General features: G+C 42.7%; 1 protein-coding gene across 1 annotated transcript; it reads right to left on the reverse strand.

Annotated features, from left to right (window-relative positions):
* Window positions 1-31,497: 31,497 nt before the first annotated feature.
* On the reverse strand, window positions 31,498-53,829 carry ISX (intestine specific homeobox). The gene is made up of 5 exons (XM_033059187.1): window positions 53,655-53,829; window positions 46,606-46,848; window positions 36,354-36,505; window positions 32,406-32,522; window positions 31,498-31,734 (listed from the first exon to the last, which is right to left on the reverse strand). Exons 1-5 carry the CDS (start codon window positions 53,827-53,829, stop codon window positions 31,498-31,500), a joined length of 924 nt encoding a protein of 307 aa, XP_032915078.1.
* Window positions 53,830-144,179: the final 90,350 nt, after the last annotated feature.

Raw genomic sequence — 144,179 nt, forward strand, 5'->3', positions numbered from 1 at the left:
CATGCTGTGCAAACCCCTGCTGTCTGCAGACTTTTCTGAGTAGCTGCATTACGCCCTCCTGGATTTACTTGTGCTGAGCTCAGCAGGGCCAGGCTACCAGCGATGCTCACTGCCATGTCATGGAGGGTCTGGCTGGAGCTCAGCCTGGGAGGAGGAGATGCCTTTGCCTGCCTCCTCCAAATGGAGGTGTAGGAATGAGTTTTCATGCTGAGCCCCCAAAGGTGTGAGAAAGAGTAGGAAATTCAGCAAAATTTGTAACTTTGCCTGCTGTTATCAACACTAAGATAGGGAATGTGTCCAGAGATGGACTAAACATCAGATTTGCTCAAGGAATGACATAGATACGGAAGGAGACATTTCCCAGAAGCTGAGGAGTACTTGGCCTCAGGGTGTTCAAAGGACTTCTCACCAGTTCCATATATCCTCTATGCCATGGCTGGTCATAAAGGGAATGTGAAGTGACATGATTGGTTAATACTTTTGGACTATGCTTGAGCTCAATGGATACTATAGGTTTTGTGAAGTGGTGATCTTGTCTTTCATGGAAGTATATGTTCTCTGGATTTTATGTCGTGCTCTGGAGGAATGAATTGGTCATACATCCAAAGAAGAGACACTTTGCCTAGTGCTTTGATGCACAGCATTTTGGGCAATACAGTATGTGGAAAAACCTTGTCTGACTTTTTGGTGCTCATTCTTTCTCTCTCCCTCTGTGCCTCCTGTTCAGTGAATAAGTACTAATACTTTTCCAGAGTATGGAACTAGCTGCCAGTACTCCTCAGAGTTTTTCGTATGTGCTTTACTGCACACACACACTGTATTCCCTATGAAGGAGTTCTTGTTTCTTAAAGCCCTTTGCATAGGCAGATAGATACTATAATTTCAGTGAAACAAGAGCTCTTACCTATCATGGCCTTCTGGATGGCTTCCAAAGTCACTGTTCTGGTTAGCTTCTCTACTTCCCTCAACAGGTAATGGTGCCACCTTGCTTGGGCTGGGAAAGAACATTGCCAGCTACAGAAGTATGGCTATGTCTCTGTGTACAACTGGAGTGGTCTTCAAAAAAGGTCCCCCCTCATCCAGAGCTGGATGTGTGCAGTGGCAGAAACCAGAGCAAGGGTTTGGGTGCCTGCTGTGGCTGAGGGATAACCTGGGCTCTACCTATTAATTATTTGCCCCAGTATACATAATCCATAATCCATAATCCACAATCCATAATCTCAGTGTTCTCAAACAACCATACATTTTTTCAAAAGGAGAGAGGATATATAACTCAATAGGCAAAATCAGAAATGTCTCTGCTGTTCTATGAGAACTGTGATGTGACTAGAAAGCATGCACAAAATAAGTATCCCAAGTCTCTCTTGCTGTTATGTTTTTGTTTGCTGTTCAGCTGGACTGAAATCTGGGAACACTGTCAAGAAGAGGAGGGTGGAAACATCACGGAAGTTACTTCCACATTCCACTGGGCATCAGCTCATAGAGAAGCACCTGTGCAAAGTGGAATCCATCATGCTTTTGCCTGCTTGCTTGCTCATTCTTGCCAACAAGCAGCAAGCTGAAATGAGCAGTATATGCACTCTGAATTGCTTTTCATTGCCAGTAAGCAGGTCCAGAAATAGAGGGGACTGGGAAAAGATGCATTATATCTCCATGTACTCTGGAATATACAACAGTTGAATATGTAGCAGGGTAAGCAAATCCATGGAACAACTTTTGTATTGTTGTTCTTACATCTGGGCAAACTACTTTATCATATGTTGAGGGCAGAGTTGTAGACACACAGCATCAGCTGTAACACCTTGAGCTGGAGCTAGCTAAGCCAGAATACTCCTCCAGAAACATTTTCTGGGCAATTTCCTCTGGAGTCCAGGAGGCTCAACAAAACATTCCTGCAGTGGGATGACAACTGGGATGAAGGTTGCTACTACTGGCACAGTCTGAAGACAGATGCATTTTACTGCTGCAATATTATGTAACTGCTTTTGTCAGGCAGGATAAATCTCAGTGTCTTTATTGGAATTGTCTGTAGTGTCAATTCAAAGGAGGAATGGCCTTCTTTATCTGTTGGGTAGTGGCACCCTTGTTCGGATGTGTAAGGGGCAGGGAAGAGGGGAAGCCTGCCACACCCAATGGGGATGATAGCGGCATATCACTGTTAGGCAGTAGTTGCCTTCTCTTTGTAGCCATCTCCACTGGAGATTCTCAGTCAGAGTTATTCTCAGACTGCTACTACTAATGAAAGCCTCTTGGTCAAGAAGCAGTGCCACTTCCTTCTCCACCCTCAGATCCCTTTTTGTTTAATGTGTCCTTCAAATCTCTCTCAACTATCTGGTGATCTCCCCACAGTTCCTGTTGAGCCAAGCTAAACATATGTTCTTCTATTTGTCTCCTGCAAATCAACTCTTTGGCCCTTTCACCATGTTTTACTGCTCTCCTCTGAACTGTGATCACTTTGGGCATATTTCTGTCTGTTGGGTGCTGAAAACAGAATATAACCCCTCAGCTCTGGTTGCTGCCTGGCTGGAAAGGGCTATTACCTCCTGGAGCACCTCAGGGACAGGAAGAAAGGGATCTACTGCTGCAGGAGCTGTAAACTGTTGGCCATCAGCTCCAGCCTTTGCAAACCAGGCAGCTGCCTTCATCCTCCTGGGCTAGGTGACTCTCCACCCAAGAGATCTCCTCTGCACAGCTGTGGCAGATTTCCGTGGACAGAGCAAAACTACCTTTCCCACTGCTGCTGCAGATGGTTTTCACCAGAGCTGGTCCCAGCACTAGGGCTCAGCCCAGTCCCACTTCTGGCACCAGCAAGGGAGGGTGTAGGAGGAGAGGACGAGCCTGCATTTAATAGCAGCAACTCTTTGCCTTTACAACAGCCACAGCCTGGCTGTGGAGGCAAGGTTCCTCCAGCTTTTTGTCCTTGCCATAATTCATGGCCTGCTTGCCTATGAATTTGTGATCTGTCACTGCTGAGCATCCTTCAGTTTCACTGTTTTATGGGTTTTCCTCCCTCCCTTTGCACATCTGTTGCAGATCACTTATTTTTCCCCCTTCCACACTCCCCTTGCAATATTCACCCAAGGGGGAACTGATTTCTTTTTCATTTCAGAATGCAGTCTCTCCAGGTCTGTTGGTCTTCCTTCTCTCTTCCAGGTTTCTGCTGCTTGCAATAGCTGTCACTTCAGGACCTAAAGGACACGGACACAACTAAATAGGGGAGAATCACCAGGGCAGCAGTAAGACATGGCCAGAGGAATAAGGCTAAGAGGCTGGCTTTGTACAGTGTGCTGGAGATGCTGGGCAGCTGTGGGAAAGTTTAGTTTTCTGACTAAATGCATCTGCTGCTGGTGTTTTGACAGCTTTCAAAATTAGATGGTGCTTGCAAATATCCATGTCTCTTAATGCAAAATCTTTATGGATGGCTGTATCTGAAGGAAATATTCCCTGCAGGTTATGGTTGCAAATGATTGCTGATTTGTGAAACTCACACTCCTGATAAAAAGTGGTGGGTAGGTGGGGCTCTTTCAAATCTTTCTCCCTGGAAATTTGAAGTGATTCATTTTGTAATCCAAATGTTTGTCCCTGAACCTTCTGCTAAGTTTCCAATCTTGCATTCCATCTGCATTCCAGTTAACACCAGCAAACCCCCACCAGTGCCTCCAGGTCCCAAGGTCTCCCAGCCAACCTAAAAAATATCATACCTGCTACCTCGAGGTGGTTTTGTTTGCACTGCCTGGCAGGTGACACTGCACCTGAAACACAGCTGGTGTAGTGATTTAACCCCAGCTGGACCATGCAGCAATTGGCTCACCCCTTCCCAGGTAGGAAGGAGAATTGGAAAGATAAACAGAGTGGGTTGAAATAAGAACAGTTTAATAATTGGGGGAAAAATAATACTACTGCTAACAAATACTAATAATACCAATAATAATTGTAATGTAAAGGAGAGAGAGAGAGAGGAATAAAATTTGAGAGAAACAAGTGATGCTCAACCAGTTGCTCACCCCTTGCAGACTGATGCCCAGACTGTCCCTGAGGAGTGATCAGCTCCTTCTGGCCAACTCACCCCTGTTAATGTACTGAGCACGATGTTTTGGGGTATGGAATATCCCTTTGGCCAGTTTGGATCAGCTGTCCTGGCCATTCTCCCCTTCCCAGCTTCTTCTGCAGCTCCTCACTGGCAGATCATGGGAAATTGAAAAGTCTTTTACTTAGAGTACAGTAATTTCATGACTATAAGGCGCACCCTTTTGACTAAAATTTTCCCCTGAACCCAGAAGTGCGCCTTATAGTCTGGAGTGCCTTATATAATGGACAAAGTTGCGAAATTCGCAAACCCGGAAGTGTGAGCCGCAATGGGGGGGGCGGTGCCATGGGAGCGCCAAGTTGCGAGCGGGGGTGGGAGCGGGCAGCCACAGCCGGCAGCAGCTGCATTGGGAGGGAGGGAACTGCCCCCAGCCCCGGCTCTGGCGCGGGGCGAATGAGAAGCCGCTGGGTGGCGGCAGCCGCGGCCCGGGGGCAAGGGGAATGAGGACCGCTGGGCGGCGCCGGGCATGGGGGGAACGAGGAGTTGCCGGGCAGCACCGGCCGTGGCCCGGGCCCGGGGGAATGAGCAGCTGCTGGGCAGCACCGCGCGTGGAGGGAATGAGAAGCCGCCAGGCGGTGGCGGCCACAGCCCGGGCACGGGAGGAACGAGGAGCTGCCGGCCGCCACAGCCCGGGCGTGGGGGGAAGGAGCCGCCAGTAGCCGTAGCAGCTGAGACGCAAGCTGAGCAGCACCAGCCAGTGCCAGGCAGGAGTGCCTGGGCCCACGGCAACTGCGGCCGCTGGGCAAGGGAAGCTGGGACCCGCGGCTGCGCGGTGGTAGCCAGGAGCGGCGAGCCGCGCCAGCCGGTGCCGCGGGCGGGCGGGAGTGCCGGGGCCCGTGGCATGGGGAGGGCACCTGGGGCTGCGTTTAAAGGCTACGCCAATCTGTGAAAAATGTTTGCAAACTGAGTACCTGCCAGTAATTCGCTACTTTGTTGCACGCGGCACAGCTCCTCGTTGCAAAAAAAAAGTGTGAGCCGTGAGCCGAGCCGCGAGGGGGGGGCAGTGCCACAGGAGCGCCGCGCCGCAAGGGGGGGTGGGAGTGGGCAGCCCCCAGCCAGCAGGAGCCACACAGGGAGAGAGGGAGCGGGCGGTGCTGCGCCGCCCTGAGCCGCCCTGAACCGCAGCAACCCCGAGGTGTGAGCCCTGGCCTCCCTGAGCCGCGGCAGCCACGAGCCGTGGCAGCCCTGAGGCCCACCTCACCAGCCGGGGATGGGTGGGAGTGCCGGGGCCCGCCAGCGCACAGGGAGGGTGCTTGGGGCTGTGTTTAAAGGCTACACCAAGCTGTTAAAATGTTTCCAATTTGAGCACATGCCAGTAAACTCCACAATCGCAGGATTTTGTTACTAATTAGTTACTTTGTTGTGTGCAGCGCAGATCTTTGCTGCAAAAAAATAGTGCGCTTTTATAGTCCAGTGCACTTTATATCATCTACAAAGTTGCGAAATTTGCCGACTCCTGGGGGGTGCGCCGTATAGTCCGGTGCGCCTTATGGTCGTGAAATTACTGTAAGCACTACTTAGTGATAACTAGAACATGAGTGTGCCATCAAGATTATTCTCACAGTAAATCCAAAACAGAGCACTCTAGTAGTTATTAGGAAGCAATTAACTCTGTCCCAGCTGAAAGCAGGACACTGTCCTCTGGAGTGGGGACAATACCGCTCCCTGTGCAACTGGGATGTTTCCAAGACAGTGTCATGGTCAACAGGCTGATGAATAAGAGATGAACAATGCCTAAAACCCAGTGGTTTACAAGGAAAGCAGGATGGACTCTCATTGACTATCACAGGCATTGTCAGATATCTTGTGCAGGACTGAGTTTCATAGAGCAGTGTTGAAGTAAGGTGAGGTAGTTAATCTTCTAACTGGTGGCCTCTTGCAGAACTCTCAGTATCTCAATGGGCCCTCACTAGCAATGTAAATATCCATGTGTGCAACAGGCAAGCACACATGCAAAACAACGTGCAAAATTATGATCTAATACATGAGGGATTACAGTAATTTCACGACTATAAGGTGCACCCTTTTGACTAAAATTTTCCCCCGAACCCGGAAGTGCACCTTATAGTCCGGTGCGCCTTATATAATGTACAAAGTTGCAAAATTTGCAAACCCAGAAGTGCAAGCTGCAAGCTGAGTTGGGAACCGTGGGAGCCGCGGCCACCGGGCGGGGGACACCGGGACGTGGCGCGGCTGCTGGCCGGGGGACGCGGCATGGCCATCGGCTGGGGAGAAGTGGGGAAAAGCGGCGCAGCTGCCAGCCGCGGAGAAGAGGTGAGAAGCAGCGAGAAGCAGTGAGGAGCACCGCTGCCACATGAAAGCAGCGAGGAGCGGCGAGGAGTGGCGAGAAGCAGCGAGAAGCAGCGAGAAGCGCCACTGCCGCAGGAAAGTGGTGAGAAGCGCCGCTGCCACTGGCCAGGGGGAAGCCAGGACGCAGCGCGGCTGCGCAGTGGGAGCCGGCAGCTGTGAGCCGTGCCAGCCGGCGCTGGGGCCAGGCGGAGTGCCAAGGCCCGCTGCACGGGGAGGGCACCTGGGGCTGTGTTTAAAGGCTACACTGATCTTTGAAAAATGTTTGCAAATTGAGCACCTGCCAGTAATTAGTTACTTTGTTGCACGCTGTGCGGCTCCTCGCTGCAAAAAAAAAGTGCGCGTTATAGTCCAGTGCGCCTTATATGATCTACAAAGTTGTGAAATTTGCTGACTCCTGGGGGGTGCGCCTTATAGTCCAGTGCACCTTATGGTCGTGAAATTACTGTACATGATCCATCAGTTTGTGGGTGGAAAATAGAGGTCTCTGCTCCTCTATTTCCATGATACAGCAAAGAGGTGTTTGCAATACTTGGGTGACCTGATACACTTCTGTGGCTTCAAGGATTTGTGTCACATTAAGGCACTTGCCTCAGGGAGAGACAGAGTGCAGGGCAGGCTTTGTGGAAAGATGGTTCTGGCCACAGAGCCTGTGCAGGACAACACAGCTTCTGGTGTCCAAGCTTTCTGTGCATTTACAGAGAGGCAAAATGAGACTAAGATTAAACCAAAGCAATTATTAGTGCTTTATAAAGAGTCAAGATGGAGCTACATTTTGTGTTCTGTGGTATACATGAATTATTTGCTACTTATTTGCAATTCTGCCTTCAGATATGTTTGCTATTGTCCCAGGCATTCTTCAAAGACAACATCAAAGATGGGATCCCGCTACTGAAGCACTAGCACATCCTTGAAATGGCCCTGAGGATTCTCCCATTTCTCTGATAATGCTATTGCTTACTACATCATGTTCTGTACACACAGTCCTATTAGCAGAACAGGACCTAATTTGTTTCTCTTGGCAGCAAATCAGAGCTACCAGAGTTACAGGGTTCATGCTGAGTTAATGCTGAATTCCCTGCTCTGCCTCTAACTCAGCACCCAATTGCTACCGAATTTCCAGACAATTATGAAAAAAAAAGAGAGGGGATTAGAGGGCAAGACAGAGAAAAGGAAATGTAGTTCATATTTCCTGCACGACAGTTCAGATCATTGTGTTTGGAAAAATAAATCTACCTGCTACAACAATATGGAATCCCCTGTGAAATAGGGTGTCTATGTGTGTGTGTGACTTCAGATTCCTGGGTTGGTTTCAGTGATTTCTCATTAGCAGCAGAGCTTAGCACACACTGACAACAAGTAAGCATGTCCATTTCGAAATTGGAGCTGTTAGGGAAGACTGAATGGAATAATTGATTTTTTTTATCAGACACAATAATTGAGGAATAATGGAAAAGGAAAGCTCAGAGGAAAAAGGGCCTGGGAATTGTGGTAATACAAAGTAGAGGAATCCCTTGGGGACAGATCATATCAACTGAAGTGGAAGAAATATATAGGCTTTTCTGTCCTTCTGGCCTCTTGTAATAGCAAAATGAAGAGGAGAGCTGGGAGCATGAAGGGAAGAATAAAGCCAACTTCTCTCTTTCGCTCCACTTTCAGTTAACCCTCTGCTCTCTTGTGCAATTCAAAGTAAAATGGGATGTCCTGCCTTTCTTCCTCGAATTGATGGGTTGGGAAATTGTAATGCTCCTGAAAAACAATAGCAGTTCAGCACGTTCAAGGGTAATGGGAAAGAGGCAGGTCTGATGAGTCTGGGTTTGGGGTTTGGAAGATGTCCCTTGAAGAATGTCTAACAATAAGAAGCTCATGCCATATTTGGGGTAGCATTTAAAGAATGTGTGGATGGTCTGCATCAAGGAAAACACCCCAAAAACATCAGGAAAACTTGGCAAAAGCAACTGTCAATTTCCCTAAAAGCTGCCTACAAAACCCTCTTATTTATGTATGGCACCTTACAATATCCCAGGTTACTGGAATGCACTGCCTTCCCTTGGAGAAACCTGTAATACTCCAAGTAGGTTACTATGGTTTCCTGGTAAAGTTTTCTGAGACTTCATAAATTAATTGATTTCTTTACTCCTTCTTATGTTTTTCTTTCTTCCAGTGATTTTGCTGTCCTTCTTTTATATCTGCCTCCTTATCAGAAATCCTACTTACTTTTAGTCCCTGCTTAGTGAACTGGTACAAACTTTGCTCTTTCCACCTTTTCTTGTAATGAGATGTCTCTGTTCTGGTAATCAATATTTATTGCTCTGTCAATAGCTTTTGTGTATTGAAATGCCCAGAACAGAGAACAATAGTTTAGGTGTGACATCCATTGAGAAAGAAGAGCACGGCTTGCTGCTGCATAATCTATACAGTGCTTCTGTACACAAACAAGTGGTTTGCATTGTCTTGCCAAAGTCATATGCAATTTGCCCTCTATTATAGCCCTTAATGCTCCAGTGTTGCAGATATCTTTCCCATTAAGCACCTGTGGTTTGGATTATTTTCCTCCTCCCTCCCTGATCTCAGATAATTACTTTTTTTCCCCCCAAGCTTAATGTTTCATTTGGGTAATTTCTTCCTGTTGTTTCAATTTCTCCAGCTCCCAGTTTGTTATTTCTCCTCCTGGCCTGCCTTCGAAAGCAAACTCTCACATCCTCTCTATTCTTTCCCCCAACTATTCCACATCTTAAATGAAGATATTAATAAAACCAGAATAAACAATGGAACAATAAGAGTCTTGCTGCAACACCCCTCCTGATGCTCCCCTTTCTGGGCAAATGCCACTGGGCATGGCTTGCAGGCTTTGTTCCTGCTTTGTACATCCACATCTATGCCTTCATGAATTTGTTTTGCCACTGTGAAAACTCTCAAGTTGTTCTATGATATTCTCTCCTTACCAATGTGTGCAGAACTGCATCTGGTGCATTTCCTTTTCCCATTATAATATTTTTAGCTAGTGTGCCCTGATGTGCTCAGTCATTTCCCAACGCTCCAAACTCACAGTACTCCTGTATTCCTCACTTGGCAGTCCACTTGCTTTGCTTGTGCTCCTCAGCTTTGCTTTACATTTATCTCCAAAACCTTTCCCAGTTCCCCAAACACCAGTATGCATCCTTAACCTGTGGTGTATGCAACCCTTCATAGTTCCCTTCCAAGCTCACTGCAGTTTATAGGACCGGAGCCTCAGCTGCTATAAATTGTTATAGCTCCACAGAAATCAATTGAGCTATGTGATTTGTTCTCCAGCTGGACATCTGGCTGGGATTTTATGAAACACCATTTGCCTGGACTGCAAATAGGGCATTAAAGGTCCCTAGGGTCAAGTGAGCTTGGGGAATGAAGGAAGGAAAGGGAAAAAACAAAAGAGATACTGTGGAATAAGCCAGCTCTAGCAGCCAAAAGACCTGGAAAAGAGCCAGATGAGACAAAGACCATCAGCATGGACTTCTGTACTCTGAAAATGCCATTAATTTTACTCCCTGCAGAGATCTGTCACCTTCTTATTTTGATGGCCTACCTAGTCCTTACACAAGTTCTTATTCTTAGTTTTGGGTCACGTCCCATTCTCTTGTATTTCAGCAGTGTCTCTCCTCAGATAGCAAGACTCTTACTGTACAAGGGGCTGTACATGCACAAAAAGACCAAAAACTTAGAATCCTGCACACCACCTGCTACCACTGCATACAGGCTGTGAGCAGAATACTGCTATTAAAAAAGAGCATGAGCAACTTGAGAGGCAATGAACCTTGTCCTTAATGCTGGGAATGTTGACCCCATGGGCTCCTGCTTCCTTTACCTTCTTCCCTCCCTTCCTCAGGTCCTATCTTTTCATGTTGCCACTTTTCTTTTGGTGAATCTCCTCCTGAAAACAACAAATCTGTTGGGCTGCATTGCTTAGAACAAGATAGTAAATGACAGTAATACCATGATGCCTTCTGTCTGTAGCTAACACTGTGTGTCCTCCTTTTTCAAAGAGGAAAATGGGAAGCAGGAAAACCCCTCCAAAGAAGAATGTTTTCAGAGGGTGTCAGGACTGCCCAGTGCATAACCTGGCTGCTGTTTGTGAAATCTCAGGGCCATTTTCATAGAGAGCCAGAAATCACTCAGCTTGTCCTAGCTGAGCCACAATAACTCACTTCATACCATCCCTTAGCTCGACACAAGGTGCCCTTGGTGAGCCCTTGCAGGAGGAAGCCTGAGCAGAGCTTGGTGCCCTCTGGCTTGTCACCAGCCTGTGTGCCAGCAGGCAGCTGCTGGTGACCCCGAGCAGAAACTCTTGCCCTGGAAAGGGGCCTCTGCTGCTCACCTCTAAGAAACAATTTGTACTTGAGACAGAGAAAAGCTGAGGCTTCTAGCAATCATTAGGAAAGCACTGAGGCGTATAAGCTGTTGGGTTGTTAGTCATTTGGGCAGTCCCCAAGAGGCATTTGTGTGGATGGGAGGTTGAAAAATGTGCCTTTACAACATGTGTAAATGGCAACTAATTTTTCTTTTTTTTTTCTTCTTTTTTTTTCTTTCTCCAGAGTGCAAAAGGCCTATAAAACAATTAGAGCTTAAAATTGGACTCCTGGCAGAGAAGGAGAGAGGGAGTTTATGCCTTGTTAAGTGTAATCAGTCTGGTGATCAGGGGACAATTTCAGCTGTGTGAGATATAATTACATCATAAACTCCACATTACAAACAGGTCAAGCAGAGGTGAAAAGGTAAAGAGGGAATCAACGGTGATACCCTTTGGAGGACGTGGCAGAAGAGACTTTTCTGGACTCCATTTCCCAGAGAAACTTTTCCAGCTGGAATGGGAGCTGTGAGCATGTAGGAAAGGCACGCTGGCACCTCAGGGCTACTGCCTGCCCTCATTCTGCTGGGCAGCTGGATAGGGTGCCTTAAGTTAAATATTAATCACGTTTCAGAAAACAGACAAACATTTCTTTGTGGCCTGAAGCTGAAGCTTTGCTGCCAGCTGAATTTAGGATGACAGCCAGCTACAAAGAAAAAGGAGGGATAAATAACCCTCCCAGGTGGTGGTGGCAGCACACCTGAGGCTGAGGATGCAGAGCCTGTTTGCAGGGACAGGGGCTGCAGCATAGCTCAGTGCTGAGCTGGAGAGAACATGATACCTGAACAGGTGTGGGAATGCTGCTCTGGAGCCCACTGCCGAGAGGTCCTAAACCTCAAACAGGACCCTCAAGGTATCTCATCAAAGGAGTGGTGGTGCAGAGCTCAGCACCAGCTTGTCCCTCTCCTAGGCTACGTGTGGCAGCAGTGGGAAAGGGTCTCCTCCCTCCATGCAGGAAATCACATCAGGCACAGGCAAGGGACCAGACTTGCCCTGGGGGCTGACTCTGGCTTGCCTCATGTGGGGCACATCCCAGAAACGTTTCTTAGAGAGCACAAGTGGCTGCTTGGGTCTCTCCAGGAAAAATGAGAAACAAAAATCTGGTTAAAAATTTGCTACTTTAGAGGTGATGTTTTGAAATGAGCAAAATTGAGCAATAAAAAAGAAGGAACATAGCAAGGGGACATGGGTTTGTTTAGAAACAGTTTTAGAAAATGTATTTCTCAGCTCAGGGACTTGAATTACTGACAAAAGATTAAAGTAATGTTGGGGAATTCTTCTTTCTTAGTTTTCTGTCTCAAAAATAGCTGAGCATTTTAAAACAGTTGTTTCAGTAATTCTGGTCCTAATTTCTGGTTTTGCTGCTAAAGATCTGCTTTATAGACTAGAGAACTGTGTCTGGGTCTGGGATTAAGAGTTCCAGTTTTTTCTTGTCACTGACATGCTTCATGTTATTCGATAAATCACTTAACCTTTCTGTGACATACTTCACCATCTGTAAAATGAGGTTTATAATCATACTTGCTTACTTCACAAAAGTGTTAGAAGAATGAATTATCACTGTTTTTATAAGCACTTATATCTCTCTCTGGTGCAAAGACCGTTTTTTTTTTTTTGCACTCATGCAACAGCATGATGTTGGTAGGCTCTATTACTATATGGAAAGATAAAAATTAAATATAGCTTTTGATAATGCAACAAACATGGTTTGCAAGTATGACAATTACAGTGGGTTAGATTATAAGAGCAGGGGCTTTTTTTTTTTTTCTTTTATGCTGAAGGAATGATCAATTAAGTACTACAGCAGCCTGAAATACAGCCCTATCTCAAAGTGGGCAGTGTAACCTTCTGTGATGACCATTCTTCTATAAAGGATGGAAAAAATGATTGATGTTTATATAGCCCTATGAATTTATTATTTTTACTTAGACTGCTTGGAGAATTTGGTGAAGATCAATTTGCATTCAGAGCTTTACAAGCCCAGAGCTGGAGACAGTCCTGACCCAAAAGAGTTTGAGACCAAAAGAGACACAGCATGAACTTGAGAGAAACCATGTCAGGAGACGTAGAAATATGTATGTCCAAGAACATATAACAGGTCACTGCCAGAGATGGGGATTCCCAGGCTGACTTTATTTTAAGTTGCTGTTGTTACTGCCTCCTTGTGACTATGGCTCCTGTGCTGTTCCTGGATTGCAGGTCAGCTTTATTCACTTGGGCTTGGGGTTGTTACCAGGAACAGACACAAAAATGCAGACAGGCTAATCTGGAGACTTAGTCACCATACAGACAACTGAGAAAGCAGGGAATTGGGGAAGTTTGAACTGGCTTTTAGAGAGGGACCATCACCAGCAGCCGTCAATGCAGCTTTGGCTAGTGCCTGATGCTGTTGTCAAAGAAGAGACTTTCATGCATCAATCAGATCTGAGTCAGTCATAAGTAAGGAGCTCAGCACTTACTGACATATTACATTTAAAAAGACTAATTAGTCCCTGGTGCTGTCTACTAGGAAAGACTTAAGCTGCAAGTAGCTTAACACAGTTTCACAGGATGGCGATGAAGAAGCCTGGGTTAAACCCTGCTGTGAATCATTACTGCCACAGCTGTAGCATCACACAGACTGCTCACAAATAACTGTGTGAAGTTGGGCTGACATCATTAGGCATCTTCTTGAGACATTCCCTTTATGAACTGGCTCAGTCCTTCCTACTCATGCCTGTCTTTTTGAACCAGCACAGAGAGAGTACACAAGGGTCCTAATTTATGGACATAGAGTTACAGCTCTGGCTGTGCTTTGGGACACAGAAGTGGTTCCTAGCTCCTGGCTGTGCCAAGAGCAGAAGTCACACAGAATTTCTGCTCTAGTGTGTAGGCCACTTTGTCACCTTCCTTGGCTTTAGGGAAGATAGCTTTTTTCATTTTCCTGAAGTGGCAGGGCCATGATTTACAGCAGTTTTTGGGACCCTTCTCAGTATGACTTTCCAAAGGGTTTAAGGAAGGCTCAGACACTGGAGGACAGGCCCCCTGCCCTCCCAGCCAAATTTACCAGGGATGGTAAGGGCAGGAGTATGGAGATGAATAGCTGGGGCTGTGAGGAGAAACACAAACCAGACAGGACCTCATGGAGCAGTGGGTGAACCTTGTCCAGGCTGAATTCTTTGGACTGTGAGCCATTGTGAGACCTGTAGGACAGTCTGTGGTGCTTGTCTGAGAGGTTTCCTGCAGTGCTGCCTGATCCTGAGATGGGCTCCAGCTGCCAGATGAGGAGAAACAGGCACTACAGGATCAGACAGGTTCTCCAGTCATGCCACCCATATACAAAGTAGGCCTGTATGAAGAAAACTTAGAGGGAAACTGTTTTGTTTGCATGCTTGCAAAAACATATCCAAAAGCCAGTGGAAGTACACTGAATTTTTATTCCCTATAGTCCTTTTCCAGCCTGGAGCCATCTCATCTTGGCTGATTTCCCTAGGACAGTGTTTGCATTAGGACTGGATACCCCTCCTGCCTGTGCTCCCTGTGCTGTCCTTTTCTGCAGGGGAAAAAACCCGAAGAAATCTGTTTGTACACCAGAGAAATCTGACAGCAACTGGAAAAGAGCCCAAAAAGTTGAAACCTGCCACCAGTGTGGGAAAGGATGAGAGAGAGAAATTATGGCAGGCAGTCCTGACACCACTATTTCTTGGCAGGAGACAAGCGCCTGTGCATCTCATGTGACTTCCCAGAGTACGAAAACACAATCATAGCTCAGCATAGAGGAGCAAAGAGCTCGGACACAAAGGTCCCATCCTTCTGCTGACCCTTGAGGGACAACCAGCATCCTTGCCACCCAGACTGGACAGTCAGACCAGCTTGGCTCCTCATGCTTTTCAAACCTTCTGGGCAGTGGCTGGAGAGCTCTGTCTTCCCATCCTGCTGTCTCAGACAAAATCACTGTCTGCAGAAGGGAATGCCTCCAGGAGCAGGGCTGAATCTGGACACAATGCCATCACTTTGCTCCCTGTGCCGCTATGGTGAGAAATCATGGATGGGTTTGATCAATCCCAGATGGACAAGCAGCCCAAAAGTTGGCTTTTCCCAGTTTGTAAGGACTTAGTTGCATTATCTGACCACACTGGTGGCCACCTAATACCTGTGCCCAGGCTTTTTCATCCTTGGAAAAGGACATAGCTGACATATTGCTTTGGCTGTAACTGTTAAAAGGAGTCTGCCTTCCAGCTGAAACAAAATCCCAGGAAATCCTTAACAAAACTCCCAGAAGTGTCAGAAAAGTGACAAGAGACTGAAGCAAGGGCTTAATAACAGAGTGACTCTTCCAATCAATTGGTGTGAGTTAATTAATTAATTGCTGCAGCTGCAATGACATTCCCTCTGGCTGAGTAATCGGGGAAATCAGCCACCTGAGGGTCTTAGGGAGTTAATTGCCTTAAACTTTGTTAAAGCAGAGTGATAATACCATTTAAAAATGCTATCAATGCACATTTCTTGTCTTTTGGGATCTTCCAAACCCATTCTTCATTTTGCAGAGCAAAACCTTTAGAGTTTTACTTGGAACAACCAAGTAATGGAGACAAATGAGGTGGAGAAACAAAGAGCACAACTGTGAAATATAAGTTCTGTATCATCTGAAACAGAAGCCATGCTGGTGAATTTGAAATACCCCGAATTACTCCCTAAACTTTCAGTGTCCATCCAGACTCCTGTCCCTTCTTAAGTGTTGCTTCTCCATCAGGGAGTGGATTTTCCCTACTCTCTTGGAGTCACTATTCTCTTTTAAACCTTGTATGAAAACCCTTTTCTTTTTTTCAACCTGATTTTATCTCAAAGAAGGGTTGGGAGAAATAAGAGGACTATTCTGGGAAGAGAAGAAACCTATCTACTTGCACGTTCACAGCTACTTCTTTCTCAGGCTGAAGCTGAGCTTCTCTGTGCTTTTGACCTCCCTCCTTTGAGATCTTTGCAGGACATTGGGTCTTCTGTCAGTGGAAGTGGATATTTTTGGCTGGAGCCCCTGCAGATATCTGTTTATGGAGGCAAAGTGGAGCCTTTGAACGATGTCAAGCTGTCCTGAGGCAAAACTAGCTCTGTCCCAGCAGCAGAAAAATCCCTGTCAGAAGGCTTAGCCTGTGGTGTGTCTGGCTTTCAGGCTGCCGGGTCTCTGTGCCCTCCCTGCACTCCCTGCTTGTTTGTCTGTGGCTCCAAGACACACTGTGCTCCAGACAGCTGCCTTTGCTTTCCTGCCCAGGGCTCCCATCTGTACCCTGCAAGGTTTTGGCTCCCTGACAAGTGATGGAACAAGAGGGAAAAAATTCTCTCTCCAGCACTCTGAGTTTTCCCTAGCCAGAGCCTGCTAGAAAACTTCACCTTTTCTTGATATTTTTGATTGGAAACAACCCACAAAAAGTGAGCTGGAATAAAGAAACCAAAAGAAGGAAACAGCTTCATCTCTCATAAGTTCATCATATGACATACAGTGAGTGTATATAGAAGAAATATTGAGAACTTGATGATATAAATTCCCATAATTTTTATCCCAATTGTTTACAATGTTTATTTCCTTGTTTTCAAAAAGCCCTTTGAGTCCTGCTATTATAGCACAGTGTCAGTCAAAAAATGAAAGGAGATCATAGCCCTTCAAAAGACAAAGGAAAGATTGAAATTGTTAGATCTACAGCCTCAGAAAAGGGAACAAAACCAAGCAACTCATGTTATAAATGGTACGTTTAAACACTCCAGAGATTTTACAGGGCCATAATAATAATTTTCTTATTGGTTGAGGCTGGCAAAACTGGTATTTTCTTCCTTTTCCAGCATGAAGCATTTCTGGTCTCCAAGGACCTTTTGGAGTGGTGACTTGGGGCTGAGTGTCTCAGATCTCCCCGCTGCAGCCCTGTCAGAGTCTTCCAGCGAGGGACGCCGCAGCTCTCAGATGCAAACCGCCGTTTTCTCCCTTCTATCTTATCTATCAGTCACTTCACATGGGAGCTTGTACACATATTATTAAATATAAATACAAACCCCAGGCACACATTTTTATCCTTAAGTAATAAAATCTAATGGAAGAATTTACAGTCATGGGTTGTAAAGCAATAATAGCTGTAAAATCATTTAGCAGGGTTCAAACACAGGTGAAAGGAGAAGTTCAGAAGTTCACTGTCTAAATATGTTTCCTGTCAGTTTCCTACGACAAACAGCAAATCCCCTATTGACATGGTACCAGTAAGGAAAGTGCAGAACTGCTCTCAGCAGCTCCACTTGTATTTTTGAGTTCATGGCTTGTTCAGGTTTATTACTTCTGAAGTGCACTTCCTACGGGCCAAGCTATTCAGTGGGTAGTAGTGAGAACTGGAAAGGTCGCTGCAGAGACAGCAGCAATCCAAATTTCTGAATGGTGCCACTCAAGCCCAATGAAGGGTGAATAAACTTTTTACTTGAGACATGATATACATCATGTATCACAGATGGAGACCACTGGCATTACCTGGAGGCAAATTCCTGGTACAGGCAAGCCTGGGCTCTGTTTTTATTGGCAGCTAGTGCTCTACCAGAAAGACTTAGATGCAATTATCATTAAGATACTTACATGTATATTGCTTATATTGCAGTTTCTACCATTTCTAGCAAGCAGCTTTCTAGCAGCTGCTGCTTACTACATGTAGCCATTTTAAGTTGGGCAACAACTTTGTTAAATGTCTTCACCATGCCAGAGCATAAAACACATGCTTGGTTCTTAAGAGATTGAGCCCATCTTCTTGTGCCTGTTGTTCATTGGTGTAAGAATAAAAGCTACTAAACCCAGGCCTCAGAAGTTGCACAAAGCACATCAGGCTGACTTTAAACTCCTGCCATGTGGTGCCAGCCCGAGGCACTGAGACAGGAATGAGGTAGGAACCCCATGGCCGTTGTTAGCTCTGCTTCTGCTGCTGCATTACTTAACATCCCACCTGAACTTTGCCCTAATGATGGGGGCAGATAAGTTATAAGGTTGCTCACTGGATAAGAAGATAACTTTGCCCCGTGCTTCATTTCGTAATTTTTTTTTAAACAAATTATTAGAAGGTGTGAGAGGTACTAAAGAGTGTACCTTCTCTCAATAAAAGAGAGCTCAATTTCTTCAGCAAGCTAGCAGGGAGGTGATAGCTATGATGTGTGCAACACAAGAACTTTAGCATTTCATGGTCTTTGGCACTTTTTAACTTAATTAGCCTTGGCAATCTAAACTACTTCCAGCGAATCAAGGTTGTGCTCCCAAACAAGCCCCTGTTACGGCCCTATCTGAAGAAGTATCACCACTTCCCCGAAGCCAATCAAACACTTGTATTTTTTCCTGGGAATTGAAGAGATTCCCTGTCATAATAGTGTGCGTAAAACGTATCTAAATGTTGTGTGCTCTTACTGGAGCAGGCTGCCATTTTCATGTTGTGCTATTTCCACACTCTGGGATGCCTGGTGTGCTGAAGCAGGCAGTCAAACAGCTAACTCCCCAGCAAACAGCCTACACTCCTTTTGTGCACACAAGTGCATCATCCTTTCCCGTGTTGTCCTCTGCACTAACACGCAGCAGGGAACAAGCTGTCCATAGAAGATTTCTGATGTGCTATCAGGGGAGTTACGGGACACTGTGGTTAAGACAGGGGCTTAGAAAAATTACTGAAACCTATCCCTGGTGAAAGTGAGGATGTCTTCTCTATTTTGTTTGGTTTCTCATGCTGCCAGGCTATTCTTTAAGAGTTTTGTTTGAAAAAAAATCAGAGAAAACTTTAATTCTGGTGGAAGTTAACACATAGCAGTTTTACTTTTTCACCTGCTTTGCTCCCTCTGTCTGTTCTCTTTCTTTCTTATGATGTGTGCTGTTCTTTTCTTTATTTAATCCTAATTCCTGGTGTGATTTTCTTTCCACTGCCCAGCTCTTTCCTCAAGGACAGGTCACAGAAAGTAAGCACAGGGTCACTGGCTGGAAAAAAAGGGCACCTCTGTGGATTGCCCCCATGCTGACCTCTTCATCTGAGAGTTTATATAGTCTTGCCTGCAAAGAAATTGTGCTGGGCACAGAGCAGCTTGCAAGGCAAGTTCTCTGGAAGGCAGAGAAGGTCAGCATTTTGACGGCCTAGAGGGGCTTGGTGTCTCTCTTTCTGTGCTGTCCTCCCTTACATGCCAGTGCTACTGGCTACAACACCTTCAAACCTTGTTAGAAGAGGATCATCAGCTGAGAGACACATGGACCAACAACTGTTGCCTGCCTGGAATGGGACATCAGTGTGTTGGGCTCCTGGCTCAGCAGGGTAAATCTAGAGAGGATGGTTTACTGGGAAAAGATCACAGGCCCAGTTTTCAGGGTTCAAGCAAATTGAACTGCGCTGGCACTGACAGAACTGTGGCCTTGCAAAGCAACAGAGAGACTGGCCCTGAATTTGTCAGGGATATGGTTAATCCCAAAATTCCTTGCTTCCTGACATTAATTATCTACCTGTGGTTTTGCCATCTTTTTCTCATACATGTTTTTACTCTCCTTCAGCAAAGTCTTGCAACTGACTTCAAGATTTGTCAGTGCAGCCAGATGCCCTGAGACTGGACCCTGGGAGCAGAAGACAAGCAAAAACATCTACAGTTTGCATCCTCCTGGGATCTCCAGGTAGCTTCATTTCCCCAGATGAACAACTCCACTAATGCATGAGGCAAGTGGGACAAAACAGTTCCTCCAGCTCTACAGACTGGCAAGAAAAAGCACTGCATGCACAATGATTCATGCATTCAGGGCAAATGTTTATAGTACAAATTTAGCATCGACAGAAGCAGATTAACAATTGGTTGCAGAATGTTATCCACATCCCCATTGTCCCCCAGGATATCATGAGTCAGTGAGCAAGCTGTTGACAGCACAAGCCATCAGACCTTATCAGCCCAGAAGTAGCTCGTAGCACCGTGGACATCAGAACCTGCAGGTGCAGATCAGTGATGAAAACTGGGGCTATTGATGTTGTTGTTAGGGCTTGGTGGGATTTTAATTCTTAGCCTGACAGATGTCAGATAAGGGGGACAACACACTGGAAAAGGGAAAACAAGAAAAGATGATGGTTCAGAGAGCAGATACTGAATCCTCTTGTCTGCAGGGCTTTTTGTGGTGGATTTGCAATGGGTCAGTTTAACCTACAAAAACTAGCTCTCCCTGCATTCAGGAAAGACTCTGCATGGGGTGGTTGAGAGCAACTGAAATGGGACTCATATCTTTGCCTGACCTGTAGAATGAAACTGAATTTGTACCTAATACATGAGATTAAGTCCCAGCCACAGAACTATCAGGGGTCCTGGTATCCCAATACACTAAAAATACCAGATAGATGAATGCAAATAACATCACACTTATAGCAAATGACAAGGATGTACTATACAGTGCTGCTTCTCACAGAACTGAAAAAATTATGCCTTTCTTCATGAAGGAAGAAAAGAAGTCTTTTGTGTAGACAGAGAAGCAGAAGTTGAAAACATTGGTTAGTTGCTCATGCTATATTACTTGATTTGGAAAGGGTGGTAATGTTTCTCACTTGTCCCTAAAATGGCACATTGTGGATTACATTGTGCTACTTGAGGATTAAACCTTTTTATGGGCCACATTATTTTCCCTTATTTAGCTCCATGCTCCATTTCAGCACCACCAAAACCCAGACTGGTTTATGACCTTCCTCAAACAACATCTTGGAACTCCAGAGCTATCAGGAACCACAGTATAATTGTAAATGAGCTAAGCTGGTTAGGAGGCTAATTGCTGCTCAGTGACTTGATTGTCTCATGCAGACAGCAGGAAAGTCTCTCTGCTCCCATCTCACATGTACAGTGCAGAACTGGGGTAATGTAGCAGGTGGCTGATCAAAAAAAGTAAATGCAAAGGCTGCTGGCCTGCCTAGTCAGGCACCTGTTTCCAGTCTATGTGGCTAAGCGGCTTTCTGGAGTTTTTGAATATGTTGGGTCTTCTCAGAGGGTTTGGGAGGTGCTTTCCATCAGCAGGAAGACATGGTTGCCAGATACTCCCTTCAGCCTCTATGTAATTCTACAATAATTATATTTTGCAACCTTTATTTCCTGATACCCTGGCACTGCTGAGGAGCTTTAAGTGCAACTCCATGTGGAGTGTGTGGTATGTGCAGGTCATTCCTAAACTGCACAATCTCATGAGCACCCACTCTGCCAGCTGAGCCGAGGGGTAGCTGGGATTCTCCTGAGCTGATCCCAGGTAATAAAACCTATGCCATCAGCCATTGGATGAAATGAGTTTCCTATTCCTTATTTTCTCTCCTAATGAGCAGAGCAGGGTGGTGCTATCAGCTACAGGAGCAGACACCTCAGGGGGAAGCAGAGATACAAATAGCTGTCCAGTTCCATGCACTCGCTCATTAAAGGGAAACGGCAAAAAGTGAAGCCCAGCTCTGAGACAGGATCACAGCTTGTGTGTGGGGCTGTTCAGGGAACATAGAAGCAAGGACTGGGAGATGCATGTCACACCTGGTGCTGTTGTTGACAATGCCCACTGTGTGTGACCTTGCACCAAACTTCTCTGATGACTGCTAGTCCCCTCTAAGCATTTTGCCTTTCCAGGGGAGATATTGAGGAACAGCATCTGTCAAGAAGTAGGATGACTCCAGGCCAGACTGTGTTAGGTATGTGCTTCTTCGTATGGGGGGAGACACAGATGTATTGCGTACAATTTCTGCAAATGCTGAGGGACGATTATCAGGCTGAATGGCCTTTCACATGGCAGGAAACCCAAGACATGGGGCAACAAAATATTTCCTTTGCAAAGGAAAATTCCATCACTCAGAAGTTCATGGTTTTATTTCTCCATGGCATTTTTGACTGGCATGTGTCCATTGCCGTTTATGGTGAGCACTGCAACCACTGTTAAGAGCAAGTGTTACAGTGATCAGGATTTTTTTGTTGAATTTTACCACAAAGAAAAAAAAAAGTAACATGAAAAGTACGATGAATCTTTAGTCTTTATTAGGATAAATGGGGAAAAGCTTAGATTAAACTCTGCTACTGAAGTAGCATTGATTGTAGGTGGGAGTTGCAGAGCTCAACAATAGGAAGGCAACCGTGATGCCTTTGGTTAATGAACACATTCCTGCTGTCATCAGCCCAGGTGCTGCCTTTGCACTGCCAGCTAATAAGAGAGAAAAAAGTAGCTCTGACTTTTTAATATAGTTTCTACCTAATGTGTTGATTCCATCTGAGTTTGGTTCAGATATTTTTCCAGCCTAAGGAGAAAACTCTGGGTCTTTAAAGCCATTCGTGCTTGGGGAAAAGAAGCCATTAGCAGAGACTTGTGCAGGAGCTTGTACCACACAGGGTAGTGGAATTGTGCTCGTTATGATGCTGCAAGATGTGGCAAGATAAATCATTTTAATCACAGAGCCAGTGGAGAACGTGTCTTTACCCCCTTAGAATTTCAGATGACCCAGGTGTAACAATGAAAAAAATAATCCCTTGAAATGACTTGTAGCTGTTTCAGCATCAAGATTTAATACACTATAGGATGGAAATATATGGGAAGCATCTGTCAATGTGTCAGCATTTTAAAACAAGGAGAGCAAAAAACCAAAGAACAACTAACAAAGGAACTCCCAAGTGGGAAAAATGGAGTTTGTCTGAGAAAGACTATCCAGAAAGGATATTGCTTTGTTTTCACTTGGATTTCTCAAGCTTTGTTGTCCCCTCATTCTATTCTAGCTTCTCATGTTTCCCAGGAGACTCTGCCTGAAATGTCAGAGTTAATTTACACCAGGAAAATTCTGTGAGCCTTTGTAGGAAGCCATGAACCACCTCAGTATGTTTCGCATATTTTGATTATTGCCCAGAGAAATTGTGGATGCTCTGTTCCTGGAAGTGTTAAAGGCCAGGTTGGATGGGGCTCTGAGAAATCTGGTCTAGTGGAAGGTGTCCCAGCCCATGGCAGGGAAGTTGGAACTAGATGATCTTTAAAGTCCCTTCCAACTCAAACTATTCTATGATGCTGGGATTCTTTGATTATTTTCCCAGGTGAGGCAGTTCTCTGTGGAGAAAAGCTGAGCTGGAGCAGTGAGTGGCAGTCTATATCTGACAAGCTGTGCATCTCTGGGGAGTCCAGGTGCTTTCCAAAGCTGTCCCATATTTTCAGAGATCTGTGCCCATATAGTAATGCCAGAGAAAGATCACTGTGGAAGGAACTCAGAATCCAAATTGTGTAAAATGTTTCCCAATTTGTGTAGCAGGTGAATGCAGAGTGCCTTTCTGTAGCAAAGAGATGGTGGGAAGAAACTCTTTGTAACATGTCCATCTCTCCCTCTCCTATTCTGTAGCTTGGCTCTCTGGTCAAAGGCTTCTTTGAACAGGGTGAGGACGTCCCATGAAAGTGAATACAAACTTGGTAAGAAGAAAAAGGATCAAGGAAGGAAAGCCGAGGAAAATAACTTATATTTCTGTTCAGAAATCACATGGTCTGGACATCACCAGAAGGTTTTCTTGTTTTGTGTTTGGGTAACTAAATTCATCCTTGTCAATAGAGAAATTGTGAGGCCTGCCTGATCTTCCCAGAGCTTTTTCAAGTCAATCTTTATTGGCACATATGTCTCAAAATTGATGGCTCATGCAGGGAGAGATTTTATTCATTCCAAGCCCAGGTATGACAGGAATAAGAGAAGATGTATATGTGACACAGGCATTCACAGTGCCTGTGGGATACCTGGGGATTCTCCATCTGCTCCTCCCCACCAAGGGCAGGGTACTTTGCTGAGGTGCAGCTCCTGTGCTGGTGTCCCTAAGTAGCTTGCAGGCTGAACCTGGCTGGTGTCTCATCAGGTTATTGCTCTGGTTATTGGCCAAAATTCAGCACACCTTGAGTGTCACATCACTTTGCTCTGAGGTGACATTCAGCATGACCCATGCCAGTGTTCTGTGTTGCATGAAAATGTTGGCACACCATTTGGCTACTTCAGAGATGGAGGAACAGGTCTTGTCTCTGGGAGGTACAATCTGTTTGATTTATTTAGCAATTGAGTGTCTGCTTTTAATTTTTTTACGGTGGGATCTTGTAATGAGTTTTATGAGTTAAAATCAGATTGTCAATTGTGGCTCTTCACTGCCAGCAAAACAGAAAAAAAAATTCATCAAGAGTTTCTTGTCAACTGCTCGAAAATACTTTCCATCACCCCTAGGGAATTGTGCCTACTGGAGACTGTGAGTGATTTTGGAAGCAGCAGGCAGGGAAATCACTTATTTTATTAGCTATATTTTGCAGCCTGGTATGTTTGTACAGTAAATAATATTTTGCATAAAGTCACTGGCTGATGCTGTGCTTTTTATCATGGACTGCTATTTTTTACAGCTGCTCTTTTAAGTGTCAGCACTGAGCATTTGTTTGTGGCATCATCTGTGCTTTACATTGCTATGTGTGGTGATATAACTGGTCCAAAGCTTTGTACTGTGACAGGAGTGTCACAGTTATTTGGGAGAGATGGAAACACACTTTGAACATTTTTCACTCTTTCCATGGTCACATTTATGGCATTTGTAAAATTCTATGCCATTTTATGGCATTCCTAAAATAATGTCATTTTATGGCAGTTAGGAAATGCTGTGATTTCAATGAAAAATGGACTACATTGGTTTCAGTGGGAAAATTTTCCAATGCCACCAAGGGATAAAAAAACCTGCCAAACTTTCTGAGCATAACAGAAAACTCTTTTGAGGACAACAGCAATTAAACTGTTTTCTGCCTTTGGTATGTAAGGGATTATTTTTCTTGTGGTAACAGTATCTGCTGCTTTGTATGATACGTATGAGAGAAGAGTGCAGCAAGAAAATCCCTATAGTTAAGAATTTTAATAAAGCAGAACCTCAAGGAAATTATGTTTCTATAGTCACACCCATATGTGAAGGAGTAATCATATTCAAAGGCTGACAAGTCCCTAAAACTGGTATTGGTAAAATTTAGTTTTGTGCAAAGGGCCAGAGAAAGGGCTTTGGGGCTTGTCTTGGCTCAGTATCCTCCATGTTAATTTGTCCCCATTTGCAGGATGTTACTGCTCCTGTTTGTCAGAATTAAACAGGAGTGTCATTAAATACTGCAGTCATTTTTATTCTATGCAGCTGTGTAACCTTCAGTAGCTATGGCCAACTCCCCCCACCTCACCTGCCCTCCTTGCAGGCTGCACTCTTAGCCATAATTGAAGAAAAATCATGAGAGGAGCTGGAGGTGAGGTTTGTAAGAGCTGCTAATTAGCTGATGCCATCACATCAGAATTACAAGCCAATTCCTTGGAGGACTCCAGGGCCTTTTCTCACCAGCTTGGAGACAGATGCTGAATTTACCCTCAGAAAACAGGGGCAGATGATTAGTGCTGACACCCTCCAGTTCTGTCACTGAACTGTCTGGCCCAGGGTGGTTGGTTTAAGGGCCTTGGCTGGAATTAAAGTTTTCTGTCAAGGTTGTTTTTTTAAAAAGTTTTATTAAAAAGATTTCCAGACTAATTCAACTGAATAAGAAATTTGATGAGGGACATTTCCTTTCCAGAGCTTCTCATTTTGGGAGGAAGGGAAAAACAACAGCAGCTCTGCTGATGATAAAATTCAATTAAGAGTTGAACTACCATTGATTGTTGTGATTTCATTTGTGTTTATCTTTTAATTAAGATATCCTCATCTGATTTCTAATTTTTTTAAAGATTTTTCTCCTACTTTCTTTACATGTGGTTCAGGAGCAGGTGTTCTGTGACTCTTAATGAGTACACATAGTGTTGCATCCCTTGTTTCCCATACTGAATGGTGAAGACAGCCTTCTAATAAGAGGAGTATTATTAAGATATATACATAACATTAAAGACAGTATCCAGACCCTGCCAGATACAAGTAGGGATTGCAGAGCCGTGGTTTTGTGGCCTCATCAGGACTGCCTGAATTAGGCAGACTCTGCAGAGATTTAGGCACACTTAAATTCAAAAGCCCCTGTCACTTCAAAATAATCCTTCTGAGAGGCATCAACAGCCAGCATTGTTGAGGGTATCTGCTACCACCAGCAGTGAAGATGTGATCCCACTGCTGCACTTCCCAGGCCAAAAGCCACACTGGACTTAAGATCTATTGATCACAGCTTCTACTCACCAGGATGTGCACCCATAGTCTTCTCTACCTTGAGGAAGATGGGATGCACAGCTCTGGTTGGTATGGGCAAAGAGGGTGATCCCTTTTCAGGCTGGGTCATGGTGCAGGCAGGAATGCAAAGGCTGTGGGACCAGGAGAGCAAACATCAAAGAGCCCAGGCAGCATCTACTGGTCTGTTGGGAGAAGCAGGACTGGGATTATTCTACCTGATCACATTCTCCCCACGGAAAATGAAGGCACAAGATTAATTTTGTTCCTAGTAAACATTTATACTAAGAACCAGTTATTTTATGACAGTGTGATAAAACATTTCCTGGGCTAGTGCTGTGTGCTGCAACAGATCCTGCAAGAGCTGACAAGACTTGGCTTCCCTGAAGAGGAGTTTCAAATTTTCATAGCTTCTTCAGCACTATTGTTCATTGTAACATGAGTACAAATTTGATTTTATTAAAACACCTTGTCTGAGGTAGCTCAGCTAACCACAGAAAACATATGATGCTACCACATACTGTTGTTTTCATAAGGACAGCACCTTTAATATTGGAGAGCACTAAATTGCCTGGAATGATATCAACTCCTGGAATGCTATGCTAATGCTGGTCTGCATTTGAATAACTCCCTGTGCAACATTAATAGGCCTCTGGCTGCAGTTTCCTTTTGTGAGTATGTGTGTTAGAGGTGGGTTTTCTCCAGCACACACCAATCTCTGGTTCTGCCAAGGTAGATGGACATTTTCTTGTTGGCAGCAACAGAGACTGAACAGTTCTCTCACAGTCAGGCTCACCATCCTTCCTGGAGGCATTCCTAGCCCCCAGTTACAGAGAGCTGAACAGCAGATTTTTGCAAGCTAAAGATCAAAAGGCAGTGTTTTCCCCATAGCACCCTACATATTTTGTGAGTGGCCGTAGGAAATTATTTATTTCATGTTTTTCACTGTTAGGCTTGAGGAGATTGCTCCACCAGCCTGATCCTGTGACTGAGGCAGTGGGGCATTCAGGAAGCAAGGGAAAAGGGTCCTGCTGGCTTTCATGAGAGTTTCATAGCCTGTGTTTTTCATAGCAAGCCAAGAACTGAACTTGTGGGGGGAAATTGTGCTGAGCCATCAGAGTAAATGCTCCTAGGGAGCATTGACTCCAGAAGAGACATAATTGCTATCATCTAAAGGATACAGAATAAGCCAGTACAAACCAATACTTTTCAAAGACCAATACTTTGGCCAGATGACAGTAGTTGGTGACAATGACGGCAAAGAGCAAAATTAACAGAAAAGGCCACCTCTGTGCCAGATTTCAAACTCCTGCTCCAAGTGCTATTTTCAAAAGGATACCAAAATTTTGTCACCCTGAGTTAAAAAGTGCAATTTTCCCAGCCTCAGGGACTGAATTGCTTGGATTTAAGACATCGGCCTGAGGCAGACAGATAACATAGAGAAATGTCAAAATTTAAAAGTTAAAATTTGTTGAAATTCCAGGTGTCTGAGAGCAGCCAGATTGCACTGCAGAGTGCTGTAAAATGCCATCAATAAAAGATTGCTAACACCTGTGATGCAGGCTCAGATTTAAGACCCCTTGCTGGCGATTGGCTTTTTTATAACTATAAGAAAGGCAATCTTGGGATTCATGTGATAGACCCTGAGCACCAGACACCTATTTACTTCTCCTCCAGGAAAACAAAGGAAAAAGGCCCTTCTGAGTATGTCCTTACACCAGCAAGATTTTCATAGTAGTGAGGAGGTGTTTACCCTGCCAGGTGCCCCCAAAAAGAGAGTGCACCTATTCCTGCTTGGGAAATTCTGGCAGTGTTGTATGGGACAGCTTTAAGTTCAGAGCAGCAAAAAGAGATTAGTGGTGAGAATAAAGCAAAAGTAGCAGGGGCGTTAGTCTTCTTAATGTGTGTGGTAGACAAAAGAAAGGAGATGGGGAAAAGCAAGGCTTCAGAGAGTTGAAGATTAGTGATAGACAAGGGTGGTATTGCTGAGACTCCTAAAAGTTTTCCTAGCTTCAGTAGTCACAAGCAGAGGAAAGGTCACCCTACAGTCAGGAATGTGCTTCCTGCAGAGAAAGAAAGGGTTACATCGGCTTTTCCTATTATTGAGGGACAGACAAAGAGGCTCTTTTCTGCTATTGGAAGCGTTGGAAAGCATTAAAAGCTGACAAGGCCTAGGGTCTGCAAGACTGTAAATAGCAGCATCTATATTTAATCACAGATGATGAAGGATTCTGTGAATTTCTGTCCTGTAAGCTCAACATCAGCCATGTGACAAAGACGAGTAATGTGATGGCAAAGAACCTGACTATGAGAGTTTTGAAATGCAGAGAAATGGATAACTACTAGAGATTCCTGGCACGTGGTGCTGGCTGGTACTTTTTTAATTCTTACACAGGTTTCAGGTCATTCAGGTGGCCAACATGTACTGCTTGATATGATGGCTCCAGAAAGGGTCACAGCACCAAGGCAAGCTTTCCCATGAGGGGACATCCTCTCCTTAAGATGCCCATGACAATATAACGTACATCTAATAGCTGTTGGAATAATGAATCATTTGCTACTTTGAGACACAGATTTTTTTTTTTTTTGAGCTTATTGAAAAGCAAACCTGTTTGAGTATTCTTTTAAAGCATTTAATCTAAACCCACATTGTGGCTTTGACACCATGCTCATTTTTGATCAAACTCCAGAGTCCTTTCAGAAGCTCCAGCTCTGAAGACCTCGAATGAAAGGCATTTTCCCTTCCCGCCCTCTTCATTCTGCTGGGCTTCAGGAGGTCAGGAGGTGAGTTTTTATTGTTAGCCACTTGAAAATAAAATCATTCTGTGCTGGTATCTTTGGACAGACACTGTCAATTATGGATTTCAGCAAAAGCAAGAACGTGTCCTGGAAGTGGGGTAAAGCTGTCCCAGGAAGAGAGCAGATTTGCATAAGGACACAAGCAGGGAGGAAGTGTCGCAGGAGACCTTCTTGGCAGAGCCAAACTCTCCTGGTTGGATAAAAGCCCATCTGACTTAATTCACTGACCAGTTTATTTTGAATTAAGCCCTTATTTACACCAAGTCTTCTCGGTTGATCTCCCTGAGATGCACAGACATTGGCTCATTTGGTGGTTCCTGTGCTAAAAGTGGCAGTGTTTTCTCATACCAAAGCCAAATCAAACTACACCAGGGAAAATGTAAGCAAAGCAAGAAAACAGAAGTAGGCCCTTAGGCGAGACCCATTGCCCAGGCTAAAGGGAGACGTGAGGGAACAGAGGAGGGAAATTTTACAATCACTCAGCAAAGTCAGGTCAGAGCACAGAGCGGGAAGGGGACATAGAGCTTGGTAAGAAAAATGAGGAACCAGATGTTTTGCTGCTTTAAATCAAAGCTTTTTTTGACCCAAGGTCTAGTGTGTACCCGCATGGAATTGCACAGCAGGCATGACCCTCCCTGCATGTTCTCTTTTTGACTGTGATCAAAACACGTGGTAAAAACAGGAGGAAAAAAAATAAAAAAGGATAAACCTCTAAAAGTAAACAACCCCCTCAAAACCCCAGCTCTCTTTTCTAGCCAACCCCACAAAACAACAGCAGCAACCATAAAATGAAGATTTTCTAGAGGCCCCTGGGTTCTCTTACTCTCCTTCTTTTACCAAAAAGTCAGTGTGAAAAGAGAAATCAAGGCCACAAGCCAGAGGGAGAAATTGTTCAGGTCACAAGTGGTTTTAGGGAAGATTAAAGGTTGAAGCTGTCATATGGAAAATGCAAGTGGAATGTCATGGAGAGACTGCAGGAGTCTTGCCCAGGGGGCCTGTAAACCCTGTCATTTGAATCACTTGATATCAGGTGAAGAAGGTTAGGATGAAACTATGACTACATTTCTATACTTGTGTCTTGTGTGGTCAGCTTCCTTGGATGACTTCTCCCTCATGCAACTCTTTGTCAGGTTTAAGGTATGTTTGCCCAAAGCAATCCCGTATGTCCGAAGAACTGCGGAGTTGAGGATGTCCCAAGGAATGGTGTGTCCAACCTGGCATTATGTGGGAACATCAGAGGATTAAAAAACATAGAAGTAGCATCCTAAGCTTCTTACCTCTATATCCTGACCAAGGAAAATGGTCAAGTGATCATCTCAGAATCCTCCTCTAGGCTACAGAAATATTCATGCAGGAAAAGTTGTCTCAATGGAGGTGCTGGCCTGAATCCCCAGGCTGTTGTGCAAAGAGACATGTTCCCTTAGCTTTAGATGATTATGATGCCTATATTCCAGATAATCATTGCGTAAGGACAATTCACATTCCAGAAATTGTACTAATGAGTGATTCAGAAACCCTACTGTGATCACTTTTTCTTCCTTAAAGTAAGCTCAAGGTCCTTAATTTGAGATTGTCCTTTTGTGTGTGTGGCTACAGTGCAGTCATCTGAAGTTGCATGAGGTGAACACTACAACTCATTTGTGTTGATTTCAATCAGTTAGGTGTTTAAGCTATTTGCTGGAGCTGAAGCTTAGCCCTTAACTTGACCTGAGTGTCCTTCAGGTGACTGATAAGATGACAGGGATGAAGATGATAGAGAATTCAGATCCAAGCAGGTGTGAGGAAAAGGTCTTGTGGAAGACCTGTAAGAGTAAGGATACAGTACATATAGTGCAGACATTAGTGGAAGCAGGATTGGACCCTGGATAAGCAGGGGAGAGAAAAGAACCATACGTTGGAAGGGGATGAGTATTATGTAAATAACAGGGATAGAGATATTTCATAAATGGGCAGGCTGATCTCATTATTTATCTACAATTAAACTAAACTGTGGGGTCATATCATCCTATTAGACCTAGCAGATTAAACTCAGGCTGTCTCTTTTTGTTATTGTTTCTGGGGGAGTTCTGGAGCTTTCTTAATTTAGGTCAAAAAATGAGAGGCTTCCTCATAAGCATTTTAATTAACCAGCTGAAGAATTCTCTTTCCCCCAGAGACTTGCAGTACCAAATCCAGAGCTCAGACTGTCATATTTCGACTCAGATTGTGTTTGCGCCCCTTTATTCAAGTCAAAAACACAGACAGCAAATCAACACCACCCCCACCCCCACAATTGACTGCTTGGAAAAAAAAAAAAAGTATCTTGAAACTTTGATTTTTGACCTAAACATGTTCTTTGCAGCAGCCCAGTGCATGGAGACCAGAATGTATGAGGAAAGTGACCAAAATCTGCACAGAAAAGCACTTTTGGCTGGACCTTAGGCCTATGCACACTTTATCCCAGGCATCTTTCCTGCCCCAAGCCATCAGTGCAATAGGGTCATCCAATGTCTTGTGGCTGAGTAAAATCCCAGTCCTTTTGCAGGGCCGCTTGGTGCACTGTCCCACTGGGAAGAGGCTCTCGGTTGAAGGGTTGGGTTTCCATGGAGCATGCTGCTCCTCAGGGAGATGAGGAGCTCCTTTCTGGTCCTTGGTGTCTCTTGCCTCCATCCATCCTCCTGGTAGCACTCCTCCAGCATGGTGACCTGGCACCACTGTCCCCCCTCATCCCAGCAGGTTTGTTTGAGGAGAGGATCCACACACCTCCACGGAGGACATGGGGAGAAAGGCATCCCCAAAGCCCCCCACTGCTCCGTGTCCTCCTCTATGAGGAGCTGGCACAGATACTGCTCCTTTCCAACTTGTGGGGTAGCAGCGAGCTGTAAGGGGGCAGGACATTGAAGAGCAAGTATGGTTTTGGGAAGGGCAGCAGCTCCATGTGGTAGGGAGCGAAGGAGAGTGTGCTGGGCAGCCAGGCAGTTGTCATCTGTCCTTGCAGTGGTGAGTAGTATCCCATGGCAGGAAAGGAAGCAGAGAGCCTTCTTGGCATCAAGCTAGGAGCCTTTCAAGAATGAAAGTGTAATCTCAGATGAATCAATATGGACTTCTACTTAGATGAAATTTGCAATCAACCCGGTTTGTTTCCCTGGTGCTCAATAATTAAGAAGAAAAATTTAGGAAAACAGACTTTCTAAAACCCAGTGATGTGTTGTCACCCAGGACAGAAAGCAACATAGCCTTTTTTCTAGACATGAAAAAACTCCTGTCAGGGAAAGAGCCTATGGGCAGTCTAAAAAATAACAGTCCCGGACTGCTAAAGCAGAGGCCAAGGGCAAAAAGTGCTGGTCAGCCTAACCAAGGCTGGATGTTGTAAAGAGATATTGCCTGTAAAGGAACAAGCTTTGTGGCTGCAAATGTCTTAGGTCCTCCTTTTCAGGAAATTTCCAATTATAAAGACATTCTGTATCAAAGTATGATTTACAGGGAAAAGATTTAGAACCAAATGGGGAAGGACCACCCTACAAGAGACACCTCACAGAATACCTATGAAACAGGTTTAATTCTGTGAAGAAATGTGTTATTTGATCAGTGGATTGATAGTGGGATTTTCTGTCATCATATTGCCAGTTTTGTCTTCTCCAGTGCTCCTTCTCTGGGATAGTGCCATGTGATTACTGGTGAAGGATAGCTGGCTCTCCCTCAGTGGCTTTAGACAAAGTGTCCAATACTCACTGTGATATGTGACTTGGGAGCAGGAACAAAATCAACTTCTGTCAGATGTTGAAGGCCACCAAAGTTGCCAAACTTTTCATGTTTCCTCCACTTTGCTCGCTGATTTTGGAACCAGATCTGGATAGAGGTAAGAAAGAAAAGGTACAGAAACTAACAGAATATGAAGCAGGAACTTTTCACAGCCAACTACTTTCCCTAAACTCTTGAGCACCATAAAGCATTGACTCCAGCTCAGGAAAACCAGGGGCTGAATCTAAAGTAAACCACTGGGTTTGACAGAACACTTTTCACAATTTGCATAGCATGTGGGATCTCTGGACTACCATGTTGCTCTGCTTTCTATTGTGGCTCACAGAAGAAATAGGATCACCCTGTTCAAGGGAAGACAGTATTCCAGGTTTTCCAGGACTTTCTGGGGAGAGCAGATCCTTCTGTGGTCAAAGCTGTGCAGTGTCAATGCACACAGCATTCTGTTTTCTCGAGAAGGTGTGACATTTCATGAAAGAGCCATTCTACCCCGTTTGCAGTGAACAGACTGAGAAAAGATCTGCCTAGATGTTTTGCTGAGCTCCAATAAAAGTATGTCACTAGTGGACATGCAGTAACAGGGTTCAACCTATACTTAGCTGGTAGCATTTGGAAATTCACGTAAGAGACCTAAGTGAAAGACCCAAGGCAATCACTCAGAAATATGAGTATGTTATCTGCCATCTTTTGCACTGGAAAGCAGACAACTAATTTTCTCTGGGGAGTTCCTTTCATCTGTCAGCTGATCTGACCAGTCTGCCTTCTGACAGAGGCATAAATGTATTTATTGCGCAGCTGCAGTTGTGCATCTTGCTGCACTGCTGTGAAAAGTTGAAGCCCCCTTCAACTGTAGTTTCTAGCTTGCTAAGGGACTTGCTGTTTGAATGCAAGCAAGTGGTTTGAATGTAACAAAGTGTTAGTTATTGAAGCCAGGTGCTATTAGATGTAAATACATATGTATTTTAAGCCAAATTATGAGCAGTAGTTATTTCTGCATCTGTCACCCAAGAAGTAATGGGAATGTCAAGAGCCTTTTGCAATATTGATGATAGATAGCTGCTATATTGCTGATAGTTAGAAGTATCTGAGGTTACTGAGAGGACAGTTTTGTTTATCTGGGTTTGCATGTGTCTGGAAACTGCTTAGTCTGTATGAACTACTCCATTCCCTTTCTACCATTCAGGAGTTATATGGTGAAACAGCACCATTTAACACTCACAAAGTGACAGAGGGCAAAGGGGGCACTCCAGCCAACATTCACTTTCTGAAGCGCTCCTTCTGAAATTTGCACATGGGATAAAGTTCTCACTTCATGGACTTACTGTTTGAAGTTAGGCACAGATTTTAACACTTCTGAGGCCAAAATGCTCTTTTTTTGCCCAACCAGCTCTCCAGCACCCTTATGTTTAAAATGATTACTACATTCCCAGCATGAATTCTTTTTCTTGTGTTTTAAATCTATTCCTCATGCTCTGTCTACCATAGACATCATACCTTTATCAACCAAATACACAAAATCGTAAAACCATAGACTGGTCTCAGTTGGAATGCATCTTTTAAAGAAGACCTAGTTCTAATGCTTCTGCTGTGGGCAGGGACATCTTTCACTAGACCAGGTTGCTCAAAGCCCCATTCAACCCAACTTTGAACACTTCCAGTGGTGGGACACCAACAACTTCTCTCGGCAATCTGTTCCAGTGTCTTGCCAATCTCACCATAAAGAATTCCTTCCTCATACACAAAGTAAATCTACCTTCTTTCAGTTTTAAACTGTCACTAATAATTTCACCATAAAAAGATGAGTTTGGCAGTGCCTATTTTCATAAATCAGTGCTGCTAAGTATTAAATATGCTATCTATTCTTTAACTCTCCATTAACAGAGTATACAGTTTTGCCAAAAATCAATGTTTGTCTGACAGGCCAGTCATTATCTGGCTGTCCTGTTTACCCTTTAAATACTGACATAACATTAGATCTTGTCAAGGTCCCTGGAAAGTCTCTTATGCTCTAGAACTGATTAAATATCAACACTGATGACTTAAAATACTTCTCAAGCAGCTTTTTAAGAACCACTGGAGGTAAGTTGCTTAGATTTGTAGATTTAAAAATGTCCGTCTGCAGCAGCTGCTGTTCAACATTATCCTTATAGAAAGTGTTGCCACCTTACCTGACATATTTCCAAGAATAGAGCAGAAATTATGACTGAACATCTTTGCCATTTATCCTGCATTATCCTTGACAGTCCTACTGTGTCTATAAAGTAACAGATCAATACAATTGATCACTTTGGGTTTTGTTTTTTTTGTTCTTAATCGACTTTTATTGAGTTTTTGATCTTATTTTTTCTGGCCAAAGCTTTGGCCTGCACCCTCCTGCTTTGCTTATTTATTTTTTATAATTTCTTTCCATGTTTACTCATACAGGATTCTTAATTTTTCTGTGTAACGCATGCAATTATACAATTTCATCTATCCACTCAAGCTGCTTCACAGCAATCATAACTTTCTTCCTTCATTGAAGGACAGAAGCTTTTTCACAGTTACAAAGGGTTTCATTCAGCCACTGAATGGTTGTTCACTTACTTTTTCAACAGTTAAGTTATATTTCTGAAGTAATTTGACTTACACAAAGCTTTTAGCTTTGTCAAAACTATTATTTCAAAGTAGCAATAGCACATGCAAATTCTCTGTGTGCTATTTGATTTGTATGACAAATGCAGTCAATCAACTTGAACCTAAGTTACTGCTCATTTTTAGTTCCATGGTTGATTTCCCTTTATCAGCCAGGGTGAGGCCAAAGACTGTGTCATGTGTTACACTGTATGAATTGGGAATTTGCCATTTGCACTTCTTACATGAGGGACTTTCTACTTCTTTCCTTTACATCTCAGGTTGATGTTTCCCATAATAACTTTTATTTTTCCCCATACAGATTAATTATTTTAAAAACAGAAACATGTCCAGTTCTTTCATGTGATTCATTGCTCTGTGGAGAACCCTGACTAGCAGCTTGTGTTTTATGCCATTGGAAATGCACTGTTGGTGTACTGGTATTGCTAATGGGCACATTGTGGCAATGCAGGTCTAATTCTCCCTGTCACCTAATGATGAAGCAATATTATCATGGCTAGTCAATAATCCCAGGCATGTCATAGTCAATAAACAGCTCTGTGTTGAACTTTGATTGTTAGAGACAGATATATGCAAAGAAGTACACCAATGACTATAGCACTGGAGCAAGTGCAGAAACTGCCTCATGCAAAAATCATCACTACAGTGCCTGGTAGACAACACCAAATGCTCATACAGAGTAGTACATAGATTTTAATGTAACAGATTTCCTATGCAGTAAGAATTTGGAGTCAATTTTTAGCTCAGTCAGCAACATTATATTACAACTGGGAGAAACTGTATTAGTTTCTATGCACTGAAATTATAGCCAGGGCATTTATAGCCTGTGATATCAAAATACAGAACACTAAGAATCACTTCCATTTTGGCAGCTATTTTTGCATTTTTTGAGACCCTGTGGAAGGTGGATGGGGATGACAGTTTGTACTGGATGAATATTAGCCTATAAATGGTTGATAAATGTTTAATAAATATTTTCATAAATGGCTGCTCTGTTGCTACAGAGTCCAACAGGTTGCTCATAAGCATCTGTAACTCCTATTTGCTATGCATTTAGTATGCTTAGAGCTCCTGTTAACCCTTTGATTAATTCCATTTGGTTAGCCACAGCTGGGTGTCAAATACTTCTTTCCCTATTTGTAAAAAGAGAGCAGTGATACTGGCCTTGTCTGTGGGGTAAGAGAGAGGTCACATCTCATTAGCATTGCCACCCAGGCATAAACTATTAAGAATGCACTCCAAATAATGAATGAATTGCAGTGAACATAGCCTTTTTGAGGCATACTGTACCTGAACTCTGGCTTCTGGGAGGTTTATCTTTGCTGCCAGTTGATTGCGAATATGGACATCCGGGTAGTGAGTCACTTGGAAAATTTTCTCCAGTTCCTGCAGCTGCTCAGCTGTGAACGTTGTCCGGATTCTTCGTTTCCCTTTCCTCTCAGCTGTGAAACACAAGGAAAGATGTATTACTTTTTACAGGAAAAGGCTACGGGACCACAATAATATTCAGAGATGCAGCAATTTCTGTAAATTGCTCTGCAGTTGGGATGGCATTTACAACACCTTCTAGACATGTACTTATCATAGATGACTGGCTTCTGCCATTCTCTAACAGATAATGCTAATTAACTCCTTTATCATTAAAGGGATGAGTCAAAAGTGTCCATTTGCACTGCTAATTCCATGGACCCAGCGCATGCCAACAGCTACAAACACCTATGTATTTTAACCACACTAATACTGCAATGAGTTTGTCAGCAAAGTCCTTCCGTGTTGGACCAGCCATTGACCCCTGACTGACTGCTGTTTTCTTCCCATGCATTCCTATGGCAGCAGGGATAGCCAGCAGTTTAACTTTGCAGTTGCAAAGAAAAGGTATTTTTCTGACTGTACTGTTGTGGTGTGGGGACTTCTTAAACAAGCTTAACCTAAAGAAATTAAGGTCTTAAAGCCCATGTGGAAGTTTAGGTGCTGTGAATTCCTAAGACTCCTAGACTATTCCATTGCTTCATCTGTTTTGATCACAAAAAGTACTTCCCTCAATGCTCTCACTGTGTTTTGAAAATGCCCTCTTACACCAGGATAATCTATTTAGATCATGAACTCTGTAGAGCACTTGATGTAAGTTAGAATGAGGTCTTGGTTGCTCCGAAATGATGCTGAAGGTCTTGCAAGGAAGAGGAAAAAGCAGCTGCAGAATATGGAGTTCAGCCTCATCCCAAAGCTGGAATTTTCTCTGATGCACAAAAGGAGTATCTTCCAGCTGACACTGAGTGGCCAGCTCAAAAAGCCACACCCCAAGCATTGTGAATCACAGGGCTTTTTCTACTGAGCTTGGAAAGCTGCATCTGATAGGTACATAAAAATTCTACTACTATTTTAGTGACTGTCATGAGCTTGCTACTCAGTGACCTGAAGTAACTGTCAATGAAACCATCTTGGTAAGAGAAAATTGCTATTCTGAATGGCTGCTTTTGGTCTTCCACTGTTTGATGACAACTAACTAACAATTCATACTATGTAACTAGAGGCATACTCTTTCTAATGGGAACAATTAACCAGACAAGGTTAGCTTAGCCCCTCAAGGAAACTTGGTACCTTTTTCCCCTTTTGTTCAGCCATTAGCATCCTTTGGAGGGCTAAAACAGCGAAAAGTTAACACTAAGTCAATATAGAGTGGGCTCTGTGCCAACCAGAAAATGTAATTTTTCATTCTGTAATTGAAACCTCATTGAGACTCTGTTGACACAGAAAATAAGAATTAAAATATTCTGTCCAACAACTTGGTAGGAAGGGACCTGGACATGACACCATTGTGAATATTTCATCTTTTCTAAACCTTTTGGGGACTTTAAAGGAAATCAGTCATGCAAAAATAACTGAGGACTGTCATTTATCATAAACACTGTCAATACTACCAATTCTCAGAAACAGCCTAATAAAGCTGATGTCCAACACAGTTAAATTTCTATCATTAGACCTTCTACCAGCCCATCAAAGTACTATTCACTAAACCGCAGCACTGGCTTCAGACTCAAGAGAAAAATGTTATTTCCACTGAATTTAGCTGGCACTGGTGGGGCAGAGATTTGAAATGAGAAATATTAATGTGCATTTATGCTGAAGGTATAAAGGACACAGCCCTGATTAAGAAGCTCTGATTACATTTGCTTGAACCTTCTCAGAAGATTACTGTAAAGGAGGTTCATTGCTATATGCAAGAAAAGCGAAGTATCAGTGCTGACAGTAGAAATCTTAGGACACTACATCTCCTGTAGATAAGACAGGGTTCCCAGTTCATAATGCTGTTTCTTGTTAGGAGGATTTTCACATCACTTTTACTATATAGCTCACTATATTCTGGCCTGCTGGCACCTGACAAATTCCAGGACTAGAGAGAGTGGCTTCAGAGCGAAAAAGCACATGAGTTTCTGGTGTCTCATACCAGCTTCTTGGGTACGAAAATGACTCAGATAATGCGGTGATGAGCAAAAGAAAGTCCCCATCAGTTCACTCTAAAGTCTCCACATTTTTCCTTCTGGAAAGGTGAACTGTGTTATAGACAAGATTCTTATGTAAGGGAGGATCTGCACGGTGCTCAGAAGTGTCAGCCCTATTGAAACCAGACTTCGCAAAGCTGAAACACATCAGATTGAACAGTAACATGAAGTCAGTTACGGGCCAGTAGAGACTGAAGGACAAGCTTTGATTTTGACTAGATATGAAATTCACTTGCTAACAAAATAGACTCCTGTGAACTAATCAAGGACTTGCCAGCAGGAAATATAGAAAAGTGTATTTTTTTTCAATATGTAATCAGTCATTCTATTTTTAATTAAAAAAAAATCTATTAAGAAATGCAAAAAACATGTGACTCTGTTAACATTTTCTCTTGCAAGATGAAACTTTTTCTGACTGTAGCTTTGATAGTTCCCTTTGACTTGAGACCTCAGCTTAGAGATCCCATAGCAAACAACAGCATTCAGAATTACAGTCTAATAAAGAATGTGGGTGGAAGATGTAAGACTAGGAAGTGTTGGAAGTGTAACTGGCTTTTCAAATGTGGCTCTAGAGTCTCTGGGGAAATAAGACTGAGTTTCCTGAGCTATTTTTTATGAAAAAGCTGGGGATATTCAAGTGTGCTTTTATGCTCCATGACAGTCATTTGCAGGTTAGCTGACTGCTGAAACCAAGCCTGAAAATATGAGACAGCTAAATATGTCAGCATTTTCAGATGCTTAGAGATACAGCTGTCTATACACTGCCCTACTGTTGACATTGGAAGGGCCAGATTGCCCACGCTGATAAAGCAGTATAGCTCCTTTAAATTCAGTATCACCCTCATTTGTCCTTTGCAGATCTGCTTTATTACTAGGTCAGACTTGGAGCAAGTTGGAACATATGAACTTTGTAGAAATAGAGATTCTTCTTGAAGGTGCACAGTGGAAGGATGAGATCAATGACTACAAGTTGGAGCAAGGGAAATTCTGGTTACATAACAGGGAAACCATATGAAGTAAAGCACTCCCATCATTCCTTTCCTAAAAAGTAAGAGAGCTCGGGGCATTAAGGCCTTAAGCTAAGCACAGCTCATAGCATCTGATTTGCAATTGCTTATACACACAGTTTTAGCTTAGCATATTGCAGCTTATTTCCACAGTCTACTATAACACAGTTACAAGAAATTTGAGGTATGAGCAAATCAATACTGATGACTACTTGCTTGCAAAAGTTTAACATTTGCAGTTTGTAAAGTAAAAGCTGCACAGCTGCAATAATGCTATATTTGGGGCAAATTTATCCTGGACTACATTCTGTAGTAGGCAAATAGCCTATGGTACACTTTGCACTGCTGTTTCTTAGCTGAATATCTGAACCAGCCAGAAAAATGCTGCCTCAGTGGGACCTCTGCAACTGCACCCCTCATTTGCACTTACCCCAGTAGCAATGAGGACTGTATCAAGCCTACTTGGGCCACACACTAGAGGGACAAGGAATTAAAAATGCAGGAGAATGGCTGGAAACCAGTACTAGCACATATTTGCCTTGAAGCAGGTAATCCAGAGAGAGATGAAAACTGGCAGGATCAGTTTATCTCACTGCAATCTTCTTTGTCATTTCCGGACAGACACTCTCTCACAGTATGCGACAGCCAGATCCAGAGATTCTGCTGCTTCTTTGATAAGGAGAAAGTTGTTACGTAAGCAAGCAAGTGGCTTTAGCTATATATCCTCAGAAATACATTTTTCTCTGTGTAACAAAGTTGACTGTATAATTTGTTTCTCAGAAAGAAACTCAGATGTGTTGAAATAGAACCTCATTATATCTGGTTAGGTTCTGTTTCATCCTTTTTTTGTTTTTTTCAGAGAAGTTCCTCTCTCTCCTCTTTGTAATTCAGATATGTGGGTCTCCCAGCTAGTTCCTTCTTGTGGATTTTCTGAATGTTGCTTTCTTGTGGTGACATTCTGCCACGACAGACAACCCCATAGCAAAAACCATCAGTTATTACAGAGTGCATCAGGACAAAGCTGCTTGTCTGTATACAGGGGTGTGCCCTAGTCCCTCTCCTAGTTAAAGAGGTGGCTCATGGCTCGTGCTGCAATATTTAGGTATGAGTATTGCAGTGTGGCTAATCTTTATTAAAGTGGCTTTTCAGCCTAAGAAGGACTGGCATAACCAGTGAGACTGATCCTAATTGGATGGGTACAACGTGCTCCAGATAGTGCCTCCTCCTAGTGAAACAGAGCATTTAGCATCCAGCTGCTGTCTGTTCAGGCATTGCCAAAGTTAATTCAGAGAAGTACAATGTAAAACTTTTAAAATCTTAACCTTCTCTCTTCAGTTCAAAACTCCTTCACATAGAGTTGCTTCCACCCTGGCACTGAGTATGGTGCCTAATCACTTGACAGCAAGACTGAAATGCAGAGAGGTACAGACTTCAGGGGGTATGAGCAGGACTGCTGAAAATGCCAGTCTAGAAACCTGTTCAAGCAGGCAATATGATGGTGGTCAGGGGAGTTCCTTAAGTCTGCTTGTCAGAGAAGCTGGCAAGGAGCAGACAGTATGTATGAAACCATTCATGCAGACAGTTTGTTGCGGAGGATCGTGCTCACCATCAACCTGAGCCCCCAGTGAATTTAACCCTTCCTGTCTGCCAGCAAAGTAATGACAGTGTTTACAAATGCTGCTGCCTAAAATGATGGTGTGCACAACTCTGGCACAGACAGTAGTCAGCAGAATATCTGAAGGATGAAACAAAGCATCAGGTCCGTACCTAGGCCAGAGGGCCTGCACCTTCATGAACTCCTTCAGGCCAATGTGGATTCAGGGTAGATGGATGTGTAGGTTCCCCATGCAGCTAAATATCAAGTTTGACACTTGACACATTCATTTCAGTCAATGTTTGCCTTAAAAACCTTAAAACCAGAGGCAGCCTAAACCAATAATGGTTCTCACCAAAGAGAACAGGTTCCTCACCACTCTCCCCACACTCTCTGGTCCAAAACCCTTGTGAGAAACAAGCCATTTGTAAAAAAAAAAAAGAAAGCTGAGCTTATTGCAGGTTGCACAGACAGCCTGCTTTCATCTTTATTCCTACTCTTTGTGATTATTTGTACCTGCAAACATCTAGACACAAATCAGGAATGTTTATTTACATCCCTGCCTCTACTGTTTTCCTTTTAAGCGTGAAGAGCTTGCTAAAACAATAGGTAAAATATCTGCCCTCAGTTTCAAAGAACAGTAATTAACAGTACCACATCCTGGGGCTTTATTGAAAAGTTCTAGGACAATTCAGAGAAGCGAATAAATACTCATTAAGACCAAATCATGATGTGCTATCAGCTTTACAAGTGGTCACATTACACAGGCTCAACCAGAAGGAACAAATTAGCCTCTGGATCCTGTGCAATATACCCTTTGGATCCAAAATTCCCAGGAAAGAAGGGGCTGCTTGAGGAAGACATTGACTGTTAACATTTTAAATAAATAAAACTTCAAACCCAAAATCCATGAAGAAACAACACAAAAGAAATTTATGACAGTCCCCAGCTGCTGACAGCTTTGCTTTATTCCATGCTTACTTGTACCAGTGAGATTTGTATGTGAATGGAGTTTAAAGGGTGAGAGTAAAGCATTCAGGTTTTCATTTAATATCCAGGGTGTCATTATAAACAGTCAGTCTTCAAAGAGGGAGAACAAAACAAGAATCAGCCTTCAACAATGTCTCAAGTAAACCCACCAAAACAAGGTCAATCACCTGGGGCTGCAGGGACTATTCATACAGATAAACAAAAGGCTGGTAAGACAACTAATGGCAGCCAAATTATATATATGGACATTTTTTTTCCTCCCGCTTTTCCTTTCCATTTAAAATTGTTTCCTTTTGTTCTGCAGGACAATGGAATGCTTGTGCCCTTTCTCACAATACATTCTGGGCAGCTCGTATTTATCTGGGACTGTGATTGCACAGTGCTTCATTGTCTCTTGGGTGTTTCAAAAATTCATTAAGGTAAATCAGCTTATTGGGGAAAAGACTGTTCCGTGAGAGATAAACCATGCTGTTTCACAAAGCTACACGGATGTGACCATATTGTCCACAAATGAGCAGTACAAGTGAATTTATGACTTCAGAGAAAACATAAACATTGAGCTAAGGATGTCTGCAACTGACATCAGTACAGAGAGGACATAATTTACACTGGAATTCCTCCAGATTAGAGATTATCTCTATACTTTCTGTTGTCTTTATGAAAATTGCCATCAGAATTCATCAATGTGCTTTGGGATCACAGATGCTATCATAACAATAAAACAATTAGATTAATAAAAAAGATCCCTGAGCTCCCAGTCAGCAATGTGCAGAGGATTTCTGCTATGGAAATATTTGGGTGAAGTTGACTCATTAGGGCAGCCTCCTCTACCAACAAATAATGAAGACATGAGCTGCAGCAAATAACATGAACCTCTCAATGATGTGTGGTTTACAGCCTGAACTCCTCAGTTTCTGGTGGAATTAGGAGCCAGTTCTATTTATTGAAGCATAATCTATGCTGTCCTTGAATTATTGCTCAGAGAAGAGATCCCACAAGGCCGGACATGCGCCAGTGTCTGAAGGTGGTGCTGCTACCTGGCTTCTCCAGGGCACCAACTGCTATTTGATTGAGCAGAAAATTGGAACGATTATCTGTGTGCAATGCTGGGCACACTGCCTTTGGGTGTAGTTACAGTGTACACCTGCCCAAGGTATACAATCGGACACAGCATGTGTAAAAGACATTGCAAAGTAATTGCCCAGAAGGATCCAAACCAGACTGGGATCTTGGACTTGGCAATCTCCACCAGGAGCTGCCACGTGTCAGGCAGGCATGTGGTTTGCTATCCTCTCAGGCTCCAGTATTCGACTTTTCTGAACTGGCAAGCTGAGTCCCAGGGAGGTCAGACAGGGCAGAGAGAAGTAATTAAAAGAAAAGTAGAAGCTCAGCATTTGGGTGTTTACATAGACAGGTTGCTGAGAGGCTGACCAACAACCACAAGAGTTTGCCCTGCTTACTCTGCCTTGGCAGTGATGGTGGCTGCGCCTGGCCAAGGGGCTACAATGACTCATCTCACAGAAGCTCGCCCAAAGAAAGTCTGAACCTGCAGCTCCAAAGTAAGGCCTTCCTTGGAATGATCTCCTTCTAAAACAGATTTTATCAAAGCTGTTTCTCCTTCTAAAATGGGCTTTATCAACGCTGCTTTCCAATAATACAGATTTTCTGAAAAGGCTCTGCTAAGTCTTTTAAGCCACAGGTGAAAGCAGACAGCATTCAGAATGAAGGCACCCAAATTTAAATAAGGGTGTAGCAAAACTAAATGCCAGTGTCAGCATGTCTCTAGCATATGAAGACTCTTCTTTTTTTTGCTTACAATGCAGCTTCTAAGTTCAAAGTACAAGTGGCATTGCTTCCTGCAAGGGGTTTGTGATAAGGGCATAAATCTACTTAGCTTAAATGACACTGCATTTCTAAACCGCTTAGTGGCAGAAGCCATTTTATGGGAAAAGAAAATTTTAGGAAATTATTACAGGGTTTCCTGGAAATATGCTCCAAATTCATACTCAGGGTGCTCTTGCTATCTCAGACCACATGCCCATGAAGGAGGCTGTTGTCAAAGCCTCCTCCTCACCTTTCTCTCCTACACAAAATAGCACCAAAGCCCACCCTTCCTGCCTCCAAGGTGATTGTATAGCATGCTTGATTTCTTCTATTCTCTGACAACTAAACAGATGTGTGTGTCTAGATAGAGCCCAGGGCCCTTCCTCACAAATCATGAAGGTGTTTTACATCAATAGACATGTGCTGAGAGAGAGAGGTGAGGGAATGCCCTGCCAAGGGCTTCTGATGTCTTCTCACATCAGAAAGGTCTCCTGCTGCTGAGGCTGGTGCTGTTCCTCTGAGTGCTTAAGGCATCATTGGTGTGGGTGTGAGGGAGGTCTCCTGGGTGCACCTCCACGGATACGCTATGGCCATTAGGGGCTGCCAAGGCGCCTTGTCAGAGGATCCGTAACTGACCTGTAGCTGCCATGCCAAAAGCAGGTCTGAAGCACCCCACAGCAGACAGGTGCACTAACAGAAATCAATTTGCTATCAGTTTGAGCTGTCACCGAGACTACAGACTGCTTCCAGGGATGATGCAGTCTACCCTTCCTGCAGGTGTTGTTGCTGATTTTGTCTGAGAAAGGTGATACCTGCCACAGCCAGAGGCAGGAGAAAAAGAGCTGCCAGCTCTTCCCCCATAACGTAAAGTGGAAGAAGGGGGCTGAAACTTGAGATACAGGAAAGTATTTTAAACCAGGCCTCCAGCTCTCTGCTAGGAATGACACAGTACATGAATGGGATCCAAAACATCATTGTTTGCACACCACAGGGAAAATGTCAATCCAGTGCTTTAGGATTCTCCCTCCTCCTCCAGTCAGTTTCTGTCAAAGGCTCAGCAACTGCAGGAACCAGTAGCCTAGAAAATGGCAGATCATTAAACCTCTGCTTGGCTTCAAAACCTCACTGTGACCAGGGAACAGAGGATTTTGTTTAAAATGCCTTTAAAATACACATTGCCATTGAAGTGGGCTGCTCATGTTGGCTCAATTTTGTGCAGATAATTACATCCCTCCTCCCCTGCTTTACTGATGAGGCTGATACCCACCGTGGTGCTGGTCAATGAGGCTAAGTGCCAAGTCAGGATAGCCACCTCCCAGCTATGAGATGCGGTCCTCCTCGCTGGAGACTCCCTCATATGGGAATACTCTACTTTTATACTCAGAGGCAACTCTGACAGCCAGATACCTACAGCCCTGGCTCTTTTATGAAGAGGCAACATGATTTAGCCCTTCTGTCATGAGCTGTGTGCAGTTTACAGGGCAGAGGAAAGCTAAAATTTCCAGCTATCTGACAAAGCCTCTCCCTGCATCAAGACCGGTGGCTGTCTCATGCAGGAGGAGGGGGTGACAGCAGCTCATCACAAGACTCATGTATACCATGGCAGCAGTGGCAGAAACAGGGATTTTCTTTCAAATGTATTTCACGGAAAGTGTTGTTTCTCCAGCCAGCTTGCAGAGTACAGAGCAAGGATGATGTGTGGATCTCAGGAAAGCCAGCTGAGTAACCCCATATCTGCCATCTTCAATGGACTTAAATTAAACGCCTTCTTTTCCCTGGAGTAAATAATAAACAAACCCTGCAAAACCCACTCTTCTGTTGCTGCTGAAAACCTGTTTTCTGGAGTGTAGTAGGGATGTCTGTATTTACTTTTCCTCAAACTCAAAGAACTTAAAGAAATTTTTGTTACATTCTGCTAATTAATTGCCATCTGTCTGTTAGGAACTTATCTTGTTCAGGTACTAAGTATTCTGCTAAGTCTAAAGTCTGTGCAACACATTGGAAAACGATATTTGTATTGCTCAGTGCTTTGGCTAAGAGACAGATGGCTGTTTACCAGTGCTCATAACTAATTAAGTTAGCAGATTCACCAACACGACCAGAATTGAAAATTATGCCTGACACATCCTGCCAGATCTATTGCATGTCCCCAGCTTGCCTGTGTGCATGGTGATGACCTCTTCATCACCTGTACAATGGGTCCAAGGTGTACAGAGCACATTGAGCTGACTCGGCTTGTTCACCAGCCTCTCTCTCCACGTTGTGCAATGCACATTTGCCAGGAAATGGGCGTTGCACAACCCTGGCAGTGAGGCTCAGAATGTGGTAACTCCTCACACCCCACACAGGAGAGCAATAAACACCCAAAGCAGTCCCCACCACTAACATTGGTAGAGCTGGTAGGACTGAGCTGGAACTTCAGCTCAAATAGTGGCTCTTCAGTCTTTTGATGGCAAGAATGAAGAACCATCTCTGTGATTCATCCAGGAGCTATGACCATCTACTGTGACTCAGCCAATGGAAACATTAGTGATGTCTGTTGCTTGGTATCGCCATGTACATAATTGAAAGATAACAGCTGTGTTTTGGGGCATTGAAGGGGAAAGTCTGGATATAGAGGCACTCACCATGAAGTGAATGGTCCACTGGAAAACCACATAGCTGATCTTCCTCTTCCTCATGTTTTCTTTTGCTTTCCAGGTGTTCATGTCCCGTGTCCTCACCCAGGAAGGACACTGGGTTGGCTGTAGGTCTTCTGCAGGGACTTGCCTGCACTCTCCTCGCTTTGGCCATGGGTGTAGCACACATGGGGGGAAGAAGCATTTTGGCTGAAGGTAAGTCACAGTCAGATTGACTCTGGCTGCTGGAATCTGTGAAGGACACAGCACAAGATAGCTTTGAATAAAGCAGCCACTGTTCAGCGCACCTTCCAGTTTGTGTGAAAAAAGTGATCTGGATACGGTACCATTCAAACCTGATCATATTTAAAATTACCCTAATCTTTCTGTGCTTCAATGCCAGAATTACATTATTTTGCAGACACAGGATCTCAGTGAATTTGATCCTGTTCTCTGCTTCCTTTCGCCTTATAACTTTCAGTGGTCTTTATGAGAGATTTTTAAAAAAGGACTGTAAAAACAAGGAGACATAACCAAAAGGTTGAGAAATCTCAGCTTCCCTGTCAGTTTCCAAATTGGTGGCTGCCGTTTTTGAAGAACTTGGAAGCAAAGTGGATATTGAGCTACTCTGAAAATCTGTCAACAAGATTGCCATGGAATTTGCTGGATGCCAAATGCTTTTAAAAATCTAGTCCTCTCTTATTTCTGGTCCTTTTCTATATTACAGCCTTGCCATAAACCCTGATGCTGAATGTTTAATTTGCTGCCTTTAGTAGCTGCAATCAAGGCTCAGTTGACGCTTCAGACACAAGACATCTGGGTTTGTGCTACTTTAATGGCAAACCTAGAATTTGCTCTAGTTCTCCTCCCCGCCTACATTTCTTTGCTTGGAAAGCCAGAGTGAAAGGCGACACATAAACACAACACATACAAGGGGGAATTTAGGTTTCATAGTTTGCATGGCCTGGGAGCAAATATCACAGTACAGGTTTGTTTGCTGTTATTGCCAAAGAACATTAAAATCCTAATGTAATAATGGACTGCACTCCTGAGCAGTCTCCCACATCTAATCTCTAGGGTTTGCTGCACCTGTGGGTGGTCCCCTCTCCCTTCTCGTATCTAAATGGCAGCAGGTGTGAACCACTACAGGGTGTACTGGAAGAGACTCCACTTTTTAATATACATTTTATGTATACAGATATTATATATATATATATGCCTATGTTGTCACTTTTGGCACTGGCAAAACTTTTTAACTTGTTAGAGATTTATTTTCTCAAACAAAAAAGCTCTATTTGAAAGCAGCTTTGGAGCAATGATAATTATAATATCTGGAGACAAAGCACCCAATTCTGATTCAGCCCTCACTAAGAGCCCACACAATATTAATTTTATAGAGAGTTGACACTTACATGAAGAAAACAAAGTTGCAAGAGCTCCAAAAATTAGCCAAAGCTTAATTTCAATAAAGAATAATTGTTCAAATGTTATCTATCTAAAATATCACCAATCTTTGAGTAACCATATAAACACAATTACATGTGTACAGTCATGTGGACCTCAAAAACCTGGCCCACCTCTGTGTTTGAGGCACAATGTGCAAAATGGGACTAATTTTATTCCTTTACTATCAACTAACTTTGACTTTTATGGTGAGAAAACAGGTGAGGTTTTGAATAATATCTGTGGGATAAAGGAAAAGGATAGGCCTGGAATAGTCACTAGCATGAGGCAGGGGTTAAGTAACAGATGATCAGAGGATATGAGTACTGGCATAGGTTCTTAGCCCAGGATTTCTATCTCAGCCTCCCTCCCATGCTTAAATTAAGAGATAGTTGCACTCCTTTGCTAGATGTGATGCTGTGAAAATTAATATGTTGCAGAAGTGATGATGCTTATATCCTACAGTAATGAATAATGTAGGGTACCTAAGCAAGGTGCTCTTATGGGGAGTGATTAAAGCTTTCTAAGAATGACATAAGCATTTCCTAAATTACAGAAGACTTTTCACGTCTTTATTCTTTATATAAAACTTTCCTCTCCAAAAGCTTTCCCTGAGATGCTCACATACCCCAGTGATGAGCACAAGTTATGTATAAGCACAGATAGAGCACAGATACAGACTGAAGTAGGAAGAACAGGGAGGAAATGGAAGACAGTCCTAGGCATAAGGGAAAATGCCAGTGTCTCTGTGAACTGGTGAAAAGGAGTGGGAGGATCTGTTGTTTGAGATAAAAGAAGTATGAACCTCAAAGGCAGGCTAAATTAATCAAGGAGTTTTTCTGGAGGATATGCTTGCAGGTAGATGATACTGAGTTAAGAGCTGAGAGTTAGGAGTCCCAACGCTGTTTGCATTGCAACCTTCTCTGGTGTTTGTTGTTCTCACCAAGAAAAGAGACCGCCCCAGGTAATTGCTCTTTAAGCCAGTTTGAGGGGTTTTTTTCGTACACATTCATGTGACTCCAACAGGGAGCTCTGAAAAATAGCTATGAACTAGAATGGGGCAAAATGTCCTCCAGGGAATGTATGTTTTTGTGGGGTTTTTTTTGTTTATTTTTCCCCCCAGCAAAGGCAATGACATTTCAGCCGAGCACAACATGAGATACTTGTTACTATCATGCACAGAAATTACTTTGACTTGTGGCTCAAAATGGTCTTTTTGTCTTGACTTTCGGTTGCACAGGAAAGGATGGACAATTTTAGGCAAGATAGTAGGGTTTCACTTTGAAAGCAGGAGGTTATTACAGATGACCTAAGTTCCATTTAAGCCTTGTTGTGTAATCACTGGAGAGAGACAGACCTGTGGAGGCAAAAGGTTTATGATTTTAGGGTCTTACTAAGGCTGTAAACAGGGAAGAGTCTATCACTGGGAAACAAAAGCATCTTTGTATTGTGTTGGTTTTCTATTTCTTCTACATATTTTTCCTTCTTTCCTATTTTTTTGTTTTCCAGGTTTATTGGTTTTCACTGTAATAGGTGGGGTGAATTGGTGTTATTGGCCAGATGGTATCTGTTCAGTTAGATTCCTTCAGTTTGTTTCCTCTTTAGTGATAAAGCTGGGGTGGAGTGTTGCTAAAGGTGAACAATCATCATATTGACATTTGTGTGTTTAGTGGTGGTTGTATTCCTATTAATTGGCTTACCCTTAACATGATGGAGCATAACAGGCAGAATGACAAAATTACCCTGTTACTGCTTTCACTGTTAATTTCCCAGGTGTAACACTCCATCCCCAATCTTTCCCTGACTTGATAAAGCATCTCCTCTTGGTGAAACCTCACTGGCAGAAACCAGAGGAGTAATGAACAATCACTTCAGATGTAATTTCAAGTACATTAAAGTCAAGTTACCAGAATTTCTGAACATTTTTTTTTCTGAAATAGGCCTGATAGTCTTCTGTGTTTTAAATCAAAGTGTTGACACAGGGGAGGAGATAAGCACTCACTGGATATTTGTGTTCCTTGCAAAGCCCATGATTACTCTTTCTAGGCTTTGTGACAAAAGCTTGAGAGGACAAGCACAGACTGCACACTGAAAAGTCTTCTTGTCCATTGTTTGTTTTTAGTTTGATAAGAGTCTTTCAATGATTTCAACAGGCTTCAACAACTGCACCTCCAGGTCTGCTAGCTGTTATGTTTGTGCAGTGAGCTCCCTTATGACTAAGACAGCAATTTGGAAGCAAAACATTTCAGAGAACACTGCACATCTTAATCCAAGTCCCACTGGAATTACACTCACAAAAACATATGAACTTAGGAGTCAGCCCCAGAGATCTTCCCATACATGATCAAGCCCCAGCTTTTTGTGATAGGCTTGCACTGTACATCGCAACATCCTTTTTATCAGAGACTCAGAATAATTTGTTAGAAGTAACATCTAGAAGTCATCTGGTCCAGCACCTATGGGTTTTCTTGGGAATCTTGGTTTGCACCCCTCATTTAGAATCAGAGGTCGAAAAAGACCTTTAAAATCATCAAGTCCAAACGTTAGACCACCAAGTCCAACATTTTCTGACATTCTGCATCTTCTGCTCCCCTGGTCCTACCCATCTCCTCAGCTCATAATGGCTAAATTTAGACTCCAGGACAAGTGTGGTCTTGGCACTGAGACTGTCTACATCAGATGGCAATTTCTGGCCTCAGTATTTACCTTACAGTAGCCTATGTGGTACCATATGGATCTTCCTGTGTCTCATATGAATCATGGCTTTGCTCAGATAAATACTATATGGGATTGTGGGAAATGTTCTTAAAATCCATAGTAGGATAAAACTAAGCCCTGACCTGTAATACTTCCTTCTTTGCTATTGCTGAACTGTTATGAAAAAGCAGCTGGATTTGTATCCCATCCTGGAATTTCCAGCAAATTCCCTAGCTCATTTCAGTTCCCTGACCTTGGCCGGCACTGAGCCATACTAGATGTGGCTGATTATTTACACAATTTTTTTAATGACAGTGTTATATGGCATGAAGCTGAATGACTTAGATGGAATACAGCAATTACCCAAGATGTATAGCACTGGGTATTGCACTTCTGAAATAAATATAACTTATCTGAATAAATCAGTTCTGCTCAGAAGGCAAAGTGTAATAAACTTAGGTACCACATTCTTAAGTAAGAAACAAATACTGAAAAAGTTTTGTTTTCATTAAAAAAAAAATAATTCCTGGATCAATTGCAAAAACAAAGCATAACATTTTGGAAGATTTCTACAGTTTTCCTGTTTTCCCACTTCCAGTAACATTTAAGTGAATCTTCATGTGCACAGACTGTTTTCATTAGTTAATATTCTACATTCCCTTAAGTTTATGAATCCAGCCTTGCTTTCTAGCAGGGGAGAGTCACTATATTCTCTTGTTACAGCTACAGTCTCTCTCTGGTGTGCAGGTTGTGAAGCAAAACAAAAGACAGGGCGTGGTGGTTCTGCCTGCATTGCTTTCAAGATGAAAAACTGACTGCATGCTCAGGTGGAGCAACTTGGGGTGAGTAGTGCAGTCCCAGGAAGTCACCATGTCCTGCATGCAGGTTTGTCAGACTCTTGTGCTTGCAGTGGCCAAGACACACTTAGCCAAGACACCCAGTGAAACTGGCTTCAACATATTGCTTGTGAAAAAGACTTAATATAAAAATGCCCTGTCTCTGTTCCCAAAGAACACTCTCATGTTGAAATGCAGTTCATTGGTCCATGTTGTGAACAAGCACTGACTGAATTTTCAGTGGTGTTATTTGTCTCCCCTTGGATCCAGTGGCACAAAGTGACTGCCATGGGCCCTCAGGAAAGGACTTTCAGCTCACAAAACCACACTGCCAGAGCTCCCAGTAGCACTTCTGCCCCTTCCCAGCCTGGCACCTGGGCCCTGTCCTTGTCCACTCCTACAAACTACCAAGTTCTTGCTTCCTTCAGGACTGGTTGTCCATTTCCAGCTGGCAAAAGCATCTTAAGGAAACCTCCAAATGCTCCAGTACTCAATAGTACTAGTGGCAAAACAGGCAATCAATGCTTGCCAAAGCCTTCAGCAACATCGTTTTATCTTTGAAATAGCTTTTTCTTTGAGCAGGAAGCTCCAGATGACCTGAGAGGTCCCCCCAAACGCCAGTTATCCTATGGTTCTGGGAAAAGCCAGCAGATTGCTATCTCTCTTCCCCATACACAAGTTTCCATGGAAAGCTACAGTTACAGGCACAAAGGCAGCAGTAGTATATGCAGCCCCAATGCTGTGAGGTGAATGATGGACTGACTGCCACATGGTGAGGAGACCAGTTATCCTATGTCACAGAAGAACAAAAAGAAGTCCAAATCTTACGCAAAGCATGACTGAGAGTGTTAGGGTGCTTGAGTCCAACCCCAGTAATTAATGTTACATTAGTGAGTAGTTTCCCTCACCATTAAGTCTTGTTTGCTTTCCAGTCTGGGTCTGTATCCAGTTTGGACATAAAAAGAGATGAAACTGTGCAAATAGGCAATGGTTTCTTAGATTGACAGGTTTTTGGAAAAAGAGACTCTCCCTTACTAATGGGTGGTTCATCCAATGTCCTGGGAAATGGGGTCCTTATCCATGAAAGGGTCTCTGTACATTACAAAAAATGAAGTGCAGCATTAAGTTTTGTTGAAAGCAGTTGAGTGAGAAGTGAGCGAAAATTTTGTGTTAAAACTACAGGTGATTTTTTGGTAAAGTGGATCTGGTTGTATACATAAAATATCTCTTTCTCATGGAAAATGCAGATTGAAAAAGATGAAAAAACACTAAATCCAGAAAATGCTGGATATTGTTCTTTGTTTAACATAAGGAGACAATTTCTGTGGGGGCAAAAGTTCACTCAAGACCACATTAACTACACTGTGGAAACTGAAGTTGAAAAGTTAATGCACTAGCTGGTTTGCTAAGATCAAAGTCATGCAAGTTTTCTACTAGCTGTTTTTATTTAGTTCATGAAAGAACCTAGTGTCCATGATGATAAGAAGAAATGGTTAAACATACATGTTTTCTCTTTTCTTATTTGAGCAACTTGGTTCTAACACTCCTATAGCTACCATCAGAAAAGGGTGCTGATACGAGACTTGGCAGTAATTCCAGACAACAGTCAACTCTTCATATAAGCAAAACTCCAAAAATTTTTTAAGTTGCAGCAGTCTTAGGCTTGCTTCCTGAGTCTGAACACCTGTCCTTCTTATGGCAAGCATTTATTCGTCTTTTCCCCCCCACCAGATAACAAGAGCATTGTTTTTTAAAAGGAAAGATGCTGTACTTTTTTACAATAAGCACTCCTCACTGAAGAGAGCTGCCTGAATTAATTTTTCAGGTTGCATACTCTACCTCTCCAATGACATTGAGGCTTTACAATGTACAAAACCCCAGAGTCCAATCTACTGTGAAGTTGAAAGCGAATTATTGTTTAAATACTGTTTCTGTATATATAATGAATGGTTTGTACCTGATAAGGGAAATCCTAAATTCCTACAAAAGTTGAAGGACAAAAATTCTACATAATTAAACCTGACAGCCTTAGGGATCAAAAAGCAAGGAGCATTTTCATTAAGTGTTATAACTGGTACTTACTGAAGGCCACTGGTGACCCTGCTTTTAGGGACGGAGGTCTCTCAGAGGCATAGCTACTTCTGTTGCTGGTTTCATTGTTCGGGGGAGTGCTGGCAGAAGGTTTCTTTAAGATTTCCTCAATGGAAAAGGACAGGCTGGGCTTCCTCTGTCCAGCACACACGCGGGGGTCCGTCATGTTGCTGCCCAAGTGGGACACAAAACGCTGCGGCGCTGCCCCGGGTCCCGCAGCAGCCCGAGGCACACGCGGCTGCGATGGTGCGTGTCCCTCCCCACCCATGCCCGGGTGACCCGCGGCAGCGCTGGGAGGAGAAACAAAGGCGACCCACAGCTCACACACACGCCTCTCCTCGCTGCTGGTCACCCTGGCACCAACACCTGCGCTCCTGCGTCTGGGGAAAGGCAGTGTTGGAAGTGCTGAGCATTCCCCCTGCCCCTCGTGTTTACGGAGCTCTGAACGATCGTATAGCCATTCCAGGAGGAGGTGTGCTCCTTGGAGACCCGGGAGAAAAATGCCCTGAGAAGGGTTGCCTCTTGTTGGTAAATCCTTTTTGTGGGAAGTTATCTTCCTTTTCTGCTTTCAGGCTGAAACCTACAAAAAGCCCATTGGAGTTGTACCATTATGGAGTTAAGAAAATAATTGGCAGGACAAATACGGTCTATCAGGCCATTTACTAGCAAGAGAGACAACCTGTAAACTTCTCTTGCATACAAGGAGGTGTCACGTCTGAAAAACTTCCTCACCAGCAGTTCCCAGGTTTTCCTTCAGCCACTCCTCCTAGCCATCCAACCAGCTTTGGTTCAGATTATTTTTTCTTCTGTGAAAACCCTCTGAACTTTCCAAGCAGGTGTTTTTCAACATCAACCCATCTTATCAGTCACAAGAGAAAAAGAAATGGCCCTTGTAACACATCTAGGAATAGGAATTAGTGCCGTACCCCTATACTTTTAAAGAGAAAACATTGTTTTCTTTCCATCCTGAGCTATGATGCAAACTAGGTTGATAATCATCCCAACAGTTGCTTACACACCTCCCAATTAGGCATCCAGCACAGTGGGAGATTCCTGGTTAATGAGAGTGAATACCTGTGATTCCTCTCCTGAGCCACTTCTATCCTCTTGTTAATTTTTATTTTGGGAAGAATGTGCTTAGATACACTCCTTTTCCTTCCCTCTCCCTCCCCCCAGCAGCATTTCTTGCCTTCTTCTGGGATTGCCCTTCACATTTTAAATTGCTATGGTTGTTTCTCTCTTTCCTGCTGGTTCTTCTCTGTGCCTTCCTTATCAGGCTCTTATAATTGTATTGGCAGTCCCTGCCTTATTTGTCCAGCGAAACTGACAATTCTTGAGCTGATATCCCATCATATGACCTTTTCATGGAGTGGGGACCAAAATTACTGTGTAACCAGGGGGCAATAAACCACACCTGATAAGATGAAAGGCTTTCGGCTTTTTCCAGATTCTAGATACTGGAAAAACAGTGGGGGTGATGAGGAAAAGAACAATGGAAGAGGTTCAAAATGATGCAGCCAGTCGTGAGGAAGAATATTTAATTATCTGATTTTATGAATCAAACTTCTCTCCAGGTGACAGGATAGACCAGTGAGTGTCTTTCACACTGATGACGCACGTGGGGTAGAGTGGGAAGGGTTTCCTTTGTTCCCTTTGCACCCCTCTGCTGTTTCTATAAAGGAGGCACTTGTGCCTTCCTGGTTGTGTGATGAGGTGAGAGCTGAGTGGGTGCAAAAGTTCTTGTGGCTTTCTCCATTTAACAGGGAGCACCTTCCCGATCCCTGTACTGGGGCAATGTCTCTATAGCCAAGCTTTGTCCTCTCCAGCTTTGCTGCCAGTGTGTAATCCCAGCTGGGCACACAAAAAGGGATGTGTGCCCCTTCATTGCTTAGGTAGAATGAGAGAGTGGGTAATTTATGGGCTGAGAACAGGTGAGTGTGTTGTCTGTATGCAGGGAGAAAGGAAAGAAAGGTACTCTGAATTCATACCCTGGATTAAAACTGCCTATTTAACAACAAGGTTTCCCTTTTTCCCTTGTGATTCCTGATTCAAAATCCATGAAAAAGCACAAGAGGAAACCTAATACATTCTTTTACAGACACCCTACTTTTCCTACTCTGCTTGGGGCACTAAAAAGGGAGCTACTCTTCTTGCTTTCTGTCTTCCTATAGAGCAATGGCTTCAAATCTTACTTCCCAGATGCCTCAAGTTGAGAGTCCTTGACCCAGCCTTCATCGTATTAATTTAGTATACATTACAGTATCTAAACTCTCTGATGTTTACTGTACTGCGTTTTACCTATAAGTTTCAGGCACAGGAAAAACAGATCTAGGGATGTCTCTTTCTTTTAGCCTCCCTTGCTGTCCATTTTTCCAAAGGATCTATACAGGTGCAGTAGTGAAGCCTATGGATTCCTCTGCTTCAATTATTAAATGAAACAAGGCCACATTTTCCTTTTCTTTGGAAAACTTTGATTTTAGTTTGTTATTAAAACCTCGATGTTCAAGGGGCAAATTTCTTGCTGCAAGGGCAGGAGGAGGAGGAAGAGGAATAGGAGGATTCCACAGGAAAGTCTGATAGGTTCCAGTACTCCTCATGAAAGGACCCATATTTTGGGTACAATAGCTGAGTAAATCAGCCTGGAGACTCTCAGGGCAAAAAAATACATCTCCTATCCCTCCTCCTTGCCCCAGCTTTTTGCTGAGCTAAACACACACAGTTTTGAAAGGGAGAAATGTAGCCTTCTGGTAGAAATAAATGTGCATTCATGTTAAAAAATTTCTGAAGCAAAGAGAATTGAGACAGACAGACTCCAAGTTTCCATTTCAGAATAGAATAAATATTTTTATTCTATGGTCACGAGTGAATTCAGCATTAGCCCATACTCAGAGTGTCTGCACTGCCTGTCTCCACTGCCACAAGCTCACTCTTGTGCAGGCACCTGCTGAGACAATTCTGTAGTACCATGTCACAAAATCAAATCGTGCATGTTTGTATAACTAGTCTGTCTCAGTCTGCAACTTTAAACCTCCCTGCTGCTTGCACTGACAAGTTGATTTCTGTGTGTGCTTAAATTAGATGCTCACATCGAAATTTACAACTTGAAAGTGTCCTTGTGAAGGCTTTATTTTTGTTCTGTCTGATTGTATTGTACTTTTTTATTAAAACTGAAGACGATGCCATCTGAGAAATATTTGTTCTTCTATATAGGAAAACAAAACAAGCACTAAAGTAGGAAATAGGATAAATAAGCGACAACTTTTGAAAGGGGATTAGAAAGCATCAGCGTAATGATGCATAAATCCTGTGTTTTGTGTACAAAAGTTTCTTTAGAAAAAAAGGCAGGTTTGATATCAAAATGTTTAAGTAGTACCAAAAGACTTGAACATTTTACTATTTTTGATACAGAAATTGAAAAATAGTGATAAATACAATTTCATTAGCTAAAAAATAGATTAAATATTGTCTTTGGAATGACTGCTCACTCAGAATTTCTTTGCTTTGTATTATGTTAAAATAAAGATGAGTGGCAAAAAATAGACCCTTGAAATGCAAATGAACATTTTTGCAAATTAAAATAGTTCAGTTGACCCCCTTTCTCAAATGATTGAATTGCTGAAATGTAACAAATTATTTAAGTTCCAAACAAGAAATTATTTACTTTTAAATTACTGGAGAATGAAGAAGTTATTTTTCTGCTAAGTTCTAATATGCTGGCTTTTTCAGGGTAGTCTGGGGATATTATATATTTCTGCTTGACCTGGAAATGCATATGACTCTCATTTGTTACAATTATTGTGCTACCCATCTAATTTAGTCTATAAATTCCTTTAGGCAGGAAACACATCTTCCTCTGGGATTGCTGAGCTCTGAAGGCAACCTTTTACAGTAAAAGGTGACTGTCTAGAACAAAATCATGCCATGTTGATTTTCTCAACTCATCCTCTTGGTGCCAGGCAAATCTAAAGGTCCACTTAACCCCTGAGGTTTATAAATTAAAGAATTTCAGGAAGTGAAAAATTCTGGATGCATAGACTTAAAATCAACTTGGGATCAATACTTTGGAATTTTTTGTCCTATACTGGCTATCTCAAGGAGAAAGAAGAATTGTGTTTACCCTGTAAGTCATGAAACAGGACCATTCCTGTCTCACTGGTCTCTTCCACTGGATAAAGGCAGTAATGGGATGATATTCTGCCCAATGCCTCTGAAGCATCTCCTTTAAACTTCGTTCACAAATGCAACTCAGAGTCAGAGCTGTCCAGTGTTTATGCACAGCATGGATGCTGCAGCTCACAGCAGCTCATCTCCGAGGGCCTGTGCTCAGTCAGCTGTTCAGAGCAAGTCAGTGAGCTCAGGCAGCCAGAGACACACCAGTGCATCCACAGCTGCAAATTGCTCACATCACCTCTGGAGCCTCATGTCCTTGCAGGTTGTCTTCCACTCTTTACGTCTTCTTGGACTCTACCAATCTCCCCATTGACACCTGAGCTGCTCTGATCTCCTCAGAGTTCAACAGCTGGCATTGATCTAGCATAAAATTCACACAGACTGCTTCTGGAGCTCCTTTCACCTCAGATTTATTAGCCCCGTTCTCTCTGTAGATTTCTCAAAATGCTCATAAATTAGAAATATTAATAAAAGGGACATGGCAGGTTTAAACAGATAACATTCATGATGGTTTTTTTTTATGGCACAATTATTATCAATTGACATTTTAAATGGTATCATAATCCATCAAGGTGAAATGGACTCAGAAAAATATTTCCCCCTAGCCAAAACCCATAACAGCAGCAACAGGATTGTGAGAGAGGAAGGACACAAACAGTTTGAGCCCAGATCGCTGACTACATAATTTAGAGGTGGTTTTTAACAACGTCACCCTCTGCTTAATCCATTCTTGTATTTCATAATGCTGCTTCTACACTGCCAGCCCCCCTGGGCCCTCTGTAGAGGTTTTGCTATCAAAAATCTTTAGTTAATCCATGATAGGGAGCAATTTGTCCTATTCATAACAATTCAGGCCACAGAGCAGCAATTACCATGGAGAACTGTCCAACATGACTATAAACAAGCTTTGGTTTTTTTGCTGTTTGCCTGATGGAAAGCTAAAAATAGAGAAGGAATATGCTTAATGAGGCCCGTCCTTGCAAACATGGGGGAGAAAAACAATTGTCTCCCCACCTACTGAAGAAGGCTACAGTATCCATAAGCATAGAAATGAAACCAATTCTCCAGGGATAAAAAAGGTGGGGAAAAGCCCAAGGAATCAATACCAGAGTAAAACAGAAATTCTATGACCTGTAGGTCATTATTTCAAATTGGTTGTAGCTTGGTAGTGAATATATGTCTGTGGTAATGCATGGAAATGAACTTCCTGTGACCTGGAATGGTTCTTCATCATCCAGGTGATGAAGAGAAGGCACTGAATGCTACTGGGAATCACTGGTGCTATGCTAAACTGGTGTTGTCCTGCAGTGATACCTTCAGTTAAAGGATTAGGCTTTCACTGCATAATCCATTAAGGAAATGCCAGCAGAAGGTACTCTTTGAAACAGTTCCATGGCAAACTAACTCTCATTTTCCAATGAGGAGGAGACTGGCACTGCCAAATGGGCAATTAAAGGTGTCCTTAGGCAAATGCCTGAGAGAAATGTACCTAATACCCCTCAGGATGCACTTCTCTCCCTATATTTCCAAAAGAAAAAGCCTCAAGAAGTAGTTTAGATTAATTATCTAAAAGTTACATGCCTGAACTACAGTACAGAGATCCCCCACTCCCAAATTGACCATGCAACGCACAGGTTGGGAGTGTGAGTCCGAGTTATTTTTTGGTCTGTGTTCTTAACTACATGTGCTTTTTTCAGTGTGTTCGTAAGAAAAAAAAAAAGCACAGATAGATCAAGTGAGTACTTAGGCAGAAGTCAGCGAGGTTTAGCTGACCATCAGTGAGTTGGCTGTGAGGGAAATGTTAATGTTACAGTAATGGGGTGGAGCTGGCATCTGTTGTCTCACTCCTGAGAAGCCTGATCTAGAAGTAATTCACAGCCCGGGTACAGTTTCATGGGAAGCAGCCTTCTCATGCTGGAAAGATTTTGAGATTTTAAGGAATGCTCCCACACCAAACCAGAGAAAAAATTCAAACTCTGATAGACTCAAGAAAGAAGGTGGGGTTTTTTTGCTTTGTTTTTTTTTTTCCTTTTTTCAGTTCATTAGTCTCAGCTCAATAAAAACATTTCATTTTGATCATAATAAAATGTTTTGTCTTGCTGTTGAACTTTCAATTACTTTTCCACTGTAATCAATTCATTTTTAAATAAAGCAGTAATCTTAAACATGGCAAAATGACCTTTTAAAGACTATTGGAACAGCATGTTTCAAGAACATGAAGAATTAAAAAAATTATTTTGTTTTATTGAACAGTGAATCCAAACAGCCCCAGCCTGGTAGTGTAAAGTTCTGTCTGTGCAGAGCAGATGCAGGTTTTTGCAGCTGACCCAGTTTCCTGATCTCATAGATGCAAAAAAAAAAACAAAAACAAATCAACATTTAGGTAAAGTTGTAGTGTGTATGTTTTTCCTAAGGCTGCTGTCTGTCCTGATTAACAGGATGCATAATTAACAATCATATTATGTTGTTGAGCATGCTTTTTCTCTGTAGATATTTTTTCTCAAATTCAGCAGCCCAGTCTTTGAGGTATCCTGGAAAACAGTTACTGCATAGATAATTTATGTGGGAATAAAGAAATTCTATACTGCATATGTTAGAGGGTTTTTATCTGTCTGGGATGGCCACAGATTTCAGTGTGTATGGATTTCCAACCTTACCTTTCTCTAAAATTGCTGTGATATCCACAAGGAAAAAACATTACCACATCATAAAGCTCCCAACTGGCTCTGACACCCACCTTTCACATGATGGTCTTTGCAAACAGTGTTGTGAAACAGTGCTTTACTTACCATTAATTAATTCAATGTTCAGGCTAACAGAGCCAGTATTAGGGGATCACTGCTTGAACTATTTCTGCCTCTCAAAGCCAAGCAGGAGAGGGCAGCATGTCCTGTGGGATAAGCACACCAGGGCTGCGACAGCCCAGATGGTGAAGTGAAAATTGTCTTACATCCTCATCTTCCACTTTAAATCGAGACATTCCCATGATGAAAAGATGTTACAGAATGAGAAGTGGTAGTCTTATCTATCTGATTTGCATGCAAGGATTTTCCTGCAGTTACTTCATACAGTAAAGCCTGTAATTTATAAGCTGAAAACAACCTTTTTTTGCATAAAAGGGTTTCTGCAGCTTTTTAGGATGGGAAAGAATTATAGGGAATAGAATAGAATAGAATAGAATAGAATAGAATAGAATAGAATAGAATAGAATAGAATAGAATAGAATAGAATAGAATAGAATAGAATAGGACTGTTGTGGTTGGAAGGGACCTACAGTGATCATCTAGACAAACTGCCTGACTAGTGTAGGGCTGACCAAATTAAAGCATGTTATTTAGGGAGTTATCCAAATGCCTCTTAAACACCAGAGCATCAACCACTTCTCTAGGAAGACTGTTTTAGTGTTTGACCACCTTCTCAGTGAATAAATGCTTCCTAATGTCCAGTCTAAACTTTCCCTGGCTCAGCTTTGAATTATTCCTAGTCTAGCACTGACACATCAGCACCTTCCTCTCCACTTCCCCTCCTCAGTAAACTGTAGAGAGCATCCAATATCTATAAGGAAAGCCAGTAGATTAAAATCAGTTAAAGACTGGTTGCTAAAATCTGTTTTTCAGGTGACTTATTCTAGAAAACACAATAGAAGCTGAGAGTTTTCCTGTTTTCTTTAAACTTCAGTCTTTGCAGCACCCATACATGCAATTTTTAGGAAGTTTATTGTGGGGAAAATCAAAATAATTTGTGATTTAGTCTGTCAAATACCCCAAACCATACTTATTCCGCAAAGTGAAGGGAAGGAACTGATTCTGAATCCTCTTGTCTGGCAAGACCTTAAGTATTATTTCAGGATGAGCTGGCATGGTTTGTATTAATTTCTCTACAGGTCTTGAATAGGAATGGCAGAAGGGCATGCAAGTACATCCTCAGAGCCATAATAAAGGCAGTCCCAGGAAGAGAACAAACTCTTTGCTGACAGAGGAGTGAGAGCAATAGATAAAAAGTCTTGATAGCAGGAGAAGATTCTGGGCAGGAGCAAGACACATCTGCAGAGCAGACTGGAGATATTATCCTTGCAACCTATCCTGTCAACACATCATCTTCGTCAGTGCTAAAATTCAGGTCAAACTCCATGAAGAGAAAGTAAAACAGATTGCACTGTAGCGATTCATTAGTTCTAATTACAAAACCTGAGGAAAATGTCACTTCCAAATTTAGACAAAACATCAAAATTTAAACCTCTGCCAGGGACAGTCGAGTTAGGATGTCCAGATGGCAAAATGGCAAAACAAGAAAACAGTCCACTGAGGCTCTGTAAAATCTTGTGAGAGCACAAGATAGCCATGTACAGACTAGAGAAGGAAAAGTATCACCTGCAGGCACACAAAGGAGACATTCTTCCACTTGCCAAGGAGGTACAAGTCCCTCTTGCCTGGCAGAGCCCTCACACCTCCCAGGTTCCTTCCCTCTACTTAGACAGCATTGCAACTTTCCCTGTCCTATCCATGGGGATCCTGAGAAAATGATGAAGTGCACAATATTCCTAGGCTCTCAGCATTTTGTTTTGTTTAATGGGCTCCAGTGGGAACTCCTATTATTCTACTCTGGAGGAAAGAGAGCTTTTTTGTTTTTGTTGCTGCTGTTGTTGTTTGCCCCCTTTTGCCTGAGGCAGGTCATGAATTATGTGCCTGGTGTTCTTCCTCACTCCTGGACTTCCTGTGATGCCCCATGGGGACCCATTAGGAGCTTCCTTGCTGCATCTTTCCAGAGAAAGGCCAAGTGCTGAAGTGGCAGAAACAGGAGCAGAAAGAAACCTTTGTGACTCAGGGGTCTTTGGAGGAGAGCAGCAAGTCAGTGTTAGGGTTTGGATGGGCCCATGGGGGTCTGCTGGGAAATTGAGTTGCATACCAAAGCAAACTGTCCAATTACAGGGCAAATGCATGGTTTGTGTTTTTTTCTCCTGAAGTTGCTCTTTGAATCATGATATTTCCACTCATGTAGTGGCACCAGAACTCAGACTTCAGAGAAATGGACACTTCTGAAATGCAGCTAACTGCAGATCCTTCTGTGCTCTCACCCATGAACTTCACATATTTGAGCCAAAGTTTAGGTCCAGCTGCTAAAGCTGTCTATGCCTTTGAGGCAGAAAAGCCTAGTTTGGTTCCTCTGGGTGACATCTAACACAACCACTTTCATGCACTTCAAATAAATTTCCTGCAAGAAGCCATCTCATGTTTTTATAACCACAAACATTTCAAACATATTTCTGTATTTTCTGATGTACCATTGGCACAGACTATGAAAATTATTTGAGCTATATATAGTTGGACTTTTTTCTTTTTCCCCTTGCAGTTTGTTATAGGAAAGAAACATTTCTGTAGCTTTGTGCCAACCTGGCCTCTCTTCAACTGCACTGTCTTCTTTTTATCCATAAAATCACATACCGGAAAGTCCAGCTAAAGAACATTATTAGCTGAGGCTGCAGAGTCAAGTACTGGAAAGCTAAGGCAATGCCAGACTTGAGATTGCTTCTGCTCATGCATTAAGGGGCAGATGCATTAGGACATACTAAAAGCTTTTATAGATGGCCAGACTCCTGCAGAAGGTGGGATGATCTGTCTCACAGACAGGACTGATGAATTACCTGAAAAGTTCATTTGCACGTACTCTTTCTTCCTCAGCTGTGGCTCCCAGCCCCCTTCCCTGTGCTCGTTTGGGTCCATTGTCTGTGTCACCTGCAAGTCCAAGTAGGAGCTAAAACTATCGTGGCTGTGACACACACTATGGCACTGCCACAGATGGAGAAAGGGGAGGAAGGGGAGGAAGCAGGTGAGGATTGTCTGGTTCAGACAACTTCTGAGGGGCATGAAAGGGCATTTTCTCAGCTCAGAAAGCAAGAGAAGAGCTGCTTGATAGATCACCCCTCCCTGTGGTTTGTTCCTGACTCATTCGACCTCCTTTGGTGGTGAGCTGTCAGTCAGTCACTGGTGAGACACTGAAAAGGGTTACAAGAGTAGTGTTATTTTATGATCCAAAAAGTATTTCTACAGCCTATTCTCAGGAGAAAGTGAAAATTTACCCCCACCACTCATCAACATAGCACAGGAAGCTGAGCTTTCTGCATGGCCAAAACAAGGCACTGAGGAGTCCCCTGCACAGCCAAAATGAAATCTGTTCACAGATTGGTGAGGGTTGTTTGGGGCAGCTTGTGCAGGGCCTGTCTCTCTGCCCCACCCCTCCTACAATAGTGGTAATGTAACAGGACAGTTCAGTTCCTTTCTGAACACTGAAGCTTTTTAGCAGTTTAGGTTGCCAAAAAATAAAACCAATTGTCTGAAATATTCAATTTAGTTGCCTTATTATGGGAGTAAGCTTCGAAAAATGAAGACATTTTCAGGTTGGCAGTGCTCTTGTTATGGAATCCATGAAAATGGAATTTTTAAACATGAAACATCTTCTCTGTCTTCTTTATTTATTTGGGGGGAAAAAAAAAGTCCCTGTGATTTCCTTTTAGCTTTAAGTATAGCCCTTCTCTCTGCTGGACACTGACAGCAGATTCAAGCAGATGTTGCTCTATCCATGACACACAGGTTGTCATTTCCAGCTTTCCTTCATGGCCAGGAGGGCTAAAAGCATTTCTTAATAATGAAAACACAAATGTTGTTGACATCAAAGCAGAACTGGAGCCCCAGGCACACTCCTGTGCATTAATCTGTCCTGGACATCATGTAGATTTGTTCCTCTGCATCTGTGAAGGCAGCTACAACCTTGTACTCTATCCACTGGATCTTCCCTACAGACTATATACTAATTGCCATCCCTATACTGGAGAGAAAAGGTAGCCAGCTTTAGTAAGCATTCTAAATTTTTTTATAGGATAGTACACTAATGGTAGGGGTGAGATTAAGAATCAGTTTGTTATTACCTATCACTTTCTATTTTAAAGAATACGTTTATGTGACTTCTTTGATGAACTATGAAGAAAATGGAGAGCAAAGTCACATTATTTTTACATCTCCAAATCTGTCACATTCAGTTCAGTGCTCAGCTAACAACACATGTAATGTCACTTGACTAACAATAGTGACACTGAAAGTATCTCTAGATACCACTTCATGTTCTGGTTATGGTTATTTAGAAATTGTGCTACATAAACCAAAAACTAGTGCAAAGTAATTTGAATGCTGCATTCAATCATCCTCCTGCTTATACAGACCTCCAGCTTCACTTAAATATTTTTAAAAAGTTATGCACCCATCTTGACTGCCATACAAGTAAAATAAAAGGTTTCTTCGATTGGAATGCTGGTTGGATCAAGCTTGAAGCATGTCTGTGTTTTTTCATTATTGCAGAAGTGTTACAATTACCAAATACATCTTAAATTAATTTTCTGGAAATATTCTGAGAAGAGTCCTGAAGATGCACATTTTGGATTTGGGGGTTATAGCTCATAATAGACATATTACATTTCAATAAAAATCCACCTCAGGCATTACAAACTAAATCACTAAAAATTCAGTTGACACCACCTTAATACAACACAGCTACAAAGCAATAGAATAATTACACACACACACACACACACACACACACACACACACACAAGCAAAGTCATACATAGCCAAGGACTTTTTTCTCTTGGTAATGCAAGGTAATAGTGATACAGAAAACAATTCACAAAAAGGAGTAAGACAGCTGGCACATAATGCATTTGAAATAGTGTGGACAACATGAAGGGAAGAGACAGTAGAAAAAAGGATGTGGTGAGGGACCTTTTCAGTGCAGACATGTTGAAGCTACTGTCAGCAGAACCAAAGTGCCACTTGGGACCCTGCAGCACCATGCTGATGTTCTCTTTGGATGTGAAAATAGCATGGTGGTTGTGCAGAGCATCCACAGGAGACTACACAGTTAATATCCAGCCTATCGGTAATATACATTCAGAAAATCAAGAAGAGCTGCAGTATAATCTTTTTATTACCTTCATGCTCAAAAAGGACAGTCTCGCCTTCCACAAAAATCTTTTTACTAAGAACTTTGTACCATCTGCAACTGAGTTAATCAAATCCAGAATACTTCAAGCCAAGGAGAGTGCAGGGGTCCTTAGTGTGAGTCCTGACAGACTCTCCATTTTTATAACAAAGATTAAACTAACTTGCACATCTCTTCTGTTTGCAGCTGAGGCAGGGAGAAAGATGAGGAAACATCATCTTAAACCTTAAGTACAAGCTGGTTGCTTAACCTGGCTCATGCCTACCCAATTTTGCTGTTGCTTTTTAGTGCTAATGGTCAGCTTCTCCTCCCCCTATTATCTCCACAAGAAATTGTTGATAAGTCTTCCTGGTGACATTTTAGAAGATGAAATGCCGACAAAGTGTTTTAAAGACATCAAGAAAGAGAACTTGCACAGGCTTGGGTCTATCTTGAGGAAGCTGTGATAAATGCAGCTTGTGAGTGTTTTTATTTGCTTTCTGAGAGATAAAGAGAATGATAACAAGTAATTTTTTGTACCAAGCCAGGTTGGATGGGGATTTGAGCAACTTGGTCTAGTAGGTGTCCTTGCCCATGGCAGGGGGACTGGAATTTGATGATTTTTAAGGTCCCTTTGATCCTTAAGGTCCCTTTCAACCCAAACCATTCCACGATTCCATGGTATGCTTAGCCACCCTCTGCATGACAAAAAACAACTAACAAAGGATCTGTGTACTTTTTATTCAGGTTTCCTGCCTGGGATGATGGCTGAGTATCCATGGACCACACACAGCTCAAGTACTAGATTTCAAGGGCACTAAAGACCTTTATACATGGAGGAAATAAGATTAATGCCCTTCTGCATTCCTCACACAGACTTGGTTCACAGCTGAAAAAAGCACTAGGTTTTGGATCACACTACTGAAATGCAGTGGCAGCATTTGGAAGAACACAGACAAAAGGAGTTTACATTTATAAATTGTGCAATGTACATGATTCAGGTGTTGGCTGGTCTGGAATATTGATGAGGTAAGGGTTTTGCTTTTTGGCTTAAAATTGCAACTCTTAAAGCCTTCCAAATGAGGTTGGTTTAATGCCTCATTTGGCACCTGAAGTTTCCCCCAGGCCAAAATTCCCACACGTGCTAGGTCAGAGGAAAAGGGAACAGCTCTGTCTTCCCAGTCCCTCCTGCACATCATGACTGCATTCAACCTTGCAGCGGGTCCTTTCCATGCAGTCCAGGCATGTGTCTTTCAGACCAATAGCCTGCAAATGTGAGTAAAAATGGAAGATGTTTGCTTGGAAACATACTTCAATGTGATGGATTTTTTTAATTGTGGAAACTGTAGTCATATTATTAATTGATTTTGTGTTCTGTGCTTGTTCAGTTCTCCAAAATGTAGTTTCCAGCTGGGCTTCTCAAGGTACTAGACTGACTTTGCAACTCACTGTCCTTTAACATCTAAGAACCTCTGTGTGCTAGATGCTGGCAAAACACAGAACAAGGAAACACTTCTCTGTGTAAGATGAGAAGTGTCCAATTAATGCAGTGATCTTATGGGGAAAAAGCTACAAAATTCTTGTTATGTCTTCACACTGCCCTTTGTGGAATTGGGCTGAACTGAGGTGATCTAAATCATGGCTGTACATTCAATATTTGTATCTGGACTTTTTTCTAGGTGCATAGGGCATGTTAGCACCATGCAGTTCAGAAATGTACAGAGTAGTTTCAAACATGCTGGTTTCTCCAGGTAGGATTGTGCTGAACTTTGCTGTACCATGATACTGCTTCTGCTGTGGAACCCTTTTAACACAGACTGCCAAAGAAGTGACCTAGTCCTGTGGTATGAGCCTGAGAAGGTAGTTATTTTTTTTACAGCACTGTTTTTTGTTTCAACACACGGTGTGCCCAGAGTGAGGGAGATGAACCCCCCATTCTCAGTGCCCTCTCTCTGAGAAAGTGAAGAATAAACTAGAAAGCAACTTCTGTCTCAGTGTTTCTGACTCTGCACTCTACAGACCCAGCTAGTCTGCCATGAGTTAGCAGCATGCTAACAAAAGCACTGAGCTCTGAGCTACAGTAGGTAAGTTCTCAGCTGAAATGTGCTACCCTGGCAGGGTCCTGGGCTCCCTGTTCATCAGCTATACCTTTTCAAGGCCTTCAGTTAATTTTTCTTCATCCACCTTTCCTAGAAGAAGATGTGAACCGAATAGCAAAGAGGATTTTTTTAGCTTTTTCCCCCTGTAAAAGCATTAATCTCCCACGGTTGCTGGGATTTAGATAATTTCTGTGTGGCTGTGACAGTGCCATGGCTCGGGGAGGACGACGTCACCGGGTGCAGCAGGGAAAAGACTGACGGCCACAGCAGGATCGGGCCCGTGCGAGCCGTGACCGGCAGATGGAGCCCTGGGCACGGCCGGCACACGGAGCCCTGGGCACGGCCGGCACACGGAGCCCTGGGCACAGCTGGCAGATGATGGAGCCCTGGGCACGGCCGGCACACGGAGCCCTGGGCACAGCTGACAGATGATGGAGCCCTGGGCACGGCCGGCAGATGATGGAGCCCTGGGCACGGCCAGCACACGGAGCCCTGGGCACAGCTGGCAGATGATGGAGGCCTGGGCACGGCCGGCACACGGAGCCCTGGGCACGGCCGGCAGGCGATGGAGCCCTGGGCACGGCCGGCACACGGAGCCCTGGGCACGGCCGGCAGGCGATGGAGCCCTGGGCACGGCCGGCAGATTATGGAGCCCTGGGCACGGCAGCTGGGGGCTCCCTGAAGGGCTGGTCCGCACTGCAGCTCCGGCAGGACCGAGGGCTCCTCTGGGAACACACAGCGGGAAGGAAAGTGCACCTGTGCGCCTTGCCTCCCTGCCATGGGCTGCGACTAGGAGAGCTGGCTTTGGGAAAGGGAGTTTTAGTACAGAAAGAAGTTATGGGTGGGCAGAGGAGCAAGGGAAAGCCACATGGCCTAGGTACTCTTGAGATACTGGGCGGTTTGAGACTCTGTAGTCACTGGAAGGTAGGGCCAGCTTCACAGAAAAGGAAGATTGTTGGCATGGTCCCACAGGCACAGCATGCCTCTAAGTACTCTCCTTGAAAAAGAGGTGAATATCCATTGGCATATCCAGCTGCTGACATCCCATTATTTACCACAGTCCAAGATAAAGCTGTTTGTGAAGACTTAAAAAAGGAGCTCAAGAAACTGAGTGATTGGGTAATAAAATGGCAGATGAAATGTAGTGTCAATAAATGGAAAGTAATGCATATGGAGGAAAACAACCTTAACTATACATTCACAGTGATGGACTCTAAATGAGCTATTACTACTCAGAAAACAGATTTGGGAATCATTACACATGTGTCTTCAGAAACAATCACCTCAAAGCTAGCAGTGGTCAAAAAGACAAATGGGATATTAGAAATTATTAGGAAAGAAGTAGATAATATGATAGAAACATACTTTTAATTTTTTTTTTCACTACACTAAACCAATACAGTGCTCACATCTTAAATGTCAGGAGGGAGGGAACAGTTTATTAGACACTTGGTTTACAAGAAGCAACATATGTTTTCAAGAGATGACACTGTAGAACTCATTGCCACAGGAAATTTTGAAAGCTGTAATGAAATTAAATTAAAACAACAATTAAGTGTGTTGGCATTAGGTCAAAAAAAGCTTGCATTGAGTGATCTAGACAGATCTACAAGTTCAGGTAATAACATACTTTCTAGCTGCTGGAAAGGAATGGGGATAATCACTCTATTCCAGCCTTACTTCTGATTTTTTTTTTTTTTTAAGCTGTTGGACTGCACAGACACCGTCGCTTTTAACCATCAAGGCCATACTTATATCATTATCCTGAAGATAAAGAAATATTTTGGTCGTAAGGAAAATCAATGACAGAATTCATTGATTTCGAGAACAGGAAAATCAGTTCTGCCTGTAGCTGGGTCTTGTCTCACTGTGTGAGGTGTTGCATTGATTGAAGCAAGACTGCTGGCACAGCATGAGCAGTGCAGAACAGGTGTCTTTGAGCTACCCAGAAAGTAGTAGTCACTAGGAGTAGGATTCATTTCAACTAACTTTAGCTGGTGGTGAGAACTAGGTGCAGGTTCTTTAGGTAACTGAGGTACTTCTTCCTGTCACAGTGTGTCCATGGTATGAGTTTTGACAGAGGAAACAATGACAAAACATATAGCATGTTCCAGAAAAAAACAACTAAGGCATCAGGAGCACAAGTCACCTTGCTTGCTTTTTAGGAAATTAAGATGATGTTTGGACACCTTTGGGTAAAGACATGAGGTGAGAACTTAATTTCCCTGAGGAAAATAAATGCAATACTGTTTGCTTTTGGTACATAGCATCCTTTTCAGGTATCTCAGTGACAGAAGAAGTAAGCAAAACCCAGAAACATTATTTGCATAGAAACAGAAATATTTGTTTCGTGCCTGATTATTGAATAGGCAGCCCATTTTAGGGCCATTAGTGAACTGCTGCAGAGTAGTAACTGGTTCCTCCTGGCACGGTTTCATCCCTGTCCATTGGAGAAAGACCTGCCAGTGAGGAAGCATCACTTCTCAGAACTGGTCTTGACTACTAGGGTAAATAGGTTTCAAATTAGTAGCAGGCAAACCCAAAGCAGAGTATTTCAAAAGGCAATACCAATGAAAGAATCCTTTAAGCATTATGTGTTAGGAAGGCAGGAGGAAGAGGATTAGGTTTGGTGGAATCTTCTACAGGGATATAGATTCTCTCCTTTTTAAAAAAATTTGCTTATGTAGCAGCTGATCTCCAGTTCTTCCCCTTACACTGAGGGCTTTTTTTTTCTGTTTTCAATAGAAAAGCATAATGAATCAAAGACTTGTGCAGTAATGAAAGCCTAGTATGTTTGTTCCAAAAATAATTTTAAAAATTGATGACACCATTTAAAAACCATGAAAATTTCATGGCCCTCTCATTCTTTCCAGATCTGAGGCCTTATATACCTTATTTTTAAAATGGTCAATCCCTGAAATTTTTCCATAGAGAATAAATATGTATATACAGTTATGTATGTATTTAAAAGCAAAGAGCTTTTCAGAAGTGGGTTCATAGGACCTGCCAGTCAGCTGATTTCTTTGGTATATACAATTAATTCGTATCAGTTATTGTGTATTGCAGTGGTGCTTAGCAGCTGCCCCTGAAACTGAAGGTGCCCTGTGCTATATCTATACAAACACTGGAAGAATCCCTGCCTTGAAGCCATCAGTGCTTAACTGAACGAGAGAAGCCGTGGAAAGAAAGAGGAGATGTCTCCTCTGTTTAATTCCATGTAACAATCCTCACAGTTTCTAAATGAACATTTACTCAAAGCAGTGCTTGGTCAGAGATCTCTGACCAAGTTAGTGCCTCAAAACACCCCAGAGCACTGTTGTACAGAGATCCTAGAACACGGCCTGGATCCAAAAAAGGATCCAGGTGAGGTGCTGGGCCACCAGGTTGGTGTGGGAGGGTTGGCAGGTTGTTGTTGTGAAGCAGCATGTGGAGCATTGGCAGAAGAGCCATCACTCATTTTGCCTTCAGTGACAAACACACCTCAAGTGGCATAGCTGAGGCATACCAATGGGCAGCACTAGAATAAATTGCAGACCTACCTAAATCTTCTAAATTAAGAGCTCCCAGTCCAGCAAACCTTATTCACAAGTATGGTCACATCTAATTTCATGTCATTTACTGTGAATGACACATTGTCTCTGGGAAGAAATCATAGGTTTTTGCAGTGTATGTTGGTTTTGACTACACCTACAGTTTCAGTACAGTTTCTGGACAATGTCTTGCATTTGTGTTAAAAAAGAAAAAGACTTGCCATTAGTGCTTAGTGTTATTTCAATGTAGTGGTAAAGTCTGCATTAAAAATGCATAGCTAAGTTAGATATTTAACATTCAGTTGGCGTTCTGGCACAGTCTGAGGGCATGAACTGTAGCCAAGAATATATGGATTCTTAAAACTGTTTCCTGTGCTAAATCTCAGCATCAGCCTGTCCATAAGTAATGAGAAGGATGATGTAAAATAATGGTATTGTTAAAATACTGCCACCTCTCCCTCCCCCATATATTTTAAAGAAATATATTGCAAAAAATTCATAATGCACCTGGCCGTCTTTCTCATGTCTTTCTTTCTTTCTTCCTCATCCTGATAGAATCAGTTCTCTATATTACTCCTTAGATTCAAGAGATTATGGCAATCTTCTCTGTCTTTTCATTAGCTGAGCTGATTCTGTGCAAAAGCTGTTTAAGATTCATGAGTGATTTTGCCTCTGCAAATAATAGGAATGCTGCTGAAGGAAAAAAAAAACAAACCCCAAAACATTTCCAATAGTCTAAACTGATGATGGGATACTGATGAGAAATATGCACACAATTAACTTGAAATAAAATGCAACAATTTCTTCTTTAAGACTGTCCCCACAAATTGAGGTGTGCCTAGTTTACTGCATCCAAACCCTCACATCCTCCTTTTTGTACACAGGCATATGGGTCTCTGCGGAGCCACAAGATCCTGACAAATTACCACAACATTTTCTCAGTCTAGGAACCTTGCAGTCTGTGGTGTCTGTGGCCAGGACCCATTCCTTTAGGCCAAAGTTTCGTATTTTCTCACACCAGGAGACTTGCAGACAGGGCAAATTAGATTCTGCTGACTATTGATCCTGAGAAACTGGAGGGAGATGAATCCCCTCTCTGCCCACAGATGTCATCATGCCTGGGGTTGCTGCATAGGTGCCTGAACAGCCTGCCAGACTCTGGCTGAGGGTGAACTTGGGTTTAGAAAATTCCTGTGCTCCACATCTGTCTGTAGTTCCTACTTCCCACCTCTCAGTGGATGCAGGGATTATTTTAATTTTGTAATTTTTGAGTGATTGTTACAGCTCTCACAGGAAGAAAAGCCGAACAAGTAACAGGATCCTTGCTTCAATGGACTTATCATGCTCAGAGGTGCCACTACAGCACTCCAGTGAAGTGTAGTTTAGTACAATGGCTTTGTCCAGAAAGTTAAGGAGCCTGATGTAAATGGTTCATATCCCATGGATTTGCTTATGAGACCACCACTCCAGGTGCTGTGTAATGTCAGCTGTTCCGTACTGGGAATTGTTGTCAAAAAATTGTTTGCAAATAACATCCATCTCCCTTCCCTTCTGGTTTTCCCTGTTTCTGCAAGATACTTGGAGCAGGATTATGTCATTGAACACAAGACAGTCAGAAAAATTACCTTCAGGCTTATGTTTAGGCCCACGTGCTTCTTTACATTTTTTAATCAGGGCCTCAGCACCCTGCAGTCACCAAGTGAACAACCCTAATGTGAAGGCAGTGCCAACTTTGAGTGCCTAAGCAACAGAACTGGCACATTGTACTGATCTTCTTCATTAAGAAAGATGATTAAAATATTATTTCTTGAAAAGCATCCAGTCTGTGAAAAGATTCAGACACTGTTGATGAAGTGTCCTTGGACTTCTTTTGAGACATTCAAGCTATTAAGAGCAGGAATGTTTTGTCTGAAATTCTATACAGAAACGTAGTAATAGAAATAATTACTTGCTAGCTGTTACCTTTCATCTTTTGTACACGAGTAGAAGCTTACCATATTCTTAATAGGAGTGATTTAGATGAATTTGTCCTAACAAATCAAGCCATTCAGAGAGTGAATATTTTCTGGAAAGGGAAGAGCAAAAAAAACTTCAAGCAGTGAGTTCAGAATAAAAGGTTGCGAAGATGGGTGGACATGAGTCATAAAGGAGAGATACTGTAGGTGTCCTTCATATCACTGCTTAATGTTTTTTCTTCTTGTACAAAGGAAGTAACATTGTACACAGACCACAGAACATCTTTATTTGATGATGTAATTTATTGGAACCTCTTAAAGAACTAGTCACTATTTCATATAATGAGGACAAAAGCCTTTGAGGCACCCTGGAGCATGCAGGTTCTATCGACCACAGGAAGATAATTTCTACTTTCTAATCTGTCTAGGAAATTTCCAGAATGAACTCTGGAACACAACTGAAAACATAGGAATAATCTTGTTCACTGCCAGTGGCAAAACAAAGCAAATAAGGGACTGATCTAAGAGAATGTGTATGGCCCTTTGTTCTCATTTGCAGAAAGGACTTTAAACAAATTTTAATAGTGTAGAGTTGAGTCTCCACAATCTAAGAAAGTGGGGAAAAAAGGAGCAGCCACTCCCAAACCTGTGGCTACAAGACTACATGGCAGCCAGTATATGTTGTCATCAGACCTACAGCCCCATCAACTCTTCTCCCTGTAAGTCTGTCCTTGTCGTAACAGCAAAAAAAAATTATGCAAAAATAACATTTGCTTTCACCTTAATGTTCCATGCCATTGTAAAGGTAGGGGAAATTAGAATCAGCATTTCCATACATAAAAGGGCTTCTTGTTATAAGCCTTTGCACTGTCTTCTTCAGGGTTATGAGGCGTAACTGCAGAACCACTCTCTGAACTTGTCTGAGGTTTCAGATTGTTTAAATCCTTCCTCAGGCTATGAGATACAGTAGTTTCACGAATACAAGCCGCACGGATTATAAGCCACACTTCCGGTGCCTCGACAATGTTGCTGTCTTTGTCAATAGATAAGCCGCACCCCGAATATTAGCCGCACTTTCGTTCGTCGCGAGAATCCGTGCGCAGCTTTCACAAATTGGCCAATTAGTAACAGGATCGCGGCATAGCGGGTTTTACTGGCTCGGGGCGGGGCCAGGAAGGCTCGGCCCGCTCATGGTTGCCGACGGGGCCGGCCGGGTGGTGCTGCAGCCGCCGCTGGGCTCACTGGCCCCCCTCTCCCATCAGCACCGCCTCGCTGCCGCGTTTGCTCGCCCTGCCGGCGGGCCAGCTGCCGCCGCCGCTGGCAGGCATGCCGGCCGCCCCGCCGCTGCGTTTACGTACTCGCCCTGACGGCGGGCCAGCCGCTGCCGCTGCTGGCAGGCATGCCGGCTGCCCCGCCGCTGCGTTTAGTCGCCCTGCCGGTGGGCCAGCCGCTGCCGCCGCTGTGAGGCACGCCGGCTGCCCCGCGCCATGTTTACTCGCCCTGCCGGCAGGGCTGCCGCCGCTGCCAGGCTCTGCTGGTGGGGCGGCCGCCGCCAGGCTCGCTGGCCGCCCCCTCCCGTCTGCACCGCCGCTGCGTTTGCTCGCCCTGGCCGGCACTGCAGGCCCCCGCACCGCCGGGCTCTCCCACGCTGCTGGCCCCGATTCTGCTGGGCTTCCCCCGCTGCCAGGCAGCCCCACCCGCCGGCCTTCCTGCTTCTGCCATGCTCCCCTGCACTGCTAGCCCCAGTTCTCCCGGGCTCCCCCGCCCTGCTGGCCTGGGCTCTGCCGCCCCCCCCCTGCCCCCCCTGCTGGCTCAGGCTCAGCCGCCCGCCCCCCGCACTGCTGGCCCCGCCTCTGCCAGGCTTTCCCACCTCAGCCGGGGCTGGCCGGGCTCCAGCTTGGCTTGGGGCTGCCGCGGGCTCTCACTTCCGTGTTGGCAGCTTTTAGAATATTGTCCATGTATTAGCCGCCCTCGAATATTAGCCGCACTTCCGGGTTTCCACCAAACTTTTGGTCAAATTGGTGCGGCTTGTATTTGTGAAATTACTGTAAGTTAATACAAATATTGCCTCTAATTTAATCTAGAGGATGCTAAAACTGAGAGAAACCCAGATTTCACTCAGCTCTATGAATGGAGCAAGCTCTGGGGTAGAATACTGTCACTTTCTAACAGCCTCTATTACAACTGCATAATTGACGGGCTGGACAGGAGGTGACTAAAAATGTAAGAACAGCTCATTTGTGGGTGCTCCCTGCTCCTCTATGTACTGGAGAAGAATCTGAAAGTTCACTTCTATTCCTTGGGAATCAGTCAGCTGCAGAGGAGAGTTGAGGAGAGACAGAGGTATCACATTACCGTGCCTGACAAAGGAGACTTCAAGATCCATTACTCAAGCTCTTATGTTCCCAGAGGGACTCAGGGAGTATTATGACCTGTCCTTACTGACAGCAAGGTGCCTTTAGTTAATACTTTCTTGCTTTGGTTTCTTATTGTCTGCACTTCCTCTCCAACCAGGTCAACTGATTTGCTCTTTAGAGGCATTGACCAAAAGAGAATAAATGTTATAGGTGCAAATGCTGCTTCTCCAAATACAGTACAGTCAGTGTTTTTGGGAACAGCCAAGCCTTTTGAGTTATGTGTTTCATCCAGATATTCCTGTCGCATTTTGGGCTGGGGTTTCCTGGATGGAAACTCACCAGATATTGGGAGCTAGACACTCATTGTTTACATCTCAACTGCTAAGGGTGTATTTTGGAGGCAGAAAATACAGTTTTTTCTGGACTGTTTATGCTTAACAATGATACTTGACAAGAAATATTTGTCTGAGTTTCTAAAAAATACCAAACCCCAAGGATTTCGAAGGTCACTGGTACTTCAGCATGTACAGGCAGAGAAACAAAGAATATGACTCAAGTCCTGTGGATGGATGGCAGCCATACTTGAATAGTGTATTTCCATTAATTGCAGATGAGACATCCAAGAGCAGGGGAGAAGCTAGAAAATCAGATATTCAGGATGGCACAAGACCTGTGGGTCCAGTACATCCAGCCTATGGGAGTGACCCAGTGAAGATAATTCTGTAGGACTTTTTCTTTCCCATCATGAAAAAATAGTTCATTAGATCTGAACTGATACTTGACCTTGGTTCTGCACCTGAGCTTCTTCTTCATCAGCTTCCAGGTGGCTGCCACGTGACTATTTATCTTTGCCTTGCTGCCCAAAGCTTGTGCCTCAGGGCTACAATCACTACTGCCACCTCCTATTTAAATCACTTAAACTGAGCCGAATGAATTTGCTTGGCACAGACTGAGGAATGCTGACACAAACTGCTGCGTGGGCTGGTTCAAAAGGGTGCTTAACACTAGAGGAGGGAAGGGGTGGGATGAGGAAGAAGAACACCACAGATGAGCAGCTGCAGTGGTAACACCCAACAGCACAGCTGGATCTGAAGGAGGATGTTTGTCCACAGCCTTTGAAAGCAATTAGACTGGAGCCTTGGGGGGTCTGGCACATCTGAGAACAAGTGCTACTTATTTTGTTAGCTAAATAGGGATTAGGATATCTGTCCTTATTTCCAGATTGCATCATTCGTGAGCTTCTGTGTGCTGTGTAAGCATTAAAGATCTACATGCTTTAATTACTGGTAGCAGCTCCTTCATTAAATGCTGTTTCTCACTTGAGAAGACAATGATACTGATCTCTTAGGTGAAGTAGGGGGAAGGATAGTTCTGCTGCTGTTTCTTTTCTACAAAATCAGGCTGTCTAAACTCAAAATCACCCAAAAATTCAGAAGAATTCAGCTATGAAACAAGGTTTTAATTTTTTTTTCTTATTTCTGCATTATCCTTGCTTCCTGAGGTGTCCTGTGACTGCTGTATATTCAAAAAATCTGTCCTGCCATTGCCTCCAATGCCTTTGACCGTTTCTGTCTTACCCCTAGCAAAAGGTTAAAGGGACATTGTTATACATCCTTGGGCAATGTTATCTACATTTATAACATTCTGCCATCTTCATTGTTTCCAGTGCAGCTGTAGTAAATGTTTTAATTGTATGGCACCTCTACTCCTCACAGCAAGCACAAAATGCTTACTAGCTTCAATCAGAGTTATGTGCACATAACTATGCAAGAAATGAATATAACCCTTTGATTACAATAAGGTTATAAGCAGCAGGAGTCCATTATGATTAGCAGTAAAATGAAGAATTTTTCATAAATCATAAATGTTACTGTGTAATTTCTACTCCTCTTTATCCTTTTTCTTTGTGTGCACCTACAAATTTGTGTGTACCTTTTTTTGCAATTGTTCCAAAAGCTGTTATTCATTATTACCCAAACGAGTAAGAACAACAAATGTATTAAAATCACTTCACAGTATTTGCCTGTATTGGTTGTCTGCTTCTTTGCTGTAGGGTGAGATCTGACTTGATTGTCACTTTGCATCCTTGCAAAGTCTGCCACATCCTGAGGTACTCATAAGCCCAAACGGCAATGGAGGCATGGTTAGTATCAACTTAGCAACTCCAGAGTAGTACAAAGAGAAGTAGAAAGGAAGAAAATGCTACTGGCAGCTGTACTGCTAATGCTGCTACTGCAGTGTCTGCCTGAGGTGATACGTGTACATCTTTTCATTTGGTTGTGAACTTCTGCTCTAAAAAGGCATTTTCCCTGCCATTTTGTCACCTAGTGGTGATTCTGGGAGACCAGGGTTTTCAGGACAAAACCGAGGGGTGCAGTGCTTATACAGGCAGGGCCTGGGATCCCCAGTGGCCATAGAAGCTTTGGGGCAGCATTGGAAGAAAGGTGCGATGGTTCTGAGGTGAGGGTGGATCTGGGACTGTCTCTTTGGTTGTAACTGTGCATCCATGGCTGTTAGAGGTAGAACAGTGGCCTAGGCAGAACTGCATCTCAGCTGTGTCAGCTCCTGCATTTCACACATACTTGAATGAAATTGAAATTCAGGCCAGTGCATGTGCTGTGCAAATGGCCAAGAATTACATCTTGTTTCATATTAGAGAACACATTTATTCAGAAGATCAGGGAATCAAAAAACAAAAGAGAAAATCTTTAGCAGTTCAGGTGGAGTAATATATCTCAACAAAAAAGGCAGCATTTCTCTCCTGGTTCCATATGAACCAAATGACAAACTGTGTTTCTCAGGAGCAGAGTTAAGAATTGCATGCTCTAGTACTGTGTGCTGACTGGTTATCACAAAAGTCTGTTAAACTTGTTGACATTTCTGTTGTTTTTCCATAACTGCTTTGGTCCTGGCAGAAACCAGAGCTTATGTGCAGTTTTGGAAAGTGCCCATCCTGTGTTTCAAGGATCAACCATTCCTATACAGCAGATCTGCTGCCACAAGGAATCATACTGTATCTTCCATTAAAAAAGAAAAAAAAATTCCTACCAAATGCTGTGTGGGTCTCTTGTTTAGTGTTGGAAAAGCCATGAGAAAAATCCTTTTCAAAGATTACATAAAAACCCTTACAAGATTCGAGCAGCATGATCTCACTGTAAAACCAGGTAAGTCAACACCTTATTGCAACACCTGCAAATACTAGTACTTTCCTGCTTCTTGTGGTTCAAAAGTGAATAGAAAAAAATGTCACTTGAATGTTTTTCCAGGTTCCTTTGTATTTTTCACTTTTATTTGGCCACTTTTTTCATCCTAGAAGTTTTTAAAACCTAGATTCAAGGTACTAGATGCCAAATAATGTATTATTTCTATATTTAGAAAGACGGAGACCAGTTATTAAAGTAAGAGATAACTATTTCTTTATTTAAGAGTGAAAACTGATATTTATTTTAAAAAATGTATTTTTCAATAGTTGTAGCTTGTGAAGTATCTACCTTCTAGACTAAAATGTACCATGCCTAGTGAATAGTTTGAAAAGTTTGCATATGAAATATTCAGACTATTTTTAAGTGAGAATGAAAAGCAGAATTCATTTCTCCCATTGTATTTTGTGACTCTTCTCAACCACTCATGAGCAAAATGGCTGAAAGTTGAAAACTGTGATTTCCCATGTAAATAGCTTTACTTTTGCACAGTCCCCAGCCTTACTGTGAAAGAAATTGATTTTTCTTTAGCTGAGATTTAAAGGCTTGAAAATCATATACCAACCATGCAACTGTAAAGGCATTTTCCCCCCTAATTTTGCCTTACAACCCCAACTTCAGAAAGACCTACAGAAATACTTTGCATTCCTTGGGCAGTTCCAACAGAATGACCACAATGTGTACAGCCTGTGTGGGGAGCCGATTTTTATAAAATAGGTTTACATGTTTCCACTTTTTATTACTGAGGTACCCTGTAACTAATCTCAATGCATAATGACCTGGCTAAATTTCAAATCTTCAACAACTTAAAACATGTTGGAAGGACCCAGACTGCCACCAAAAGGATGACTCTTGTCAGGGTGTGCACATTTCCCTCCTACTTCTATACTGATCTATAGGGAGCATACACAGGACAGGGAAGAAAAATACTCCTGAATTTTATTCTGATCTTTCTTCTGTGATTGAACTTCACAGCTTACTGTAATTTATGGTCTCTCTTTGCTGCACTCTAAACAGGGTGCAATCTAAATTGTGGGATTTGGAAATCTCTAGTTCAGGATGCAGGCTCAATAAGCAGCCATCCCTCTCCTTGTTCCTGAAGAAGTATTTGACAATTGATCAAGAGATGAACATTTGCAGTTCCTACACCGAAACCGACAGTGAGCCTTTGGCAAACAAAATCCCACAACGATTAAAGGTGATAGGGGAGTTGCCCACTGAAGGAAAATGTTGGGGACACTTTTTCTACTGGGCGTTGCTTTCCAGTCTCTGAGCAACTCTTGCAGGCATCTGCCAAAGGTTGTGAAGACAAGAGACAATATGGTAGCAACAAACGTTGAAAGGTAGGTAGTAAACAAGGATTTGCTTAGAGGAGCACAGCCCAAGATCTTACCACACCTGTGCTCATTTTTTGTAAGAGCTCTAGAAGCACCTATGGGATGGTCTATCAGAGCACTGCCACTCACTTGGGATTTCCATACATTCTCTGTTCTCTGCTCTTCTGTGGCACTTTGCGTAATGATGTGCCCAGAGGGATCAGAGCCAACCATTTTCCATCTGGGTATCTCCTCAATGCAGCAGTGCATTGCAAGGCAAACTCCTTTGAGTTTGAAAGCTTTCAAATCATATTCATGTGACCAAGCAAATAAACTCAGCCTGGAAAAGTGTTACCTTACATTTCAAAAACTGTTTAGGGTAAAATTCCTAACCCAGACATTCTGCCTGCTGAGGCAAATGCTTCAATCAATGGAGTAGAAAGCAACAGAGCAAAAGTACTTCCTTACTGTCTGACCCTTGGATAAGGGTTGGGAAAGCCTTAAAGATGGATGGGTTGTTAAACAACTCGAATGTTGAAAAAGATATACAAGTCTGTCTTTACATGGCAAAGAAAAAAACTTGGTTTCCCACTAGGAAGAGAATGCCCTAAATCCATCACCGAATAGGGGCAAACCTTCTACTCTCCAACCTTGGAAAGTAAAAATGGGAACATCTTCTTTTAATGCTGAGGAGACCCCTCTTACTCCCCTGAAAGACAGGACACACCAAGTGCTAAAGCCGGCATATCCGCATGCTCGCTAAGTTGCTCAGTGTCATATTCAGGCTGCTCTGACACACCAGCCCTCTCTTTACATGCACCATAGTGTTTGTGGGCCCTTAGCACAGATTTTGGATGCCAGTCTGCATATAAAAGCCCAAAAGTTCTGTGCTGCAACTGCTATGATCTCTCTGGGTTCTGGCCTGTAGAGCCATATGGCAGAGCTGGGAACGGAGAGCCATGTGTGAGCTGTCACATTCCTGACTCACATGGCATCTTCTAGGAGGGGCAGGAGGGAGTGAAATGGTGTGGGGGGGGGTCTGTGGAGATGAAGTAAATGCATGATAGGACTGTGCTGGGCACAAATAAGGCTCATTTTTCATGATTTGCAAAGGGCCATTTGTGATCGATCTCTTAGTGCATAAGTGGAAGGAAAAGAGTGTGTGCATTACAACCCATTGGCTCTCATCTGGCAGTGCGGGCAGGTATCAAACCTATTTTGCCTTATTACAGGCAGTCAGAGGGCTCACTGTTAACAACACCTGCTTATCTGAACAAACAGGCAATTGTGTACTGCACACATACTATTTTATCCAGGGGCTATGATAACTCAAGCTTCCTTTCTTGCAGCTGATGGCATCATTAGAAAGTTTCTGCTCTGGATTAGAAGAGAAAGCCTGGAAGAAATAATAGCCTCATGATTCATAGCCTCAGGTTATTTATTTACTGTACAAAACATTCAATCTCATTGTAGAAAGATGAGGGTGGGACTGCACAGACTAGCATGAGCTGAAGCATCACCACATGCAGGACAGCCTCTTTGGGGCAAACTTAAGCAGGGTGGCTGCTTTCTTTAGTGCTGAAGAGCTTACTACCCTCACCTCTTACTGGTGCACATTTTCCACCAACTTTGAAGAATGGAGAGATGAGCTGGCATCACTCCAGTTTAATCACTCATAGCTCCTCCAATATTTTCTAGGCTCAGCGAGTTGTAGAAACTGTCATTAAACATGCAAAAGCAACAGTGAGGTTTACTCTGCAAGGAGGGAGAGAACATATGGAGTGAGCCCACGCTTTGTGCACTGCTGCACTTCAGAAACTGGATTAGTGTCTCTTTTTTCAGTTCTAATTTGGCCTGGAAGGTTTGTTAATTGACTAGTGCCGTTAGCATGGCAAACACATCACTGCATTATCCTGAATGCACCTGCAAGTATGATCCTAATGTAATTTTATATCTTCTGATACTTGATTTCTAGTAACTTCCAGTAGATTATCGCCAATATTTGGCTGCTGATATCACCAGCGATGTTACACCTGTTACAAAGATGGTTCTTTTGGGGTATATCTCAGTTTTTCATCACCACAGCCTCCCCTTGCTGTGCATCAGCATGCAGTAATTGTTTGATAAAATGTTTGGGTTGTGGCCTTACTCCATGCCATGTAACTTTGGAGAAATAAGCATCACCTAAAAAAACTCCAGAAATACTAGAGTTTGTTCTTACTGAAAATTCAGTGGAAAACACACGATTCAGTTTTTACATGACAATATACATTCAAGGTATGCCATTCTGAGAAAAATGGGGATACCTTTTTTTAACCCCAGTTCTTCTATGTTTGCAGTTTGATATTTTCTATTTGAGGTGAGAATGCAAGCAGTAAATAGTGATTCTCTTCTAGAGGGAGTTACTGCAATGATTATTTTGGAATTGGAGCTTAAGGTCTATTTTGCACTATAAATGAAAAAGATGGAAGGGGGAAGTCAGTTGTAATTGGCTCATGGATTTGCAGTTTCTTAACTCACTTTTTCTCTTTCTCTTTATAAATATATATACACTTGCATGCATATTTAATGTACTGAATTATTGTGCCTTCATGCCTTCCCCTAACCCTTCCAACTCTAGAGGGGAAAAGAAAAAGTGTAAGCCCAGAAATTTTGATGATAGGAAAGCCACAGGAGAATCCTGGGCTTCCACCTAAAATCTTAATTTGCAACATCTTACAAAGCTCTTCCTGGGGCAATGGTAATGATGCAGGTATAGTGCCAGTGATTCTGGAGGGAGGTCTGGAACAGCTTTTGAGGTTAGAATTAAGTTGAAGTCACATGGGTTAGACTTCATCTTCTACAAACTGCAGTCCTCATCTGTGCAATTCCCTTATTCAGCACTCATTTCCAGAGTGCAAGAAATTAGTTTTATTGCTTTGACAGCTGACCTAGAAACTCTGGGTCAAGTTCTCCCGCTTATGTGTAGAGTTTTATATTACATGCATTACTGCAGCCTCCAAGCAATTTTCATGTGAAGAAAATTCATTAATTTCTACACAGGGTTCAGGGGTCCTCCTGCAGTTTCCCTTTTGGGGCCAGCACTCTTCATGAAAGGCTGTTGTATTTTGAGGGAATGAGGACATGAGTGGAGAATAAAGATTTTTGTGTCAATGGTGTCAATAAAGTTGCCTCCAGGGAAAGCTGAGTAACATCCCTTTAGAGACCCCAAAGCTTGGGAGTGCACTTGATCCCCAATTAAAAAATTTCCACATAGATTTATTTCCCCTCCATCTGAACTCTTTTGTTGTCCATACTTCAAGACATTGGCTCAGAGGAGCTGTCCACCAGGGGCACAGACTGAAATTTGGTCCTTCTTGGAGAACAGATTCAATCTTTCAGTTTCTTTGAGAAATGAGACTTTGAATTGATGCCAAATGCTACTGAAGAGCTGGAGAAAGACAGAAGGTCTGCATGCCCCTTCTGAGGCTTCAGCCAATCAGAGGGCAGCTTTTTGTCCTGGCCAAAATTAAGCGGCAACCTTAAACTGAAGGCCGAGATTTGGTTTCTTCTAATAGTCCCTCCCAATGCTGATAAATGCAAAGATTGCATTAGCCATGTCCACTCCTGGAAGGAAGAGGTGAAGTTGCCTTGCAAGATGAAGATGAAAAAAAAGAGTACAGTAGTTTCACGAATACAAGCCGCACGGATTATAAGCCGCACCCCCGGTGCCTCGACAATGTTGCTGTCTTTGTCAATAGATAAGCCGCACCCCGAATATTAGCCGCACTTTCGTTCGTCGCGAGAATCCGTGCGCAGCTTTCACAAATTGGCCAATTAGTAACAGGATCGCGGCATAGCGGGCTTTACTGGCTCGGGGCGGGGCCAGGAAGGCTCGGCCCGCTCATGGTGGCCGACGGGGCCGGGTGGCCCAGCTCAGCGCCACGGCTCGGCGGGGCTGGCCGAGTGGTGCTGCCGCCGCCGCCGGGCTCGCTGGCCCCCCTCTCCCGTCAGCACCGCCCCGCGCCGCGTTCGCTCGCCCGGCTGGCAGGGCTGCCGCCGCCGGGCTCGCCGCTCGCCCCGCTGCCGCTTTCGCTCGCCCTGCGCCGCGCCTCGCGAGCGCCGCGCCCGCCCCGCGCCGCGCCCGCCCCGCCCCGCGGCGCTTTCGCGAGCGGCGCTTCTTTCGCGAGCGGCGCTTCTTTCGCGAGCGCCGCTTCGGCGCGCCGACCGGCGCTTCTTTCGCGTGCGGCGCTTCGGCGCGCCGACCGGCGCTTCTTTCGCGAGCGCCGCTTCGGGTCGCCGAGCGGCGCTTCTTTCGCGAGCGCCGCTTCGGCGCGCCGACCGGCGCTTCTTTCGCGAGCGCCGCTTCGGCGCGCCGACCGGCGCTTCTTTCGCGAGCGCCGCTTCGGCGCGCCGACCGGCGCTTCTTTCGCGAGCGCCGCTTCGGCGCGCCGACCGGCGCTTCTTTCGCGTGCGGCGCTTCGGCTCGCCGACCGGCGCTTCTTTGGCGAGCGCCGCTTTGGGTCGCCGAGCGGCGCTTCGGCTCGCCGCGCTTCGGCTCGCCGCGCTTCGGCTCGCCGCGCTTCGGCTCGCCGCGCTTCGGCTCGCCGCGCTTCGGCTCGCCGCGCTTCGGCTCGCCGCGCTTCGGCTCGCCGCGCTTCGGCTCGCCGCGCTTCGGCTCGCCGCGCTTCGGCTCGCCGCGCTTCGGCTCGCCGCGCTTCGGCTCGCCGAGCGGCGCTTCGGCTCGCCGCGCTTCGGCTCGCCGAGCGGCGCTTCGGCTCGCCGCGCTTCGGCTCGCCGAGCGGCGCTTCGGCTCGCCGCGCTTCGGCTCGCCGAGCGGCGCTTCGGCTCGCCGCGCTTCGGCTCGCCGAGCGGCGCTTCGGCTCGCCGCGCTTCGGCTCGCCGAGCGGCGCTTCGGCTCGCCGCGCTTCGGCTCGCCGAGCGGCGCTTCGGCTCGCCGCGCTTCGGCTCGCCGAGCGGCGCTTCGGCTCGCCGCGCTTCGGCTCGCCGAGCGGCGCTTCGGCTCGCCGCGCTTCGGCTCGCCGAGCGGCGCTTCGGCTCGCCGCGCTTCGGCTCGCCGAGCGGCGCTTCGGCTCGCCGAGCGGCGCTTCGGCTCGCCGCGCGGCGCTTCTTTCGCGAGCGGCGCTTCGGCTCGCCGACCGGCGCTTCTTTGGCGAGCGCCGCTTCGGCTCGCCGACCGGCGCTTCTTTGGCGAGCGCCGCTTCGGCTCGCCGACCGGCGCTTCTTTGGCGAGCGCCGCTTCGGCTCGCCGACCGGCGCTTCTTTGGCGAGCGCCGCTTCGGCTCGCCGACCGGCGCTTCTTTGGCGAGCGGCGCTTCGGCTCGCCGACCGGCGCTTCTTTCGCGAGCGCCGCTTCGGCGCGCCGACCGGCGCTTCTTTCGCGAGCGCCGCTTCGGCGCGCCGACCGGCGCTTCTTTGGCGAGCGCCGCTTTCGCTCGCCCCGCCGGCAGGGCTGCCGCCGCCGCCACCAGGCTCGCCGGCCGCCCCCTCCCGTCTGCACCGCCGCCGCGTTTCCTCGCCCTGGCCGGCACTGCAGGCCCCCGCACCGCCGGGCTCCCCCACGCTGCTGGCCCCGATTCTGCTGGCCTTCCCCCGCTGCCAGGCAGCCCCACCCGCCGGCCTTCCTGCTTCTGCCATGCTCCCCTGCACTGCTAGCCCCAGTTCTCCCGGGCTCCCCCGCCATGCTGGCTCAGGCTCTGCCGCCCCCCTGCCCCGCCCTGCTGGCTCAGGCTCTGCCGCCCGCCCCCCACACTGCTGGCCCCGCCTCTGCCAGGCTTTCCCACCTCTGCCGGGGCCGGCCGGGCTCCAGCTTGGCTTGGGGCTGCCGCGGGCTCTCACTTCCGTGTTGGCAGCTTTTAGAATTTTGTTAATAGATTAGCCGCACCGGAATATTAGCCGCACTTCCGGGTTTCCACCAAAATTTTGGTCAAATTGGTGCGGCTTGTATTCGTGAAATTACTGTAGTTTAGTGGTACTGGAGCTTTGCACCACTCCTGCAAATGATCTTCACCAATGGAGCCTCCCTCAAAAGCCTGTTTGGCCCAGAAATGCCAACAGGTGGGCCACTTCATCACAAAACTGTAACAAGTACATGAAACCTTCTGTCTGCAGCGTGGCAAGGACTTGACAGGTTACAAACACTCCAGCTGTGGCAGGGAATATATTGCCAGGGAAGCAGTAGGGGTGGATTGGTAGTGAGCCTGACACCCATGCCTTGGGTTCATCTGCTGGGGTAGGAAGGAGGAGGCAGAGCAGACACTTTCCAAAGGCCAGAGGCTGTTTAGTATGTGGTAGCACAAGGAGAACTCTGCCTGGGAAGTCCTTTCTGAATCTGCGTGTCCCTCAGAGTGTAGATGTCACTGTACACATTAAGGACGTTCTGACGTGGCAAGTGAGAGCAGAGAGTGACAGATTTTATCCTAGGGCTCCTTACCCTGGTTCCTTCAGATGTTTGGTAACACAGACAGCTTTTGTAGGGATGCATGCAAAGCAGCAGGCAGGCTGTGAGGAGAAAAGTGGAGAGATGTCACAGTATGGTGTGAAGAACATAGGGCAGATGTCCAGGCTGAGGAGAGCATGGTAATCAGGAGCAACAAAAGGCTGGGTATCCAAGAATTATTCCCAGAACCGGACATGGAATAAGCAGCAGAAAAAGAGGCAGAGCTAAGGTGAGGAATTGAAGGCCTTTGTGCAGAAGAGATCCTGAGGTAAAGTGGATGTGAGGTGAAATAAGTGTTGGTGTGGTGAAAAATAGGCCATAGGTTTCCACGAGGAGTGTCCTTAGGGAGTCTGACATCTCATGGTGAAAGCAGGTCTTACAGCGCAGCATTCAACCTGACCACTGAGATGGAGAACCCACTGCTTCCCTGGGTATTTTGTTCCAGTGATTAATCATCTGTGCTCCTAAGAAGTTGTGCCCCATTACTATGTTAGATTTGCTGGGCTTCACCTTCTGGTAATTAGTTCTTTTTATGTCTCTCTGCCAGATTAAAGATCCCTTTTGTAGCCAGTATTTTCTCCCCATGTGGGTAATTATACCCTGTAGCCACACCGCTTCTCAATCTTATTTTTGATTAACTGAAACAGTTTGAGCTCCTTAAGTCTTTCCCTGAAAGGCAGCAGGCTCTTTCATTCTTTCTCCATTCATAGTCACTGAATTGCATCTTGTGACTCTTGTCCAGTTTTGTGACCTTTTGTGGTACCTTTCTAACAAACAGGTGGTAGAACAAGATTCACTGTTCAGCAGTGCTCATAGTGGGTTACCAACCGTGCCAGAATTTTTAATTTTAGTATTTTTATAGTAAACAGTATGTTTTCATGTTTTGTTTTGTTTAAGAAAAACCCAAACAAAAGCCAATACACCAAGTAATCTTCTGGACTCTGAAATCTTGCAGATACCCAGATATAACCTGTTAGCTGCTGCAGGCTGGGCTCTGGTTTCTTCTGAGCTGTTGTTGATTTGGAGCAGAGCTGACTCAGAAGATGCTGCCCTTCCAGCAGTCAAGGAATTGCTGCAGCACAGGGCATCCTTCTCCTTGGTGCCTTGAAGACTCAGCAAGGAGCGTGAGGCTGCCCACCTCACCTGGAGTGGGTTTGAGCTCTGTGTTTCTTTCCAGGGAGAGGCAGGGGCATCCACATTCAACTGTAGCTCTGCTTCAAGCTTTCTGGCTTGCTACATGTGCAGTTTGTTCCTGAAGGACTGACCCCATGGAAGGGACTCACACTGGAGCAGTTTAACAACTGTAGTCCATGGGAAGGATCTGTGTTGGAACAGTTCATGGAGGGACTGCATGCTGGAGCAGGGCAAGTGTGTGAGGAGTCTTCCCCCTGAGGAGGAAGGAATGACAGAGACTGTGTGATGAACTGGCAACAGATGCCATGCCTTACTCCCTGTGTGGCTGAGGAGGAGGGGATAGAGAAAATGGGGAGTGAAGTTGAGACCAAGAAGAAGTTGGGATGAGGGGGAAGTGTTTTAAGAGTTGGTTTTATTTCTCATTACCGTACTCTGATTTTAACTGGTAATAAATAAATTTTCCCAAGTTCAGTCTGCTTTGCCTGTGATGGTAACTGATGAGTGATCTCTCTCTTATCTCAAACCAAAAGCCTTTCACTGTATTTTCTCTCACCTGCCCAGTTGAGGAGGTGAATGATAGAACAGCCTTGGTGGGCACCTCATGTCTAGCCAGTGTTGACTGGCCGCATCTTCACTCACAGCCAAGGCTAGTTCTTTCTGTTTGTGTCAATAATCAAATTTTCAGGCTTTGATATGGAATCACTCAAGCATCAGACAAAAAATAAGTTCAAAATTTAAATCACAGTACTTTGAATACATTAACTGTTTTCTATTCCAGATTAATTTCTTACACGTAAGGTGTCATCTTAAGCCTTTTGTTAATTTTGTTAATTTAACCTTCAAATATGGAGGATGTCTAGGTGCAGAAAAGTTGCTGTTGAAGACTTATCATTATTTTTCAGGGTATTTTGCCTTTGGAATATTGGATTTCAAAGCTCTGATGTTTTACCAAGCCAAAAGGCTTATGCTAAGGTATGAAAATACAGTCATCACTGCACATATTCTTCAGGTAAACATAATCCACAGCAGCAATCACCTAATTCTGATATAATTAAAAATAGACAGACAGGAAGATAGTCAGAGAGGGAAAAATATTCAGACTAACATTTTTTTTGATGATATGTGCTGAGGGAAATACCAGAATAAACAGATACAAGCATGGTTAGGAGCTTAGATCATATACTACTTTTTTTTGTTTACAACACAAAATGAAGGACTCTCTCTGCCAAGCTTGTCTGATTGCTTGTGACAAGATTTGGAGGGATGCCTTTAGAACAAATGGAGGTTTCTCTCTTCAGTGATTCCAGCCTGGGTGCCTCAACTGGGCATCAGTGAAGCATGACACAAAGCTCCCTTGATCACAGAGCAGTCTTCTGAAAGGAAGGTAAGATGAAAAGTTTGGATAAAGGGGCAGGGGAGACACCTCCACATTAAGGAAAAAGGAAAGTTGTGCTGTGCATCACCTGTGTGATATGTGCTATAAAGCCCCTCAGGAGCTGGGGTTGTTTGTGTCAGTGTGATGACTGGTCACTCAGAGGGGACACAGTGAGATGGGAGCCTGCTGCAAGATGTGGGGGGGTGATTATTTCTGGGCTTAGCCAGATGAGCCCAACTCAGAGCCGGAGGTAGGGCCTTGTCCTAGGAGTCACAAGCAGGAACACAGAGCAAGCAGAGTTACTCCCTCTCTGTTCAGTTGGCAAACTGACACACTGGTGGCAGTGACACAAAATCCCGAACAACGGTATACAAAAAATATATGGTGACGTAGGGCCTTGAACGCAGATCATCCAAGTCCCACGCAGGGTCGGCTGGAGCGATGGGAACAGGGAGATGAGGGTCAGGAGAGAGGACTGTCAGGAGCATGTGAATATCTTCAAGTGACTCCAGGAGATGCAGCAAAGTCAGCAATTGGAAAGGGAAACACAGACCAAAGCTATTCTGTACTTACAGTAATTTCACGATTATGAGGCGCACCATTTTGACTAAAATTTTGCTCCCACCCCAGAAATGCGGCTTACACTCAGGAGCGGCTAATATATGAAAAAAGTTCAGAAATTTCCAGCCCTGGAAGTGCCAGCCAAGGTGCCGAGCCGAGCGCCTGCCAGTAAAACCCAGGATTGCGCGATTGTTACAAATTGGTTACTCTGTTGCGTGGCGGGTGGAGGCGGGCTCTGTGCTGGCAGCACGGGGGTGGGGGAGGTGGGGGGCTCCCTCCTTCAGGCAGCGCAGCCCAGGGCAGAGGCGGGGGCTCCCTCCCCTGCCTGCCACCGCAAGAGCAGGCAGGCTCCGTCCCCGCTTGCCGCCGCCGCCGTGGGTGCCAGTGGGCTCCATCCCCGCCTGCCACCACTGCCACGGATGCTGGCAGGCTCCGTCCCCACCTGCCACCGCGGGGCAGCGCTGGGCCGGGGTGACCAAGCCTGGCGGCAGCTGCAGCCAACCCCGAGCAGCCCCGCTGAGCGGCAGCGCCGAGCTGGGCCACCTGGCCCCATCGGCAGCCCTGAGCAGGCCGAACCAGCATGGCCTAAGCCGAGGCAGTAAACCCCGCCATCCCGCGATTCTGTTACTAATTGGCAACTTTGTTGCACGCGGGTCCTCGCTGCGAACGACAGAGCGGCTTATAATCAGGTGCAGCTTATGTATGGACAAAGAACGAAATATTGCCGACACCCGGAGATGCGGCTTATAGTCAGTGCGGCTTGTAATCGTGAAATTACTGTAATCATTTTAGATGTTCTCTTTACTGTGAGCCAGCACCAGGGCATGTGAGACTTATATGTATATGCAAGTCAAATAATACATATTATCTGTCTGATACTTATATATGCTCCGACCCTCCAGCCTCACGGACACTTTTAAGACCACAATCAATTCCCCCAGGTCATCAGACAACAGTTGTCTAGAATAATCAGAAAATAGAGGGGACAGGAAAAGAAAGAGAAATAAAGAAAACAAGGAAAGAAAATGAGAAAGATCTTTGATCAAAGTCTTTTTTGAATAGGATTTATTATTATTTTTCTAATGCCTTTTACCACAATGGCAGGCCTTTCTTAGGCAGGAGGTGCTAGGGACAAAACAGGTGCAAAGCTAATTCATTTCACAGTGTGGATTCTTGCCTAATAGAGGGTGAACTCCAGCCATCAAATGCATTTTAGTTGGAGTCTCAGGTTTGTGTCTGAACTATCAGACAACTCTGTCATTCAGCCAGCTATGGCCATCCTGCAGGTGAAGCCTTTTATTCTGTTTGTGGGTCTAAGAGGGCTGTGCTAGGACCCATTCATTCATTCAGTGCTCATGTAAGAAGCAGATTTGAATGGGAGATACAAACAAATGGCTTTGGAAGGGGAGCACACCCACATCTACCTCCCTAACCACCTCCCTCTAAACCTGGAGAGCACTTCCATGCTTTAGTCAAGCAAGATCAGAAGCAAGGTTGAGTTTACAAAGACTGAGTATCACCAGCTGAGCATCACCAGTTTTCTTGGGGTCTATAGGAGCTCATTGCTGAGATAGATTCTTGAAACTAAGTCAGATTTGGCCAGCCTGAGTTATCTTATAGCAGAGGGAAAATTTTCATTCAGACTGCTACTCTTGAGCATGGTGGCAGGAGGGAGACCATTGTCTTAGTCCTTTTCCAACAGACAAGAAAGTAACTGTTGGCTATACGAGCATCATAAATGAAGCATCAGAGACCAAGATGTAGGAAAACTGGGTTTCCTGGGGGCTAAGAGAGAGAAGGAGTTTTTTCAGCAAGATTTAAATGACCTCACAGGGCAAAGGGTAAGACTCTCAAGCAACAAGCTGTTGGGTTGCAGCAGCAATATGAGCAAAATACATTCTTATAATCTGACCTTAACTTCCTATTTACATTATGTTTCCTAGCTGAATGATGCTCTCCCATTAAACGAGGGCAGGAGAAGGAAGAGGGCGGAAGCAACCAGGGCTACAAATGGTACCTAACTCGAACCTTCCAGGCTACCAAGTAGCATCTCCTTATGGAGAGAAGAGTACTCTCATTTTGCAACTGGCAGTTTTAAATAGTTTTCCTCAAGTCAAAGAGCAAACTCCAACTGCAGCTGAAATAAATAGTAGCTTCCACCTGTCTTTAACTGAACACTTCAGCCATTATCTTGAAATAATACTATTAAAGGAAAGACCTAGATGCCCTGGCCTTGACAGGAGATATATTATGTTACACTGTCTGGTAAGTTTATGACAAGAACTGTAATCATTTAAAGGCTAAGTGGATGAGAAAGAGAAAGGGAAAAGGATATATTCTTATTAGAACCTAGCTAAGGACTGTCCTGCCTAAAAACAGTTTTTGCATAACTGAAATTTTGTCGTGAGAAATTTCAGGTTTGACAACACATTCCAGTTTAGCACTGAGAAAATGCAAATGACAGTGCTAGTGCTGGCTACCTGGCAGGCATTTGTCAACTTAGTTTTCTGTCTTCAGGGACGCAGTGGAATCAACAAGAGCCATTTTGACAGGCAAAAAGTCAGCAGGCCAAGTAACAGAATAACAAATTCTGCTTTAAATTTTCTGAAGAGTGTGTGTGTGATTTCTATCTCACTTCTATGGAAAGCATTTGTATTTAATTCCTTCCTCCCAAGTATTTGGGGAGCACAACAGCACTGAGCTTTGTGTATGGTGCAGTAAGGCAAGAACTGAGGCACAGAAGAGATTGCAAGCCAGAATTCCCCAAGTGACATTGTTTGCTGTGCTTGACCCACAGAAGGGTTTTGGAGCTTTTATCTGAGCACCAAAATAGCCAGCCACATCTTAAAATGCAAAATCAGAAAATAATAAAACTATTTATGTCAGAAGGCTTGCTTCTGGAATGCCAGCTACCAAATTGGATGAGGTTGCTCAGGATCTTACCTACCTGAGCACCGAAAACCTCCCAGACTGCACGAATCCTCTGTGTTGCTTTCATACCTATGGTAAAAATCTTTCCTTATATTAAACGGAGTTTCCATTGTTGCAAAAGGTGGCCTTTTCCTCTTGTCCTTTTACCATGCACACTCTTTAGTATCATAGAACCATAAATCATTTAGATTGGAAAAAACCTGTAAGACCAGCAAATCAAACTGTTAAGTCAGCACTGCCAAGTCCACCACTAAAACCCTCTTCCTAAGTGCCACATCTACATTTCTTTTAAATACCTCTAAGGATGGTGGCTCCACTACTTCCCTGGGAAGTGTTGGCAGTCCTTTTGCTGAAGAAATTTTTCCTAATATCCAATCTAAATTACTGATAAAGGTATTAAACCAGACTGACCCCAATACTGAGCCCTGGAGAATATGACTAGTGAACTGGCTGTCAACTGGATTCAACTCCACTCACCTCCATTCTTTGGTCTTCGCTATCCAGCCAGTTTGGTTGCCAGTGGACAGTATCCCTGCAGTAGTAATAGTAGTAGCAGTAGTGGAGGTGAGTTAGGTCCTCTCAGCCTTGCCTGTCCTGGCTGAAAAATCCAGCTCCTTCATCCTCTTCTCATAGAAATTAAATGAACCTTCCACTTTTGACTCAGAAAGATATTTCAGTGCAGGACACTGCTTAGCCAAACAGGTGTTACAATGATTGCTCCTGTCTGGTAAGCCTTAACCTGATTTAAAGGTGTGTTATACAATAGGGAGTAGAAAAGTAGCATCACTTATCAAATCTATCATTCCCTGTCAGGTTAGCAGACTAATCACTATGACTTTTATGTTCCCTGCTCCTTAGTTTAAAGTGTGCTCTTTGCACTGTGGTATAACTCTATGAACTGTTAACCTCTTCACAGTGTGTATATTTGGCAAATATGTACAGGGTGGTTTACTGTGGGTTGAACCCACCAGCCTTTTCTCAGTAGCCAGCCATTGGTTCACTAGTGACTCCAGCAATGACATACAGGGAAGTGGAGCTAAAAGATGAAAAGCACAGGATTTTCAGGACTGTTGCCGATGGGTGTGAAGCTGATCAGAGTCAAGAAATGTTTCAATTAGGGGAAAGGTTTGCAGTGTGACAGTGATGACTAGCACAGAGGCAGTGAAGGGGAATATCCTAAAAAAAAAAGTGGTCAGGGCAATATATGCAACACACCATGCTCTTATATTTGCTTTTTCCCCTTTTCCTCTACCTCTCTGCATCCCCAAAGTCAAATCTAACCTGATGTTTGCACAGGAGCACTGCCCGTTTAGACCCCTGAAAGGACAAGCCAAACTAGCACATCTCCGGAGTATTCTAAATACTCTCACATGGCTTTTTTCTGGGCTGAATGAGAGAGTAATCCATTATTAATCTTGCTGCCATTCCAAGATTGTTCCCTGCAGTATATTTTACAGTGCTTTGTCCAGGATGGTTTTAAAACATCCAACTGATGCGACTTCCACCAGTTTACTTGAGGGAGCTGTTTTACAGGCTAACAGACATCACCATTAGCACTATTTCTTGTCACATGCATCAGCAGCTCTCCCATAAATAATTGCTAACGCTACAGTTATTCTACAGGCCTAGGGAAGGTGAAGAAATAGAAACAGGGAATTAGTATTCAGGTAAATAAAGGAACAAAAAGATAATGGAATATCTAGCTCCTCTGGGAAAATATATTGTTTAGCTGGGTTATGGACACTTGACTCAGTGACAGAGAGGTAATCAGAGGCACAGAGGGGAACTAGGATCCTCGAGCTGCAGAGTTCAGCTGTGCTGGGCTCTAGCAGAGTTGGCTACAGTGCCTCCATTGCCCTGTAAGGCCACCCCTAAGTAAATTACCTCCCATCTATCATGGGGTAAAAGTATAACTAGGAGAGTTACTGCAGAGCAGCTTAGAGCGTTTGCTGTTACTGCTATTGTATCTAAAGAAATGGACATATGACCCAATGAGTAATGGCTTATTTAATGTATCCTACATTCTTTTATTGAAAAGCTACTTTCTGCTGTTCAGGTTTTTCTCCTGCAGAGATCAGTATCTGACACAATGGGTGAAACCTTGCAATCCTGTGTGTAGCCAAATCTGAAGTGTTCTGTATAAATGAAAAATGCTCATCCCTCTTGGCCCTTCCTGGCATATCAACATCTTTGGTAGGCAGCAGTTTACTGTATATGACTATTAATCCAGTGCTGATTAATGGCTGTGAGCCAGTAGATACTTTTCAAACATCCTTGCTGCAATATTTCAATCAAGATCTCCCTTTGGCAAGTAATTCACTAGTTTTATTGTAATATACTGGGCAATGCCACCTCTATTTCCTTTGTTCTTTATTACATGTTCATGTATCTCAACTCTTAATAAAGGAATCCACTGACTACATCTCACAGATGGCCCTTCTCTTAGAATACAGCACCCTGCTGAAGCAGTGAGCAGGCTGGCAGTGCATGCACTACTGGTGACATTCTCACTGAACAACACATGCCGTGGTAGCTTCAAAGACAAGAGGATACCTCTCTCACAAAAACTATCAGCTAGCTGTTTGGGCTCTCTGGCTTTAGGAAGAGGCCATGTGACTTCAGGAGAGCATTCCCTCTTTTGATCAATGTGGAATGGCTGCTGAACTCTTCTCTTGTACTGGGAACCAGTATAGTCTAAGCACTTCTGGAGAAATGGTTCTCCAGAGATCTTCCACATCTTATTCAGATGGGAAGAAGTTTTTCTTAACATTCAAACTTCATAGCTTTTTTTTCTCTGAAGTTTATCTTATTATGCAATGCCCCACTGTACTCAGCCTGCACAAAGTCTCTTCCTCTTGGGATTTTCCTTGAATTTATTTGGAGATGATTATCATATCTCCTCTTAGTTGTTGCTTTGACAAGATGTACATAGTTTGCACTTTTAATCTTTCCGTATCAATCAAGCCTTTCCACTACCTAATAATAATTGTGCCTCTTTTCTGAAGCCCTTCCAGCTTTTCAGTATCTATCCACTGATGTGGTGCTCAGAACAGCACAGGAGATGCCAGCTGCATTTGCAGCCATGTAGAGAAGGTTCTTTGTTCATCTGCTTTGCTGCAGAGTGTCTTAAACAAGATTGCCCACAATGCCCCCATGGCTTGAAAGCTGCTCAGCAGAAAGGGTGTGCTAGTGGACAGTGGCTGAACATGAGCCAGGTGTACCCAGGTGGCCAAGAAGGCCAGTGACATCCTGGTCTGGATCAGCAACAGTGTGGCCAGCAGGAGCAGGGCAGTGATTATTCTCCTGTACTCAGCACTGGTGAGGCTGCACCTTGAATCAGTTTTGGACCCCTCACAAGAAAGAGGTGCTGAAAAGTGTCCAGAGAAAGACAATGAAGTTGAGGAAGGATCTGGAGTATTTGAATGTGGCACTTGACGGTATGGTTTAGAGGTGATTATAGTTGTGCTGGGTTTATGGTTGAAATAGATAATCTATAAGGTCTCTTCCAGCTTTGGTGATTCTGTGGTTCTACTGTCTTTCAATGCAAAACTTCCAAGGGCCAAGGAACAGGAGGTATCAGTGCTGGAGAGCTCTCAAACTGATGGAAAATTCCTCTGGATGTGTTATACTGTGATTCTCCTAAAAACCAGTACTATATCCCTCAAAGAGAACATGCTGCCTATTTCTGGGAAGGTACTGATGACATAATGCTGAATATGGATTAGTTGTTTCTTCTGTGCTTTGGTCAACCTTTTGGTAGCAACAGCATTGGAATCCTGAATCATGCAAAGCCCCCTGCAGGAAACTAAAACCATTTTTACTTTTTTGAAGCAGTACATACACCACATTGAAAAATATTTTCTGATTTACATTTATGATTTAATCCAGTAAGAAGTGAATCTGAGAATCATGCTTAAGTGAAAACATTCAATTACCAAGGCACAGTCTGAAAACCCGGCATGTGCGGAATTTAGCATCAAAATATGTTTGATATTATACTAAGAACAATCACAAAGAAAATACAAAAGTGCCTTGTTATACTTCTACCACTATTTTGCAAGAAATTTTCTTTTAGGGCTCTTGAGCAAAGCACTGCAATCTATCAAGTAATTGGTCTGTCCAAGAAGTTAATTCTTGGTGAGTAATTGCAGATCATATCAGGAAAAGAAAATTAAAAATAGGCAAAAGACAAAGACAACAAAATGGGAGAAAAATAAAGGAAAAATATAAAAAGAGCCTTCAGGTTTGCTAAGATTTGAACACACATAAAGAGGAGAGAGAAGAAAAAACACCAGAACAAGACAGTTGCCACAATGTCAGTAATAAAATAATTTGCCAAATGACTGGTCACTCAGTACTGTAGTTAGTCAATAAACCAATTCTCCTGGGTCAATTTGGGGGTTTTCAGGGCTTTTTCAAAGTTGTTAACATACAATTAGAATTCATCACCTGAGATCTGTAATTAAGACTGAATGCATTTCCAGGGGACATGTTGTCACACACTATATAATACCTGCTTCTTGAAAGAATAATTTTTTTCTCAACATTTTTTCCCTAAATATTTCAAGCAAGACCTAGTACTTGCATTACTTCCTTAAGGGGAAAAAAATTTCTCTGTCCTTGCACCTCACTTTTTTTCTGAATGTTTTTTATTTTGCTTTTTATTCATCCCTACAAGGATTTAAAACTCCCCCTCAGTTCAGCATTGAATGTGAATTTCATTAATGTGCTGTTTGTTTTTCTTCCAGACCAATTAACGAGGGTGATAAATGAGGTAGGACATAACACCAATCCCTGTGGCACCCCAGTAGCTGCCTCCCCCAAATTCAAACACTGCCATTTATCATTACAATTTGCTAATGTTCTTTCTGCCAATTTGTAGACCCCATGGCAGTACTCCTACTGAAGCCAATCTCAATTAATTATTCAAGTACATTCATGGGAGATGCAATATCAAATAGTTTATGGAAAACCAAAATGCAGTACAGCAACTGAATTTCCAGTAGGCACTACTACTTTAATTATTTTAAACCCTTTTGTATCTGTTTGTGAAGATTTATTCTTTTATTATTTGTACTTTAGTGGTGCCTAGAGGATCCAACTGGGCTGAGGACCCATTGTCATGTTATTGAAATTACATTACTAAAATTTTATCTCCAGCTGTTTAGTGATTCTCTCTCCTCCTCCTGTCTCTCATATGTGCTTCATTTTCACCCCAAGGATAGAATTTAAATTAATGGCACTGTAATTGCCAGGATCCCTGACAATTCCTTTTTTCAAGATATTAGGTACATTTTCTGTATTTTGCATATTTGCTGCTTCCACTTTTTCTCTTCCAAAATACACTTCATTATGAATTTGTGTTTGCATGAAAACAGACTTCTCTCTCTCTGCCTCTACCATGCATCTTCTCCTGCTGTGCATTCCCCACTGGAGTTCATAACATTGATAATCCTGTGCCTGGGAAGTCTCAGTGAGTTGCATGGAGATGACTGATGTCACACTTGGAGTATTAAGTAGGGAATAAACAGCAGGAGCACATCATCTCTCAAGAAACCGAGACCCCATCTTGTCTGGGCTAGAAAATGTCAAAGACAGATTTTTAAAATATGTCACTCTGCTTCTTGATGCGAATGGAAGAGAAAGCTTCTACACACAAAACTGAAAGCAGACTGATTTAAAAGGAGTGGGAGAATGGCTGTTTGAACAAGTCCCATCATATCCTGAGCCCAAGGACAGATGAGCTGTGAGAATAGACCTCATAAGTCAACTTTGTTCTGTGAAAGACTCACAGGGGGGCACTTTACCCACAAATTTGCAGTTTAATTACTTTTTATTTTCCTTCCTTTTAAATAAAGGTGATTAGTTTCTTCACACTCTTCCTCATGTTACCTCTCCTGGGACAACCTGGTACCAGTATCTGACAGAGACCTCATCTTCCCTCTCACCCAAGAGAGTGCAACCTGAGCTGGGAAGTATTTCAAGGAAACACTACAGAATCTTCTCCTTAGATCAGAGCTTGGAAGAAGTGTTTTTCCCTACCCCCTGGAACCACAGGATCTACCTGACTAAAGTGATTTTTTCTTCCCACTCACACAACAACATCTTCCCAGCACTGCTGAGAGTATCCCATTTCTCTGTTCCTTTGTAAGGAAGCCATTTTATGGTCTCAAAAAGTCACAAATCAGCTGCACTCTGAATTTTTCTGAGATTCTTCATCTGTCACAGAACAAGGACTAGTGTTTCAATTACCACCATGTTCTTACAGATGCTGTGGAGCCCCTTCCTTACATTTTTAGTGCTGTGATGTCATGTTACTTATGGTACTCGAGGAAAATTGGCTAGTCAGCAGCAACTTGCCCCAAACAGGGCCATGTGAGCATGAGCTAAAGTAGAGAAAAGCTCTTAAGATTCTCCCATCTAGAGCTTGCAGTTGCAGTATTTCTTTTGATGCTGTAAGCAGGCTGTTTACCCAGAGGGGTTCAAAACTAGTTTCTGCCTGCTTCTCTCTAACCCTGGCATTATTCAAGAGTCAATAATCCAATTTAAAACAGTGCAGTGACAGTGAGGTGGAATTTTTTTAATGGTGTTTACTTGTTCTTAATGATGTGCTGTATCTCTGTTACAGAGAGAAGCAAATGATAAAGAAGGAAGAAACTACACAGTAATGCAGACAGTAAAATCAAAAAGAGACACTGTTTTTCAGATGAAAGAGGATCCTGCTAGTTTCTGAAAACTCACAAATACAGGATTTTTACTCTCACAGTTGAGGTCTTTCTGCCAACAAGGTCCTAACTGTAAAACCAGTGAAAAATTTCCCAATTCAGAGCAGTTCAGAACCCTTTTCAATACAACCATTTTACCCCCTAAAGCAACTTTTTGGCCAAACCAGAATAATTATCTCCTTCCTGTCTCTTTTCTTCTCATTCTTGCCAGATTTTGTATCCCCAAATGTGACATTTTCCCCACCCCTCAGTTCAGAGAAAATACCTGAAAATGGAATGCTGTTATATTCAATGCCTCAGGAGAGGAGGCAAAGAAGGGAAGGGAAGGGAAGGGAAGGGAAGGGAAGGGAAGGGAAGGGAAGGGAAGGGAAGGGAAGGGAAGGGAAGGGAAGGGAAGGGAAGGGAAGGGAAGGGAAGGGAAGGGAAGGGAAGGGAAGGGAAGGGAAGGGAAGGGAAGGGAAGGGAAGGGAAGGGAAGGGAAGGGAAGGGAAGGGAAGGGAAGGGAAGGGAAGGGAAGGGAAGGGAAGGGAAGGGAAGGGAAGGGAAGGGAAGGGAAGGGAAGGGAAGGGAAGGCGTTTCAGTTTGAGCAGCCCTGCACATGAAGCCAACTGCAGTGCAAGGACCTAGGATATCTTTGCAACCCCAACACAAACCTTCCTCAAAGGATGGAGGAGAGACAGAATAGCACCAGTTTTAAATCACTGCCTTCCTCTTTTGCTCAGCTCTGGAAAAACAACTGAGAAAGGACTTCATGCAAGACAGACTGTGCTTCTACCTTTCCATTTCCTTAAACATAGTGCATTGATTTTGTGTTTGTATGCTGTAAGAACAATTTCTTCAGTCCATGAGGGATCCTGCTGTCTAACAGACTTGTGGTCAGCTATGAGATCACAATTATTTTCACTGTTGCTTTGCTATTTTCTTTCTCCATTTGTTATTTTTCTGTGATTGCTACTTTGGTTTGTGCGCCTGTGGGTCTGAAAACCTTCTTCCTGAAGGGGAAATAGGTTCAGTTTTGAGTTTTGTGAGGAGGGTGACATTACAAGAATCTGTTGCACATGAGAGACTGGAGTGGGCACCTGTGTTGTGGATACTGCTTATTAAACATATCCCTGTTTGGGCTTGTGGTTCCAGCAAAGATTGTTTCCTGTTTTGCCTGTAAGCTGAGAAGCATCAGATCTCACAATGCTTTTTGCTAGAGTTCTGGGAAATATTGGGAAGGGGATGGTGGCACCATCCCTAGTGACATATAAGGAGATAAAAGAGCAGGAACTCCTTGGCAGCTTTCCCCAGCATAACTCTTCTAATCTGCTGTGGGGCCAGGCAGATGTGAACAGGTAATGCTATTTGGAAAATTATATACATAAGAGATATCAAAACCTGGAAGGGAGAGAGTGTGCCCAGGACAGTTCCAGCTGCTGATGGTGCACAGGACAGTGCTTACAGGAGGGTCCTGAGGAGCACAGGATTTGGAGAACATCCTGACATTACAAGAACTCTTCATCCTCAGGTGAAACAAAGTACAAAACCTAGAAATTGCCAAGTTACAAACAAATGTACAATGGCACAGATAGAAGAAAGTGAAAAGTAATTTTATACTTACATCTACCTTAATAGTAGCAGTTAAAGAAGATAGGAATATTTAGATTTAAATTAATATAAATACATGAAAGATATATTGAAGATTTGGTGGAAGGAGAAACAGATGGACAATGTAATATCAATCTGAAAAATTATACTGAAAAGACAAAATGGTCTCTATAGATAACTGGATCGTAGTATAGCCTGAAAGAAAACTTCAAGTCAAACCAAATTAACAATCAAGCAAATCTTGTCAGTAAGTAACAGAAATCCTGTGAAATTAAAATCCAGTCACATGTAGGCATAATACAGCACTAAGGCTGTATTAGAGACTGCCTGATGAAGATGGTGATAGAGATTGGCACTCTGAAGGGGATCCAGGAAGGCAGGAATGAACAATAAAAGAAGATTACAATTGCCCTCATTTACTGAGTAAACTTCACTGTGGGGAGTGACGTGTGTGCTGAACTTTCAGACAATGACAATTTCTTTTTCTAAGGAAATACAATACAAGGAAAAGGAATGACAGGTCATCACCAATGTACAGGACTTGTTACTGTCACAGAGCTGCTTGGAATGGCGGCAATGCTATATTTATGTCCAACATCCTAATTTCTCCTGCAAGAGCCAAGAGGTCTGCTATTGTACTGATGAATTTTTTAAAAATCCTGACTACACAAAAAATAAGGAGTCTTGTTATAAAAAAGCTAAAATAAGTGGTTAAAATATAAAAAAACCAAAAAATTTGGACAGCACTTAAGTTTTTTAAAGATGCCATGGTGGATGGTCCCAGCAAACACTTATTACCTTTCCATAAATATTTGAGAAAGACCAAAAGATAACAGACTAAGCTTAGCAAAAGCATAAGGACGTTTTATTAGAAATAAGAAGGAATTATTAAAAGAAACATAAAACCAAAAAACAACCAAACAAAAAACCCCAACCAAACCAAAACAAACCCTAAAGGAACCATGGTCTGAGAATGCTGAAATTCAGTAAGAGGGACCAAAAAATGAACTGCAAAAAAGCAGAGATGCTTGTTATTATGTAAGGCCAAGGAAAGATCAATGAGCATGAGGCTTCAAAGACAACAAAATTGCAGCAGAAAACTCAAATTTTCTGATTGCGCTAGAATTGAAATGCTTGGGGAAGTATATACTTAATCTCTTCAACCTAGAGAAGAGACATGGGTGAAAAAACAAAATGTAGATTTGTTAAACACAGGAAGCATGGAGCAGTTCTGGTCATTTATTGACAATGTGATTATGTACTGTAGAAAGCAAACAAGCACTACACCTTATGAGGCAATCTTTCCAACCTTAGTGCTTATTAGGTGTTACTGAAATTATGGGAAAGGTCAGTAATACAACTGACAACTGTAACAACAGATTTAACATTTACTATTGCGGAGGGGCTTGAGATGACAACATTGTATATGCCTAGCTGCCATGATTTTGTATCATAAAAGCAACTTAAATGATTTAATAAGTTCCCAAACATGTCTATATATGCAGCAAATTGGACAGCTCACCTATTTTACCTTGTGAGGTGAAATAACATTGAAGTAACACTGTAGAAGGAGCTGAGAGGTTGCACTGGTTTTGCTCATAGGCTGCATTCCTGGAAGTCCAGCCAAGCTGAGCTGTAAGCATTCCAAGTTGCCAATTCAAGACTGAGGCCCACTTTACACCAGTTAGTTTAATATCACTTTGCATTACAGAGCGTCTCATTGCAGTGTAAATCGAGGCAAGATAGCAGATGTCTGTATGGTTCATTGCCTGATTTTGCAAGTGCACAGCTTGGAACTGACTCTTCTAATACTAAATATTCAGTGGCTGAGTTTCATAAACAAATCCATTGGGTGTACTTGTTTTTAGGGGACTGAGAGTCCCATTAAAGTTTCCACAGAGAAATGTTCCCCTGCACGTGCACCCCCACGAAAGTGCGCACACACACACACACACACACACACACACACACACAGAGAGAAGTCTGGGAGTTTTTCTGATTCCTGGAATGAAATTGTACTATGCCTCTTGTGCTTAAATAACACATAAGTTATACAGGGTATACACACAAATGAGAAGTGTACTTTGAGCTGAACTAAACCTTTTATAGTACTTGGAAATATGAATGATATCTTCAAAAGCGTTTTCAATGGCTTAAAGCAAGGGAGATGGAATAGTGAGCTTATAAAAATAAGAAATGAGGAGGTAACGGTGTGCATGTCCTATAACAGCGACTCTCACAAAGGAACTCATACTGGAGTCCATATTTTAAATCCATTGTTTTACAGACAGAGAAATGCATATCAGGGAAATCCATTCTCCTGCCACTTTTTACAACTGCAGCAACTGAAGTCAGTGAGATTCCCTTGGTCTTCTGCAACAGCAGACAAGGACTCCAGGTGGTTGTGGACATTCTGCCAGTGCAGGAAGGACTTACCTGCAAACTTGTCAACCTTCCCCAAAATATGAGTCATGGCTATTCCACATTCTTCCATCTGTAATTGTTTGTTCAGGTGTCTTGAAATATATATAAATCCAGCACAGGCATTGCTATTAACGCATCTTATGCCTCTTCCATCCATGTACTTTGTTTTTCTGTATGAAATATCAAGCTGAGCCTGATACAGAAATTGTTTCTTATCCAAGTCCTTCTCAATTAATTCAGCTAGACTGAATATGTTTCTCCAACCCCAACTGCTACAGAGACAATCCTTGTATATGTGGGGATATATAAAGAGGCTTCCAGTCCTTACACAGAGTGTGTTAAATAAAAGATGATCTTCAGGTAACTAACCTATTGACTTGTAAGGCTCCATGTAACTAACTAATTAACATGGGTGCACAGTGGAATCCCAATTCCTCAGTGTTTTCTTATAGGCTGAAGTATGGCAATATGCTCTGTAGGTAAGAAAATTAAGGCAAAGCTCAAGAGTGCTCCAGTGCTCCAGCCTTGAGGTTCACACACAGTACTGACCTGAGTACCTTGAGACATTCAGCTTCACACAGCTTTCAAACCTCATAAAAGACAGCCTGGACTTTCTCTCAGAGAGATGCTCGAAGGTCAAAGACTTATACTAGTAGTCACAAGTGGATGACCAAAGCAAATAAACCTGTCTTTGAGCATCCTGAAGAACCTTCTCAGAACAAGAACAACCTGTGAATTTCATTTCACATGGCAGTGCCCAGTGGTCCTAGGAGAGACTGTGTACTTGGCCCCTTGGGTTTATCTGTACAAGAGGCTTTACAGGTAATTGAGAAAAGTGGGATTTTGAGCTTCATCTTTACATGAGAAAATTTTTAATGAGATTATTGTGGAAAGAAAACTTGAATAAAACCCTTGAGGTCACACATCCAGAGGTATCTGAGCCAGAACCACAAAGGCTACAAGTAAGACCTGCATGTTTAAAATACCATAATTATAACTGCAAATTGTACTTCAGTCCAAGGCTTTACAGCAAAGCTGTAAAAAGTAAAATCAATTTCAATCTTTAAGGGCACTTTGCTATATTTTTCTTCTTCAAGGCTAAGACCAACTAAGTTAGTCCAGGTAGGAGTTGAAAAAAAATATGAGCTCTTACTCCCCGAGCAATAAATATTATCTTCAATATCAAAAGCTGGAATGCTACCAAGTACACTGCATGGCTCCTTGGAGAAGCTCAATCCCGGGTCTGAGAATCTATCAGAGCTGAACAAAAGCATCCAGGATTGGGGAAAGTACACTAGATCAATAGACAAGAAAATCTCTCACCCATGACCTTTGGTGATTATCAGGCAACAGGAACAGTTACTACTTTCTTGGTCTTCATGTGGGTTCATTGCCTCACACTGTGGAAGTACCCTTGGGTTAGAGAGTTGCTTATTTGACACTTCTGTCTTGGAGTTCTCCCTCTTCATATCCCAACTGAGGAAAGCTCTCTTGATTTGAATTGATGCTAAATCTGAAATTACACACTGCAAACCCTCTAGCCTGTGGTACAACATCTTCTTTCAGGATCACTTCTACAGAGCTCAGGGCTTTCTTCCTGAAGTTTCTCTCTCTAGTTTGACACTGGAGATGAAGAAACAGGAACTTGGGCATAATTACACTTCTGTCCTTCTGTACTGCTTCATGTGTGATAGCTTTCATCCCATGTGAAGATGGACATGTTGCTATGGTTTCAGGGAAAAGAGGGACATCCTTATTCCTTTCTGCTATTGCTTGACCTTCTTTTAGTCCTCTAAAAAGTAAAAATTCCTTCCTGATTTAGAAAGATCATATTTAGTCACAATAAGTATTTTATAACAAAAACGTCTTCCCAGAATGTTCAGACATGATTATTTGGGCCTCTGGTGACCGTTTAAGAAAGCACTTGCTGGTAATGAACTATTATTTAGAGTTGGTTGAATAATATTAAGTTGATAATTTATATAACAAATGTTACAATTTTTTAAAAACAAACTACTCATCTAGTTTAAAAATATTATTCACAAAGACAGGGGCAGAGTGAGTTATTAAATATATTCATCAACTAAGTTGTTCAAGTTTTGCAATATATTTGAATAAATTATTCAGCTTATTCATTATTCATTCAGTTCTAATTATTATTTTAAACACTTATATAGCAATATTAGTGCACTGGCATAAGTAATCACTGACAAAAATGACAGGTCTTCTGATGAGTCCACTAAGGTAGACAAAGGCATGGTAAAAATGGGTTTCACCTATAGTTTAATGAACTTTACATCAGAGAGTACAGATTCGTGCCTAGGCACCTAGTTCCAGGAATGAAAGAACTGCAGAAGACCTTTTCTTCCTGTGTGACTGGGATGAGCATGTTGGCAGCAGTCTGGAGTACCAGGTCCTGGAGCTCGGTCACAATCACCCCATACTGTGACAGAAGCTGAGCTCCACAGAAGCCTGGCTGGAAGGATACCTGGAGGAAAAGGACCTAGGGGTGCTTGTTGACAGCAGCTGAACATGAGCAGGCCTGTGCCCAAGTGGCCAAGAAGACCAATGGCACCCTGGCCTGTGTCAAAAATAGTGCGACCAGCTGGACCAGGGCAGGGATTGTCCTTCTGCAGTCAAGCACTGGTGCCTTGAATCCCGAGTTCAGTTCTGGGGCCCTTCACCATAAGAAGGACACTGAGGTGCTGGAGTGTAACCATAGAAGGGCAGTGGAGCTGGTGAAAGATTTTGCTACTAATTGAAAATTAGAACTTGTGAAATAGCATCTGATATTTTAAAGAAAGCAATTATGGCACAAAGCAGGCTAAAAAACCCCTATGTTTCAGTGGTATGTTGCATATCTGAAAAGCCCAAATCGTAATTTTTGGAAAATTCCTTGTGAAATAGTTTGCACTAAGTGGAGCAGTCTCCATGGTCCAGCACATCTCTGCTGTGTCCCAGTTGGGGTAGGTCTTATTATAACCGTGACTATGGAAGGCAATTTACTTCAGACAAGACTGGAAACCTACAAAAAGCATCAGGGATATGAGCTACATCCACAAAATGCAAATGCTATACCATCAGGCAGGGGGAGTCATCCCTCCCTATATATATATATAGATATATTTAATTATTTTCTGGTCTGGAAGCTTCATGCTAAACATGAACGTAATCTTCGAGCACTGAACTGTAACTCTTCTGAGCTGCTTTCTTGTTGATAAAACTTGAAAAAGCAATTTACTTTCTTGGGCCTGTTTAAGAATTTATGGTGCAGAAAGACAAGCCACAACCTTTTATCTCTCTCCAATTCCTGCCTGTTTTGAAGGAAATGAGATGGAAGGGGAGGAGCAGGTAAGGGAAGACACACACCCACACCCGGGCACACACACCCACACCCGGGCACACACACAACCCAAGGGAATCATAGTGTTTGCCTTTCCCCTGCATTGTATTCCTGCCCCTTATTGTAGAGGAACACTTCCAACCATCACTTTGGTCTCCAAGAGGAGAAACAGAGCAAACATCAGAGCCTTTCCTGAACTTTCTGGAAAGCTGTGAACTCTGAGCTCACAGAGAACAGACACCCCTGCCCTGCTTTCCTCCTGGCAGGCTCCATACTGAAGAGTGCAAGGAACTGTTTTGTGAATTGAAAGCATTGCCAGTGTGTTTTGGGAGAAGGGGCTCTGTCTGGAGTCAGTGTGAATGCCTGGTCCTTTGGGATGAGAAATGACAGTTATGTAATGGCAGATGAGTTATGACAACTAAAAATAAAGGGTGATCTAGAGCAAGAGATGGAGTGAGGAGAAGCTTAATGTTTGATGAGTTCTCCAGCTTCCCTTTTTCACCTTCCTGAGCATGATAGGCTCTGTTTGGTTCACAGGGCCAGTGCTCCAACTCATATGAAATCCTTCTGCTGCAGCATCTTCATGCACCCTGGCACCTGGCTGCTGCTTTGGTGGGCTGAGCTCCACTCACAGCCTTCCTTCCTGCTGTAAGTTGCTCTTTGTAAAACCAAGCTTGGAAAGAGTGTGACCTTCTGTCCTAGTTTGAAGTCATATCCCCTCCAGCCTCAAACTAATTATTATGGAGGTTCTATAAGCTCTCCTCCCACTGATATTTCATCATATCTGATATGCTGCACAGTTACTTCTCTTTCTTTCTACTGGTCTTATCTATCCCTTATCTAGGATAAGCCTCACTCTGGTATGGGATCTGTGTGGCTTAAAATTGCTTCTTTGTGCATCATGTCAGCAATTCACAAGTCAAAAATGCTTGGGTTTTAAAGGACTCATTTTATTCATTTTAAAGACTCACTGAAAACATCACTATAAAACTCAACAACATTAAAAACTAGATGAGCCAAAACAAAATTGTCCAACAGAAAGGATATGAGATTACTGCTGAGTGTTCACATTAAAATCATGCATACTAAGAACTGCAATACTTAGGCTGAAACAATGTTTTTCAGCAGCAGCCAGACCTGGGGAGAGCAGAGGGATATGCCAGCTCATGATTGACTTCTATGGAGATGTAAAAGGTACAGAGATGACAGCTGCTCATATCTAAACACAAATTAGCTGCAGCAGTGCTGAAAATAGTAGCATAGAGAAAAGTGCTCCTAACTTTCTCTCAACTCATCTTTCCCTGGACTCCTTCCCTCTCAGGTGAAGACCTTTCCATGCTTATACCCAGATGCTGTGCAGGACACAAAGAATGTGCCACATTCCATGCCCCATTCATTTCCCAAACATGCGTGTTTGTGCACATCATGTGTAGATGTTACTTTTCCCTACATCATCTTGGGCCACGGCATTTATGAATTTTGCTGTGGTTTAGTTTATTTGTTGGACCAGACTTAGCTAACTCAAGGCATATTCTTGATTCAGAAGAAAGGTAGGTCCAGAGTCCACACTGACTGGCAGAGATGCCATTACTAGGAAGAACATAACCTCATACTGCCCAGAATTTTGGATGCTTTCTTGACAGTCTCATTTTTCCAGAAATACTTCATTACAAGTTCCAGCATTTTTTTATAAGTACCAGGAAACAATATGTATTTCAAACACTCCATTATTTTGTGCTTACACTAAGACATCTGAAGGTCCTACTGCATTTCTAGGATGCCTAGTTCTACTGTACAGATACATTCTTTTAAAGCTTATTGCTTATGTGGAAAAATGGTTCAGCTGAAAAATGAATTGATGAACTTCAGATTTTTGCAAAAATTGGTCCTTATTCTAGAGCTGTGCTTGTTATTCATTAACAGTAGATAAACAACACCAACATATTTGAGTCTAAATTGTTTATATCCTTTACTCAGGTGAGGCACTGAAAGAAGTTTCCCAGAGAAGATGCAGATTCCCCATCCCTGGAAGTGTTCAAGGCCAGGTTGGCTGGGGGTCTGAACAATCTGGCCCAGTGGAAAGTGTTCCTGCTTTTGGCAGCAGGAATTGGAATAAGGTGATCTTTAATGTCTCTTCCAACCCAAACCATTCTGTGATGCTCTGATCACAAAGCAGTGTGTAGAATGTTGGCTGACCATGGTCAGTCATACTGAGCAAGAAACTCACTGAGGGCAGCATAATGTTTCAGTCTCCTGTCGAACCATTTGGAGCTACACCCAGCTCCGTTTTACATGCTCAAAGCTGGGACTTAAATTTCGTAGTATCTTCAGATTTGTGGCCATGACAGCTGATTCAGGGTATACACCAAATATGCTGAACTCTTTGGAACAGAGTCTCTCACTGTTTTTCTAAGAACTTAGCAAAAAGATAGGGAACTTGAGGTTCTATACCTACTGTTTATAATAGAGGAAAATACTGCATAAAGCTGAGTGGTCTTCTGACTCCCCCTGCACCTGCTCAGTGAGTGGGAAACAGGCTTTTAAATTGCCTGAAAGAGAATAATTTAATACTTTGGATTTTAAAGTATGTAATCTTTAGGGAGTGATAGAGAATTTTTATGGTCTGTTTATACATTTTGTTTATATGATTTAGGAGAGGGTAAGTGAAGAAAGAAGGATTTACATCATGGATTATCTAAATACTCCATTTTCTGTAGAGGAGTTAAGGTCCCTGTCCATCTTGATTCATCAGAATTTTGTAGCTGTGTTATATCCTAAATGAACAAAGGGGTTATTGAGCTGATCTGCGTTTGGATAGTCTCACCCACCTATGAATATAACTTTAATTCTGAATGTAAATTTTTCAAAAAGGAAGTTTTGCAAAAGCAATAGATTTCCTCAAAAGTCCCACAAGTCAGTATTTGCAAGGAAGAAGCAACAAAATATTTTGCTGTGTGACTGTGGGAGTCAAAAAGTAATAATCCATGTTAACATTCAGAAAATGTTTGGTATTTTTGTGAAAAAAGTAGTAAAAATAATAAGCACTTGAACTGGAGGGTCCTATAAATAAGAGCAGAGAGAACTTGCATTTTTTGGGGGGTTATCTTTGCATCCACTCCTGGTGTAACTCAACCTCCTCAAATCACCTTTCTGAAGAATGCTTTGTCTGTCAATCGTATCAGAGAAGCAACTAGATAATTTTGCATGACTGTACTTTTGAAATGAGCATCAGATTGATGTTAGAAAGACAAAAAACCAAACAAACACAAAAAAAAAACCCAAAAATAAAAAGTACAAAGAAAAGAAACCAGGATGTAGGCATATCAAAAGCATCTGCATATGGAATTAAAAGGAATGCAAGGTAGTGCTGTGTACTGTACAGACACTCTGGTAGTGTGGCATGCTGTGGGTTAAAATTCATAAATAAGAAAGGGCACAGGGCAAAAGGCACTACAGGCAGAAATGAAATTCAGTCATTTTTTGCATATCTGCAGGACATTAGTCAGGGGTGTACATGGGGTACACATGTTGAACTGAGATTATGCACAGCAGTCCAGCAGCATATTTGCTCTGCTTCCTGCTGGCCCGGATCACAACCTGATGATGTGAATTTCCAGCCCTAACATCGTCCATGCATTTGCCATGGCTTATATGCCTGATATTTTCTTTCCAATAATAACTTCCCTTTAGGCATGGTTATTAAGACCTCCGTCACTGTGAAATAGCTTGTGTTCAGTGAGGCAGGCTTTTAATGGGATGTGATGCTGTATAGCAGAGTTTCATCTACTACACTCAAGAAGGTCAATGATGGACTGTTTACTCCCCTAATCCATCTAATTATGGCAGCTTACAGAAAACTGGAGAAAAAGAATTTGTGCCATAGTGATGCTGAGAGAGATCTGAGAGCATGTTGATTTAAAAGGCCATAAAGTATTGTCTAAAGTATATACAGAGTAGCTTGTTGATCTCACTGTAAGAAATAGCACTGATAATTCAATCCCCCCTCGGTGATGGCCTGTTACCAGATACCATAAAAATTTCTAGTTTCTTTTGTCTTCCTTTGAAGGGTGGAGAGCTCAAAGAAAAAGTTGCCAAGCTGTCCTTATAAAGCTACATCCGAGTATGGAAGGGAGAACATGTGGAAGGGGAGTTGCTGCAGTAACAGTAGAGTCACAGAGCTGGGGCGTGTCTGGGGAGCCACACAGAATATGTGCCTCCTCTCTGTTGCCACAGGGGCCTTCTGCCATGCCCTTTGTCCTGGCAGCAGCACTGCAGCACCCATAGGGGTGAACATGGCCTTTGATGACCCACCAACACCTCCTGGTCACACTGCATGTCACACAGCAAAGGAAGGAGGTGCTTCTTTCCTCACTGATAGCTACTGTGAGAAAAGAGAATGAGGAGATCTGGGAGCTCTGGTGCAAGTCAAGCATCATGTCTGTAAGGATGTCTTTCTTGGTCACTGACTTTGGAGTTTAAGGAGGTACAAAGTCTGCCTGAAACTTTTTACCAGGTGTCCAATAAAGACTCATCTCCGTGTGGATTGCTTGGGTTCATTCACAGAAGGGCCATGTCAGACTTCAAGGGAGATGCACTCGTGTATGAGCAAACTATTTCAGTGTCACTTCTGTCAGACTGAGTGGGTTAAAATTCAGCACTCTGTTGGAGAGTGGAAGAAGAGATGATACTCACAAAGCACAAGGACATAAACTTCTGATAGGAAGCCAGACCAAAATGCAGCCTCTTTTAGTTCACTACACAAACAGTTGAAGTTTCAACTATTGCACCACTTTTCTATAATGCTACCTCTTCTGCAGCCTTATTACTTTCTACTACTGACATTGGCAAATCTTCTAGTTTGTGGGTTTATTTTCTTACTGTTGTTGCTTTTGCATATCTCAATATTTTTAAAAGAGTTCTTTCTTCTCCCCAAACCCCGCCACTGCCTTCTCTTTCCATTATTGAGATCAGGTCCTTTTATGACTAATTGCATCTAATTATCTATAAAATAATTTGTATTTCTAGTACCAGCTGCCTCTTGGTTTCCACTGGGACAAAAGAGGGGAACAAGGTAAAGAGTTTGATAAAGCTTCATTATTATGTTCTCCCCTTTACATTCTGTTTAGTAAATCCTTCATAGTGGAAATGAATAGACTAGAGCTTGTTTGAGATCAACATTGTGAAGAGCTCAAGATTATTTTTTTCATGAACTTGAAGTAGGGGAAAAAAGTCTAATTTGGAGTATTAGGAAGTACTTATTGCAACCTGCTCACCAGATGGCCTGCCAGACACAGATACCAAGCTGAGATAATTGTTATACCTTTTTGTAAATCAGAACTCAAAAATACGGAATCTGTTGAGTGTGTGTGTGTCTGTGCCTGTGTACCTGTATGTGTAAGGGATGCCATTATGGTGCCCAGGGACTGAAGTAAGGGCTTCCAGAAATATAAGCAGGAAGGGCTCCCACATGTGTTGCCATGATATGTTGTTCTCAAATCCTTAAAAGAAGACTCCTGCTAAGTCTGTGGCAAGTGAAAGGTGCAGGTATTGTCTTTCTTATTCTAAGGCTGCCGGATACCAACATGTCATTGTACAGTTTTTATGGTGGTTGCAGTGGTTTCCCTGTGCTTTTGAGCAGGGATGAAGTGCATGAGAATTTTGCTTTTAGGCAGAGCTCTTAACTGGGTTAGGAATCTGTGTAGATGAATGAAGCCGTAGCTTTTAAGTTTACATGTTTAGTTTATATCTGAACAGAATAGCACTTGCAGAATGTGATGGTCTTTCTTCCCACAGTCAGTAAAATGTGCCCAAGTGCTCTGCAAAGCCACAGTTCATCCCTCAGTCATCCTGCAGACAGTGAACCCTGCCCTCCCTTCTTGATGACACTGTATCATCCTACCCACCTTGGACCTGAAGGCTTTGTCCCTTCAGCCATAAACTCTGAAGTTGGCAGTGGCCTGAGGAAGTAGGGACAGCAAGGAAACAAAAAGACAGTGAAGTTCAGCTTTACAATGAGATTTAGATCCTTAATGGTAGGCTATGTGGTTACGGCCTTGGTAATTCCAGTTTCCACATAAATCTTCATGCCTGGTCTTCAGAAAAGGCAGGCCATACTGAAGAGAAATTTAAGAAGTTAAAATGGAAGTGATGAGCAGGAATTCATCCAGGGGCAGTCTAGAGAAGGTGTAGCCAAAGGTGTAGCATGAAATTCACTCTGTCTGAAAGTGTTTTATCTAACTTTCCTCCTAGGATGGTAAGCAAGGGGAGTAGGAAAATGGACGCTAATAAGAAAAAAAGCATTTTTTTTTCCCTACTGCCTGTATTTAAAACAACATGAGGGGAAGCAAAGGTGATAGCTCACTGGGCGGTTAACAGGAAGGCAAAAGAAGAGTAAATGTGTTGATGGAAGAGCCCGTTGTCCCCTACAAATCCCAGCTGCTCACTGTATTATTTTCCTCTAGTTCCTGAACAGTAGTAAACACAGTAAAAACCAGCAGCTGAGACTGTTTTGCAAGGCAACAACACCAAGCAGAATTCCTCCCTCCATATTTTATAATTTGTCTGAAGGCTACAGACATCTGTTCAGAAGGCCAAGGGGAAAAAAAGCATGAGGGATTTGGGCTAAATTCAGCACCACTTAGGAAAGATGCACCTGGCCTGCCATTTGTTATGTTTTCTCCTCTCTGCTTTATGATTCATATTTTATAAATCCTTTCCATTGTGACTCCTCCTACTTTCCTCCTTCTGTTGCAGTTTGATCAGATTGTAAAGGTTCAAAGTGTACTCCTGTTTCTTTAATTAAAGTAATTTCCCTCTGCCCTCCCTCTTAGAACAGATGTATTGGAAATCCCCAAGGACCTCCTCACTGAGTGAAATTGGACACTAAAGTGTAAAACTGCATTAAGACAAATTCCCTGTGCTAACTGCTTTTCTCTATGCAGCAAGGATATGCAGGAATGAAGGCATTTCTTCATGCTAGCAGGTCTGCTTTATCCTCTGTAGAGAGTTCATGGTGGTTACCTGAATTCCTTCCTGCAACAGCTTGTCACTTTCCAAAAAGGTTCATGATAATAGAAACAACCAGATGTATCTGGCATGATTTGGTACTTTTACTGCCTCTCCCAGGAATATCCTGGTGATTCCATGCCCTTGACTGGTTTCTGAATTTAACATTTCATTTCCAGTGGAGGATTGTGCCTTGCACACGGAGATATTTTAGGGACCCTTATCCCTCAACTAGGTTTAAGGCTGAGAGCAGGAGAATACAACCTGAGGTAAAACCAGACTTGCAGTATTAAGTCATGACATAATGAAAACAGGGTCAGGAAAATACATTTCTATGATTATGCTTAACAGAAAAGTGCCAGGTCTTGCACTTTAGCCAGCTCATGAGGTAGATAATTAGTCTGTATGAGCTTGTCCAGGCGAGCATTTAAAGCTAGCATTTTCTAATAGCATTTTCTGCTATTTGACTTAGCTGTCCCCTTAGTTCCCCCTCCTCCTCAACCTTGTTTAATGGAGATTTATTCTCTATATGTTGTTTATAAAGGCTTGATGCTAATTTCTTTCTCTTGCAGCTTCTTTAAGACATTGCGGATGTAATGTTGTATGTGCCTTTCCCATCTGCTCTGAAAGGATAGCCCATACAGCAGAAAAAATCCATATCTCTGCAGAGAATAATTTCATCCTGGCCAGAACCTGTCAAAAGGCCTAAGTACAAAAACTGACCAACTCAAGCAGCAAAACTGCCATTTGGCCAGCAAAGGTTACTTTAGCCAGTCAAAGCATCATTGGCAGGCTGTGGAGGACAGCAAGACTGTGTGGCACAGCAAATAATGCTCTATTTGTTTTGAAGGAGTAAAGCCTAGTTACATGCAGAGTTTTGAAGGGAAGTAGAAGATTGAGGCTTTTGTCCTTGCATGAAGATATATCATGTACTCTATGCCTATACTGGCCTGTCCTGGAGCTCTGGCTGTTCTCTCCAGGCGATATTCCCAACCTGTGCACAGTCACATACATACAACTTTGTATGTCAGCAAAACCTCAAAAATTCTTGAGCCCTAGCAGTAGTCTCCATCAAGCCCCATGCTTTATGTGTGAGTAGAGCTGTTCTGGTTTCACCAAGCCAGTACCACTGGTTTGGGTACAACTTAGCGTTCCTGGATCCCAGAGTCAAACTGCTGCTTTGCCCTCCATCTCATCAGAAATGCAAAGCTGTGTTACTACTTGTCCTCCCCAGAAGCCTACACAGGTTTACAGTAAAAAGGAGAAGGACAAGATCACTAATAAAGACCTTTCTCCCTTCTCTGCACATTCTCTTCTAGAGAGTTTTCCTCTCTAATTTTACGTGGCACACTGGGACTTAACCATCTGTTTCAGAAAGCCCTCAGATGAGCAAGAAACATTCTGTGTCTTATAGGAGAAGAAGAAATCTTTGAGCGCCACACAGGCTTCTGACAGAGAAAGGTTTTGGAGAACATTTTAATTTAACGTTGTAAACAGTTCTGTCCCTCCCTAAGAGCTTCCCACAGATCAGACAAATTTTGCACTGTCAATTCCCAATCCCAGCTCTTGCACCCCAAAGGAAGACAGAAGTCTATCATTCTTAGGAAAACTCTCATCTCTCTCTCCTTCCTGTTTTGATTTTGGTTTTGGTTTAGGTTTTGGTTTAGTTATTTTCCTGGTGGAAATACTCATTACACGTCAGTTCTTCCCACCTCTGTGCTGTGTTCAGTCATTGACACCTAGATTCCCAGCCTTCCTATGACACCTTTAGTCAATGTACTATTCCTCAAAAGTCCTAAAAATTTTGAGATTGGGTCTAAATCCATTTAAAATCTTTCCATTGCTCTATTAAAGGGAGATCAAACTGGACTGATTCATGTTCCTAAGTCGAAGTGAGCATGTCCAGCACCCAGTCTGCATATATGGAAATTTAAGAAAGTTCAAACTTACATATTTCACATTTCAAATATCTAGGATTGTAAGCAAGTATCCAGGACAGCACACAAAGCATTCATTTTTAATTAAAAATTATAAATAATTAATATTATTCAAATGTTGGAATCCAATAGCTTGAAGATGACTGCTATGCTAATGCATAAATACAAGGAAAAATCCATTCATGCATACTGCAAGAGCATGAACTCAATGGGAAAATGGAATGGACAGGCAAGGGTAATGACCATCTGATGGATAGATATTATATGAGATTCCAAAAACAAGCACTAAACATGCTCTCTAAAAGAATGCAAAGACAGAAAATCAGAAGAAATGTACTTAAGAATGAATTTTTCATTAGAAATCCCTTAGGCTAAAACTGATAAACATTTCACTACTGCCAAAATTCCATAACTATCTTGTGCCTCACCAGCAACTCCAGGTCAACAACAGACCTCAAAACCTCATTGCTGGACATGGGCAGGTCCCTGTGTACTATTTTTAAGCCTGGAAAATATCTGCAAGTAAATTTTAATTTTCTGTTGAAGACAATTGTCATTCCAGAATAAGGCAAACACTTTCAAAAATGTGTGTTTAACAGAGACAGGGATACAGATGGGAGCATGTTTTGGAGCAAGCATCAGTGACAGATTTACAGGATAAATGATGAGGCTTTGAAAAGCAGGTTGCACAGGATACAAAGGACACCTTGTGCTTGTGAGGGATGAGAGCACTGATGAATATGCCGACAAGGTTTGCACAGCTTGCTTGTGTGTACATTTGCCTTTGCACACGATACTGGAGGTGGGAAGAGCTTGAGCAGGCGTGAAGACATGCAGTTTAAATATGACACAAAATGAGAGACAGTGATCATGTATTTGCTGGAGGATGCTACAAACTTTGGGCATTTCTGGGCGTTTACAAGCTAATTTAATTGCTGTTTCTTATGAATTTTTTTCTTGCAATTTTTAAATGTAAAACCCAGACATAATAAATTGAAGCTAAATAATGAAAGTGTCTGGGTGCTGCATTGGATGAAAAGGAAGGTCCTAGTGGAAACAGGAATAAAAGATCAACTTGCACAGGTGTGGATATGCAGGGCAGTCACACTTTTGATCATTTTCTTTCTCCTCTCCTCTCCTCCCCTCCCCTCCCCTCCCCTCCCCTCCCCTCCCCTCCCCTCCCCTCCCCTCCCCTCCCCTCCCCTCCCCTCCCCTCCTTTCCTCCCTCATTTAAAAGCTGTTTTGTGCCAAGAAAAGGATGGTATGCCTTATCAATTTTGCCTGCCTGCCATTGTATAGATAAATAACAGCTGGAATAGTTTAAATCTGTGCTTTCTATTGCAAGAATGAATGGTGCTTCTGAAAAGCCCAGCTCCTGAATATCTGCCGTGGTAAAGACAAAACCAAATACTTCTATCAGCACCAGAATGAAAAATGCCATATTTCTTACAAGCCTGTGGAAATCTACTTGAATTCTCATCTGTGTCATGTGTCAGGCTTAGTAACAGATTTCAGCAGATTTCACATTTCTTCATTGTGCAGGTAGCTTCAGTCCTAGCAGTGGATGATCCATAGCTTTCTGGTAGCCATTGCTCTTTTCTCTGCCCAGTTGTCCATTCACACAAAATGCAATGAAAGCTAACATGTCTGAAGATTCCTACTGCTTTCACACCTGATCTGTATCTGACAAAAGCCCCTCTTCTTTTACTGATTTCTTGCAGAGATTCCCCAAGCTCAATATGGGCCATTCTGGGGAGAGTCGATAATGGCAGGCAGAACCTTCTGCTCCAGCAAATTGCCAGCAGTCATTGGTGCTGGTGGCAGGACTAATTCAGATCTTCGGGGCTTTCTCTTCCTTAACAATGGTCCTTCATGTCTTCACTCTCTGTGCTGAAGAATGTAGATCAGAAGTCCTCAACCACTGTAAAATTTACTTTTTCTTACTCTGCTGAAAACTACTTAGGTAACACTTTTTGCACTATGCAGAGCACATCCCTTTACTATGGCAGAAGTGTTGTAATAATCTATCTGAATTGACATTGCAGAAACTAGCCTTCCCAATCACAGCACTTCACTCTGCTGCTATCAACCTGAAATAATCCCTGTAAAAGAGGGTTTCCTTCTCAGCATTATTCAATGGCAGGGCACTTTAAACTCTTCTCATTTTAGAAGTACCCAGGCATGAAGCCTAGTTTCAGTTTCTAATGTGAGAAAGAACAGTGAGAATTCAAGAAGTGTAGTCCACCAAGTTCCATGTTTAGAGAGAGTGACAAGGGAGACTTCAGTAAAAGAGATCCACTTAGTTCTTTGTTTCTTTAAGGATGACAATTCATCATTATGCTTTTTCTTCACCTGAGTATCCACGTCAACTGGACTGTAATACAACAGGGCAGGACACTCACAGGTCTTGGGATACCACAGATTTTGGAGATGTTTTGGGATAAGATTATACAGTGTTCCTTAAGTCTACAGGTCATTTTTGGGAAACATAATGCTTATCTTTTCATGATTACTGTGCATGCAAAGCTCTCCTTCTGTAATTCTGATGTTCCATATGTATTTTTTGTCAAATGAAAAGGGAAAAGAGAATGTTAGCTGTGCCTCAAAAGTGAAAATCCAGTTGTTTTATATTCTAGTTTGACAGGATATCCTTTGAGGCAGGGGACCATGCTCTTCTAGCATGTCCATAAAACATGATCACCTCATTACTTTTGTACGTCAAATGCTGCTGGTTATACAAGCCACAAGTGTAAGAATGAAAATCAAAGTCCTGATGGAAATCTCTCCATTAGGAAACCATTTCTATCCTAGATGAATAAATCAGTTTCTCAAGGTTGGCTTTCACTGAAGACAGAAATTTGGTTGTGATTTTCTAGGTGCAGTGATAGAGTGTTAGTTCACAGAGTTTCACCAGAGGCAAATATCAATGAACTAGTGAAAATAGGCTACTTTTTCATCCATTCATCAAAATGTCAGATCACCCCATCCAGAGGCAGGAAACCAAATAAATACTGCAGGGAGATGTGGTATTCTTCTAGAAATTTTATATGTTGCTTTTTGTCCAAGTCAGGAGTTACATTAAAAACAGCAGCAGACTTAGACTTACATGGAGGAGAGATAAAGAAGAGGAGAAAACAACCTAATAATTATTAAAAAGATAACTGCATTTTGACTAAAGAATTGATCAAGTATCTAATCTTTATTTTATTGAGAAGGGACAAAGTACAATAAATATACTCTTAAAAGGGTTAAATTAGAATGCAGTTAGGGCTTGCAATTGTTGGCCTTAGTTTTTATGGTGTGATTCTCTGTGGTCTTAGAATTGATAGTTAAATAATTTTAAAGTGTATTAAATTGGGATGGCTGCATTCCTTTAAGATATTTTCTTGTTACCTATGAAGTACCTATGTTGAACTTGCATTCTTGCCATTCACCAGTATCTTCAGTTTTGGAAGATACTGGAGTACTTACAAACATATGCATGAGTTGGCTCTGCAAATCATGCTATATTGGCTTTACATGCTACTCTTATTTATTGTCATTTTTTTTACAGCTGGTGCACACACAACTCTACTACACATTCCTTGAAACAAAGAACACTGATCCCAGGGAATTGTATTAGATCCATGGGATGTCCTTTGATCTTTGACTCTTCTTCAGTTCCCCAGGACAAAAGATTTTATATCAGAAAGTCAACAAGAGACTTTTGTAAGAACCCAAGGTTCAGGAGTCTTGAAGAAAGCCAGTGAACATATATGGTTTGCTCTGTCATAGGGAGAGATGAAGGAATTAACTGAGGTTGCATGAGGAGCAGAGGGAGTCTCATCTGTTTGTCTTTGATTTTCTTAGCAGAGAGGAGGCTGGACAGAAAGCCATCTGAATTATTTAATCTGCCCTGCATCCATCATTTGAAACTAGGCCATCATTCCATTTTATAGATTGAGTGATCAAGCACCAAGCAAGGGATGATGTTTTTTTCCTTTCCTCCATCACATTGTTGACAAGGGACTATCCTCCACAGCCGTTTGGTCTTGTATTGATATCCTTTAGATTTGGCAGACAGCAGTCTCCCTTCCTATAGTGTTTATCCACATGATGTATTGCTAGGCAGCAATCACTATTCTCTATCAGCCCTAAATAGGAGCTAAATACACCCAGCTTGATTCCTGTCATATGCAGGAAAAGGCTTCAGTGTTCTCCTTGTATTTTAGCAATCTGTTTCTGTGGCTATTCTAGTTTAAATTAATCCATCTGCATCACAGCTAGCCAAAACTGGACACTTCATCAGGCCGTATTCCTTGGTATTAATCTTACCTCAGTGCATCTTGGGATCGCAGCTGTTTGCTCCTCTCGTTTGGTTGGTCACAGACGGCCTGCTTTTGACAGTTACTCACACAACCTTCCTCATTTGAGCTGTTGAAGTTCAGCGTGTGACATTATGTCTTACATACCCTTCTTGATGATGTCAACTCTAACATGTTATGTTTGATCCACAATCTCTTCTTTATTCTTTTGATTTATTGCATGCAATATTTCCCCACCCTTCCTTTTATGTGTATCTGACCCACGTAAAATATGTCACTCAGAACAAAACTCCTAGGGTGGAGATAAGGAATAAAGTGAAAGACTCTCTGGGCCCCTTAAGAATCTCAGATCTATATCCTCCCATGGAAGGCAAATCAGAGCCAATTTGCTGGCTTTTGTTAGCTCTCATTTATTTCAACACATGATTTATCACTGGGGTCTCCTCTCACATCTCTGAAACAAACACCAGATGCTTTCCACATTTCCTTATTTCTCCAGCCACTTCAGATTCAGCCAGCATCAATTCCAATATCTCAGTGAGAGCCCTGTTTGTGCAGTCTGACAATAAAATCTATATCTTTATTCACAGCGTTTAGTGAATTCCTAAAATGAGGTCGATGGCATCTTAATGGTTATTTCATCTCTGGGTCAGCTTTTAGCAGATCCTCAGAATAAAGATGGATACAAGCCCTATGGAAGCCAAGACCCGTATCACTGTGGTGGTACAGTGCAGAAATGGCAAGCAAATTAGGAGGGAGGCTGAGCATGGAGGCTGATTTCTAGGCAAACAGTGTGAGAAACAGCTCTGACTTCTTACAAAGAGGTGGAAAGAGGAAAGAGGGTTCAGCCTTTCTCACTGGGTTTTAGCCCATCAAGGTGGGGAAGAAGATTTCAGTTGTATAAAGACTCATGAATATCCCTACATGTTTCTACTGATCTGATGGGACATCATGAAACTTAGAATTGAATTTTGGTGGGAAAATAGGAAGGAAAAGCAAAAGGCAATACATCAAAAATATTCCTTCTGAAGAAAAGATCTCTAGTCAGGCAAGATTACACTTCTCCCACAATTTTGAATTGAGTCAACAAACCCCTATGATGATATCACTAATTTACCTGGCTTTTTCAGCCTTAGAGAAGATATAAAAAGGAGATTAAAAATGTGCCCTACACTCTGTGAAAGCCTGCAAGGTGCAAGGCAGTGAATGGGGAATTTCTAGCAGGGTGTCATTAAGCAATGTCTCTGCTGCTCCACAACTGCTCAGTCACCCCAGTATCTTCTAGGCCACTGTGCCCACATTTGACAACTATCATTCCATTAGGAATTTATTTTTCCCAGTGTCAAATTGGAATTTTCTTAGTTCTCTCACAAGTGCTGAACAGAGTGGAAAAATCTCTTCCCTTGACACTAATGCAGTCCAATGACTGGTTGGTCTTTCCCACAAAGAAACACATCTAACTTGTGCTGAACTTGTCCATTAAGATGCCTGCAATTCCCTCCTTACACTAGGATGAATTTCTCAGAGAAATTAGGAAGTTGTACCATTTGGGGTACTCATTGCTCTGACAAGCACAGGTTGAGTGGGTGGTAAGCACCCATGTAAATTTTCAAGTATGACCTGTGAATTTGAACCCAGGCTCCCCAAAAGAAAGAAATCCATGTGTTCTCCTGTGTGCCATAAAGAAGTCTTTCAAGAAGCTTTTTATCCTGCTTCCATTACAGATTCCCAGTATCTATAGCTTTAAATGCTTTTATGCAGGGGGAAAGACAAGGAAGCATCATTATCATGTTTCAAAAAGACAGTGGAGTGCTTTTTCATCTCTATTACTGAGAAATTGAGTCAACTTTATTCTATATAAATTCTGTCTCTGAGAGCTTTTGTTCAAATCATATTTGCTACTTAACAAAACTTGATTTACTGAGGGGGATATGGTAAGAAGAGATGGAAGGGAAATTTTAGCATTTCATTGGAAATTTTAATATTGATATTAAGTGGCACCAAAACCCAGACAAACTGGTGCTTTTATTAACTTAGACTGCTAGGAACTAAATGTTTTTCTTCTACTATTTCTTCTTCTTTTACAACTTTCATTACTCCAGCCCTACACATCTCACCATTTTCTCGTGTGAGATCGCACAATGGTATCATCCATGATTTTTTCCACAGTACATATGCTGAAATTATGGACAATGTGGTGTCTATAAAAGAATTGAAAGGCAAATAGCAATGACTACCTCCAAGCAGAAAGCAGATGAGCCTTTCCCACAGGGGTCTAGCAGGACAGTGTGCAAACTAATGAGATGATGGCCACTGACCCTCAGTCAAGGTACACTCTGTTACTGGCACTTCTGTTTTTAGACCTTCATTCAGTCTGATCAGTCATAACCCACTGTAAGGATCCCAGCAAAAGGCTCTTTTTGTCTTCATGTGTTGGAAGGGTCACCCAAGAACACCTCCCCTTTGCAAAAAGCACGTTGAATTGTGAAATCAAAGATTTGTCTGAACGAGTCTGGGAACGTTACGAAAGTCATGCATAATAATTATATATATTTCATTCCTTTTTCTGATCACTGCTTTAATCTTGGTGAATATAAACTTTTATTTCACCCAAAGATGAAAAAATGTGGAGTTTTTTATACAGGGAACAGCAGTATCAGGACAATACCAGTAGAGAGCATGTTCATAAATCACACATCCATATAAGACCATTAGAAGTCACTAAGCCTCACATCAGATTAGAGATGTGGAAATACTTTGAATGACTCCAGCTTGAACTGAGGAAAAACATTTGAGCTTTACTTAAGCTGACTGAAGAGATGAAATTACCATCAGCCTTGTTCACTGCACTGAGCTGATAGTGATACTCAATCTTCCAAACTACAATCTTATTTTCAACATGATTATATCCACTTGCTGCTTTCCAGCCCAGGTAATTTGGGATTTCTGCATGAAACTTGGTGAGAAGTCACTATGTAGATAGTTCCTCTTTCTCTCAAAACCAGATCTATTGATTGTCTTTTTCAAGCCTATAGGAAGAAAAACATTGTTTGTTGTTGTTCATTGACTCAGGAAAAAGTGAGTCAGTGCTTTTTGAATTATTTTTTGTTGGTCTGCCAGGACTCAAGCTAAATTCTCTTAACTCTGTTCCTGATTCATTGATCTTTACAGCTGGTTTACCCAGAACCTGTTGCTGTCACTGGTAAGCAGTCACACAGGCAAGTAACTCATTTACACCATTGAGGAAACTCAGCTTAGTAACTACTCATGAGGGAGCCAGTGATTCATAGCTTGATGCAATGGAGGCAAGTATGCTGCTTGCAAATAGTTTCCAGTTGTTCATTTAGATGTGTATGTTAAACACCACTAAAAAGATGCTGAAATGAAAAGGCCAAAGAAGTAAAAAATACTGGTGTCAAAACAAGTGGCAAACAAATTTTTAAAAACCCCAGGGCTACAGTTACTCATTCTTTGTAAGAATAGAAAATCCCCACAAAAACAAAATACGAAGAAGCCTGAAAGAAAGAATTAACAGCTGCAGATTAATCTTCAAGTACTGTATAATTCTCTGCCACTCATTATTTACACCTCCCAAACAGCCTTTCCCTTGATTCTTGTTCTGTGCTGTAATGGAAAAGCACTGCTGAAATGCTACTGTGGACTTCATACATTGTTTATTAAGTATGCAAGAACATATTTTGAAAGAAACACATCTCAGGGTACATCAAGTTATGTCAGACTGTGATAGGTTTTCTCAGGGTGTTCAAGGCTGGTGAAGCAGAAGGCTGCTTATGGTGAGGACTAAAATGATTGATCCCTTTGGTGGCTTGAGATGTGTTGATTATAGGGTGTTGTATACTTATGTAGGTGTATGGGCAGCTTACTAATTAGTATTTCATCATATTGTATAGTAGCTAGCATAAGCAACAAGCATATTTTTATAATGTACAAGAATGTATGTTTGAACTTTAGCATATTAAAATCCCCTATTTCCTGTTTAAGTGATCTCTTTCTAGTCACCTAGAAATATCCTCTTTTGAAATCCACACAGTTGTTAGAAAAATCTTTGAGAATTAACACATGATAATTTACTTCTGAGGTGAAATAAAGATCAGACTAAAAAGAAGACATTTTTAAGAATTATGAAATGAATGTAATTAACCCTTAACCACTTTCCACTTAACTAATTAACTGCTTAACCCTAAAGTATTTATAAAAAATATAGTGGAGTCTGTGAAGATCTGCAGACTTTAAATCACACTTGAAATCCTTTCTAAGAAGTACCTTCTAGCTAATCAAGTATCTATGGAATTGCTGCAGGAATTGCAAGGAGAAATTTAATACCTAAGTAGGAGATTAGGAGATCAAATAACATTCTCTGTAATTCTATAATTCAGAGCTTTCACAGAATAAAAGGACTTCTGCAGTTCTCCAAGCACTTAAAAAATGAATAAATTAAATTTAATAATGGACATATCATCTGCCCCTTTCTCAGCTGGGCAAACTGAGGCACAGAGCTGGTATTTTTAGAAGTGGTCTGGAATACTGGGTGCTAGCACTTTGAGATGTTCAGCGTTTGTTGTACAAAGGGGGTTTAGACATGTCACATTAAATGGTGTGAGCTCCTGTGCTCCACCTGGGCAGTTAAAGTATACATGGCAGCAGGAGACTGACATCCTCACATCCTCATTTTCTTTTTTATTCTTCTCTTCCAGTGCTAAACAGAGCTTAGCATATTGCACTGGCAATATGATTCCAGATGACCGAGTGGATCTGCCAGTGCATTTCTCATCCCTTCAAAAGAGATCCTCTGTGTTTGATGCATGGATCCCAAATCCACTAAGTGGACTGAAGAAGGCCAGAGAGTGTAACAAAAAGTAAGAGTGAATTTAGCAAAGTGCTAAAAAAGTTGCTTCTGATGCCAAAATCTAAGATAATCTTTGGCTGCTCCTCCTTGTCTCTTACCGAACAGCAATCCACATACCCATAACACATTATGCTGTTGCAATCATTACCCACCAGCCTCCAGAAACACAGAAAAAAGACTTCAGAGGATAACCTGGAGCCCTGCCTAGTCCCATTGCTTTGACCTCCCAGCCTCACAGTGCATGTCCCCAAGCAGAGGAATGCATAACGTGCCTGTGCAAGATTTTTGGCCTTCTTCCTTTGAGTACTTGCTCTGACCAATTTTTCTGATTGGTGATCAGTGATCACCAAACCAGCAAATGGGCCACACACACCCAGCTGGTGGCAGTGGCTCTGTTCAAGCACGACACCTCTTTGCACACAGAACTGGCTGTAGAACAAGGCAGACTGTTCAGGCCACCAAGACACAGCCCTGCCTCTATTCTGAGCCTCAAGTAGAAAGCATTTTGCAACCTGCTAAGGCACCTGAGTGTCCTGTTGAAGGTCTGGAGCATTCTTTGCTGTAAGCTAGAAATGTGCCTGGGAAGCAGAAGAGTTTCACTGACTTCTGCTTTTTAGGACTCCATAGGAAGCCTTTCAGATGGGTGAATCCATAGTGTCTGACATAAGTGAACAGGAAGAATGTAGTACTATTCAGCTCAGGGATACACTATCAGCAGGAGTAGCCATACCTGTGATTCTGGAGAAAACACTGTCTTTTGAAGGACCCAAAAGTTTTGAGAGCTGCCAAAGCTTGTAAATATATTCTATGGTTTTCTATTTGTCCATGTATCCTACTTCCAAAGCCTCCTGGAAACTCCCAACAGCCACCTCCAGCATTTGCTTTCATGTTTCTTGGAGTGGGGGGAGTAATTGAGCTCACTGCTAAGGGAGCTGTTCTTTATCATTATATTAGGACATTTTGGAAATTATCCAGCCCCATTTAATCTAGTCACACTCTTGTTGAATGTGATAGATAATTCTTCTTATGCTAGTATTTAATAGCTGTGAATATAGAGAAAGCCATTTTTTGTTTGTTTGTATTTAGTAGCAACTTCATTTATAGGCTAGAGCCCCATTATGCAGGGAGATGTGAAAATAGCATTCACAATGAGCTTGTAGATGGTTATCATATCCCTCAGGCCTTTGGCATGTTATTTTTTAAGTGGAGGAGAGTTTGAAGATAGATGGAACTAATCTACTTTATAATTCATACCTTTACATAATTTTGATTAACTTGTGTAATAAGGAAGTCCCAGAGCATCCCCATGGAAACAGACTCTGAAGCAACTTGTCTGCATGCACCTCACAAAAAGAAGTCCAGAACAGGAGCCAGTATACCCATTATGCTCTCAGCAGCATCTCACAGGGGACTGCCAGTTCTGTCTTGTGACAGAGCATTTCCATTTGTGCTTCCCAGTGTTTGCACAGGTATTTTCTGATATTGGCATATGAGATATGAGTTTGTGTTACAACGATTGGTGCATATTTCATGAGTATGCTGTCCTAAATGGAGATAGTCTCTCCCCTCCTCATACCTGCTGGAAATCGAAGGCATGTAAGAGTGCAACAAAGGCACACTATTTAAATCAATATGTTGTCATTTGCCATTAACCTTTCCATTCACCTCCAGCATTGCTCTTTTCCAAATCAATTGGAATCAGTTCTGTGCATGAGCTTTCCAAAAGCACTATAAAAACCTTTACAAAAAGCAAGCAAGATACTTAGTGTGGTTTATCTCCTCATGGACCTAAACTTGTGACAAAGAAACTGGGAAGTCAATCTAGGTGAGGAGCTTACAGCACAGCATTTGGGAGCCCTGGAGGGAGCAGGTGGAACTGGCAATATTCCTGCATTTTTCATATTGACAACTGGAAGGGAAAGCAAGTGTACATCCGTTTGGTTGAAAATGAGTGTGAGTTAAATTGCAAGACAGGTCTGGTCCTACCTTGCTGAAGACAGTAAGTGGTCTTAAGAGGCTTGCATTCAAGTTGGAATTCAGTCTCTGACTTCAAAAAGCTCATCATATTAAAAAAAATACATCTGCTTCATGTAGCACCTCTCTAATAGAAACACTGTCTATGGTGGAAATCATTAGGACCCACTGGAACAGAAGCAATCATCCATCTGCAAAACAGGAACATAATAAAAAACAGAATGAGAATCCCTCCTGTAGAATTAACTGAATTGGATGCAAACAATTTTTTTGTCTGTATAAAGCACTCAGAGTTTTTTCATTATCTATCTGCATTACATGTAGCAGTAGAGTGTTATCCAAAGGTAGAGTAAATTAAACTCCTCCTCCTCCTCCCAAGAGTCATTCCTTATAGCTAGAAAACAATCCCAAAGTTAAGAGACTTTAGTATAAGATTTACTGCTCACATTTAGACCATAGTTTTAACATATGTGCAAGCAATAATAAAGAGCAATTAAATGGAAGAACTGAAAAGTACATTCATTGCAGAGACCCACACTTCTGTTTTAGAGGGAATATATGTTTTAAGGCACAACTTTTATAACAAAACTTACTGGTCCACATTTACAGTACATTGTCAAAGGAATTACAAAGAGCTATAACGTTGCTACCATCAGTTTGTAAATAACAGTAAGTGTAAGAGCTCAAGTTGTGACTCCAGTTCTGTCCAACTAGAAAAACAGACAATGGAGATGTTCTCTTTTCAAAACCCACACTTTCATCACTTTCATGGCTTTTTCTGTGTTGTGGTTTAACCTGACAGGCAGCTAAATACTGCCATTTACTCCCTGTTCCAACCCTGTGGAATGAGGGACAGAATAGGCAAAAGAGTAAAAATTTGTGGGTTATAATAAAGGCAGCTTAATAGAGTAAAAAAAGAAGTTATTATTATTATTATTATTATTATTATCATTAATATACAGAAATAATGCAATTATTCACCACCTGCTAACCTATGCCCAGACTGTTCCTGAGCAGTAGTCCCTGGCAGCTTCCCCCTTAGTTTATATCCAGAGTGAGATGTCATATGGTATGGAATAACTTTTGGGCTAATTAAGGTCAGCTGTACTGGATGTATCTCCTCCCAGTTTCTTGGGTGCTCCAGCCTACTCACTGGAGCAGTGGTGTAAGAGGCTGGAAAGTTAGAGCAAATATTGCTTAGCAACAACTAAAACATTGGTGTGTTAGCAACATCATTCTCATCTGAAATCCAAAACACAGAACTGCGACAGCTATGGGAAGAAAAGTAACTCCATCTGATCTGAAACCAGGACACTCTGGTGGAAGGCATGTTAATGATTTGGCATACCACAAAATTACCTGCTAAGTCTCTTAAGCTAGAGTTAATGCAGTGGTTTAATATTCTTGCATGATCCTAGACCTTGTCCCAGCATGGACGCCTAGACACAGATGCCTCTCTTTCCACAAGAAGGAGCAAGGAAATTGTCTGTAATTCTTAGCAGAACGTCTAGCTACTTACCAAAATAGGCACAATACCCAAGAGATGAAAAAGAAAAACCATGAGCCATCTTATGTCAAATGTAAAACTGCTTTTGAAATTAGCATTATTTGTCTTCCAGAAATATTCAGGGGGTGGAGAGGAGAAACAACCCTCAGACTTTACAAAAATGTTTTCTTCTGCCTCTGAAGTATATTTCACATTTCCCTTCAAAATTGCCTTAAACAATATGTTTCTACTAAAATTATAACATGGTTGCAGTTGTGAGCCAGGGTCCTGGTATCTTATCCTTTTTGAAAACTGTGTTATAATATTTATCACTAAATAATTGACATTTCTTTTAGTTTTTCCTCAACAAACTACCCCATGTAACCCTCTTTGGTTTGGTTTTATAGAAATAGTATGTGCACTTTTTTCCTAGTTTGCTTATTTGATGCCTAGGTCACTTTTGCTGTCAGAATCTATTATTGGAATAAAACTGATTTTTTCCCTTCTCAAGATATAGTGAAAAATGTGCAAGATCTCCCAGTACGGGGATGTTACTAGGAAACACAGTCTCCAGAGAGCAGACTATGAGCACAAGCCTTGGACTACAAAGATTTATTTGAGGAAAGTTCCTACAACAAGGGTTGGAATTAAAATAATAATAATAATTAAAAAAATGCTTTTGCTGAAGGACAAGTTTAAAGAGAGAAATAGATATCTGTAAGAGTCTTACAATTTGTCTTGGTCTAATAAGATGGTTTATGTAATAGTCCAAACTTGGTCAATATTCCTGAAGACAGAAATTGAAAACACTCGGGTAGAAAACAAACAGACAAACAAATAAACAAACAAAAAGGTATAGGAATTCATGAATCATATAATGGTTTGAGTTGGAAGAAACCTTTGAAAGGCTATCTAGTCCAACTCGCCTATAATGAGCAGGAATATCTCTAACTAGATTAGGTTACTCAGCCCCATCCAACCTGACTAAATGTTTCCACAGATGGAGCATCTCCCACCTCTCTCAGAAACTTATGTGAGAGTTTTACCACCCTCATTTTAAAACCACTTCCTTATTATAACCAATCTAAATAACTCTCCTTCAGTTTAAAACCATTATTGCTTGTCCTATCACAACAGGCTTCCTAAGAAGCTTATCCCCATCTTTCTTTTAGGCCCCTTTCAAGTACTAGAAGGTCACAATAAGGTCTCCTCAGAGCTTTCTCTTCTCCAGGATGAACAACCCAACTCTCTTAACCTTCCCTCATATGTGAGGTGCTCCATCCCTCTAATAGTCTAATAAAATCCATTTTCTTTGAATTTGAATGATTTCTGCTCTTCTTTGGGATGGATTCTAACAAACACATTCTGGGCACAATTGCAACTTGACTAATTAGGAACTTCGTAAAGGAGAAGTGGGGAATGAAACACTAATCTTAGAAAAATTAAGATTTTAGTTAAATAATTGATTGATTGTCTGTCATCTCATGTTTGCTCAGCTGTGCTTACAATGGGAAAAGACGAAACTGGTAAGCAGGCCTGAAGAAGCACGAACAATCGCAACCAGAAACCCATTCTTTGAAAAATTGGAATATCCCCAGAAATCATTTGTATTGTCATTAATAGAAAAGGGTCGAAAGTTCAGGGCGAGGAAGACTCGCCTTACTTCCTCCTTTTAGGACCCCTCCCCACAAAAACGACCCCAGACTTAATTCAAGAAGCCAACCATGCATGCTTAATAGCCATTCAAGTTAATTACCATAGGAAGCAAGGGATGGGAGGGGCTGGTATTATGAATATGTATTTATTTAAACCTTTTGTCAATAAATAGACTCTGTGACCACCTGTAATTTTGCAGTGCGTATTAGGGGGCTGCCCAGCGCTGAATAAACATACTCTTTCTAACTTTAAATTGTTAGAGAGTATTTTGTCCGTCACAGTTGAGTATCGGTACTAGACCAATACTCATATTTTGGTAAATCAGTCACAATTTTGCATTTGAGATATATTGCCCAAAGTTTTTCCTAAATGACTTTCTGTCTTGCGAATGAGAAAGCCCACAACACCCAGTGGCTTATATTGTTTTAAATTCCTCAGTGAGGTCTGGAAAATGTGCAAAATAGGAAACTGTCAAGCCAGGAGTCACTGAAGACAAATTTAATCCAAAATATTTATAGTACTGGAGCAAGGCCCCAAAAGGATCAATGTGTCTGTATTACTTATTTAGAATGACGTATTTTAGAGAGTTGTAGGGGAAATCTTCCCTTTTTAGCCACTTGCAGTTTCACTCATCTATCACCAAATAGCATAATACATGTCTCAAGGAAATATGAAGTGAATGAAGATCCCTGCATTCCAGTGTCCCGAATGTCATCCCAGTAAAATGTAGAGCCCTTTTGGAAAATTCCTAGAAAGGCTCTCAGCTGATAAACTATTATGTCTGCTCTGAAAGAACCGTGTAAGAAAGCACTGCCTCTGGCTATTTGTCTTAGATGTAATTAGTGTGTGTCAGATGCTCTCATGTTCCAAAACACAGAGTGGAGGTAACTGCAAGAGCCAGCTGGAGCCTGGCTCTGTGAAGTTGGTGCCAGGCAGTTTGAAACAAACACTGGCCTTTCCCACCCAGCAGTTTACAGTGCTAAACTAATTGAAGGCAGGCAGGAAGCCAGGGACAGACTCATGAAGGTAAGCACATATATCTGGTGGGGTAGATACCATAAGAGGAGGTAGCCTTAATCTTGGTAACTTGTTCTCAGTGAACAAAAGAATAACAAGCTTGCCTACTCTTAGTTCCAAGAAAACCCCCAAAACAAAACAAACAAGGCATTTGAAAATAAGCAAAGAAATAATTTAGGTCAGTGAGCACTAAGTTAACAATTCTGAAAATGTTCATGGTCTCTCTTGGGAAGAGAACTTTGAAGCCTATAGCCTAGGAAGGCCTTATGTACCCTTTCATGCTTAAGGGACTGAAATGCTCTAGAATAACAAAAGCTTCTCTTGGACACTGACCTCAAGGGCTGGAGGAGTTCTCCAGGTCACAGAGAAGGAAGGTGTGTTTTCGCAAAGCACTGAAGAACTGGAGATTGACCCCACAGTTAAAAAGCAATCAGAATGGCCCCAGAAAAATTGAGGGACATCAGTAGACCAAGGACAATTTAGTTGGGTCAACAGTTGTATAGTTTTTATCACAGACAGTTGCAAACATGCCTTTTTGGTTTAGTCAAAATGTTAAATTATGCAGAAAACCTGGTGGATATGCAGTTGATCAAAGAGACCAGGAAAGATAATGTCCCTAAGAGAGGAATTCATAGCCATTTACAGAGAAAGAGTCAGTGTGCCATGTGCTGACTTCCAGGGACCTCCAAGGAAATTGCCTTAGTTAATACATACTCAAAATTGAAAAGGCACAGAAGCATGTAATCAACTTGCTAAATTCCAGCTTTGATAATAAAAGGGACAAGCTCCTTTCCTAAGCCTTCAGTCAGTATTTCATTCATTCATTCATTCATTCATTCATTCATTCATTCATTCATTCATTCATTTCCGTGCTTGAATTTGTGGGTGGGTTCTGCCAGTTTAGAGAAAGGAAAATCATTGCATTTGAATTTTGCTGATTATTTGACCATGTTAAGCACTTGGGACAATACATCAAGAATAGTAGAATCACTTTTCAAACATTTCTCTTTCCAAACCCAATTCTTCTCCAAAGAATAATTGTCACATGTTCTACATCAACTGATTCACAGCAAATATCAGTAAAACCTGGTCAGCAGCGACTAAAAGCACTTGACATGGTCAGCGTCAGTTAAATATGAGAAACATTTAGGTTTGGACTACCAAAATCAGGTTGTACCCATTAGCAGATACTTGGTTTAACAGAAGTAAAACTCTTCCTTTAAATAATTCTAGAAGCTTGAATTCCCGCTGTGTTCATTAGTCATGGAGTCATGTATCTGACAGGACACATAAATGTGAAAACTTAAGTGTAAAATATGAAGGGAGGTCAAAGGAAGTCCGTATCAGCTTGCACTTGTGACAGCTCAGTGCAATCAACAGCTGTGGACAGTGGCCTTTGAGCAACTAATTTGCTGATCCCTGTGGAAGCTTGGTATTTGCATGTGGTGTGGGTGGACTCTGGCCAGCAGCCAAGCTCCTACAGCCACTCCCTCCCTCCTGTCTTCTGTGGGATGGAGAGAAGAGACAAAGGAGCAGAGGATACTTGTGAATCATGATAAAAAATAATTTTGTAGGTGAAGTTGTGTATGCAAGAGAAGCAAAGGAGGAATTTGTCCACTACTCTCTCAGCAGCAGCCAGATGTTTAGCTGCTTCCTGGAAAACAGGGCCTTTGAATGCCAGTAGTTATTTTGGAGGACAAGTGCCATAAAAGTATTTTCCTTTTTTGAGTTTTGATTGCTGAGCATGGCATGATGTTGCATGGAATATCTCCTTAATCAGTCTTGGTCAGATGTCCTGCTTATGTCCCCTCCCAATTTATTAACTACCCAGCCTACTCTCCAAAGGAGGCACAGTGGGAAAAACATGCATTCTTGACATTGTGCAAGCACTGCAGAAATAGCTGAAGGTTGCTGTGTTATCAGCAAGTTTTTAATCAGAAATCCAAAACCCAGTACTGTACAGCCTGCTATGAAGAAATCTTACTTCATCCCAGCAAGACTCAGGACACATGGATTCATAAGGCAATACTAAGCGGGGGAAATAAGGAGAGGACCACAGAAACTGCAGCTGTCAACAGGAGCTAGTGAGGAACAAAGTCTTAACATCTTCAGTCCTAAACCAAAAATTATAGTGCTAGGCCCAGGGGAATACAGTGGGTGATATTTCATTGTAGGATATGCACTTCAGGCCTTGGATCTGAAATAACACCACAGCCAATCAGTATAAGAAGCTACAGAATGGGAGATGTATATTAGGCCATCCTGGGAAATGTCCATAAATAACAACTGCATTAACTACAATAAGTAGCTAACAACCTAAACAACAACTGCATGTGGCATTCTAATTTTGTCCTTGTTTCTATGCTAGTAGGAATTTTCAGGTCATGAACAAGAAAGCATTGCTGATGTAATTCAGCAGAGTATAAGAGCTGTTCGTTTACTGGAGGTTCTTGTCCAGAGATACAATATACTGGATCTGCTGATGTATCAGCTTGTACAGCTCTTCCCCCATCTTCACCAGCTGAATTCTGTGACTCTCATCTTAGTGATAGTATGAACACATTTTAAAAGCCTGGTAAATTATTGGTTAAGACCCAGAGATTGACACAGAAGCTCAATAGGAGAGCAAACCCAGTGCTACATTAGCAGGAAAAGTCTGGAAATTGCAAGAATTTAATATCAAAGTCTTATCAACCTTGTCAGTCACCTGCTTTGTTCTCCCAGGAGAAACCAGAGTAAGGTGGCATAAGTCCAAGAACATCCTACTTTTGAAACTTTGTCTGTCCTATACAAGGACAAGTTGCTAGACTGTTCAGCTGGAGGTGTCTGCAGAACTGCACATACATTTGACATGTCCTCAAGTGTGGTAAAAGGAAAAAACTGATGGCTAATACTTAATCTAATGCACTAACCTTTTATGCGTTTTAGTTTTCCTTTTCCTATGTACCTAGCTTTTCTGCATTTTTATTGCATTGCCACCTTACTTTCATGGGATTCTTCTGGTTCAATAGGCTAATAAAAAATGCAGCAAAAGTTGTCAGTTTTGGCGGATAGAACATTGAGAATTTTTTTCTGCAGTCCATTATGGAGCTTATGAACAGTATGAATGACTGTCAACAGAATTCTCCCTGTCTGTGGAACACGAAGTGGCATGTCCCCCTTGGCACCAAAAAGTCTTGGCCTAGTTCTTTAAACCTAGCCCTTTACCCCAGCTGTTTTTCCTTATCTACCCAAAATGTCTCCAGAAAAAGCCCATATAACCTCAAACCCTAAGACTGCTCCTTTTTTGTGAGTTTCACCTATGGTATAGAGTTCATATCAGCGCTATTTAAAATTTACAAGGAAAACTTTGATAAGATTAGGAGAAGCCACACTTGCCATAGGAGAAGGATTATCCATGATTATCCTATGAAAAAAACCCCACCAAAGACTGCTTCCAATTAATTCAGATATGTTTAGATAGCGTGTCCTTAACAGTCTGGCAAAAAGCATAAAACCCAGAGGAAGATTCTGACACAGAGGTACAAGTTAAGCATAGGTAAGTGAACAGTGAAGATTTAGGACAGTTACACATGATCAAGGCCTGAAACACAAGATAAGGGGATCTATCTGGGGAGGCTTACAGCAGGCTCCTTTTCTGAATGTGCTGTGGTCCTTTTCTAAATTTTTAAAGGTGGCTGTGCTGCACACTAGTTGAATTAAGGCAATTGTTCGTGCATAGTCCTGCCCTGTGGCAAATGTGAATTAATGTGTGATCTCTGAGCCTTCACACATTGAGGCACAGCTTAGCTTTTCTTTTATTAACTGCAGGCTAACCCTGCACAAAGACCATGGCAAGGGATCATCTGGTGTTATTGCCTTGTTCAGGAGACTGAAAGCTTCCAATGAAGCACTTAAAAAGAAAGGCAATCTGACAAGTGTCAATAATCATTAGTGACTAGTTTTCAGGGATATAATGACGAGGTGAAGAAGTCGAATGTCACAGTAGTAAAGTCTCAAGTGAGCTGCAGGTTGAAATAAATCATCAAAAATGGATCAAAACTACCTGCTTGATGGTGAGGTGTTTACAGGGAACTAATAATAAATACACAGATTTGAAAGTACTTCGGTCTTTGAAAAAGGTTGTTTATTTTTCCAGGTAGCTCCAAACCTCTCAAGTAACAGATCAACACAATCTCCTCCTTTACCCTTGACACTCACTCCAAGGAAAAGTAGAAGTTTTGAAAGTGTTTCCTAGGTGATTGCTTACTGAGCTGTGTGAGCTCCAAGGAAGTCCAGAATGGGGCATTGGCGCTGCAGCTTTCTAAAAAAAGGCTAAAGAACCAACATTATAAAACAGTGGTAGACTGAGCAGGCCCTGAAGATCTCTTTCAACCAGGCCTGGTGAGACCATCAGCAAACATCAGCTGAATCCTTAGATGTACTATTACCTTCTTCTTCTTAGGAGAAGACATGGATGATTTTTGTCAGGGTCAAATCCTGTCTGACTGGTGTCCTGTGAATCTTGGACATTTTCTAAGCAAGACTGAAGGGTATTTTTCATAAGGCTGTCACTGCAGAATAGCCCCTCCAAGTACTTACATTGCGTCATTGGCAGTGCTGGTTCTGCTCCAGAGAAGGGGGATATTTCTGTGGGACAGATTTGGGATAAGAGGCATGAAGCTGCTTTCCATCAGATATGGGAATACAGTTTCCCTGTGCCTTGCTGATTGCAATAGCCTTCTGATTGCTGCAGTATGATAGAGCAGCCCACCTAATTTACACTTACAAGGAGCTGCCTCTCCCCATACGCCATCTGATGTTCAGAAGAGAATCCTTTCTAACTTTTCCTCTTTCCTTCCCAATATGCCCCATGCCCCTCAGCCATAATAATGCACATGGTCAACCTGCTCTTCAGGCGGAAGATCTGCAGGGACCAACTGTAAACATACAAATCAGCAAACAAACATTATATAGTGTGGAGTATCATTTCTACTAGAAGTAAACGTGTGTGTGCGTGTGCGTGTGTGTGTAGAGGAACCCATCAGAATTGGACAACATCTTCTGCTCCATAATCTATGGAGGAGAAACCATCCATTTTTCTCAATCTTGTCTTTTTGGTGGCAGCAACAAATCAACAGGGAAATGGATCCCTTAAACATCGTCACTTTGCACAGTTTAATAGCTGTCCTCCAGTCTTACTGCATTTTTCTTCATCCAGCAAGCCCAATCAAGGCTCAGATGCTGTTTCAAATGCATTCAGGATGTTTCCACCAAGCACAAGGTCTCTTGCAGGTGATTTATTTTTCTACATGATGTGTTTTCAGCAAAATCTAATTATAAGTGCAGCCTCCACATCTATGAGACAATGGTTCAAGGCTGCTAGCTGAGTTGACAGTAAGGCTTATGGAATTGCCTATTATAGAGGGACTTTTGAGGAGCTAGACACCTCTTCAGATTGCAATGCTGTTGCTCTGTTCTGCACTGACATCCCCCACTGCACTTGAGCCAAGAAGGGTCATGTGCAAAACATGACACTGTGTAACAATTATTCTTTAAAAATGAAAATTTTCACTTTTATTTCTTTGTAAGAGAATCACATGGTATTACATAAAAATAATTTTGAAATAGCATGAACTTACTACTGCAGTTCACTGGTGCCAGTATAATACTATCTCACTCATTTAAATTCTTTCAGAAAAACATCTGTGTAAACAAGGGTTCATCACCTTCAAATATTTATTTTAGATCTGCAATAGCAACTAATTTATATGTGCTTACTCATGACACCAATAATGTAAAGCAATTAATCTCTGTGAATTTCAGCTTTTTTCCAGACTTTATCACCAAAGATTGGGATTGACTGCATGAAGAAGGCATGTAAGGGATGCAATCAGCCCCTTTACCTCAAGGACACCATACAACAACAGCTCCAATAGTAACAGTTACACTGCATAAAACCACAAAGCAAAATAGAGCTTCACACCTGCAAACTGGAACATGACACAAGCAGGTAGAAATTAATTTTTCTAACTTCTAATTCTACAGAATCTTACTCCACAGAAACAGTTCTATACATGTGTTGTGGGGAAAAGCTAATCTAAGTGTGAACTGAGCCTTCTTTGGTTAGGGAATCCTTTAAAAACATGAAAAATAATTGGGGGATTTACAGTCTTCTTAGATCATTCTTGCTATGGACATGGCTGGGGAAAAAACGGAGCCATCTTTCTACCAGAGGATCCCTCAGCTGCTTGGGAAAACAGCCATAAGAATTCTGCTGAATAGTGAGGAGACTGAGGAGAGCTCCGATCAAAGCCACATTCTCTAATGGCAGAAGGGATTGTTTTAATAAAAGGCAGAAGCATCAGTTCGGCATCAGTGCAAGACTGCCCAAAAAGAGGATAGATACCCATTAAAGAAAATTCTGGAATTTTCTGAACAGGCAAGATCTGTGCCAGTCTAAATTTGCAAATTAAACCTCAGAGTAAAGTTAGCTTTTGGCAAGGGAAATGCATTCCCCACCTTAGCAGTGTATTAATTAACCAGGTCTTTTACTTCAGGGAATAAAATACTGCCCTTTGCTGTTTACACACTTTCTGCTAACATGCTCTCTTTATGTAACCTGAACCTGTTCACTAACCAAAGCTCTAAATTGACTGCTAATTTTGTGTTGGGTCAAATTAATCTTGAAACCAGATTAATTAAAGCAGATGAAGCTTGTTTATCCATTATTCATGAAGCTCATTGGAACAGGAGAGAGTACATTAGCTTTATTTAGGATATTACTTTACTTTAATGAACTCTATTTTTTGACTCTTAATGCTCCTTTTGAGCAGAAGTTCAGGTTTGTGTTGTTGGATGGTTTTGTTGGTTTTTTTTTTTCCTTTGGCAGTCTTAGTGCAAACAGTGGAACTAGCTGATTTTCTGACTCCAAAATATACAGCTCTCCAGCAGTGACTGCCTCTTGCCAGAGAGGCAAAGAGAAAAAGAACACATGTGCATTCTGAGCAAGGATCTCCTGCTCATCCTCTCCTGATGCAGATGGAAACTGCAAAGAGGAGAGGATATGTTCACTCTCCATTAGAGCCAGATAACTCACAGATAGTCAGAAGAGGTTGCTGGATAAATAACGTAGAACCACATAACTGAGAGTGTTTGAGTGTCTGTGTGGATGATCCAGAGAAGAATTCTCTTTCTCACAGAGCAGTGATTTATAAAAGCTGAGCTGGACATGGAGGGGTATGAAGTATGGGCTAGGAAGTGTTACTGGAGCTATTACAGTACTCTTTGCACAAATGGTGTATCCCAGATGGAGGTGGCTTAGTTCTAGTACGATGGATTGAGACCTGAGGAACAACTTGTCTCAGAAACTAATGGTGCTTTTGAGCAAGTAGAAGACTGGAGTTCCTCAGAGTATACAGAAAAGATAGAGTTTTGCTCAAAGGTCACAGTAACATCATATTTTTAAATAAAATTAGCCAAGCAAATGTAAGCTAAACAAAGGAAAGGTTGTCTTCACAAAATGGATTGGACTAGATTGTACAAAATATCAAGATGCCAATTAAAGAAGATATGTGTAAAAAGATAAAAGGATAGTTTGCAAATATGGAAGGTAAAATATGTAAAACTGCTAAACCCCAAATCTTTTTTCCTGCAAAAAACAAAACTGATTGATAGATGTCATTGTCACAAGACGTTAATGAGAACTGATGAAATTAAAGACAGAAATGGTTACCGATATGACTTAGGAAAACATCTAGTTACAATAGTGAAAATATTGTAAAGGATCCAAAAATATATTTCAAGTTGTGAAACAGCAACAAAAATACAGGATGAAGCTTTCAAAGAAATAGAAATATATTTTCCTTTTACATAAGTTGGCTGAAGATATGATATTAGCCACTGAAAAAAACCAAAATAGTAGAAGAAAACACAGAAAATACACATAGCAATCACTTGATCCTCTTAACTATGGTATCTGAATATGTCATGATCTCAACGTATTTATCCTCACAATCCTCTTATGGAAGTGGGAAAATAATTTTTGTTTTAAAAATGAGGAACTGAGTGGAAAGAAACTAAGGCTGTGATCCTCAGACATATTTAAGCACCTAGTTACTCTGGTTTCACACAAAGCTACACTAATACGGAACTGATCTTTTCCTTGTCACTGCTTTGCTGCTCTTTTTAAGAGTAGGTGGTCCAAACTGACTTTTAAAGCTATATTTTTTTTTATGTCTAACAACAAGAAAAGTTGTGGGTTTTTTGCTTCTGAAGAGAAGGATGATTGCTAAGCAAAAACATACCAAGCAAGGGGAATGTGAAGTGGTTAGAGAGATCAAGGCAAGAAACCAGAATAATGATGATGTGAGACCTTATGTTCCCTTTATTTATGGCACTTTTTTTAGTGCTGTATTTTCAGATAGCTAAAGTGCTGTTGTAACATCAACACAGAAAGCACCAGGATCTGGAGAAGAGGCAGGAAAGAACAAAAGACTGTAAAGTACTGAATAGGGGGAATAAAACCTAGACTAAAGCTGCTAGATAGAGTTGTGCCTGTTGAAGTCTAAACCTCATTTAATGGTGCTGTATATCTGTTTTAGTTATCATTTTGGTCAGTGTTATCCAATAAACTTCTATTAAGTAGATTGGTACTGGAGGGTATACTTCCTGTTTATGAGCTGGTAATTATCACATCTTGAGCTAAATAAATTTGGAAACTGAAGGCTGAAATTTTTATAGGCAATAAATTTCTTCAGTCTTGGCATTTGTTAGCTCTGGATACAGTTAAACCAATCTAAGTGGGGAACACCACAGTTTGTGTAAAAAGATCTGCTCACTGGCTGCTTTGGAAAAGCTCTGCTCACTCTCACACCATTTGCAGATGCCAGCGCACACACAAAATAAAGGTGGTTAAGTTGGTTTTATTTAGGAACAACTTTGTCTTTCCCTCTGAAGAATATTTTTCATCTGGTAGAACTGGACTAAAGGAGGGCAGCCCTCAGGTCACCCAAGTGCTCATCTGCCATGCTTGGGGTCAAGAAGGTGATGGGACTGATGGCCACTGACTGCCCAAAGAGAGACTATTTTTAACAAGTTTTAAAGCTAGCTGAAGGGAATTTACTTTGGAACAAGTCAATGCCACAAGAAGAGCTCAATAAAAGTACATCAAAGCCTCAGCCTAGAAGGTCTAAATTTCATCTATCTCATGGTCCTTTTTGGTCTCTGTCACCTAAGACTGAAGGTGAAACCTGGGGTGAAGTGTTGGCTCCTCTGTAGTATGGAGGAGATTCCCTGCTGATTTAATGGATGAGTAAGTGAATTCTGTGTGTCTGGCAGGGTGAACTGAAGGCAGGCAATGGCCTGGCTGGTATGGGCAGCATGCATGACCAGAATGAATAGAATTTTCGATACAGTGAAAAGTAACTGCACTCTCTCTATGTAAACTGCAGCGCTTTGATTGGTTGATGCTTGTAAATAGGTTCCTCTTATGAAAAGAAATGAAATCTTTAAATCAGAGGAAAAAGTCTAACAAACACTCTGGAAAGGAGACATGATGAAATCAAGCACAGTGGGGAAAAAAAATAAAAACATTGGAAATTAGGTGAATGCTATGACATGGATTGGGATGAAATGAGGTGAAGTGAAAAGGGCCAAAACTGGCCAAAACTGTACTCAGTGAAATCTTGAAATCAGAGAACGAAGTAAAACGAAGAGACAGGAGAAGTAATTAAGGAAATAAAATGTTATTAAAAAAAAAATCTGAAATGAAAATAATAAAATGGCATGGGATGATAAGGAGTGCAAGAAATAGACCAAACTTTACTGAATTGACACACTTGATTGAGATTGTTCTCTGATTTCAAGATTTTATTTCCTTTCATGAAAGTAAATTCTTCATTTTATGAAAGGAAATAAAATCTTATGATTTCAATAAGTACCAATTTGGCAAGGTTTGGTCCATTTCCCTGAACTTCATGTCACCCCATGCCATTTTATTTTTCTCACTTTGTTTCAAATTTTTTTTTATTTTTTGGCATCACAGTTCATAATTTTCTGTGCCTTTGATTTCAGTGAGTATCAGTTTGGCAGGTTTCACACCATTTCATTTAGAAAAAATAACATCCCACTGCCCACTTATTGCTTACTCCCCATCTTTTTTCTTGGCACAATCCATGTACTGACCATCTAAGCAAAAAGTTGATTTTACTTTTCTTTCTTCCTTCCTTCCTTCCTTCCTTCCTTCCTTCCTTCCTTCCTTCCTTCCTTCCTTCCTTCCTTCCTTCCTTCCTTCCTTCCTTCCTTCCTTCCTTCCTCCTTCCCTCCCTCCTTCCTTCCTTCCTCCTTCCCTCCCTCCTTCCTTCCTTCCTCCTTCCCTCCCTCCCTCCCTTCTTTCTCTTTCTCTTTCCCTTTCCCTTTCCCTTTCCCTTTCCCTTTCCCTTTCCCTTTCCCTTTCCCTTTCCCTTTCCCTTTCCCTTTCCCTTTCCCTTTCCCTTTCCCTTTCCCTTTCCCTTTCCGTCTTTTTTATTAAATAAAACATATACAGTAATTTCATTATTATAAGCTGTGCCTGATTATACGCTGCACTTCCAGGTGTCAGCAACTTTCGTTCTTTGTCCATATATAAGCCGCACCTGATTATAAGCTGCACTCTTGTTTGCAGCGAGGACCCACGTGCAACAAAGTAACGAATTACTGACAGAATCACAGGCTCGCAGGGTGTACTGGCTTGGCTCGGGGCCGGGCAGGCTCGGCCCACCTGGGGCTGCTGAGAGGGTCAGGTGGCCCAGCTCGGCGCTGCCACTCGACGGGGCCGCTCAGGGCTGGCTGCTGCTGCTGCCACCGCCGGGCTTACTCGCCCTGGCCTGGCACTGCCCCGCTGTGCTGGCGAGAGCCCGCCCGCACCCGCAGTGTCAGGTGGGGACAGAGCCCGCTCGCACCCGTGGTGGTGGCGGGAGGGAGGCACGGAGTCCCCCACCTCCCCCCTGGGCCGTGGGGCCGGCAGGAGGGAGCCCCCACCTTCCCCCCGGGCCATGGGGATGGCAGCATGGAGCCCCCCACCTCTGCCTCGGGCTGCATTGCCTGAAGGAGGGAGCCCCCTACCTCCTCCTCCGCCGCCCTGCTGGAATAGAGCCCGCCTCCACCCGCCGCACAACAGAGTAACCAATTTGTAACTATCACGCAATCCTGGGTTTTACTGGCAGGTGCTTGGCTTGGCACCTCAGCTTGACTTCTGGGTTGGGAAATTTCCGAACTTTTTTCATATATTGGCCGCTCCTGAGTGTAAGTCGCATTTCCGGGTTGGGAGCAAAATTTTAGTCAAAATGGTGTGGCTTATAATCATGAAATTACTGTAATTTTTTTTGCACCAACATCTAGCCTCATTTGGTTTTAATCATGTTTTTTATATATATTTCAAACCTTTCAGGGTTTGAGCCACTTTATTCTCAGAGACTTAGTTTCCTCTGCTTGTCTATGTTTAAACTTGATTGTAATTTTTCTCTCTAGCTTAAAATAAAAAAGAACCAGCAGTAGAAAGTTACACCACCCCTAAGGATGCCATTTTAGCCCTCATGGTAGCAGCAGCAAGCAGCAACATTAACACCAGGACAACACCAGAACCCTGCAGGAGGACAGGACCACACCAAAAAGGTAGGGATGACATCTACAGGCTGGATATGTAAGGGTTGGGGGCCGACAGGTCCACAGGAAGAGTTAGGAGTTACAGGATGCAGTACTAGGTATGGGTACAGACAGGGTACCAGAGCCAGGGGTCAGTGGCTGGGGTCAAAGGTCAGGGATCAATGGGTCAAAGATCAAGATCAGAGTTAATGGGTCAAAGGTCAATAGTCAAAAGTCAAGGGTCAGAGGTCAAAGTAAAAAACCTCCTCATATATCCCCTACCAGGGACTCTAATAATCTAAAGTAAGCCCAAATGACCACAATTAGGTCAAAGGTCAGGGTTAGGAGGTCAGGGTTCAAAGGGAAAACATCAGGAGGTCAATGGTGAAAGATCAAGGGTTATTAGGTCAAAGGTCAATGGTCAGGAAATGAAGGATCAAAGGTCATGGGTTCAAATTCCAAAGGTCAGAAGGTCAAAAGTCATAGGGGTCATAGGTCAAAGGTCAAGAGCCACAGGGACAAACTTTAAAGGTAATGGGTCAGAGATCAAAGGTCATAGAGTTCCAAGCATGTGGATTGAAGGTCAAAGGTCACAGGATCAAAAGTCAAAGGTCAAAAGGTTAAATATCACAGGGTCAAAGGTCAAGATGTGAAATGTCAATAAGTCACAGGTCAAAAGGTCAGACATCAGAGGCCAAATTCATGTGCCAAAGGTCACAGGTTCTTGAGGACAAAGGTGATAGGATCAAAGGTCAAAGGGGCACAGTTCAAAGGTTGAAGTTCAAGAGGCCAAACACTAAGGGGTCGAGGGTTCAGGATCAAAGGTCAGGGTCAAGGTCATGTATCAAAGGTCAAAACTCAAGGGTCAGTGGTAAAGCATTAAGGCACCACACTCCTCATGCTGCCACCCTCATCTTCAGACTGCCTCCTTCATTCACACCAATCCCTACGGCACAGACCCTCCCTCAGGTGCCTCCAGAGCCACTCCTAACTAGCTAGCAGCATCCCTCATGATGCCATTCTAGGGTTACAGGGTTAGGGTGACTGAGTTAGTGTTATAGGGATAGAGCATCAGGGGTCAAGGCTCATGGTCAGGGGCCAAGAGCACTAAGCTCTTCATGCTCCTCAGACTGCCCTGTCCTCTCACACCACTGCATGGGGCTGCCACCTCCACACCCTGCCCCCAGTGGCACCCCTAACCACACCCTGGGCACCACCACTGATGATGCCATTTTAGGGTTACAGTTAGGGGTTAGGGTTCTGTCTGTGGACAATTTCCTTTCATGACAGGAAATAAAATAGTCAATAGGAGAAGGAAGTCTAACAAACACTGTGGAAAGGAGATATGATCAAATCAAATGCAATTGAAAATAAAAAGAAAATTTGGAAATGGAGTGACTACAACAAAACGTACTGAGATGAAATGAGGTTCAGTGAAAAGGACCAAAATTTGCCAAAATTATTCCCACTGAAATCCCAAAATCAGGGAAGAAAGGTAAACAAAGAGACAGGAGAAGAAACAAGAAATGAAATGTTAGGGGGAAAAAAAGAG

This window comes from Catharus ustulatus, chromosome 4, assembly GCF_009819885.2.
Source record: "Catharus ustulatus isolate bCatUst1 chromosome 4, bCatUst1.pri.v2, whole genome shotgun sequence".
Taxonomy (NCBI): Eukaryota; Metazoa; Chordata; class Aves; order Passeriformes; family Turdidae; genus Catharus; species Catharus ustulatus.

Excerpts from the sequence above, each read along its gene's own strand:
- ISX (XM_033059187.1), bottom strand. The coding sequence starts at position 53,829 with ATGACGGACCCCCGCGTGTGTGCTGGACAGAGGAAGCCCAGCCTGTCC. Across the intron at positions 32,523-36,353 it reads TCCCAGAAGCCAGAGTTCAG|ATCTGGTTCCAAAATCAGCG; the intron begins GTACAGTATGCC and ends ACCTCTATCCAG. Across the intron at positions 31,735-32,405 it reads CTCCCAAGTCACATATCACA|GCTCCTAGCTTGATGCCAAG; the intron begins GTGAGTATTGGA and ends CATTCTTGAAAG.